The sequence below is a fragment of the Anser anser genome, assembly GCF_964211835.1.
Source record: "Anser anser genome assembly, chromosome: 8".
NCBI classification, from domain to species: Eukaryota; Metazoa; Chordata; class Aves; order Anseriformes; family Anatidae; genus Anser; species Anser anser.
This window is the reverse complement of record NC_139728.1, coordinates 15,904,499-16,030,267: the sequence shown is the minus strand read 5'-3', so window position 1 is coordinate 16,030,267 and position 125,769 is coordinate 15,904,499. Positions and strand designations below refer to the sequence as shown.

The 125,769-nt window shown below is 44.0% G+C and overlaps 2 protein-coding genes across 13 annotated transcripts; both read left to right on the top strand.

Annotated features, from left to right (window-relative positions):
- Nucleotides 1–18,758: 18,758 nt before the first annotated feature.
- LRRC8D (leucine rich repeat containing 8 VRAC subunit D) lies at nt 18,759–68,108 on the top strand. Of its 9 annotated transcripts, XM_083847078.1 has the most exons (4): nt 18,759–18,901; nt 28,795–28,934; nt 47,329–47,374; nt 64,407–68,108. In XM_083847078.1, the coding sequence occupies exons 3-4, from the start codon at nt 47,371–47,373 to the stop codon at nt 66,977–66,979; spliced, it is 2,577 nt and encodes an 858-aa protein (XP_083703204.1). In that variant the 5' UTR covers nt 18,759–18,901; nt 28,795–28,934; nt 47,329–47,370; the 3' UTR covers nt 66,980–68,108. The 9 variants fall into 9 exon arrangements, with proteins under 9 accessions (XP_083703204.1, XP_083703206.1, XP_083703212.1 ...); XM_083847079.1 differs by lacking the exons at nt 18,759–18,901; nt 28,795–28,934 and adding an exon at nt 45,830–45,951; XM_083847080.1 differs by lacking the exons at nt 18,759–18,901; nt 47,329–47,374.
- Nucleotides 28,795–109,257, top strand: ZNF326 (zinc finger protein 326). 4 transcript variants are annotated; one of them, XM_083847116.1, is made up of 14 exons: nt 84,971–85,003; nt 85,515–85,589; nt 86,265–86,359; nt 91,664–91,790; nt 93,842–94,247; nt 96,903–97,101; nt 98,899–98,933; nt 99,853–99,940; nt 100,442–100,556; nt 101,980–102,127; nt 102,488–102,587; nt 103,886–104,016; nt 104,933–105,028; nt 108,529–109,257. In XM_083847116.1, the coding sequence occupies exons 3-14, from the start codon at nt 86,332–86,334 to the stop codon at nt 108,691–108,693; spliced, it is 1,638 nt and encodes a 545-aa protein (XP_083703242.1). In that variant the 5' UTR covers nt 84,971–85,003; nt 85,515–85,589; nt 86,265–86,331; the 3' UTR covers nt 108,694–109,257. The 4 variants fall into 4 exon arrangements, with proteins under 4 accessions (XP_083703244.1, XP_083703245.1, XP_083703243.1 ...); XM_083847119.1 differs by lacking the exon at nt 86,265–86,359 and having other exon boundaries at nt 84,850–85,003; XM_083847118.1 differs by lacking the exons at nt 84,971–85,003; nt 85,515–85,589; nt 86,265–86,359 and adding an exon at nt 28,795–28,934.
- Nucleotides 109,258–125,769: the final 16,512 nt, after the last annotated feature.

Genomic DNA, 125,769 nt, shown 5'->3' with positions numbered 1-125,769 from the left:
TCCTCTGTTAATAAACAGTCGCTTCCTTTTATCTCCCTGGGGGACTAAGAGAGAGCCTGCGGGCAAAGGGGATTGAAAGCACCATCATCGCTCTGGAAAGGAAAGCCTCCTGCAAAGCCCGTGGGACACAGTGCTCGTAGGAAACTGGGCTCAGATGAGGTTGGGGATAGCACAGGGATAAAATGCGGCACAGACCAGGGACACAGGTGGCTGCCAGAAGAGGGGCTGGCCAGGCAGACAGGTTCTTCTCCAAAAATGCTGGAGGCATCTCAAGCAAGCCCCCCTTAAAGCACAGAGAAGAAAAAGTCTCCATTGGCTGCCAGAAACGGCTCACGTAGAAGGAAGAAAGCGGATCTAAAAAGCAAACTGCAAATGAGGAATGAAGAGCTGTACCTTCCTCCTCCATTACTATGCAGGAAGAACATTTGGATTGAAAAACAGCTTTTTTTTTTTTGTGAAACAAATTGCAAATAACTGGAGGGCTTGAAGTGTCTGATCTATTTATAATAAAACCAGTGGGAGGTTTAATTTGCTTATTTTCCTAACACTTAATAAAATATCTGGCAAACAGAAGTGAGAAAACCACTTATGTTAAAAATTTTGCATTCCCACTTCTTCAACAAGCCTTTAACTGCAGGCTCTGCTCATCAAGGGGGATTGGAAATTTGAGGAGTTGAAAAATAAACACTTAAAAATGCTGTGAACAAATCTTTTAGGCCTATTTCCTGTCATCAGAAAGCTATCCCCCCAGTTCTTCCAAGATAATTTAATGTCAATTTAACAGAGATTTAAAGGGAAAAAAAAAGAGAGAGAGAGAGAGTTGTTATAAAAGTGCACATCCCCTTCACTTCAGCCTAGAAGCTGACATGGTGCAAGCAGAGTTGTTCACAGGGGAAAGCACTGAAATGTGCCGAAACTCTGCTTGGGGAAGGAGGCCTTACTGGTGGCTAGTTACTCACAGAAGCCTATGAAGCATTTCACGCTGACTTTAAACCAGGTTGGGAAGAGGAGCTATGTTTCTAGCATGCGTGTGATCTGTGATTTTTTCCTTCCTGTATACCATACAAGAATACAGCTTATAAAGAAGGAGGGACTTTGCACCAAAGGCGTGAGGGCCATGCTGTTGCTTACACCACGCTAGAACAGGCTGTGGGACCAGCTGTGTTGATGCAGGTTAAATTGGGAAGCCGAAGCGACAGGTATAGGGCACTGGCCTGGGAGCAGCACCGTGCTCAAATGGTTTCACAGCAGCTGGGCACCAAGCAATATACAGCCCTACGCTTGTGGTGCTGTTGATGGGGAGAGGTAATGTCTCCTGGACATTGAATGCTTTGCTTCACGCGTCTGTGCTGCAGTGCAGAGGCACACCTTTGTTATCACCCATACCTGAAAACAAGCAGTCTCAAGGGTGGGCAGAATATCCTGATGAAGAGGTGATGGGAGGCAGGGATTTCTTAATCATTTGTTGTTCGTGTGCTGTGCTCCCCTAGGGTGGTATTTTCTGTTGGTCTTCCTTCAGCCGGTGGTTCCCACACTACCCAATATTTTTATAATGCAAATAAGCTCCTTCTCAACATCTTCCTTGAGCTGCAGGATACTTGGAAAGCTCAGAGAAATGTTGATATCCTGAGGGCAGGAAATTTTCAAAGCCCCTATGTAAGTAGTCTATGATCAAATTTTGGCAAGCAGTTTGGCTATGTCCTGGTTTCTCTCATTCACCTGACGTTTACCCACACTTCCTATTGGTGTTGCAGCAGCTGAAAGAGGCATCTGGTCTGTGTCAGCTTTTATCTGCTTTTTTGTTTCCTCCTACTGTGTCTCATTACCAATGCTCACTAATTCAATTCAGATTTGAAAGGAAATATATGAGAAATTAACTGGCAAGACATCAGCAGCTGCAAGAACTCTAGGGGAAAAGAAATCCGTGAGCTAATGGAGCCAGTGGCAACGCAAAACCTAGACACCACTGCAAATTACTTCAGCACGTGTGAGCCTGAAAACAGAAAGAGGGTCAAAGAAACTGGAAAAGAGTTGGGAGGAAAGCATCTGACTGTCAGGTGTCGTTTTTCTGGCACCTCTCGAGGCTGCTGGTAGACTCAGAGCAGAGCGAGGGACCTCGAGGGGCAGGCACCGGCAGGGAGGCAGGCGGCTGCGATGCTCAGGTCGTTGTCCACGCATCTCCTCATCCAACTGAGCACGAGGAGAAATACACGACGATGGATTTGAAGGAAAACCTGTGAGTTGTTGAGGACAAGAAGAGGCGCTGACTCTGAACAGGGAGCGTGTTATGCCAGAGACCCGGAGGAGGTGTTGGCAAGGGGAGGAGGGGTGTTTCTGCTGTGTCAGAGGGGGTTAGCTCAGTGCCCGAGGCTGGTGCCACAAACAAACCCTCGCACGGGGCAGGCAGGAGCAGCCTCGCACTCAGCTGGGTGTGATCGCTGCTGCTCCACAGGCAGCTCACAGACACCCACAGCAACCCTGCGGGCACCTTTCTAGCTCATATTTGCCCCAGAACATCGCTGTCTAGTCCCCGCTGTGCTTTATTCAGCTGTGAAGCAGAGGCTGCCCTCCAGGCATTCCCCAGAGCAGCTGGAGCTCCAGCCTGGCTGCCTGCACTCTCCAGGGCCACCTGCCCACATCACGCCACGGGGATGGAGCCACAAGGAGCTCGCCACGGCTGTCCTCGCTTGGCTCCTGCGGGACAGCCAGGGCCGAGTAATTACACACCCTGAGCTACAGATATAGAGGCAGCTCCGACAGCGCTGCGCCTAACTGCTCGTTTGGGTGCGTGATGTCAGGATTCAGACCGCAGCAGCTTCCTCAGGAAGGTCTGTGAGGCAGCTGCGATGTCTCCCGGTTTGTAATGGTCCGCCCTGGCACTGAGGCGCTGGGGGCATTGCCCGTGTTGTAGCACAGCTGGGTATTCCCATTGTCTTTCTTTTTCTTTTTCCTTCCTTGATTTTTTTTTTTTGAGGGGTGGGGTGGCAGTGACACAAATATTCCTTAGCACTGGGGACCCACATCATGTTTTTTAAGACTAGCCATCCCTGACCTTAATGCTAGGGCAGCTTCCTCGGCGAGCTGCAATTACACAGCCCTGGCACCTGTGGCTGGCAGCCAGTGCCCTAAACCTAACCCTAACCAGCTGCCCAGCACCAGGCTGGGACTGGCAGGTGTCCCTCCCATGGGGACGGGCTGGGGGCGTCCCACAGGGGCTGCCGGGGGGACTCCAGGCACAGCCCGAGTGACAAGGGCCAGCACGCACAGCCTGCGGCCCTATCAATCTGCTCAAGGTTACAGCTCCTGTGCTCGACCCAGCAGCTCCGCACAAAACAGCGGGAGTGTTTCAGCTGGCAGAAATGCTGCTCTTTTTCACTCAGGTTTGCAGCTGGCCAAAATGGAAAAAATAGGTACCCCTAAGCCGATGGCTAATGGCATATGGGTGTGCTGCCCGGGACAGCCATACAAAACTGGCAGCGTTAGGGAGAATGACTCCTTAAACCATTTGGCTGAAAAGCAGCCCTACATCAGCAGTTCTTACAGTAGCTCTGCACTGTGCTGTTATTGTGGATTGTTCTTTTTATCTTGCTGATTGTAAAAGCAAGAGCAAAGTTTTTCTTGATGTTTTTTTTCTTTCCCTTTTTTTTTTTTTCTCCTTGGAAGAAAAAAGATGGACCAGTGCTCTGCAGGCACTGTGGAGATAAGCAAATGTCCTTGGCCACAAAATGAAATCTTGTGTTTTCTTTCAGGTCCTGTTTCCTGCAGCGCTTGCCTGGCTCAGCCGCTGAGTCTGGGTGCTGAGCCCTGGTGCCGTGTGCTGAGCTTGCCAGGAGGAGAGGGCTGGGCACAGAGAGATTTCTTTCCTGGTCAACTCTTCCAGACTCAGGCAGGACCTGGAAACTGCCACAGGGTGAGGATTGCAGCTCCTGGAAGCCAGCTGGCTGCCAGACAGGGTGCAAAGCCACCAGCGTCACCCCAAAGGGCATAACTGCACTGTAAATGCAGTCCAGGAGATGTTAAGCCCTATATTGCCGTGTTGGCCCTTCCCCTCACCCCATGCACCGGATTTGCTGGAGGTGCAGCACAGGGTGCCCAGGAACCCCCTCGGGCAGCCAGCAGGGAAGCAAGGATCACCAGGGATGACCTGGCTCAGGGACCAGGCTGCTGTGGGAAGGAGTAAAATAGGGTTGGTGACAGGAGCAAGAGCAAGTTTTTGTTATCTCAGTGAGACGGCCCATTTACAAGTGTGGTTTGCTTTATGGATGTCAGTTGCGTTTGTTTGTTTGTTTCTTTTACCTTTGCCCTGTTGTTCTTGGGCCTTGCCTCTGGGAACTACTTTGTTTGGATCTGCTGAGATGTCCAGCTGGAGCAAGCACAGAAAATTCCTGAACTCCTATAATGAAATTTTCCAGTATACTAAAAAATTAATTTACTCCTGCTCGCAGAAAGCGACCAAGCAGAAATGTACTCTTCTGCAAGAGGGAAGGAGCGGCTAATAGGAATCACCTGTAAATCCCAGGGAATCAGGTCTAGTGCGGGGTGGTTATTTTCAGGTTCACAGCTGCAAATCTTTAGTAGACAAAGCCTAGGGAAAAGCCTAGGAGAGCTAGCTCTGTGCAGTTATTTACATCTGTAAGAAGGGTCAAATGCCTTTAACATGATTAAAGAACAGAGGCTAGACCCGTTTTACAGTGACTAGGGGCTATCCAGAGAGAGACTTGGGCTCTAAGCATCACTAAGAGGATTCAGATAACATAGCAGGAGCAGGGGAGAGATGTACAGGAGTCATTAAAGAATAGAAAAAAAATAATAGTAATAAAAACAGGCTCTTTGGCATGTAACTTGAAAAACAAGTAAGTAGAATAAAAAGTGAAACAGAAATGCAAATATTTCCAGGTTTCCAGTTCTTTAAAAGTGATGATGGTTCAGGTAGGTGATGAGCCGCTACTTTCTCTGAGAAGCTGGCAAAATATTAAATCAAAGAAAAAGGAGAACCTATGTACATATGTATGCGCTTTGAAAGCCTCCTGCTGAATTATAGATGCCTTTGATTCATAAAATATAGAGCCTGTCAGTGGTTTCTATCGAAGTTTGAACATGCTATTTCACTTGTTCACAGCACAGACTGTATGTGCTATCACATTAAAACCAGAGAGAAGTAAGAAAGACACCAAAATATCCTGTGGGTTAAAAAAAAAAAGCTGACAGACCGAGTAATTATTAATGGGAATCTCAGCATGCATAGGGGTGTGGAGCAGGCTCCTCTAGGAATCAGCAGCCATCGACAGATGAACTGCAAGAAGTAAGGTTCTTTCTTCCTTTATAAATGCAGGGAGATTTAAGAATGTGAAGGCTCATCCATAATACACAGCAGCTGCCCCGGTGGAGTTTGCGCACGCTGGAGTACAGATGCTGTGATGGGATGCTGCTCTGCTGTGGAAGAAATGCCTTGCAAGGCCCTCCCATGGTCTGTAATGAGAGGACTGGAAGTGCTTGAAGATGTCATGGGGTGAGGAGCAGTGACCCCGAGGAATGGTGTGTCAGGGACCAGCAGAACACCCAGCAGCCATTGCCCAAACCTGCAGGAAGGATGCACCAGGAGGGGCTGTCACAGCCGTGCGAGCTCCTGTGCCACGGGCGCTCCCACTGCTCTGCAAAGCCTCCACGTAGGGCTGCAGCCGTAGTCATCCCGGCCTGCCCCATCCCCAGGGAGGTGCCCAGAGCTGGGGCTGCCCCAGAGCCCCTGGCTGCCCTGCTCCTGGCAAGGCTGGGGAAATAGGGGGGGCTGCCTGGGATGGCCCCCCCAAGGCAGCTCCTGGCCCCAGTGAGCTGAAGGTCCGAGGAACCATGGGCAAGGCTGCCCCACAGACTGCGGGCAGCAAGGAACGACTGCGGGCAGGAACTGTGCGATGAACCTCAGGTCATGATTGTTGTCTGTCACTCAGGGAGGAAAACCGTGCCGGGAGCTGCAGACAGGGTGTACAGGACAGGAGGGTGGTACGGCAGCTGCTGGCGCAGCCTGAGGAGCACAGAGGTCTGCCCAGGAAGGAAGAGCCACGAGCAGCTCTGGGGAGGTGGAGGAGGAAGCGGCTCTGACGGAAACAGTGACCTGGATTCTCAGATCACTGAATTGCAGGAAGACTTGGAGTCCGAGTGAGCAGCCTGCAAATAAAGTGGAAACCCAGATTAGAGCCTGATGGGAAGCTGGCAGTCCTTCACCCAGCAGCAAAGCCTTCTGCAAGGAGAATAAGGATGGCACTGCCTGAGAAAACAGTTATCTTAGGTCAAGCTGAGGCTTTCCAATGCACTTGGAAAGGAATCTGGTTGAGCCAGCAAAAAGTCTGTCAGCTGGATAATGCACAGAAACAGATCCAGGAGGCAAACCTCAGCATGTGGGCAGGGCAGGCAGAGACAGCTATACTGCCCTGGCAAGACTGGGGAGATACAAAGGTCCCCTAACTCCACAGACACTCCTATGCTACCAGAGCTGTGCAGTAAGTGCAAACTGCCCCGTTCAGTAACTGTACATCATTATTATATGTAATTATATCCTATGGACATCTCTTATAGACTTCCATTGACTACTGCTAAAAAGAAAGTCGTGTGAGGTGAAGTCATTAAAAGAGGGAGATATATGAACATATAGCAGCAACAAGTGGAAAACTGAATGGAGCTCTAACAACAAAGAACATAGCTTTAGCAGCACAGAACATTTTCTCCTCTGGCTGCTTCTGTTACCGGTAAGGGAAATGGAAAAACATTGCCTTTTTCCAGAACATGAGCACAAATCCTTGAAGTATCAAGGACAGGTGCTGGGGTGCAAGGTCACAGTGACAAGGTCACCGTGACAAGGTCACGGTGAAGCCTTGCCTGCCGTGCTGAATGGGAGCTCGCTGCTGCACTGCAGCTGGCCCCAAGCAACTGCAGGGGCTTGCCCTGCGCTGGGGCTTCCCCTGCACTGAAGCCAGAGGCCCCAAACCCGGCCCATGCCCCAGGCCACCACAGGAGCTGCAGGGAAAGCACCGGGGCGCAGGGACAGGGGAACCGACTGCTGGGGCAGCCACCGGCAAGCACCGGCCCAGCTGGCTCTATGCACACCCACGCTGGGGAAACGCGTTTCTCTTCGTGTGCCAGGGACGACTCACGTCCCTCAACCCAGCAAACGTCTGTGGTGTTTGGGCTGGGTTGTGAACCTCAGTCCTGAGTTTCGGTGGGAGTCTCTGCCTGAGAATCTGACCTAGTTGTTGAAGGGTCAAGTGCCTGCGTAAATACCTTCCCACGCATGCTGAGTGGATCGCTGTGCAGCCTCACCAGGATAATTTGTGTGGAGCCCTGCCTCAGAGAACTCAGAGAACTGTTGTAGCTTGAGAAGAGTTTACTTTCCAAGTCTAATCACCTTTAAAGTATCTTTGCAGTAAGAGACAAAGTAAATATTTCTCCTCTGCAATTTTTACTTATTGCAGTACAGCAAAGGCCTCATGAAGCAAGGAATGCTTTCCCTGGGCTTGAATAAGGTGTTCATTTTACCATGGTTTGTGGAAGATGCCAGTCTAGAGCTGCAATCATGCGATTCATTTCAAAGAATACCACAAAGGCCACTATCTGGGAGAACAACGAAGAGAACACCGGTAAGTTATTTCTAACCAGGGCTCCCACCCTGCGCGGCAGGTCCTGAGCCCTCCTGAGCCAGCCTGCTCCCTCTGCCCGCGGCCAGCCCCAGATGTTGTATTACCGTGGTGGGGTTACTTGAAAACTTGGTTTTCTTCTTCCTTCGTGGAACTATTAAAACCAGCAGGCGAGCAGAACAAGCCCAAGAATGCTGAACGTGGCACGCTCAAAACTAAAGGAGCAAAGCAGTGAGACAGTGGCTTCCTCTTGCAACCTGGGGACAGCTGCGGAGGTGATGGAAGGAGAGCGGGGAGGTGTGGGGCCAGGGCCTGGGAAGGACCGAGGGCCCCGGGGAAGGGGGCTGGGCTCGCTGCCCCTCGGGGCTGCAGGGGTGGGCTCGCTCCTTCCCCACCTCCTGCAAGGGAAGGTGGGATCCTGGGCAGGGATGGAAGGGGGCAAAGAGCATGTTAACAGGCATCTTCCAAAGGCAGACTTCATTCGCTTTGAAGAATTGTTCTCCCTTCTCTGTCAAGGCGTATGGCTAACAGGGAAATTGGCTGCATTGTGTCCGGAATCCATGTGGATGTTATTTTTCTTGATGCAACTAAGCATTCAAAGTAGGGTATAGCTCCCTGTAATGTGGTCTGATAGGGCATCTTCAATTTGCCGCTGTAGATGAGTTTCTTTGATTGCTCTGTGACTAGTGCAATTGGAAACATATTCCAAACACAATGATGGGAAGAAAGGGAGGCCTGAATTTCCCTTCAGTGCTCCCCATGTGATTATCTGTACTCATGCAGCTTTCTGTGGTTCTTTTGCATACGGTTACTCAAAGAGTGAAGTAAGTCTCCCTGCTTTTTTGACATAAAAGGAGCCATTCTTTCAAACCATTTTTTTTTTTTTTTGGTGGATTTTGCCGTACTTTTGGTCTCTGCTAGCTGAGTTGAATGGAAAGACCCTCTGCTCTCACTCCTCCTGTTCTCTCCAAGCCCAAAAGGAGGAGGTGAGGCTCAGGCCACCCCCTGTGTGAAGGCAAATGAGGAGAGGAGAGCAAGGGAGGAGAGCACCCTCCCTAACTTGTGTCTCCCGTGGCCCTGGCACCGGCACCCTGCCTTGTCCCCCTCCCCAGGCCCAGCAGCCCAGCCCGTCAGTGAGGTGCTGCTCTGCTCGACCAGACCTAGGAACTGCACACGGGAAGAGCAAGTACAAAAAGAGTGCAACACGGCTGAATTGAAGGGATCTTCAGCTTCCCCCACACCAGGTTCTCGAGTTGGGGCTTCATCCCAGACCATTACATGCTTAACCAGGCATAGCACGGATCGGCTCTTCCTTCCTGTTCATGCAGGCCTGGGCAAAGAGGCTGCACGTTGTTCAGAAGAATAAACATCAACCAGCATCATGGTCAGCTCATTTCTACCATCATCACTGATCTCGATCTGTCAACTGCTTTTGCTACTTCTTATTTCTTGGCAAAGACAGTCAAGCCAAAGGTCCTTTGGGAGATGCAAAGACAATAGCAGGAAGCATTTGCCTGATGTCTGATGTTACCGCAAAGAGCTGGCCAGCGGACTTGAAAATATTGAACTTATGATGGAAAACTTCATGGGAAAATTGCAGGGATAAGACCTGCATTTCTAAGGACCTATCTGCTCGCTGATGCAAGCTCCGATTCTGACTGGAATCGGCCTTTCTTGGCAAAGCTCCCACCTCTAAAGCTGCATGGCTTTGGGCTCAGGTAGGGCAGGGTATTAGTTGCAGCAGCTCCCCAAGTCAATCTCTGTTTTGTACTCCAATGTGTCATTCAGATTTCGGAAAAGGGGACATTCTGATGTGGAGTGCAATTTAAACCCAAGGCACTGTCAACCAAATCCTTCCTGGGGCTCTTCCTTCAGTGCATTTTGGCTCTTGCTCCAGAAACACCCTTGTTCAGACACAAGTGGTGACTGCTCCGTGCATCTGCTGCTTGTTAGTGTGTTAGATCCCTTTGTATCAAAAGAGATCCTATGATTTATAAAAGAACTGAAAAATGTGGATTCTCTGGGGCTAGGAACAAGGTTGTGGGACTGTCTTACACTCTGGGGGATTCATTTCTGCTTCAGTAAACAAGCTCTAAGTGGGAAATGCTGCCTGGTGGAGCCAGCTCCTCCTGCAACAAGTAATGCCCTGAGACTTAGTGTGTGTGAAGGGTCACACCTCTGGGAAATACGGTTAGGGAGCATCGTCAGTACAGGAAACCTAACAAATGTTGCATGCCCAGCTGGTGAGAACTGGAAATCCAAACTCTTTTCAGTGGATTTACTGTAGATTTAGTAAGGTTTTGTTGGTATTTTATATATATTCAGGTTCACTGATTTGACTTCCAAGCAAAGGAGTTTGCAACAGAAGCAAATGCAGATCAGGACTATGTATCTGGGTACCAGCAGAGCTCACTTCACAGCAACACCAAGCGTAGGGTTATGATATTTTGAAGTGTGGGTACCTGTCTCTCACTTTCTATTGCACTAACTTTATTTTTCTATGTATGTATTTATTTATTTATTTTGTAGATGAGCACATACAGGAAAGGACTGCATAGCTGTTTTTGAACAGGAAGGAAGAAAAGCTTGTTGGTAGCACAAGGACAAAGGTGGCAACACACTAGAAAGGGTGTGCAACAAGAATTTAAAAATGGATTCAACAACATATTCAGACATGAAGAAATTCAGCAGTAAGCGGAGGTAAGACAAGCTGTTCTGTATAAGGAAAATCTATCAGAAAATAGGAGTTGAGGGTAACAGCACAGAAATAGACATTTATATATTTATTTATTTTCCAGAGATTTGGAAATAAAGGAAAGACATTTGATATAGCAAAAAAACAGGAATGTAGAGTTTTCAGTCCCTTCCAGGCCAGCATCACCACAAAATGACATTTGGAAACTGGACAGATACCAAAAGTTCTCAAGTACTAGGAATTGGGAAAGAGATGGCCATAAAGCTAATTTCAAATGTATTTGGGATGCTGTTCAGTGGGCAGTGAGAATAGAGAGCTGGAAATCTGGAGCCCAAATATATGGGTAACAGGGCAGCACAGTGCACAAAAAGCACTTAAAAGAACACTGTGAGCAGGCTTAAAAAAGACTTGGTAATTGACCTATCATGGGGTCCAAAAGTGTCGCTACAAAATAATGAAGTGCTATCTCACTTCTGCTGACTTGAGAGCACACATGCAAACTTCTCCAAGCTGTGTTAACAAGCACGCGTAGACCTGGGACTACAGCAACACATAACACAGACAAGCTAGCAGTCAAATGGGGACTCAAGGAGTGGCAGGAAGACTCCTGGGCACAATAAGCTATGAGATTTTCTTATTATAAAAAGATGAACAAAATAGGGAAGCACAGGAAAACTGCTAGTGTTTTGCTGAGTTCTCAGATCTAAGCCTGCTAAATTAATGTTTTAAGTAAAATAACAAGATTTTATAATATGTTTCTAACTAGTCATTTGACCGCTTTCTGCAGATGGTCTGAAGAATGTATGAAAATATAATACAAGTGGAAAATTCCTTGTCTAATTTTACAGCATCCTTAAGTGCTCTTTCTCACGTGCGCATGTGCACACATTCTGTCCTGCAGAAAGTCTAAAAGTAATGACCCCATGACCACTGGTGCTGTGAGGTGGTGATGTTTCCCAGTAAGTAAATGGAGTGGAAATGCAAGGGATGTGCAAGGAAAAGCAAGGGGACCAGTGAAGGCTGTGTTAGCAGCGCTCAGTTTATCTGGGAGAGCTTGGAGGCTGGCTGAGATGCAAGATGCACAGACACCCATCGGGAGCAGGGGGCAGCAGTGCTGTAGGTGCTTGCTGGAGCCCTTGAGGCAGAGAGGAGCCTTCAGAAGGTGCCCGGGACCATGTCTGGGTCCTTTGCATGGGAGAAAGGAGAGGACAGAGACTCCCGGGTGGAGAGGGCACAGATGGTGGGGGGGGAAGGATGAAGAGTGTGCCTGGGGTGGCAGGGAGGGAACTGGGGGACCCGGTCCAAGGGGCTGTGCGCAGGAGGAGAAGTTGGCAGAGCGCAGAAACCATTCAGAGAGACAGGAGGGAACGTGAGCCAGGGAATCATAACGTGCCTCCCTTGGGGAGCTTGGCGAAGGAGCCTGGAGGGAAGTGAGGATTCAGAGGAGAGGATGGAGTAAGGCTGGAGGTGTAAGTTACTAGGAGGTGGGAAGAGAGGCGGTTTTGGGGGCAGCTGCATAGATGAGAGCGAGTGAGAGATGCTGCTGATGGTGTGAGGGCGCAGGAGGACAGCCTGGCTCAATCTGGGGGCTGATGGCCCTGCCCCTCCCAGGGGTGGCACTGGGGAAGAGGAGAGATGTGTGAGCAACGTAGGGGCGACGGGGAAGCAGAAGGCACGGCGGTGCAAGGAGGGCTTGTGCGGCTGAGGGGTGCAGGAGAGAGGGGGCCGGCACTCAGGAGGGGCAGCAGGAACCGCTCCGAGGCAGCAGGCCGGGACAGCGCCCGCCTCCCACGGGCAGGGGCAGGGGCGCTGCTCTGCCCTCCCGGCCGCCTGCTCGCCGGCGCTTTCCCTCCGCCGCGATCCCCGTCTCCCGTTGTCGCCCAGCGCCGTGCCGGGGCCGCGGGCCGCTCTGCAGCCCGCCCGGCGGCCCGTCCGGCAGCAGGGGGAGCTCGGCGAGAGCCGCCGCCGGCCGCGGGGCGCTGCGGGCCTCGGCGCCCCTGCAGGCCGCGCTGCTGCGCCGGGCCGCGGCGGGGCAGCACCCGGGCAGAGCTGCGGCGGAAGGAATTTAGGGATATTGACAAAATTGACGGGAAAAGAAGGGCCCGGGCGGTCCGTCTGCTGAGGTTTAAGACCGTCACGGTGGCTGGTGCGAAGGGGCCGTGAGGAGGGGAGGGTCCTGGTCACTCGGGGGTGGTTTCTGCGGGTGCAAGTGTCAGGAAGGTCAGGCTGCCATGCCTTCCCCCCTTCTTCTTTTTCTTTTTTCTTCCGCAAGGAGAATGCTGTGTGCTGAGAGCACTGTTCTCAAGTCAAATTAATCTCAGAAAGTTCCAGTGACATTTTGGGAAACTGAGGCCGTGAATTCACACCAAAATCAAAGCCATGCAGTGCCCGTGCCCTGTGGCTGTGTAAACGCACCCACGCTGGAAGACAATGAGCCCTTCTGCCATGTGTGGGATGGCAGCAATACCAGTCAGCCCCATCACAGCTCCTGCAAGGCCAGCGCGTGGAGATGACTCCCTAGCCACAGGGATCTGAGCAGGAAAATAAATACTTCAGTCTTTACATCGCCTGTTCCCCGTGGTCCTGGGCACAGCACAAGAGCCCTCATGATTCATTCCACAGTCTCTGGGCAACCTAAGGGAAAACCGCCTGCTAATTTCAGTTCCTGCTGTCAGAAAGCATAATTGCTATGACAAAGCAAAACGTTGTTTTGCATTAAGGCACGATCAGACCTACCTTCTCCCGCTACCTTTCTCCGTTTGGCAGAAAATAAAGTGGAGGTGTTTGCAGCTGGGGGAGGTATATGTTTAGTTGTTTTCTGGTGGCTACACAGTGTTGGCAGTGAATCCACTATCATGCAGTACGTAAAAACATGGTCAGTGCTTTCTCCAATTAATTTATGTTCTGAAGGTAAATGCGGAGATTTGGTGAGGCGGTAACCCGCTTCCCTGTCACAGCACATGTGTGCAGTACTCCTCTCGCAGATGTATGTTTTTGAAGCAGAAGATGAAGCAGGTTTTAAATGAGCATGCTAGCTGGCACAGCGGCTGTGGATTGAAATCACATGAATACCTGGGATGTGTAAGGTGCATCGTGTTGGAGAAGAGTGATGCAGAATTGACAGTGGATATCTACTTGGAGAAGCTTTAGGGACTTCAAGTAGTTTGGTTTCATTGTATTTGAAAAAGTATTGGGAAGAAGATTTCAGAGCTGTAATTATACCTGTTGTTGCTACGTTTTCCCTTGGGTAGAGTCTCTAGAATGGAGCAATTGATTTTGTTTGATCTATAATATGTACAAGTAGCTAGCAGGAGGTGCTGCAGTGAAAGCAAAAAGATTAATCTAGCCATTTCAGGCAAAATCAACTTCTCTTAGTGCTGTGCTGGCAAGCCTGCCTTTTGCAGGCTCCTGAGCGCACACACAGCAGCCTTGTTTCAATTGTTGAGGTGGGAAAAGAGCCCCAAGACCCTCTAGGTCCCTGATGAAGGATCCCTGCTTTTAAATATGCTTTCTCTCCTCTTCATCTACAGAATGACTGAAGGTTTCTTTGCCCCATGGAAACATAGAAAGACAGAGAGAAGATGCAGCATGTAAGAAATAATTTACTATTCCCGTCCCCTTTTTTTCTGCTGTTTTTGCCTGGTCTTTCTCAGCTCTTTTTTTTTTTTTTTTTAAATGGTCCAGCTGGGTGAATCCTTAATCTCCAGCCATTTGAATGACTGAAGTCAGTCATTTTAAGGCTCTGAGCACTTTGGCCCCACATATGTTCTTTCTTTTTCTTCATGCTGTTCAGAAAGCTCTTCCCAGCTGTGCACCTCATTATGCCCTTTTGGCTAGGCTATTTTAGGAAAAGTTCTTGTAAAGAAATAACAAAATCAACAAGCTCTAACTATTGTAACTGCGGAGCTGGGGAAGTAAAGGCTAAGTGCTAGCTCAGGTATAGCTAAGCACTCTGAAGACAAACTGGCTTGCCGTTTCTTTAAAGACCACCATTTTCCTACATCCAGGTAGGGCACTTAGGTTTTGTGTCGTGTCATTTGTACGCAGTGCCACAGCCATTTTACAGAGAAAGCCAATTACAATTTGAAGAGGGAAGAAAGGTTTTCAGTCGTGATTTGAAGAAAGAAATAACAGGCTGAAATATCTGGGGGGAGGCAGGGGAATAGCTCCAGCAAGCAGGGCTGGACAAACTGTGCCAGCTGAAAGCTTTCTTTGGTCTTACCCTGCTAACTCTGCCTGTCATGGGTTTTTAATTTTTATTTCCTATTCAGTCTCCATAGTCAGTGTCTAGTATTTGTGGAAACAAGTGTGAGCGTGAGCAGTAGAGGTCATAGAAAGGGTTAAGTGCAAATTTAAGAAAATAGGAAGAGCTAAATAGATTAAACAGCCTAATCCTAACACAGACTAACCCCCTCCAGCCCTCTGGCGCCAAAGAACTCTGAAAGTTCTTGTTACCTTAGTGCAGGTACCTGGTGGCTGCTGATTTGGGAAGTGAGAAGAGCATGAAGATGCCACACTAACAGGATTATGGTTGACTCTGACGTGGACTCTGTCATGGGTTCACCAAGCAATGCGCAACATTATTCTTTCTTCTGCCAAGTCAAAGCCCTGCTCACGCAAGCAACAGGGCTGAAGGGCAGGTGATGGTGTTTACCTGCAGCAGAGCTTCCTGCTTTTCTGCCATGCCTCCTTTCAACTGAGATGACTCTGTGCGCCTTGCGGATTTATAGTCCTTTATTGATAAGCACTAGAATGAGGGAAAATAGCCATCTGGTGGTGCGTCCGCTGGATGAAAAGTGAAAACACACACAGATTTTCTGCACAATCTGGAGCAGCAAGCGTAAATTGTTCCATTTTCCTGCCTTCACTTGAAAAACTTTTCTGGACTGCAGTATGACAACACATGCTGGTTATCATGCATGCACTCAGAGCTGCTCCTCTTTTTTCAAAATATGAAGGCTGTAGTACTTGTTAAGAATGAGGCCTCATACCCCAGATCTTCATTCCATTTCAGGTAGCTGTATTGCACACTGAGTGAATGACTTCTTACCATCTCAAACGAAACAGAAGAATTGGTGAGCACATTGTGGCATTCTGGAAGTATTTAGAAAGGGAAGAAAATGCATTTTATCTACAACAATCATTCTCACGTTGCAGAACAGAGACTCCTCCTCTTTTCAGCACAAACAGCAGGTAAGGAGAGTGTCTTTTTCCAACCAGGAAGTTCTGAAGCAAGGAACAAGTCACACGCCGGGCACAACACACGCCTTGCAAGGCCTTTAAAAGTGGCTGGGCTTTTAACAGAGCTGTATCCTTGCTCGCTGACTGCGTGCCGGGTGTTTGAAGACAAGCACAGCAGTGAAGTGTCTTCAGAAAGAGTGGTAATGTGGGTCTGGATAATTATATACAAAGGGGTTATAAAGTAGCAAAAAAAAAATTATAAATCTACCTACTATGATAGGAACAAAGTTTTGCAGCACTTTTTATAGTGGAAAAATATGTTTCTCTGGTTTGCTTTGATATCCTTGGGACTGCCAGTAAAGCTGTAGCTGAAGAGGTGACTAACTTATGCCAGCCTTTCGGAAGCTCTGACGCTGCCCGGGTGGCAGGACACGCTGTGCTGCAGAGGCCTGATGCTCCGGGGCTGGCTCTCCACGCAGCAGCCTCTCCACAGCCAGCTGCAGGCACGGGCAAAGCGAGCCCTTGCCAACGTCGTTGGACTGCAGGGCAATAAAACAGCTGCCAGTGCATTGCCTAATTTTGCCTGGAAAGTCAGACTCACCACAGCCACTGCGGGAGGGCCCGGGGCACGGCGGTGGCACGATCGGCGTGGCGGGTGGCAGGTGGCACACCGGGGCTGGTGAGTGTGATGAGTGTCTGCAGCCCCACTGGCTTCCTGCCTGCCTGGACTGGATCACACACTGAACTGGTTAGCACCTACAAACCCTTTTTCCTGGGAAATGGTGGCCTGCGTCCAATTCAAGTGACTCATATGCCTCCTCTGCCTTGTTTAAGCAGGAGTCTTCCCCTTCAAGCTTTGTACGTTCCATGAAGGCAAGTTAATGTGCTTCTGGAGAGGGGAAATCCAGTTCCCTCCCGTCTCTTCTATGCTACCGCCTGCATCTCTTTACAAATAACTACCTCATCCACTGCTTTAAAGTTGTAATATTCTCCTTCCTCTTAAATCTGTCTTGGGAGAAAAATCGGCCAGCCTGCGCAAAGCCAGGACTGAAATATTGCCCAGTGTGGAGTTTCCTCATTGCTTTCCGAGGAGCCACTGGCACTCCCCACTTTTGGCACCTTCTCTTCCTTACGCTCACCTTCTGCTGGTGCCCCCCCAGCACGTGCCCACCTCAGACCGAGCGTGGACAGCCGCTGGGCAGCGCGGTGGGGGCATAGCAGGGTTGTGCTGCACAGCCGTTCTGAAAGCAGCTCCCACATCCGAATTCAGACCTCTGAGCCACAGATCAAAACAGCAATAGGAGTGTTTTTCAGTTGTGCAGGGCCAACACCAGGCCTGTGCAAGTGGAAAGATGCCATTTTTCCTCCATTGTCTGTGTCTTTCTGGCCTCTGTTGTGATATGGAGCAACTCGCAGCTGGCTAACTTGTTCTTCTGCTGAAACAACCCTATAGACCGCAGCAGGAACACAGACCAGCTGGGGCATCGATTCCCCCAACCAGGTTGTTATCGCCTCCTCTTTCCTGGACCCCGCATAAGCAGGTACCAGAAGGGCAGGGCCACAACCAGCGATGCAGAGAGCTGCCCAGGAGCACCCTGACCTGGGCCCAGAGGAGACCAAGCCTGAGACAGGGGAAGAAGACTCTCCGCTTGAAAAGGAGGAACATGGAGAGTTTTAAATTATCAAAGAACTCAGTTACCTTTACATATGTATTACAACAAGGGGGAAAAAAAAAAAAAAACACAATCCAACCAACCCAGCATATGTTCTGTAGGAGGTAAGACTTTCACACTTGTGTTTGCCCCTGTCAGAAATGGCCTCTAATTGGATCTGGATCTGTCCAGCCTCCGGGTGTCTTCTGCCTCCTGTCCCCGGAGTTATGCGTTTGTTTTGCTGCTGCATGTCCGCTCGGCGAGGTGTCTGTGATTGCCAAGTGAATGTGGATTCAGCTGGCTCTGACCAACTCTGGCATTTGAAAAAATCCTTTTTCTTCTGCTTGAATTTCCCTGCCAGCTGCCTGCGAGTCAGGACTTCCCAGCCAGCAGCTCTTGCTATTATCTGTTTTCACTTGCCTTGATGTTTACCAGATTGTAGTGCTTTTATCTCTATTAATCCTACCTCGGTGTGGAGCCCTGCTACTGCAGACCCTATGTGGCCTGGGCACTGGGTCAGAGCAAAAATAAATAGATAGATAGATAGATAACAAGTTCGCCCTACTGAGGAAACAGCGAGGTCTAAAACGCTGGCCAAAAATAATGCAAGTGTTGATGATCTCAGAGAAGAAAATAACTAAAAGCCCAGATGAAGGTATTGAAAATCAAAGCTTAAAATAAATGACAACTCATTAGACTAAATCTGAACTCTGCTAAAATTCTCTGCCAGATGAAAACGCTGGTATGAAAATAGTGCTGAGCAGCTGAGAGCAGGACAAGCTGCCCTGATTTTCTGGTCTCGGAAACTAAGTGCTCCTAAGAAGTGCTTCCATTTGTGATCTTCGATACGTCTTGCCGTCAGTTAGAGGAGACGGTCTGATTAAAAATGCAACTAAAAATGTGAAGGGGAGATTCTCAGTCTTTAAAGGGACAGAAAGCTATTCCGAACAAGCACCTAATGATCATTTCCCTTCCCCTCCAGTTCCTAGAAGTCATGGGGGATGAAGGAAAATTTGGCATAAGCCTCTTTTGTTTGCTTGTTTTTGTTTTAAATTCTATTTTCGATCAAGTGCAACAATTTCAAAAGGAATAGGTCACATCCAGTTCTAGTTAAAGTATTTATCTGCAGACAGTTCTGGTCAGTTGTCAGCACCCAGTGAAGAGGTCAGGATGGGGGTGCCCTCGCAGTGTAAGAAGGGCTGTAAGAGGTTTTGGGGCGAGCCTGGTTTGGGGCCAGCCCCCCCCTCAGGCGCTGGCGTTCCGTGTGTGGCGGTGCCGTGCGTGGCGCACCCCCGCCACCCAAAGGGCGGCCGGTTGGGTCCCAGAGCAGCACAGATTTAATTTGATTTTCACAGAGCGTCTCAGGAACGAAAACACGGGATCTGCAGCCGCCGCAGGAGGATGAGGAGGACCTCGGCGCCCCCTCGGCCGGGCCCGGCTCCCCGCCGGCACCTGAGGGCAGGGGCCGGGCGGCGCGGGCGGGGCCGGCCCTCACATGCGCGGCGCCGCGGGGGCCATTGGCCGCTGCCGGTCGGCGGGCGGCGCTCCGGGACGCGGGACCGGCCCCCGCCGGCTGCCGGTGCCGTCCGTGCCGCCGAGCCATGCGGGTGCGCGCCGCATGCGGAGAGCGCGCTGCAGGGCGCCGCTAGGAGCCGAGCTCCGCCCGGCCCGGCCCGGCCCGGCTCGGCCCGGCCGCCCCCCTCGCCGCATGGCAGCGCCGCGGGAGTGAGCGACCGCGGAGAAGGAAGGTGCGTGTGTGGCCCCTCGGCGTGCCCCAGCCTGGGGAGGGGGGGGGGCGGCACGGGCAGCCCCTCGCCGCCCCTGTCGCTGCGCTTCCCGGCTCCCCTCCTTCCCTCGTGCCCGCGGGCAGCCCACCCGAGGCGCTGCCGTGTCTCGGGGCCGCGGCCGCCCCCCGGCTCGTGCCCGTCTCCCCGTTTCCCCCGGCGGGGGGCCGGCCCCCGGTGCGCGGGGGCCGCGCGGCAGGTTGCTCCGGCTGGAAAATGGAGGGCGGCGGCGGCGAGCAGCCTGTTGTGCGGTGCGGCGGGGCTCGGCGGGACTTCCTGTAATGGTGGTGCTGAAAGCGATGTGCTGCCGGGCCCCTGCCGCCGCGGGGAGCCCCCCCCCCAGCCCCGGCGTGCCGGCTGCTCGGCGGCGGTGTCGGCTTTAAAAAAAAAAAAAAAAAAAAAAAGCGGTATTTTTTTATTTATTTCTTTTTCGACGCGTCTGCTAGCGGTGGTGGGGAAGGACCAGCTTTTCTGCCTCCCCGACCGAAGGTGGGGAATGGCTGTGCCCCCCCGGATGGGGAGGGGGGCGTTAGGATGCGAGAAATTGGCAGGAGCGGCACTGACATTTTGATCCCGCAGACCGGAGCTGCCGCAAAAGCACCCTCATCCCAGGCAGGGTAGGTAAGTCCCTTTCTGCCTCTCTCCTCCTCTTCCCCCGGAGAAAGCAGAGAAAAACACCTCTCTTCGCATTTCCTCGGCTTTAGAGTAAGGACTGGTAGTGTAGATGGTCGGTGTTATGTTATTTGCCCTTGATTGCCATCTTAAATTAATTCACCCAGCCTTGCTCCGAGGCCAGGATCATGTTCGGTCTTTGTGATTTATAAATCCCCTGTAAACCTTTTGTTGTTAGTTGAAACTGATTTATGAGGTCCTGACCTAGGAATATGCTACTCTGGTTATATTTTCTGTGCCGTACACCATTTTCTCCTGTGCTTCTTAGGAAGCACTGCCTTTCTAGTAAACTCATTTGGTGCCGTGCCTGTATCTTGCCTAGTGTGAAAACCACTTGTCTGTCATGTCTGCTGGCTCCGGGTTCTCGCACACAATAGCGGCATCAATTTAAATATTCCCCGTTTATTTGCAAGTGAGGTTACTGTGGTAAAGATCCAAAGTTTACAAAGTCTGGATGAGGTAAGGCGGAGAAGGGAGCCGCACCAAGCAGCAGTTAGCGCTGTGAGATGCAGATGTGCACAGTAGATACCCGCACCGGTCCTGGCATCTCCGGGGGACGGCAGGCAGCCTGTGCGGCGTGTTCAGACCTGGGGAAGGCATTCTGGAGCAGCAGCACCAGCAGCCGAGGAAGCCTGTGAGCTGCTGTCACGGGAGGTAATTAGTAATAGGAGCAAACCGGTGTGATAGCCCTGTAAGGAGGGTGAAAGCACTTAAATGCTTGCTGTGAAGATTAACTAGCGTACGTTGCACTAATGCACGTGAACGTGTGAAATGCAGTTCCTGAGTTCCAGCTCTTTCTCAGCCCTGCCTTCTGTCACCTCAGAAAAGCCTCCCTCTCTCCTGTACCAGCAGGCAGGGAGTGCCGTGGAGATACCACGGCTGTACGTCCTGTGCGTGGGCATCTTTTCTGACAGCACGCCTGGAGAGTGAGGAAAAAGCAAATGCTGTTGGAGATAGGTTGCAATAGGTCCTGCCAGCGACAGGATGATAGGAAAATAAATGCCACGGGAGAAAATGGTACGTGCGTTCCTGTGGTCAGAAGCACTTGCGACCACGTGTGCTGTGGCTTGGTGCAGCTCTGTGAGAAGTGACTGCGCTGAGGCTTCCTGTCTCAATGCCAGTTCTCGCTTCCCCAGGTCTTCCCGTTCCTTCGTGCAGTGTGTCAAGGTCCTGTTCAAAGCCAGTGGGTGTAAATGGATTTTGAATTGTGTCCTGTGTTGCTGGCTGAGGCTTTTTGCCCCTCACGCTGCCAGTTCCTCCTGCCGCTTGCTGACGGCTGCCCCGGGACCTCTGGAGGCAGAGTGCTGACTCGGTGCCTCGGCTTCTTCCCGCACCTCCGATAGTGGGGTTGGCGGGGGAACTGACTAGTGCGTGGAAACTGGCTGATCACAAAGGGTTAATTAGTGTCCCGAGGCTTAAACTTTCTTATCAGTGGGGCTGGTGATGGCTGTTTTACTGAAAAGTAGCCTGAGTCACAGATGGTGTCACGGGGAAAGCCAGTAAGCTATTTTCTCAACTGGAGGCAAACAGAAAGGAGTTCCACGTAGTTAGAGCTGCTTTTGCCAAGCAGTGAACTTGAAAGGTTTTTCTCCTCTTTTCAAAAGAACAATCTGTATCTTCCAGTGAATTCATAAAAATACCGTGGATTCCTAAATATTCATAAAACATAACTAGCAGTATTTACCTGATGTTCAAATGTTACCAGGTAAAGTAGAAAGAATAAAACACGTAAAGTTTCTGCTGTTTAAATTTCTCCTTTTTTTGTCAGCATTGAAACTAGACTGCACTAGTTCTCCTTTTTTTTTTTTTGTATCTTGGCTGTGGAGAGATCATAACGTGGCAAAAAAAAAATAATAATGCTATTGATATTTTAAGAAAAATGGAAATAATTTTCCCCAGAAGCTTTGCATTTAGATAAAGAGTTGTCTGTGCTTTTGCATAACTGACATTTTAAGCATTTTTTGTTCTAACAAGCAGTGAAAAGTCTGTGGACTTCACCATGCAAAGACTTGTGCATATCACTAATTTTATGCACGTGTATGGTCTCGTGAGCACACATGCATGCAAAAGTCTCTCTGGGGCCACAGCAGTGGTGCTTCATTTTGCAAGTATTTATTCATGGCTGTGACGTTGAGCTGCTGTGGGCCTGTACCTGTAAGTATTTGCCAGAAAAGAGCTGAAATACAGAGGAGGATGTTTGTGAGATACGGTTTTCTAGCAGCTTCCAGCATTATATTCCTAAAAGCCAACTGTAGGTATTGTTTTAAAGCAGTTCCGCGCCTCTTACCTCGAGAACACTTTGAGCCACGTTTTTTCCAAGTTTGACTTGCCTGCGTTGGGGATGGGTTTGGCTCACGATCTTTTGGTCTAAGCAAATTGAATGCAATTTTCTTTTAACCATATAACAAAGAATAGGTACTGATTGCTTGCCAAACAATTTTTCCCCTCAGAGATTCCAAACAAATTTAGGAAAGAACAAAGCCAGCATTTCTAGTGTTTGACTTGTTGCGAATCATCTTGGGGTTTGGCACGTTAAAAAGCAAAGTGCGTCACAAGTCAAGTTGGCGCTTTCTAATACCATCAGTAATACTAATTTCCACGTCGTTAATTTTAACTGACACTGCTTCAATCTTTCTCTAGACACAAGTTTCTTTCATTAAAAGAATCGGGGTTCTTTTCAGTTATTTCTGTATTCTTTACAACTGTGCTCTTCCAGTCTTGGAAGAGTGGGTTGCTGGTCCCCTCCAGGAAGCTGATAGGGAAGGCAACTCAAAAGCCCTCATGTAGCAGCTCCCCGAGTGGTGAGGGAAACATCCTTGCAAGGAGGAAGCTTGTTTGTTTGCTTGGACTCAGCCAGCAGAATGCTTCTTTTGCCCACGCTCGGAGGAAAGCAGTGGTATGGGAAGAGAGCACGGCTGCACCAAGGACCTCTTTGTAGGCACTTCTCTAAAAGAAGTACCTCCCCTTTTCTTCCTCCTTTTTGTGTACAATCAGGCTGTGAAAGCCTGTTGTTCATGTAGTCTCAGAACTGTTGCTACCTACAATTTTCCTTCTTTCCACTCGAGCCACTTTCCTTGGAAGTGGTTCGCTCTAAGGCTGAAGTAGTTGTGATGCTCAAGATTTGAGAAACAATCACGTTACAGTGACCTTAGGAGAGGAGGAAAGTTATTTGTTGCTCAGATATTTTTCTGTTCTGAGACCCCTTTTTTGGTGAAGAAGCAGAAAAAATAACCAGGCTCAGAGCGTGTGGCGTCCAGCAGTGAGTGAGGATAGCAGTCCCCTTTATTCCCCGTGGTCCTGTTTTGTGTTGTGTGATCAGCAGAGGAAACGGGCTGGTTCTTGTGACCCGTCTTGCTCCTTTGTAGTGTTACGAATGATCACTTTCCCTATGTGGTCTCTTTGTTAAAAGTTGTGCATCTTGGCTGTTCTGCCTTACAGAGAGAGGTCTCCCTTGAAGGCCAGGAAGCTGCGGTGGAAGATTTCCCAGACCCAAGGGGCAGGCGTAACAGATAACGAAATGTTCCTGCTACCTGTTGTTGTCAAATGTCTCTTTAAACCGATTGCCAAGCATTTACATTTGAAACAGTCGCACACTTCCCAAACCAGGGTTCTAAACAGCCTTAATATAAATCCCTCTCTCTTCACTTGCTCAGGATTTTTCTGCCTGGGTCGTGTCTCCTGATTTTCCCGTGTTGAAGTTAAGGTTGGGGACTGCCTAAATGCTGTGTTGCATGTCTTACCTGCAGCTCCCATGGAGCTGGCAAGTATGAGGAGACCTGCAGCAGACTGTGTCCCTGAGCGTCTGCTGGACCCCTCCCCTATTCCATTCTGGGAAGATAGACACAGAAAGGAAAAAGCACAAATGCGGATGCTATTCGTAGCCTTTCCAATAAAGCAGCAGGGCAGGCTCCTACCCACCCCCATGCAACCAAATGGCTGCAAAGCCCCAGCCAAGATGCCTTTTTTTTTTTTTTCCCCTTGGACTTCATTCTTAACAAGTTAGCACTGAGATAAGTTTCTCTATAAAAGGTGTTCTTGATTGCCCTTGGGTTCTGCAGAAGACAGGACTGCCACACCTTTGGTGTTTTCAAGCCTGGCTGATGCCACAGATACCAACATGCCTGCTAAAAGCGGTGTGGGTTTTTTTTTGGGGGAGACTTCATTTGACAAACTTCATTCTTGCTGCAGTGATTTTTCCCAGCTTCCGATTATAGCTGTAAGGAGAAAACAAATCCATGTGGTATGTATATAAATATGGTGTCTGAATAATCTGTCTGTTCCTCAGCCATCACAGGATAGGAAAGAAAGGGAACTTCTACCCTTCCAGTTGGTGTGAGATCTTGTATGAAGAACACTGGAATAACCCTGGTGTGGGCTTGCGGGAGCTGTGTGCTAGGAACAGAGGTGGTTCTGTAACCTTGCAGTACTTAAGGTTAAGATAGGCTGGTAACACCAAGGAGATCTTTTGTGTACCTTGATATGTGTACCTACAAAGTTGATTTTGTCATCTTTTATCAACAGAAAGTATGGGTTGTCTGTCTTGAATACGATGATTTAAAAAAAACAAAAAAACAAAAAAACCAAAAAAAACAGGCTTATACAACAGTGATTTGCTAATCATAGAAAATAACCTTTCAGTTCAAAAGCTCCCTCTGTGAATATTAATATTTTATACAGAAGTATTATGTAATAGACATTTTGTTGCCTTTGCAGTCTTCACAGAGGAACGCGTTCTCAAGATTGTGTCGTTCTGATTGTTCTGTAGGAATTTGTGCACTAAACCAATGCAAATGTCAGTAAAAGATTCTGAAAAGTCCATCCTGCATGGAAAGGGAGGATGGGAACGAGAATCCAGTGGTCACTGCATGAAAACTTGAATAAGTGTGAAAGGCAGCGCGCTGTCCTGCTCTGTTCCCCGGCTCCGATACGGTTACCGACCCTTTCCGCGTGTATTTGCAATTGCCCTCATCCAAGATGCACAGAGGAACCAGACTTCACACTTAATCTGACTGGTGTTTAAAAATACAGACTCACAAATCTACATACAGAGTTTCTCTCAGTGGCTGCCATCCAAAAACTTTCATGTGCTTGCTTTCTGTCTAATTAAATTAAGAAATAAAGCCTAAAGTGCCTCAGCCTAGAAGAACTGACAAAAGGGACATGAAGCTTTTTATGCATGACTTTTTTTTTTAAGTAACATTTGCTGTTTTATAATCCGTACTAAATTTCTTCACTGTTTTACCTTGTTGGCATTGTTAGCAGAGGGAAAGGGAAGGCAGCTGATAGTTTTGCTCCCCACCTTTCCTATCCCTCTGACAACAAATCCATTGGCCCTTGGAACAAGGAAGCGGAGGAATGCAGAGACACGGGGCTCCTCGTGCTGCAGAGCCAAGCGTGCTCAGGGCGAGTCCCCCGGTGGGAAGCAGGCAGGAGGGTGTCTAATAAGAATAAGGGAAGAAGAACAGCTCTTGGAAACGAGAGTAAACTGAGAATGAGACAAAAGTGTACTGACGAAAAAAGAACATGAGAAATGCAGCGATTTGGACAAGGCTCTATTTCCAGTGGTTAAAATTCATTGTTAGATTTGGTATTTGTTTGTTTTTAGTGTAATTTGATTTAAGATGTACCTAGATTGAAAGATAAAGTTATGAGGGTCCTTATTAGCATCAATCAGTTTAAAGAAATTGCTGAGCAAGTCTTGCAGAAGAACAAAAATGGTAATGCATACAGTGAAGCCAGGAAATAAAACCGCTAAAGAGGCGTGCAAAAATATAAAAGAAAAGAGTAACAACACGGCAAAGGCAAGGAGGTAACAGGATTGTTGAGAAAAGTATGAGTAAATATAAAATAAGGTTTTAATGCACTAGGTGGTACATGCTGTTGGGCGCACAGAAAGTGCGTGCGTCGGCTAGCATGATGAGGGTGGTCTCCTCTCCAGACACAGGCTGTGCATGCTCCCTGTCCCTGTGGCCAGCTTCTCCTGGCTGAAAACCAGTTTGGAAGCACCTTGTGAAGTCATACAGACCCGTGCGTGGTCATAGGCATCTGTTACAGCGAACGTAACTGGCACCTCTAGGCTTCCAGGCTGGACTGGTAAGAGCCTGGCCTTGCAGCTGCAGAGCTGTCCGTGTGGGTGAGGCCGCAGTGCTGCTCCTCTGCGGGTGGTAGCTGCCACCGTCACCCCCTCCGTCGGGGGCTTCTTCAGCCTCTGATTGTTTACCTGCTTGCTGCCTGAGCTTGTGAGATCCTGAACTTGGCTTGCTGTCTGGTAAAGAATATAATAGCAGAGCTACCACCAGCAGCTCCCGCTCTTGCTGCCTGTGGGTCAAAGAACGGGTTGCCGGTAGCACCGGGACATCCTGCCTGTGGGGAGCACCGTCGGGCCCCCGGGGCTCCGTGGAGTGGGAGCAGTGCCTAAGGCATCTTCCAGAGGTGAGGCGGTTCCAGGCCCGGCTGGGGCAGACCCGCTCTGCCCTCCTGCCTGCTTCTCCCACGCAGCTGGGGACAGGGCTGGGGCCTTTGAAGCTCCCGGGTGGCCTCCAGTCAGCTGGAGCCGATTGTGAAACCTCGCTCGGAGATAGCAGCAAAATCTGGTATTTATCTGGTTAGGTCGCATGCTGCTTTTGACAATACTTCTGTAGTAGGTTTCTGTGCTGGCTTGGGGGTTTTCTTCTCTCTTGGTAGCATGACATTTTTCTTGTGTGGCGGTTTGTTGTTTGTCTTTCTCATGCAGCAACAAGGGAGGAAGATGGCATTTTAACCAAAGCGATTGTCAAATGTCGGCGGCTGGTTGGGCCCTTGGAGATGTATGTGTGTGGAACTGAGAATTACTTGGTTGTCCTGAAACTAAACCTCTTGATGAGTGACACTGGTTCATTTATAGTTATTTTTTTTAACCCCCCCGAAGATCTCTACTTCTTCGGCAAAATACTGTGATTTCTCTGCATTTTCCTCTTTTTACAGAACTCACAGTAATTTGCTCTGCAAACGTCATCTGATTTCTTTTTTATTTCATTCTGTTAGCAATGATTGCTTCCATGCTAATTGCAACAGAAATAGTATTTTTAGTAGTGGAAAAAAGGTTTGATTGCCTTCGTCGGTGCAGTCACTCAGCCGCACGTAGGCTACGACATACAGGATGTGGCGTTTGGAGGCTGCATGTGTTTTGCCAGATGTGCCAAGTGCCTGGCCTGATGCCCTCACCCCAATGTACCTAGGGTGTAAGGCTTTCCCTGTGCTGAGCAGCCTGAAAGCACAGCAAAAGACTAGAGGGAACAAGAGCTGGAGGAGAGACGAGGTTATAGAAATGGTACATGTGCTCCCTATTTAACCTCCTTCACACCAGCTATCCCACATGCTGGTGCTGTGGAAGAGTGGGTGTGTAGTCTTGTATTGGAGCAGATGTTCCAGTAAATAGGACGTTGCTTTGTTTTAGTAAATTGAAGTTGTCACCTCAGAAATGAGAGGGGGGAGCAACTGGAAGAATTCTTCAAACAGGGCTTGGAACAGAATCCAGGGGAATTTCTGTGCAAGGACTGCAGGGAAAATTCCTTTGCTGGCCTTGTCTCACTCAGCACAGGCATTTCCTTACACACTATGATTTGTATGAGAATTTCTACTCTATTATTATTATTTTTTAACCAAAATCGTATTCTTGAGTGCTTTATTTTGTCATTTGTTTCCCTCAGCCTCTCCTCCAGGGATGTTCCAGTTCCTGTGCTTGGTCTGCCCTGGCAAGGGGAGGGTGGTGATGGAACTCAGCAGGCTTGCAGACTGAGATAGTGCCCTTAAAGACAAGCTGTCCTTTCCTTCCATGCCTCACCAGTGTGGTGGTGGTGTTCGGTCTCTCCTGACACCTCTCCTTAAAGGCTGATGCGTTTTCAAAAAAAAAAAATCAGCCCTCTTGCTTTGGCAGCAGGAGCTTCCTTCGCCTTCTGTTCTCAAGCGCTGGTTGTTGACTTTGGGATGGCTGCAGGGGAGAGGCTGAGGCATGGCAAACCCTGCCCCGGGCCTTGTGCGGCTCTCTGACCTCGCAAGGGAAGGTTACGGAAACAGCCAAGGTGAACGGCCCTGCGGCTATCGGAGCGTTTTCTGTCAGCACTCAAGTACACTCCAAAGGTCTCTCCTGAAACCTGCTCGCAGCAGACCTTTGTAAAGTACCCAGTCAGGGCTTTTTTTCCTCCCCATGCATTTAAAGACAACAAGCAGGCTCTGAAGCCTCTGATTTCAGTGCTGTGGCCTGCGAAGTGATTGAGCGCTCCCAAGAGACCTCTTGACCACTGCTTTGCAATCCCCTGACCCTTCTTAAGGAGGAAAAAGAAAAACCCCTTTACTTTAAGATGCGCTTCTTGTTTGCGTGTTCGGCGGCGCCTTCCCCATCTGCTGGCCCCGGCCTCCCCGCTGCGGAGGCGGCAGGCGCGTGGTGGCGGGCCTGGGCTGGGGGCGGCAGGGGGAGCCGCGGCCGTGCCGGGGTTCGGGCTCTGCAGCGGCATCGGCGTGCCCAGCGGCTCGCTCGGTGTTTGTTGGTTGGAGGCAATTACTGTAAAATACTTGATTTATAACGAGGCGTACTTCATAAGCAGCAAACTAAAATAAATACTCGAGAGTAACCTGTCGGCACGTGGCTCTTGGCTTTGCTGAGCTGCTGCTTTCCGTCTGCGGGCTGAGCTCTGCCTGGGCGGCTGGAGGCGAGGGGAGGCGTGCGGGGCCCCGGCCGGGGGAGAGCCCCGTTTCTTCTCCGTGTTATTGTCCCAGGGATACGGGCGTGAGGTTTCCAGGCAGCCTGTGGGTTGCTTGCCCAGCACGCGGCCGTAAGGCAGCGGTCTGGGTGGGATCAGCGTGAAACTGGTCCGGGCTGGCTGCTACGGCGTTGTGGGGGGGGGCAGCATGGAACTAGCGGTGCGTTTGGTTGCGTGGGGTGGGGGAGCTAATGCGTTCAATAAAATACGGGTGAAGTGGCAAATTGCTAGTTTGAGGGATCTTGGCTCTTTAAGACAATTCGTTTAGAGTGTTTCTGAAATTATTAAAATAAGGGTGTGCTCAGCCTTCCCCCAGAGACCAGGCGCTGGTGGTAAGAGGATGACTAACTCTGCTTCCGTGTCGCAGAGCGGCGTTTCTCTGACACCCCCACAAGAGCCAATACTTCACTCGGCTGCTTTGATTCACAGCAGTTTGTTTTTACACAGGAAGCGTCCAAGGCACTTACCAAAATGAGACAGTGACCGCCAGCACCTGGCTTGGAGTTCCCTTCACCGGAGCCTCCTGGAGCCAGAGCTCAGCCCAGCTGCAGCCAGAGGAGGAAGGAGGAGAAGCACAGCCTGATCAGGTACTGAGCCGGGAGCGGGACGAGTCCTCTGGTGCTGAGTAACGTGGAATTGTGAATGACTGTTGATTTACAAAAATAAATATAGAATTCTGTTTCTTAAGAAGTGTTGTGGGCATGCGTGATGTGCCTGTGGCTCAGGAATGACATCTTCATCCCCTGTGTGCCCAGCGTGGGTGTGTGCTGTAAGCTACTACTCTGGACTAGACCTGAGGCGAACATAAACAGATGCAGCTCTTGTGTTTTTTTGGGTTATTTGATGTAGACATTCAGTGTTTGATACAGCTCAGTGCTTGCCAGTACCCAGGCTCCACGTGGGTTGGAAAGAATTGGCTAAGAATACTCTTAATGAATGTTTGAGTGTTGAAGAGCAATTTGATGTGTTGAAGGACAGATATTTTTCTTTGTTTGTATTGGGAGTCCTAAGTGCCAGCTTTCAAGAAGCACGTTATGCGGTACAGAAAGGTAGCAGACTGGTGAATTTTAGGACAAAACCAACTGGCAGCTTGCTAACTGTGTTATTTGCTGAGATTCCTGTAACTGTTCCTGGAAACTGATGTTTATTCTTGTATGCACATCTTTGGTTGTTAGGCTCATTTTAGATGAAGACAGTCAGAGAAGTTCAAGGTTTTGCTTTATTGTATTAGATTTTGTTCCTTACATAACTGTACTTCTTAGTTGATGTGGAACTGCTCTGAGGACCATGTTCTGAAAAGACTTGTGCATATTTTCTATGCACCTTAAAAATTCCTTAAGAATTTACCACTGTGCTCATCCAATACTTGGGATGACAGCAGCCCACAATTTACTTCTGGAGGGAAGTCTGTTTGGAGACATACAGTATTTTTCACCTTGAGTGATACTTTGTCTCCAAAAATATCAGCATCTGTCCCTCAGGTTGTCTGAATTTATTCCAGTCACATTTTAATGCTTTTATTTATTGACCCAGGTGGAAAAAAATGAGTTTTTGTTTAGATTATCTATTATGAAAAATCTTAATGATTTGGGGGTAATTTATAGCTCAATCTGATTATATCTTTCCTCCTGTAGTTAGGAAAAGGGATGTCTTTTTCTAGCTTGCATTTGTAGCATAGCCTTCACTATTTTGCCCTGGGGAAAAAAAAATCAGCATTTATTTGATTCAACAACCGGCTTCCTGCTTCAAAGGAAGAAGAGACAGTGGCTCATTTGCCTGCAAACATCCCTCCTGTGGAGAGTCTTTGCCAGGATGTTAGAGGAAAGCTAGTAGCGGCTGTTGAAATAGCCGCATAGCAGGATGAGGAGGGATTACTGAAGCATTACTAGAAAATGTATGGCTATGTGCGAGACCTCATGTACTCCGCAGACAGGCTGACCTAAATTCTGCAGCCAGGCCGTATTGGCTTCTGCATTGATGTGATGTGGCAGGCTGCATAACCTGCAGCAGATCTGGGTTTAAAAAAAAAAAAGGGAGGGAGGGGAACACAGAGATTTATATTTGAGTAGAAACGCAGACAGGCTGTCTTTATGACTCTGCTTAACCCGTCTAAAGCTTTTTTGTTGTTTCTTAACCAATAGTTGTCTACTCAATTTTGAGTACTTTTCATGTAGTCAGAATGAGGCTGCATTGCTCATTAGGAAGAGTGAAGATGAGATATTCTTTACTCCTGCGTGGAGAAATGTATGGATGGATTTACCCATAAGAGGCTTTTACAGGTGACTTGGAGTTGTGAGATAAGTTTTAGCAAAGAAATGTTAATATTTATCTTATCAGCAGTGAAACAGTTAATGGAACTGACAATCATCTGCTGGAGGAAGTGTGGAATAAGATTAGTATCCACTTGACATAATGGAATAGCTTGCATGTATGTTTTTGGGCTCCCTTAATTTGGGAAGATTACACATTATACACAAAATATGACAAAAATCCAAATAGAAACCAAAATGAAATCCAAATCCAAATGGACACCATGTCAAAATAAAGTTGGTGATTCTGACCTGTGTGCAGATGTCTGTTGCCGTTACTTCTTGTGGCAGGATTTTGACTTTGCAGTTTAGTTTCTACTGGCACAAACCTGGTGTGATGGCAGTTACCACTTCCTCCCTTTTTCTGTGGATGTAAGCTGTGCTGATGCAATGCTCTCCTTTTCCTTCACCCCTCCCACATGCAAGCTTTTTTTACCCTGTCTCACCACTTCCTCCTGAGGTGCCCCTACAGCAATGAGAGGGATTTTTCTGCTGGTGCTGTTTAAACCAGGTGCTATGAAAGGAACAGTTTGTGCAGGCAGAAGAAAATTTGCAGCCACTAGAAAGGTTTCTACAGTAAGTTTTTGCTGGCAAGAGAGAAGACGGATTCTTGGTTGATACAGCTAAATCAGCAACATGCTAAAGTGTGGCTAGGGGCTGGTCTGGTAACTGGGGTGAAATGTGTATGCATAAATATAAATATATAAAATTTATGTCTAGAAACCCCTTTTGAATTTTTTAAGAGGAATTTCGGCAGCTGCAAACTCATGAAGTGCCAGGGGAAATAGTGATATCCTCAAACACAGCTCATTTATTTTAAATCACATTTCACTGATGTGGTTTTGATAAGTTTTAAAAACAGCTTGTCTGTATGAGCTATTTGTTTACCACGTGCATGCAGCAAGTGGCAGTGCCGACCTTCTAGAATTAGAATGAAAGGGACCTGAGGAAGGCAAAGATTTGCTTGGTTATTTTCTTCTTTGATTTCTTGTGTCCTGCTGACAGGTGTTGCAGCACGTTGCTCTTTTGGTGGTGTAAGACAAAACATTAGTTCTCAGGTTTTTCCTTCTTAAATATGCGCTCACAGAGGTGCAACCAGCGTCGCCTGTTGGCCAGCAGTGGATCCCTTTTGGCGCCAGCTGGAACGTAAATCTAACACAAGGTGAGCCTGAGGGGGCTGCGGCCGGTGGAGGAAGCACACTGGCCCCATGTCCTGCACTGCCTCACCAGAGGAACCAGGCACAGCATGTGGTGAGGGGACTGGAGAGCAAGGGATGTTTTTCCCAAATGAGCATGCGCGTGCATTTCTTTCAATACCAGACATGGTAGTTAGAATTCAGTTAATTTGCGAGTAAATTAAATTGAAATTCATCCCAAAACAGTAAACTCTTTTATGTCTGCAACTGTGTTATTGTCAAGGTTGTCTCAAAGCAGAAGAACATTTTTTTCATAGGTTTCAGCACAGATTTTATTTCAACTGCTTCTTTGCAATGAGAAGGACCTCTATGTACATCGCTCCAGGACTGCTACTTCCATGTCACGTTACCTTTTTTTTTCTTTCCTACTGGTAGAGTTATGTTTGTCATGCAGAATTTTCAGTGCTAACATTAGACTCAGAAACTGGAAAATAACCTTACTTTGGTGTTTTTTCCGCTGTTTTTAGCTTTGATGCTGCTTTGAATAGACAAAAGGCTTGTTCATCAGTGACAACCAAGGCCAGTCCCCACAGCCAGACTGCTGCAAGCTGAGCCGCTTCTGGCCGGCTGGTTCTTCTGGGAGTCCGGACCTGGCCCCCCGCTGTGGGCAGCAGTACCAACTGCAGGACCTCCGGGAGGAAAGGGTGTGGAGTATGGATATTTGTCAGCAAACTTGCTTGTAGCATAGAGTGTGTGACAAAGGTCAAAACTTAGCAGTTCTTTAAACCTTTAATGGAGTAATGTTATGTGTAATGCTTTCATCTGTATAGACCTATATTCAACTAGACAGAAAGCAAATTCAGTAGACTTTAGTAATCTTAGCTATGTGTTTTGACACAATATGATGTCATTTTGAAATGCTTATCCTTCTCTGAATTCTCCACTGGAATCTCAGGAGGTACGTTATGGATAGGTGGAAGGAGCTCCTCAACTTGTCACTCTCTCAAGCTTTGTCCCTTCTTTTAGGTAGGTGATGCTTTCTTGAGTAAGGCAGCACCATCACTGTGTTTGTTGTCTTGGAGGCTTCATGCTCCAAGAGCATGAAATTGGTGTAGTGAGGCTGACTATCAGGAGTAAGGTATGCCTATCCTCAGCCAGACCTTATTTAATCTTGCTGGGAAGTGAAACACTTCCAGCAGTTAAGGACAGTAGAAGGGATTGGGATGGAAGGGTGAAGTTTTCCTTTCCAAGATTTGATTTTATGTAGATCTGCTTAATATTTTGTATAGTAATGTTGTACTTCCACTTCTTGGTGGTGAAAAGGACATACTATAAAAAGTTGGTGACATTATTGTCTGGCACCTCAGACAGTAAAGATGAGGGGGGGGGAGAGGGATTTGCAGTGGAAAAGTAAACAGCTCTTTGCCCAATTATTTCAATGTTGCTGTGGTTTAGTTGTAATATCGTGTCACTCTGTTCACAGCTCTTTATGAGTCCTTTTAGATTTTTTTTACATTTGAATGAATAATACATTTCTTTTATTATTTCAAATGCTAGAGTTTGTTTGCATTTGTAACATTCTACTGCATCTGGTGATTGAATATAACAAACCTGGCTGTTGTTGTTGTTGAGCTCCCAAACTTCTCACTTATCTGACTTTGCATTTCATGAAGTAGTTCTTGCTCAGTGTAATTGGAAGCTGTAGAAAAGTTTTCTCTGCATAATTGGAATTGATGTGATCAGTAAGGCATCAGTCTCTTTCCCATTCCCTTAACTCATATCTTCTGCAAGAGCTGTGGGAAAAAAAAATGTAATTTTCTGCTGCTAAACTGAATCTGCCACCTTTTGAAGTAAAATGTTTCTCCAAGCTGCCTGCAAAGCCCATCTTTCTGGTCAGTTCAAATTACGTAAGGAACTTAGTGATTATTAATGATGTTGTGTTTGAAATATTCAAAAAAATAACAAAAAAATTGCTGCTTGCGGAAGGACTGCAGCTCAGGGTCTGCCTGTAGTTTGCAGCTGGAGCTGGTGGTCCCCCGTGCTTTTCAGCTGCAGGGAAGTGCTCTAGGATGTGGGTGGGTGTTTGGGGTGGCAGAGTTGGGTGGGTGATGCCACAGAGAGGCATCAATAGGGGCAGCTGTGTGGAGTAAAGAGCATGGGTAACGTATTGGTCCACCTCTGGGGGCTGTGCTTTCCTGGTATGAGCATTTAGATCAAGACAATCTGGAATGACTGACAGTTAGCTTGGTGAAATAATCAGGGTGCATAGAGCTCTATCATCTTGTTAAGCATCATTTGAAATTTATAGTATGTTCATTCCTCTTTAATGCAACTGATTTAAGATATGCAAATGTGTTTCTAGCACTATGTTTGTAGTTTTTCTCCCTACAACTCCTGTAACTTCAATACTTATGTATTTCTTGGTTTCATGCAACTTCTGTCTCAACCAGTGTTCAATCTGAAAGTAACAATAGAGGAACTGTGACTTTCACTAAAACAGTATGCATAGATTGGCAGGGATGAGGCTGAGAACTGGAGCTCTCATCCATAAGCATTTAGCAAAGCTTATTTCAAGTACTTCTTCTGTCTTTGTTATAATTACTGGAGTTACGCCGAACTAAAAGCCCCAAGCATGCTTTGGTTTGACATTTAGCTAAATCGTACACTCATTTAGGTTGGAAAAGATCTCTAAGATCATCTGGTCCAACCTTTAACCTAGCACTGCCAAGTCTACCACTAAACCGTGTTACTAAGCATTACATCTACACGTTTTGAAGACCTCCAGGGGTGGTGATTCAACCACTTCCTGGGCAGCCCATTCCAATACTTCACAACCCTTTCAGTGAAGAATTTTTTCCTAATAACTGACCTGAACCTCCCCTGACACAACTTAAGGCCGTTTCCTCTTGTCTTATCACTTAGTGCTTGGGAGAAGAGACCAATCCTCGCCTCACTATAGCCGCCTTTAAGGTAATTGTAGAGCCTCTTTTTCTCTGGGCTGAACATCCCCAGCTCCTTCAGCCGTTCCTCGTAAGACTTTTCTCTAGACCCTCACATGAAATATCCTAACGAGGAGAAGAATTTCTTCTGTGCACATTGAGTAGCACTTGTAGCTCTTGTATGTTGGATAACACGTACGTAGTTGGTGGAATTTGTGGCTGGTGGTTTTTTTTGCATAGTCACAAGTTTCTCTTGTTTGTGTGGGTTGCTCACATAGCTGTTAGTGGGAAGAGACAAACACTTGATATAGAAAAAGATGATGAGGCAAGGGCTGTCATGTATTATGTATATATCCTGTGCCTTGCATAGTGAGGCCCTGACCTACTTGAGGCCTCTAAGTACTTCTGCAATATAAGTGTTTAGTAATGATAAACTGCAGCACCTGGCAGAGGGATTCAGTGTGCACAAACAGCACCTGAAACAACCTTTTATCCTTTCTCTGAAATGAGCAAGTTTAAAGGTTTCTGTTCTTCTGGGTGGGGTTGGACGAGTTGCTTCCTTGCGGTGTATGCTGACATGGTATTCAGCGGCCAGCACCTTGGTTTAGTATGTGTCAGCAAAGTAAGGTGATAGAGCTGCCTTGCCTGACCTGTGTTTTTCTGCATGTGTTGCAGTAATTCTTGGAGTGTATATTAACTTTTTAGAAGAAGTCAATATACCGAGAAAAGCCCCAGTCACTAATAACATCTGAAAACAAGGACAGCAACAGGAAAGCAAAAGACCAGAAAGCCCCCATCAACAAAGTGAGCTGTAACGCGGTCAACGGGAGAGCTGCTTGGAGCCAAGGACACTCATTGAAGGGGAGATGGGTTAGGAAAACCTGAAAGCTGTCTTTGCTTTTTCAGTGAGGACAGGGTGGGGCTCTCCAACTAAATGCTCAGAGTAGCCGTGTAACTTAGTGTTACTTCCAGCATCATATCAGGCTGAGTGTCACAGCTTGTCACAAAAGGCCTTGGGGCATATTCTTGGCCTTCTGGATGGTCTGATCAAAGATGACGGAACTAGGCGGGCTAAGAGGTCATGGCATTTTAGAAGGAGAGCTTCTTAAAAATAACTCAATGACCTTTTTCAGTTGGAGGTATCCCCAAGATAAGTTGTTTTTGATTGATCTGAAGCCAGGGCTTTGAGTGTTTCCTGCTTACTGGATGCATTGACCGTGGATTGATGCACACAGGGTTAAAAGGCTGTGTGGATCAGCACTTGTTGAAAATGTTTTCTGAAGTTTGAATGGGTTAAACAATCCTGCTGATGTTTCTTGATACCTTTTTGAAATATCACCTACCAAATTAAAAGCGTGTGTATGGGAAGGGCTTGTTTTCATTCTGTATAACTGGAAATCACACCAGGAATGTGCATCTTGTTTTTAGAGCAGTCATAGACCAGTCCTCAAGAGCTGACTCATTGCTGTTTTGTAAGCAGGGTTTGCCTTTCTTTCATGTGGTTCTGCATTTTTCCATTCCCCAGTCCACCGCAATTTAGATCTTCCCTGAGCATGCTGGTGTCAGAAAACCTTCTAGCGCAGAGCGTTGTCCTGTGTACCTGGTTTGTACTCAGCCTGATTTGGCAGTGGCAAATGTAGTGTTCGGTTGTTTCATTGCTTTCTAGTTGTGCCTTTGTCAAATTGTGCTACAAGGGCACTTTCCCTGTAACTGTGTAACAAGATGGTAAATAAAAGATTTTTAATCGTTTGGGGCAGGGGGGGTGTTGTGTTTAGTCTGCTATTGTTATGCTGCCTTACTTTTATGGGCCTGCTTTCAGTTTTTTCCTGCACGATGATTGAGACTTTCTTGAGTTTCAGATTAATCGACTTGTTCAGCTTGTGTATTTTTCCAAGCTGCTCTACTGGGATACCATGGTGGGGTAGGACTGGGAAAAATGGGCAGCTGGCAAGAATCAGGGGAAGGCCAAGGCTCTGTACAACTTGAGCCTTCAAATCACAATTTCTAGTCTGGAGTGCACCTTGTATTATTCCACTGGATTCCACTGTTGACTTTCAAGATCGCTGAAACTTATTACTTATTCTTACACCTTGGTAACGCTTTATTTGTGGCAGATCAGGTACCTTCCTGTGATTGATGGTAACATTTTTTTGCTTCCTTGTACTTGGATCAATGTACTTTTTTTTTTTTTGTGGCAGCTTAGGAGGAGGTAAGGTGCCAAAAATCTGCAGCACTGTCAGCATTTTTTTTAACCAAAAGCTTTTCTGAAAATAGCTGCACAAATGTGTAAATCAAACTCTTCCAACAGGTCTGCTACCTGTAAATTTTTTTTTTATGTAGCTTTGCTAGGGTAAAAGAAGAAGGTCTGATTGTTTTAAGTGATGTTACTGCAGAACTTGTGTGGCTGTAAAACTGACAAGTGTATGTTACTTCTGTGTGATTGAAATCAAGGACAGCAGTGTGGGTTGCCAGTGGAAATATTCCCAGGGAAACTATACTTGAGACTAGGGAAGAGCACCCAGCAGAGATTTTTTTTTTTTAATTTTTTCCTTCCTATTCCACTGTGGCCACAAGGCTGAACATAGTGGAAGGGGAAAAATGGAAACCATTCTTATGGAAAAAGGGTGGAGTGATATCACTTTTCTTGATAGAAGAGAGGCTGCGGAGAAGGGAGAAACTATAGGAAGCTTTTCATTTCCTGGGAGGAGTTTCACATTTCCCACTGGAAAGTGGGACTGATAGGAAGGCATCAGGCCGGTAGAAAGGCAGCACCTTCCCCTGGAGCTGCTGGACTTCAGTCTGGGTGTTCCTGCAGCAAACTCCACCCTCTCATTCCCTATCTGTCTGGTATGTTTTCTCAGCCTTGGTGCTGTTGTCATGTTATTGCTGGCAAAAAAACCCTCCATGTGTGTGGGAGATATGCAAACGTGTTGTAACGTTCTGATACAACTTTAGCGCAGGAAAAGAGCAAGCTCTGTACGTAGGTATCTCCAGCTGAGCTCCAGTCTTGCAGCTGAATTCACGAAATAAAGCTGCTGACTCTGAAAAGAGGTTTAGGTGGCTGTGGGGTGTAGGATCAAGTCATTAATTTTGTAAGCTTAAAAAGCACCTCCTTTCAAACCATGTTTCCATAAAGCTAAATTCCTTTACAGGCAGTACGAATTGTCTGCATGAATGTAAAAGCATTGGATTATTTAACGGCATTTTTATTGAGGATTTCTGGTGATGTGAATTTTCTCATTGCTTCAAGTACTTCCATCACCAGAAGAATGCTGGTTTTGCTTATTCATAACTGAGGTGGACTTTATCTTCTTTCTCTTAACGTAAAAATTCTAAATATTGTTTTTCCTTCTGTTTTTTTTTTTTGTGTTATTCTTTTCAGGGTCAATGAGAACATAATCTTTTTTTGGGAGGGAGGAATGAACCTATTAAAATCCTTTCTCATATGCAGGGTTAAGAATTGCACTCAGGAGGGTAGTGCACAAGTGGAATTGCTATCTTCTCGTAACAGTTTAGACTTTGGTAAAGAAAGTGGATGAGTCATTGCAGGGATTTGATGGCTGAAAAGATTGATTAATAATTAATTTAAAAACAAGAAGGCCTTTCCTCTGTGTCCCAGATTTCAACCACTCAAAAGATTCTCACATGTAGTTTAGCATTTGAGTGCTATGGACATATTTGTTTTGATGTCTTTGCTTAAACTGCAAATACTGCTTTCCCTATGCTTTTGTTTTCGCATTATTTATAAAGATATAAATGTCAAATTAATTTGAAGTGTTCCTAGGAGGTTATGGCACCTTGAAGGAGTCAAATATACCCATTATTTTGGGTGCAAATATGAAGGTTTATTATACTTGTTTCTTAACCTTTTTGGGTTGCACTGGCACACTAGGTGCTTCCTGAAGAGCCATAATCCCCTCTTCAGTGTTCGTGTGCTCCTGCATACGATTTAATTTGCTTTTCCACAACAAGCACAGGTCAGTCAAGGCCTTATATTTCAACAGGTTTGTGTTTCAGCTGGGGGTCTAACGGTAAACCCAAGTGCCATGGTGCCTTTATGCATTTATGCTGGGTTAGTGGTAAAACTGGGGAACTCTGCAGGCTGCAGTGTGACCCTGACAGGATGACTCAAAACTGGCCCTTTGAATTCAGTTAAATTAGCTTAAATAATCTCTACTTGAGTTTTTCATCTGCAGTGGGCCTAAAACAAGGGGTCGATCAAAACCAATTCATGAAAGGTGCAGCAGTTTCAGCATCCTTTTGATATCCTGTAAGATGTAAATTGATGTGCTCTGAGTGCTTCTGCCTGGGGCAAATCTTTGATATGAGGCACATCGTGTGACTCTGATCCTTGAAGAGGTAATAAACTGAGTTTTGTCTTTTTATTAATTAAAATCATGCTATGCCATGTGCTGGGCATTTTTGATATTGAATATTGAATGTGTTTTGTGCATAGTGAATATAGCCAAAAGTGTTTGTTTGCTAACAACGTACAAAAAAAACCCCCAAACACTCTGATCTTTTTTCACTTTTACTTTATTATAACCGTAAATGGTAAATGAAAATTTGTAATATTTTTAATTTGGGCTGTCACTGTAATTCATAATTTTCACCTGAACTGCTTCACATTTCCAGTTCAACGGAGTGTCCCCCTTTGTAATTAAATTGTCAGTTCTGTCTAGGCTATAGCCTTCTCACCATGCTCCTCTAAAAAGGAGACGGCCATCAGATATTTGGCACTGAGATGGAGCTACAACCTTCTGGTGCTGGTATTTATGACCGTGCATCTTGTCAGATACACAGGGTGCAGCAACTGAACCTTGCACTTCTCAAGGCCTGAGTCTGTAAAGAGTTGTCTGAATCTTCCAATGTGCAGGCTGAGATACACTTTCACCTGCTTTAACCATGAACTTAAATTTACCTTAGTCAGAAGTTTAATTTAGTTGCAGTGCCGTGTGAATTCCTCATAATGTGTATTATGTTTGGTACGGAATTACCACGAGTAGGGTTTTTAGAGTGGAGAAGGAGAGTGCAGGACTGCTCTGCACGCATAGCGTTGGAGCTAACTCCACTTTTGTCAAAGGAATCGTTTTGCCTTGGTAATAAAACAACCACTCATTGCCTTGATGTAAAATATGAAAGGGGAAGGCTTTTTTTTTTTTAATTTGTGTTAAATATGTTGAAGGTGGGAAATGTGAAGAAGATGAAGAAATCTTAGCTGTAAGGAGGGATACTCGATTTTGTGTGTGAAACTAGACCTTGAATGCTTGTTTTCCTCTCGCACAGCCTCCTTGATAAGTGCCACGTGCTGGGCTGAGTGGGCGTTCGGCTGCCGGGCAGCAGGGGACAGAAAGCAGTTTGCTTTTCAGGGGTGCTGGGGAGAACTGGATGACTTCCTGGCTTCATGGAGATAAAACTTGCTCTGGCAGCAGTACGGGCAGTGAAATTTGACAAGTGGGAGGGGAGAAGGATGTGTGCGACAGGGCAATTTTTGCATTGTGGAAGGAAGAAGCGAGGCCTGGAATTTATATAGCCTGACATTCATGAGCATGCGAAGCAAGCCACGGAAGCTAGTGGGTGCTGGGCCGTAACGGATTCGCTCCAGTTTGTGGAGTCGGTGTGGATAAGAGGAAAGCAAGGAATTGCAGGGCTCTGTTGTAACCTCAGAGGCGACAAATGGTGTGACTGCTCTGGTCACGAGGAGAGGTCGCAAGGCGCCCCGGGCTGCTCTGGCTGCTGTTTGAGGCTGGCGCAGTGTTCGGCTCACAGCTCCAGAGCCGTTTCCCTGGATCCCTGCTGTTGGAAGCCTCCTAACACAGAGAAGGCCCTGAGCAGGCCTAGTTGCAGTTACATTCGTTTTTCCTGTGGGATCAGCTCGGAACCCGTGGGAGGATGAGATAGGGGTCAGAGATGACCTGTGTTTCCTCCAGACCTCAATGTTTCCTACTCGCAGACTTGTGTGTGGGGAGAGATGTGTGGTTTGAGCAAGAGAGCTGCAAGGGCATTGCGTGGCAAAAGGGGATGGATCTGGCAGCTGAAACTTGCCCAGAGAAGCGGGTCCCACCAGGGTAGCTTGCCTGGTACGCATGGTCCAGAGAGTGTAAAGCAAGAGTTAACATTACACGGTAACTGGCGAGGCAGTGCTTTTTTGCTGTAAATCTTGGTAAATCTTGGTAACTTTTGTAACAGTACATCCATCTTCTTCTAATTACTTCACTTCTGAATGAGTGCTAAGGTATGTGTGGGGCTTGTTTTTAATTATGAACTGCAAATAGTTCCCATAGGTTTTCAGGCCTGGCTCCAAAAACATTACCTGTCATGTGATGTTGCATCAACCAGGAAATCCCCAGACAGTAAGCCTGCTTGGATTTTCTGACACTTGCCTTTCTTCTATTGTCACACTTCTTGCAGTTATAGTGCTGAGGAACCTCCTTTGAAGATCATTCAGACTGACTCCTCTTGTGTGTCTTGGTTAGGGGGGTAACTAAGCCTGTGAAACATGACTCTATCCATGAAAAATAATTTTCTAAAATATTTCTTCAGCTTTTCTAATAGAATCATTTTTCACTTGTACATTTGCATTAATAGCAGTCGGCTTCTAGTTAATAAATACAGTGCTCTATGAAAATAATTGGTTATTAGGATTGGATTGGTTCCTACGGTGCCCTTGCTGCAGCTTTTGCTGGCTAGCTGTGACTTTGCTTGTGTGCACAGCAGAGTTGTTTACATGCCTGGAATATGCTAGAGGCAAGGAGAAAGGAACGGCTTTAATGCGATGCAGCTAGATGCTCTGTGGGGGAGACCTCAGAGTTGTTCATAACAAGATCAAATGTTGATCAATGTTTTGGGAAGAATAAGGTTACTGTTCATGAGAAATGGAAGAACAGTATATTACGTGCTTTCCAGCCATCTTTAAAACCAGGTATTTGTGATGCTGCCTAGGAAAATGTCCCTCTCCTGCTGTTGTTTTGAACTCTGAGTGTCGGTGGCACCGAGGCGAAGCATCTATCCAAACCGCTCCAGTGTGGCCCCAGCTGCATCTCAGGGCTGCCTTTGGTGAGGAAATGAGCAGTCACCGGCTTCTTTCAGCTTCCCCATGAAAAGCCTGATGATCGTGTTGTCGAGGTGCTGCTGGAACATTGTGGCTACTATTGAATTTGTTTTAAAGGCAGCTGTGGGGATTTACAGTCTCTGTAGAATAAGAAAACAGCTATTCTGACATTGAGCTGTGAACATGAGAAAATGGCTTATCCCATATTACAAGGTATAAAAGCTGGGAGAGGACAGAGGGAACAGCTCGAGAGGAATGGAGAAGAAAACAGCTGAAAACCTCCTCCTCTCCCTCCAGAGCTATTTTTTGTCAGTGACAAAACTGTGGGATGAGCAAAGCTGATTTGTATCTGCAGCAGGTCGTGGCTGGGATCTGAAAATGTATCCCCAGGAAAAAACAGAGCAGGCTGAGCTGCGGGGGCGGGAGCGCACGAAGCCACGTCTGCTGGCTCTGAACCTGGAGTTCCTGTTCGGTCTGCTGCTTGTTGTCTTCCAGGTGATGCCTAAAATCCCACAACAAGGGCCCGCAGTCGCTGCTGTGCTGTGTTAGGCTGCACACAGCATCGGCAGGCTGGGGTTTCAGCAGGGCAGGTTTGTGAAAGAGAAGCTGGGGGATGCAGCTTGCAGGGAACGGGAGGGAGGGTGTGGAGAAATCTTGGAAGGCTGCGTCAGAATAAGAGGCTTTAAACTAAGGCTAGGTGCCTGTCAGAAATCCTTATCTAAAGCAAACCTGGCGAATACACAGTCATGAATTTATTTACCAGAATTCAAGCTTTTATGGTTGTGTGGTTTCTTGCATTCTTAGATGTGTTTGGTGTTGAAGCAGCATCATGATGCACTGTGGTGTCTGGACCCGTCTCCTGAGGGGGATATTTTGAACAGTTAGTCCCGAGTAAATCCCGTGTGTGGTTCTGGAGCTAAGGGCTTGTCTTCACATGCTGTTGAGAAATGATTCGAGTCAGCCTAAGGTGTGAATTTCAAGTGGATTGCTTTACATCTCTGAGGAAGAATGATGGAGAGTTAGTCAGATTCTGGAAAAGAGTGTCTGGAGAGGGTCCCAAGCAGTTTAACCAATCCATTTTTTAAATTTGTATGGCTTTTCTCTCAAGTAATCTGAAATGCCTTATGCAGACAGAGCCTCAAAGTGGATTATGTTATATAGGAAGTCTGGTCGTAAGGATTTCGAAAGGTTTATGTGGATGCAGAAGTATTAGTAGTCAGGAATAGCACTTGCATTTTAAAATCACTCTGTACTTTTCATCTGAATTTAATATTCAAGCAACCCAGCTAACCTTAAACAGGAATTATGAGAGGAATGTGGACTGACTTCAGTGTGCAATAGACTTTTGAAGCATTGTTATGGCCTCCTAAAACTATAATTAACTGTGTGATCACTGAAAGTTTCAGTAGAAACTTCTAGGTCTCATCGAATCTTTCATAGTCAACGGAATGCACTTTTTTGGTGGGTGAAGTCTGTTTGCTGGTTTCTTGTGAGAATTGTCTAAGCTGATGGGGAAGAAGATGGAGGAAGTTGGAGGAGTACAAGCCCTCTCTGTAGGTCTTGGACTTGCAGCCCAAACTGAGATTCTTCCCATCCCATAGAAAGATTTTTAGGTATGTGTACAAAGCAGAGAACTTCAGCAAAATCTGTGTAGTAAAAAAAGGGGCTGAAAGTTTTAGGAGCTGAGGCTTTTGGTGACCTGCATGATAATGTTTACCTCCAAGCCTGAGAGCAGGGAGCAGAGGAATCCAGCCCAGGGAGTGTACACTTCACAGCCTGAACTGTCTGAGCAGAGTAATGCTTTCAAATACTTGCTGCCTAATTTAGGGGTAATTTGTTGCAGAATGTATGGGCAGGGCTCTGCTCTCCCTTTTGCTTTTTGATGTACATTTACAGTCCATTTTCCCCTCCTTAGCTTTCCCTCTCATTCTGGTGCTTTAATAGGAAGAGTGAATGCCTAAAATACAGTATGTATTTTTCCTCAGTCAGTTTTGGTTGTGCAAAGTGAGTTGCAGCGTCTGTGCGGCAAGTACCTAGGTTATTTCCTTTTCAGCTACTGAATGTAGACTCTTGCTAAACATCATAATGAATTTCTGCTCTAACTAAATGCATGTAAGTAGGTGCTTGTAGGTGCCATGTGGGACTCTCTTGACTGTAGGGAGAAGTCCAGGTGTGCTGAAGTGCAGAATTACATCTGTAGGCTGGTGCCAATGTGCTTCTAGGACGCTTAACAGTTCATGGCATATGAATCGTGAACATGTTTATTTAAATCAAGTTATGCTTGAGATTGGAAGGTTCTCAATATTTTTTGTACTGGTGTGGCAATTACAAAACCAAATGTTGTGGTTTTCTTGGTGAATACATCGTTTTGTCGCCCTGGGAAAGGTTTGGTCCTCGAGGCTAAGGATTGATTCTTTACTAAGGCTTAATCCACCGCATGTGCAAATCCAGGTGGAGGGCGGATGCTTCTCCCTTGGGTGGATGAGGAGTGTTGTATCTACATGCAGAGTGCGTGTGCTTTGCATTGCCTTTTTTTCTCTGATGAGACTGCAAATAGGTCTGAGGCCAGTTCCTTTCGCCTTGCCTCATTCATCCAAAAAGCAGCAGATGGCTGGTAGCATGCACAGGCTTTTAACCTGGCTGAGAGTCAGGCTGATGAGGAAGAGCCTGAATGTGTCCTTTGTCCAGTTTTGGTTGACTCATCAAATTGGTGGCTTGGTGAATGCCTTACCTTTAAAGTCAAAGAACAGGAGAAACATACAGATTTTTTTTTCCTAAAATGTTTTTTGTAGATGTCCCAAGTGGCTAATCAGCAAACATACAGGTTTGCCTCCCGTAGCGCACTCTTGTTGGTTTTGTTTTGTTGACTCTGGCCCAGTTATGTAAAGGATGGATAAACAGAAAGCAATCCCAAGGAAATACATACTTGATGCCTCAAAAGACCGTATTTGTCATCATGGAGAGCTTAGTGAATGTTGTTGCAGGAAGAAGAGTGTGAATGGGAAATGGTGATCTCTAAGAACATTTCAAGTAGCCAAAACACTGAAATTCTGGTTTAAATGGGGGAGGAAAAAAAAAAAAAGACAACAACCAGGCTAACAGCCCTCTGGCTTGGGACACATCTAGACATTTCAAAGCAAAATACAGCAATTTAGGGGACAATGAATACATGAGAATTAATGCACATTAGAAGTAAGGAAATAAGTTAGGGAATTAACTACACATATATTTTATATCTTAAGTGTTAGGAAACAAATAATCCAAGTTATCAGATGAAGATAATGAAATAGGTCATGCAAGAAAAGTAGAAATATTAATACTTTCCTGTATTTGAGAAGGTGCAGAATTTGATACCGTGCCATTTTAACAGAAGATGATGAATTTATTTGAATCTTTATTAATTAAGGATTTAATAATTTCTGGGGGTAGACATATGCAAACTAGCAGAGTTGTAACTCAGTTGTTAAGAAGAGCTTACTGTGAAAATTCTGCAGGCCTGCAGACAACAATTTTTAGTAACTGTTGGCATAGAGGGTTGTAGAATTAACAGTGCCAGAGAAGGGAAGGGTGGGTGACTGTTTTAGCCCTATTCCAGATGGGGTGGCATTTTTCCTCATCAAGATACTGGAAAAGTTAATGCTGTATTCAGTCGATAAAGACATTAGACAGACTAATGTCAGTGTGTTGCAGGTCATGGGAAATGCATCTTAGCAAATGCGGTGACGTGCTGGAAACCAGGTTTGACTTGGGAGAGGGATCTGCATGAGATGCAACGAAGCTATGCCTGCCAAAGGCAGCTGTGCAGCTGCAGGGGGGCAGTCCTGCCTTGCAGATGCTGCCGCTCCCTTGCTCCTTCCGTCTGCTACCTGCGGTCCCTCCCTGCCTCCAGCGGAGGCAGCCAGGTAGGACTCTGGCGTACCCTTCTGGGACTCCTGTCCGCACACGTTGGTGCTATGTGGTATTGCAAAAGCGCCTGAATTAAGAACTGAGTAACTGACGTTTACAAGTTAGTCACTGGCGGTGAATCATTATCAACTGTGAATGCTTCTAGACATCTGCTTTAAGGATTGAGGTGAGGCCAGATTCTGTTGAACATTTTCATCGGGTATCTGGAGACAGGGTCAGAATCTGAGGCGCAGTCGGCAGGCAGCGTCGTGCTAGGCAGCGCGGTAAGTGAGGGCACGGCACTGCGTACCGAACAGTCTGGGGATTCCTGTGAGCTGTATCAATCAAAAGTGTGTTTTAAATTAGTCTGATGCAAGACCACGGGGCCTGCAGATGTCGTGCTGCAGCCCAGTGACCGAACAGGAACCCAGGGAGAAAGGTCCTTAGGGGTGCGGTGAGTAAATAAGACACGACCGCTCTTGCTTCTGCAGGGCGGTGCGTGAGCGAGTAGGAGCAACGCGGACAGGAGGTGAGAGCGGTGCTGGAGTGGTGTACGGTACGGCTCTGGGGCTGGGGGCAGCCTGGTGGGAAAGGGAGCGAGCTCAGAAAGGAGACAGAGGAGATATTTGAAGGCTGGGTGGTCTTCAGCTTCTACAAGGAGAGCCTGCAGAGCTCCTTCTGCTGCTGGGTCAGCCGTTTCTTGATAGGTAAATGGGGCGATTTGATAACCGGAGGCAAGCACCTTCTGAGGGAGAGCACAGCGCGCTGGATGCTAAAAGGCTAACAGAGACAGGCATAACACAGAGCTCACGGCTGATGGCTGGGAACTGAAATTGGGCAATTAGAAATAAGGCATGCATTTGTAACGGTGAGAGAGAGTAAGCACTGGAACAAATAAATGACGAAGGGAAATGGTGGATTCTATCCAAAATGTTCCCAGGGCTTGAAAGCTTCTCTGGAAGTGTTATGTTAGGCAAACAAAGGTTTGGCTTACAGTTACGTACAGTCCTCTGGGCTAAATACAGCAATAATAGCATATAGTGGTCTGCGTTGTCCCCCGGCATCAGTAATTCATAGAGAGAACTATGCAAACCTGAACTAATGTTCCTCATATGCTGAAACACTTGGGCACCAGCTGGACTCGCTGATGGAAAGTATGTAATGCATGTATGTATTTATACATGTGGAGCATATACAGGGATGGTGCCTCCTGGCCGGAGAGCTACTTCCTCTTAAGTATTCTGAGAGCTACAGAAGATGTTGGAGTCCACAAGTGATTGTGAAGAGTTTCTTAACCATGGGATTCAGCATCTCAGATACTCTTCAGCTGGAAACTGATGGACTCAGATCTGGAAACATTTCTACTTTGTTTATGCTAGGTAGTAATTCGGGTCTGCAGGGCGGATTGGCTTGTGTGCAGCACTGCTCGAACTCTGCTCTCCTGTACCTGAAACTGGTGGTCTTGGCACATAACCAGTTTGGGTATTTTTGTGCTGCTCTTCTCTTGCCGAGGTAGTAGGTCAGATCTTTCTGCTCCTCTTGTTGAAGATGCATCTGAAGAAGTGACAGGGACAAGTAGAATGGATGGAGTAAGTGCAATGGGACGCTCTCCAGTAATGAGTTTATAAGCAACATGTTTTTTTGTTTTTGTTTTTTTATAGTGGACGGTTAACCTCTGGAACTCTCTGCCACATGATATCATTATGGGTAAGAGTAAATGTGATTCTAGGAAGGATTAGAGATCTCAGGGAATTTAACTATTTAGTTTAATGTGAATCTATAAAATCCCTTGTTCTAAGGTCTAAAAGCATTTTGTAGCAATGGGGTCTAATGTAGTGGGCTGTTTATTCTATAACTGTTTACTAGGAAACGTATTTTGCTGTAACATCTGTTTCTAGCTACTTTTAACAACAGGAACTGGTGATTCAGAGGTCTGTTTCTAAATTTAATATGAGAAGGAGCGTAGCACTAGCTGGAGGAACACCGAGGGTGTGTGTATCAAGGGGAGGTGGTGATAAAGGCAGAACGCACCCTGCCTGCTAAAATGTGTCATTGTGCCTCTGATTGCAGGGCACAGATGCTGATACACAAACCGAGGATACATGCGTCAGAGTAACAAACTGGTTTTGAGCATTTAGCTTTTCAGGGATCATGCTTGTACAGTGTCACTCCATTGTATTTAAAGGAATTGACCTGCAGAGAAAATGCAAGGCCTTTATTTTGGGGATTGATGTCTTTATAAGTGGACAGAGGAAAGGGAGTGAAGCAAGGAGATTTAAGATGTGGAAGGAAGAAGGCCTGGCTGTGTTTTTTCGATAAGCAAAAGTCTCCAGTTTCCTTTGTTAGCTACCTCCTGACGTGTGTGTTGGAGAAAGCTTCTATCTGCTCTTACATTGACTTTCAAGTGTTTCTAGTTTCATTACTCTATTTTTCCCCCTCCATTTTTTTCCCCTTCCCAAAGATATGTGCAAGCACACACATGCACAACCATAACTTTACGACACATGCATCTGGTAGCTCCTAATAGACAGAAATCCTTGACAGGCAGGTATGAGTACAGGCTGTAGGCAGTTAGGCAGGAGCGGCTCAGCCAGCCTTGTTGGCACCTCAGTATGCTCCTGAGGTATCACCTGGACAACAGAAAACTCCTCTGTGTTTGTTGCTGTTTGTGTCCGCACTGAAACACATGTACGCGCTCAAAGAAACCCAGTCCGTTCCTGGTCATCTCTCGTGACCCATGTATTTGCACTCTCCAAGAGTCTGTGTGGAAAAGAATCTGCTGATTTGCAGAGAGTTTTAAGCAAAACAGAGGGTTTTAACAAAAGTTTTAAAACTGGAGCAAGCGCAGGAGATCAAGCTCTTTAGCTTCTCTGTCCTCCCAAGTACAAATGGTTATCCTGTGGTCGTTCCATTCCTGGCCCAAAGGTGGGACCAGTGAGTGGACTTCCTTTGATCTGTGCTAGGATAAAATTAGCAGCTTAGTGATACCTCCCTGGGCTGACTATTTACCTTGATGCAGTACTATGGCAAAGCAATCAAGTAGGGATACTGGAACTTTAAATAGAGGAAAATACAGTGTTAAAGTCATAGATGCTACGAATTAGCTCTGAAGAGCTGCACCAAGACACAGGATAAGCATGATAATTTGTGGCTCTTGTATGAAGGCAGTTTCTCCCTGCATGCAGTCACTCCAACACAAATTCTTTGTTGTAGAAAACACTAAATATTTGGGAATGTTGAGCCTGAAACACAGATGATATACTGCAGCAGAAGACTCCCATGGGATTTTTTTACGAGACAGATTTTATTTGTTAAATGAGTTTTCAGTAGTTGTTCAGTACATGCTATTGTATTGCTTGCGTGATGTCTTACAGTGACACTGGTCTGATCTGGACTGTGATGACTGTGTAAATTGCATCACTTACTAACTGTGGAAAGATGGCTTGGTCCGTAAGAGACATCTGTGTATGTGTGCGTTTATATTGTAATCGTAAATCATAAATTAAAGACGTTCAGTTAATGCCACATAGAAGCTGTATTCACAGCTCTTGCTGTTCTTGTCTGCCCACAGGAGTTCCAGGAGTAAAAACTGATCACAGAGGAAACTGAAGCTGCTTTTGTACTTTGTTTGAGGGGGAGGAGTAATAAAATAAGTTATGTAGTCTAAGACATCTTGAAAATTTGGACCTTTAAGTGGTCTTTGGGCTTTTACCAAGGAACGTGCTTTGGCGTTTTGGTTTTGTGTATTAGAAGACACTAGAGATCCCTTGGCTTTAATTTATAGCAGCAAAATACAGTTATTTCTCTATATTTTGGCCATATTGGTTTGTAACATATGGTTGTGGTAATTCATAGCTGTATACCCGGTGATTTTCAGTGACTTAAATTACTAAGAAGAAATAGTTTGGCCTGTGGTGATCGGTGGGATGGTGTTCTAGCTGGCAGGGGGACCTTGTCTGGGAGCTGGAGGATCGGACCTGTGGCCTGTTTGGCTCTGACGGTGACAGCCGCCTCAGAGGAGGCCAGCACAAAGCCCCAGCAGCTGGCTGCAGCAACGTGACCTGGAGATTCTCAATTTCCATCAATTGTCCCTGGCTGACCTTTGCCTTCGGTGTAGAGCTCCTAACTGTAAAGCTTGTATGCAAGTCTAACACTGAAAGTTTGAACTTTACATGTTAAGCTGCTTATGCTTTTGCTCACTGCAAAGATACTGTCATTGTAATTCTGTGTTACACAGTGAGGGGGTAGAAGAGGTTTTATTCACATCTCTGTTCAAATTGCAGCTATTCACAAACAGCAACTCAGAAGAAAAGTTATTTTATATAACTGGCTAATTTCAAGCGTGCCATTACACAATTTTTTGGTTAACGGAAGGCAGTGAAGATTCCTTAATAAAATGACTCACGGTCACGTTGTTACTCATATTCATATAACTAAGATCCTGTAGTCTAAGTCTTTTGGCCTTTACCTCCATGAGTGTTCTGACTTTTGATGGGGGGGTTGTTTTTGTTTTAAAGCCACTTCATGATTACTCATTTCATTTGTTTCTTGTACTTACGCAGCCAGTTGTATCTTCCCCCTTTAGTGTTGGAAGTACAGCTCTATTACAGTCCATTCTCTCCTAACTTGACAGAACAAGTATCAGTGACTACGACCAGCTTCAGCACGTAAGTCTCTGCAGAGGGCTAAGAAGTGTTATTATCAGATTAAGTGCAAGTAGAAACCTCCACTGTGCTCCCTACTTGGGATGCACGGCAGTAGCCTGTGAGGCCCTTGTGCTGCTGAAGACCATACACGGTGTCTCATAGCTAGATAAAGGATCCTGGTGTGGTTGGAGTGAGTGAGCCACTGTCTTAGGCTTACGTTTGAACCATGGGGAACATACAGATCTGAGGAAGAGCGCTGATAACAGAAGAGAAAAGGTGTATTTGTGAAAATTACACGTATGTGGAAACAGCAGATTTTTCTGCTATTTTATATTTTGCGATTATATCTTTGCTAAATCACTTTTTGAAACGGAATCACATGATAAGGAATAATTGCAACACACTGCTAATACTTTTAAATTCTTTGTGGATGTCTTTAATTTGTGACTCTTCCTGTGGTCAAAATGTTGCTAATATAGCAGATAAAAAGAGCTTAATTCTTGTTTCAAGTCCATGGCATAGACTTGAAGTTTTTTCCTTTTACAGCTGGTCAAGCTTGAAACTATTGCCTTCCTGAAACACTCAGCCGTGTTATGCAGTATGAAGTCTGACACAATTCAACTGAATTTTGGGGCTGTAATCTTTTTCAGACAGGGTACTTTGATTACACAATGTACGATGCAGGAAGGCCTTAATACAGAATAGGAAGTAGAATCTTTTGTGCAATATAAGTGTAAAGTGCTAGCAGAGTCTAGGTGTTTGTCCAGAAGTCACAATCTTTTTGTTTGATTAGCAAGGAACTCTGACCAAGACCCAGAGCTGAGTGCTATGCAAGGGGCTGAATGAGGAGCACAGAGCATACAGTGCAAGCGTTGTGAAAGGTGGTGGCATCTGATGCATGGTGTGATCAGACAGAGAGAGGACACCCCTAATGAGTCAGGAGCAGGATTGTCATAATGGTCTGTCATTTAAAAAAAAAAAAGAAATTAACCCAAGGATAGTTCTGCTGCTCATATCAGAGCAGGCAGCACAGCAAGCCATTAGCCCTATTTTGGGACAAGACTGCAAGTTCCCATCAAGCCTAAAGAAAGATGCTTGTCCGACTGCCTGTCTGACAGCTGTCCTACTGGCCCTTCCCTTTCTCAGCTCCAAACCAAAACAGCCTGCTTGTGTGTGGTGAACATAGATCCAACTCTGGTATTGGTGCGAAGTCCGTGTGGTCCAGAACCAGTTCACTGTGGACATGGATATGGCTGCGTCCACGTGCAAAAACCTGCAGCTTACAGCAGTAGCTCGTAACCTTCTTCGAGTCACCATTTGGGGTCTGTTTTGCAAGGTGAGTTGTTGCTGTGTGGGTGCCCCAAGGTTTGTGATGAGGCAGAGGGTGGTCCTTCTCTTTGGCTTCCTTAAAGGAGGGGCATTCAGTGAATGCTGAAAGGAAGGACTTAGTAAGGTTTGGTAATCCGAAGCTGGTTGCTGGTTTTACATCTAGGAGATCAGGTTTATATTATTAGCCCTTGAGGAACTTGAAACAGAGATTAGAATTGCTGTTCAGCCTAAAGGGGAACAAAAACTATGGCAGTGTTCTGGGCCTTGATAACACTTTTCTTTTTTTTACAAAAGATATGAGACATAATTTGGCATACAAAATTTCTTGGTCAAAAACAGGCTGTTGCAAAACTTTTATTATAAATGAAATGAATGGTTTTGTTCATGTTTTGGTCTGGCCATGACAAATCCTAAGCTTTCAACTGTCAGTTTATGGGAATGTAGTCATATGTATATTATTGCTGTACGCCCACGTTCGCAGGCAGCCATCCAAGTGTTCAGATGAGATAGCAGGAACGTACAAATAAAGCAGCTGGCTAGTTGTCCTGATGTTCTTGACTAGATCCTTGTTAAGATGCTGCTAGTCAAACTAATGAGTAGATCTGGCATATCAAAGACTGTTTGCATTAAGCTATACGTGGCTGGGGTTACTGTGGGCACTTTGGCCATTTTGTGTTTTTGCTTTTTGTCAAGTCAGTAACCTCAAACACAGAGTGAGCGCTGAATTAACCCCTGCGTGTCCCTGATAGTTGCAGGTTGCCTCTAGGCTGTCTTGTACGAGGTTGGGGGCTGTGTCTCACCACCCCATCACCTGGGGAGTGCCAGGTAAGTCTGTGCATGTCTGGGGGAGAGGAGCCCGTCCTGCCTGCCGCCCTGCAGCTCCTCTTCTGGGCCCTTATGAGACGAAAGCAGTGTTGGCTCCATTGCTCCTGCTTTGCATATATGAGTAGGTGATGCCCTGTCCTATGGCACATGCTTCTAGAAATACCTCTGGAAATGAAGCTATGGAGTAACTTGCCTTAGGACAAGTCCTGAGTCTTCACCTTGTTCTGCACAGGACAAGGACAGCGAGGGGCTGGCTCGCACCTCCCTTGGATTGTGCCTGGTGGAAGTCAGAGCCAGGGCTCTGAGATCAGCGGTGAGATACTTACATGAGCTCAGGCTTTTCATTTACCCTGCTTCTTGAAATCTTGGCATGCTGGGGGAAAGGCTAGAAGATGATTAAAAGGAAAGAACCCTTCTCCCGGGTCAGTCTGATGCTAATGCTTCGTTGCGAGCTTGCTTTGCTGTGTACCTGAGCTTTACTCAGAGCCTCCTGGGCCTGCTGGAGGATGTGAAAATGATCTGGTTTGACTGCGTGTGGAAACAGTGGCAACAAAACCCCGACTGATTTGTTTTCCTCCAACGACAGGGCAACTCTCCTTTTATTTCAGAAGCAGCTGGGGAGCGGCTGTTGTGCTGTTTTACTTGCCAAAACTAGCTCAGGTGGCAAGCACGTGGGGTGAGGGGGAAGCACTGCCTGCACAAAAAGAAAAGCTTCCTCCATGGACTGGTTCACCCATTTGGCCAGCCAGGCAGATTGCACGTCAGTTGTAAAGCCCAGACGGTGAGATGGTGCATGACTGGATGTCTGTGAAGGTGGCTGCCAAAAAAGTTATTACGAGTATGTGGTCAAGGCTGTAGTAATCGTGGCGAGGCGATAAGGTCTGGAAAGGGAGCAGCAGTTGCAGTGGGCGATCTTTTCCAGGAGGCATGGATTTTATGCTCTCACGTGTGCTGAGGAGAGCATGCGGCTGGATTTCCTGCTGGAGCTGGAGTGAGATCTGTCCATAGATGAGGTGGAATATAATTTCTCTTTTCTATAATCTTATTTTGGCTATTTGAGTTAAACTGCAGTACATACTCATGAATCTTCTTTGTCAAGACAGATGTGACTGGAAAAGGTAGGTTTCAAGAGCTGTTAAATTTTGTGCCTTTTTTTTTTGAGATAGTATCATTCTCAAACCAATAGGAAGGAGTATATAGGAATGTTGTAACTATGAATGGATTTATCTGGACATAATGTTAAGACTTTTCAAAGATATTTCATAAAATATTAAATTTGACTATGCTTTTAACCACAATCTTATTCCACTTTTTCTGGAAGCCTGATGGTTTTTGTTTTCTTGCTGTAAGTTTTACAGCCATGAGCATGCTTATCATCACCTAACAAATAATCACGTAGATTGTAAGCCTTCTGGGGCAAGGGTTCTCTGCCCACTCTCTGCAGGAGAGCCCATGGTGCAGAGGTTACAATTCCAGCTGGAACATTTGGGTCAAATCATAATATAAACTTAACAATAGTAAATATTTAAATTGGAGGTCGTGTGGGTATGTTGGTGCTGGTGAATAGCAGCAAGCAACACAACTGAGCCTTACTGAACCTTTTTGCAGAGCTGGAAGCTCGCTTGTTAGGGCAGGTATGCTGCAGTCTCAGGAAAGATGGCAAGTCTTTTGGAGCGCTTCATTCTGTTTTTAATGCAAGATTTTGAATGGGGTTTGGGGAAAATCCAGCATAAAAACAAAGGAGATTGTCTGGATCTGAGTAAAATTTCAAAACTCCAGCCTCCAAAAGATGTGTGGTAGCATAATCCCTTTTTTATGCTTAAGTACTGAGATTGAAGTACACACCCTGAACCAGACAATTATGGGACTAAATGGACTTAAGTAAATAGCTTACCTCTTACGGAAAGGAGCTTAAGTTTAGACGAGGAAAAAGAAATAGAGTAATCTTAAATCTCTTTGAGGATAAACACTTGAGCTGCAGGCATTTTGTCCTGGCATGAAACCACTGAAGATTCAGCTATTGGAAGCCTGGCAGGAATGTGGTAACATTAATAAGTCATCCTTCATCTCTTGTTCAGAGTTTCAGAGAAATCATCGTTGTTACCCATCTGACAGACATCTGAAGCACGGAAGATCTCTTTGCTCGATAAGGAGCAGGTAGGGTTGGGAGCAGACTGTCAGTAGGTGTCTGGTGTCTGCCTGGGGGACAGGACAGGGACACGGCGTGGCGGGAGGGGGATCAGAGGCTGCCTGGTAGTTATCCTGAGTGGTTTCTGTGATGTGGCTGTACAGCTTGAGTGAGGAAGTCGCCCCTTCTCCCGGGGGAGAGAAGAAGCTGCATGATGTTTGTGTGCGAGCTTAGTCTGAATTTTGTCCCTTTAGAAGTGTGCTTGCACATCCTGGTTCTCAGCTGCGCTGGCACACCTTCACTCTGCTCTTGCCACAGAGCAGATCTTGGCAGAAATGAGGAACTTCGATATGCAAGTAGGAGGCTGGTGTTTACATGCAGCTTTTTGTGTCGCTGGGCGCTTCTCTGTATGTGTTTTAATTTGCCTTTGTTTTATTATTTTTTACTTAATTTGTGTGACCTCTCATACATCACTTTTAGCTGACGAAAGTGTCAGTGGGAGTACTTCAAATGCAGTATTTCATCTGTGGGCAAATCGTCTGTACGAAACTTCTGTTTAATATGTAACCCAGTGAGAGTCACTGTGTTTGCTGTTCTGTCTGCAGAGATGAACCAGCGCAGGTAGGGAACAGTGGACCCTGTGCTTTAGCTAAAGGAACTTTGTCTGCTCTTGGCCCTCGATCTCCATGAAGGTGCTGTAAATGTTCCAGAGCAAGGTTGCTGGCACATCCATTACAAGTGAAAAAAAGGAAAGTAGTCACTGAAAGTAACTGGCTTCAGTTACTCAGTAAATTTGCTTACTTCATTTCTAAACCATATTCCCATCAGAATGTAAACCTAGATTTTAAGTACCATGAGTCAGGGTGGAGGGGTAGCTCCCCTCTCAAGAGGGACTTTTAAAACCTACGGCAACGTGAACTGCAGTGATAAGTCTTGTTTTCTTTGGACACTCCTTCCTATTCTTGCTGTATGTTTAGGGTGTGTAGTTAAAGGTACTAATATCTCCTGTAGTAAGATTCATATCTTCACAGGCTGTGGCTTAAAATCACCAAATGAGCAACTCATTGCCAAGTTCAATTTCTTACAGCTTTTGAAGTTGCCCCAGTTCCAAGTGAAATTCAGAACAAGATGAGACAGAGGCTGGCAGCGTGTGTGGCTGTAGATCAGAAAAGAATATTTTTTCAGAGCAATTGCGTGAGTTGCTGTGTGCTGTTTCTACCCAAGATCAAGTAATTTTATATAATGATCTTCATAGCCATGTGAGCTTACTTATGTTAAAGCAAATTTAAATAACATCTCAGGGTCTAAAACCAACATTGAACCGTTCTGCTTTTCAGATTTCTGAACTAAAAAGGAAATACAGTTTTAGTTATTTTTTTCCCTTTTTGTCCTCCAGTCTGTTTAATGACTTCTTAAATTGTATCTTTTTTTGTGTGTGTGTGATTAAAAGCAGGCTGTAGGGACTGGAATTGCCAGATGTGCTTTTATTTTGGTGCAGTTTGCTTTTGCATCTTGATAAATTCCCCAAGTGCTCTGGTCAGTAGAAGCACCAGATGTTTTCTGTGTGTTCCTGCACTTCTGATAGCAGTTGTGAAAACACTGGAGAAACATCACTGGCTACAAGATAGGAGAGCAGCAGATTTTGATATGGCAAAGGGATTAGATGTCTAACTCTTGAGTGCAAACAGCTGTTATAGTTTATTGTGTGGTGTAACTTCCAGTTACGTTGAATGCCCGTGTCAGCACAGGTTAAATCAGCTGCAGGAACTTTGCGTTGTGTCTGTCTTTGAGAAGAGCTTTGTTGGACTGTGGGTCTTGAGCAGGCGAGGCAGGCTGCCTTGTGAGGATTACTGGTTGGGATGTGCCTTAGGAATTATCTGCAGGGGGGTCCAAAGTGTCTGCTCCCTGCCTTTTGCTTTACTCTGCTTAGGTAAAGGAGAAAACACCGCTGGGAATTTGATCACTGTGCCCCACTGTTGCTGTTTCCATCGCTGGTGGTGTGTGTCCTCGGGTGGACCAGTGTGGTGTAACGACAGTGCTCCTAGCAGCGAGCTAGAGTTCGGGGTGCCGTCGTCTGCGAGGTCCATTTGTTACTCTGCTCTAAGATTTCTGTCTAGGCAGTTGTGCATTACAAGATTCATGTTCTTCCGGAGAGGAGAAATGGCCTATCAGCGTCTGTGCACTCATGGGCTATTGCTTGGAGATATGAGTAAGTTCAGTATTTAACCCTGCTGGGGTCCAGCCTCATTATTCATACGTCTGGGATTCCTGCCTGTCGCCTTGCTGGGTGGCTAGCCTCAGAATGGTAAGATCACACGTGGTTATCTGACTTGAACCGTATCGAGCCTAGTTATCGTAGCAAGCTCTTCAGCAGCCACAGAGACCTGTGCAGAGGGATGCTTGAGGACCACTCTCCTGTCCACTCTTTTCCTTCTCCTATTTCCTCTCTCACTCCCTTTATGGTCTCTGATGCTACTGACTTGCAAGGAAGGAGCACAGCGTCGCTGAACGTTCAGCTTGGGATCTCTCTGAGCTTTTCAAGGTCAAAAATTGACAAGTGGTATTCTGGAGGAGGCTGAGCCCCCGCACTACATCCTGAAACCTGGGGATAAATGTGAATAAAATCTTAAGCTTGTACTTTTGGTCAAAGCAGCACCTCTCGTAAGAGAATTGCTCTGGAATAGCACAGCAGGCAAGCGGGAAGTGGTTCGTTTTCCGTGCTCAGTGGAAATGGAGCTCGCATGTGGCGAACACCGAGTTAATTGTGTTAATAGCCTCCGGGTGCCTTTTGGGAAGTAGTCAGAAATGCAACGTCGGACTTCTATCTTGAAAGTCATCCTTAAACAGACCTCTGGTGATTTACAGCAAGGGAAGAATGATGTATGATTTGAGAGTTTATTGTTAGGGAAATTATGGCTGCTAATACTGTTTTTTAAATACCACATTGATTACAAAACCATCTGTGTAGGAGTGATGTATAACACTAGACTTCCAAAGAGCTGATAAACAAGGAAGATTCAGTGTAAACACTTAAATAGCAGGATCCAAAAGTAGGTTAGATTGTTATACAACCTGAAAAAGACCGGTTTTGGAGGGCAGAATTTTTGAAGACTTAAAAAAATAAATAAAATTATAGAACATTTTTTGTAAATGAGTACTAATTTGACATCAGTTCTATAAAGCAAGAATCGTAGTTTTGTCTCCAGTGTACTGGAGCCTAACACGTCTGTATGCAGTCTGAAAGGAACTAGGTTTTGATAGTTTTTCATTTACTGAATCACTGTCAGTCTGGTCAATATTGTTCATAAAGATGCTGACTCTCCAGTTGGGGAATTTATTTGCAGTCTATATCAGAGAGATTTTATATTCCCTTTAAGGGAATGTCCAGAATTATAGTCGTGCAATTTGAGCAGTGGGATGGAGGAGTCAAAGAGATGGGTTAGCTGCGTGTGTTTTTTGTCTTCTGTTTCTCAGTGAGTGCTAGTTAGTCCTTCTCCTTAATCGCGTAAGTATCAAATAACAGCAATGTATTTTTCCATGTGTGTGTGTCTGTGTACGCACGAGTTCTATGTATACTTAAAGGGCATCGTGGAACTGTTGTTCTTTAGTTGGAATGTTTTTCTCTATAGGAAATCTACTTTCAGCTTTGTTCTTGTTGCTTTCCCCTTGTTCAGTTATCACCAGTTTTGTACACAGAACATCTTGCGGTACGCCGTCTCTAAAATTCTACCTTTGAGTTGACATGCAGTTAATTTTAAGAAACCCAAATAAATATCACATCCTGTAGAAATTTGCTTAGCCTAAAATATAAAATAGGTCAAAACAGTAGCAATATGCTCAGTCAAGGGGTAGCCAAACAAAAATAAACGGGCCCATGTCTTGCAAAGTGATCCACAACTGGTGGATTGGGTAGATAGTGGATGTTTTAGGCAGTGGCTTTAAGAAAGTAGTAGTGAGTAGGAATTCCTGTCATTCTAATTTGCTGGGGGGTAAAAAAAAAAAAAAAGAGGATTTTTTTCCACAACAGGTTCTTTATGTGAAATCTGTCTGATCTTCCTGACACAAAAGCACTAACAGGGAAGTATCGGATACCACAAGCCACACTGTAGTCCTTGTGCTCTGATGTCACGTATATTTTGCAATACCTTCAGCTGCTAAAGGAGCAGCAAAAGATTTCAAACAGTAGGTAAACACATCTTTAAGAATATGTATGTTGTATTTTATTGTGGAATGTTTATTGGATTTTTCAGGGAACAGAGGAACTCAATGCATAAATCCATGTTTAGCTGAATTTTGGGTTTTGTTTTGCCAGGATGCTTACAAATGGAAGAGAAGCTGTAGCCGCAGTTATACTGGTTTTGTAACTTGAGTCCTGTCATGCAGAACAAAACACAATAATCCACTGTGGAATAAAGCAGCAGAGTTAACTCCTTTTTCTAAAACTATCTGCTGCTTCTCCACAGCTATCTGGAGGCAGTGCCTCAGCAGCATACAAGGAGCAGCAAACCAGGCTGCAAAGCTGTAATATTCCGGGTTACAGTGGCAGGGACAATCTCCATCCGTCGCTATTAGATCCCAAAGTCTTCTGGTGTCTTGGTTAAACCTCCTTCAGTTTGTTCTAAACTTCTTTTATCTCAGGAAATGAATAACCAATGCAGGTAATGCATGTGTCTGTGTGTTCAGGAAGCATGCATTCGTTTAGTTCCTTTTGTGAATGCTTATATGCATTATTTCACATGGGCTTTGGGGCTCCTTACACTTCTTTCTGTGGGACAAAAAGAAAAAGAAAGGATGGTGTCATCTTCTTGATTGTTGCAGGTTGCCTGTGGATCCACTGATACTCACTGCGCCCGGGCTGGGATGCCGTTCTTATCACATCCAGGGCCAATTGTCTTAATAGGATATTGCAGAAGTAGAAAAACAAAGGAAGTAGAAATGGCTAGTGGAAAGAGATAATAAAATATACAGAGGAAATAAATTTAAACCTATGGTGGCTTGATCAAAAGCAGGAAAGCAAAGCCTTTCGGTTATGGGAAAACTTTTCTTCTCCTTAATTTCCTGTGGGAAGGGAGCAAATGCGTTTGGTCACAGCAGTATTTTTTTTCTTTACAACTAGAAATGTTGTGTGTGGGCTCTTTGTTGTTTTGTTTTTGTTTTTAGTTAATTCTTGACCAGTTGCAGTGACAAGGCTAACTCAAGAATCCCCTTGTTTCCCGAGACAAAGTGGGCTTGTTCAGAGTCTTGGGAACCTGAGGGTAAAACAAGAGGTTAATGTGCTGTGATTCTGGTTTTGTTTGTTTTAATTTTGAAGTTGCTTTAACTTTAAATACGATGTTAAAATAGGAGTGCCAGTGAATTACAGGGGCAGACAGATGAAGTTTTTATCAGTAAGTACAGGAAGAAGTAGGATGTAAATAAACGTTAGAGTGACATACCAATCTGCTGCTTCCTTTTCCTCTAATTTCTGTATTTAAGCTAGAATGGTTTCTTAGGAAATAATCCCAATGTACCCACTTGGTGTTTCAGCATTTATAGACTGAAATTTCTTAGAGCAATTCAACAGGTTAATCACATTCTGAGCTCTACCATAGCTTTTCCTTAAGATTAATGAAAAAATTATAATTGGATAAGAAGTGTGATTTAATAAATTTGTTATTAGCGTTGCTGACTTAACATGGACCTGTGACTTAGAACAATTGTATTGTCATCATCAGTTCTCACTGCAGTTGTTTCTTTCTATAATGCATTTATATAACTGCAGAATAAACCTTGTGGGTTTGGTTCTAGAGCTCCATAATGTTTTAGCAATGAAAAGGAAGGTAGCACTCCTCTGCTTTCAGAATTTAAGCTTTTCTACCTTTGGAGGTAGCAAGAAGCAGTTGAGCTTGGAACAGTTACATGTGCTTACATCGCAGCAATTCTTTTCTCAAGAGAGAAACCACCCAATCGATAGCTGCAGGTAATGCATCTGGAGCTAGGAGAAGTTGATGTTATCCTAGAAAGTCATCTGACTTACAGGACGGGAGACAAGGGTTTGAGGGGAAAGAGGATCATTTGATCCTCGTGCTCTGTTGAGGCCCAAGGTCCACTTGGTGCCTTTTGAGCTGTAAGGGCTGAAATAAATGCATGTTTTTAACGTGAAAAATCAGATATTTTGGCTTTTCAGCTGCATAATACTTTATTCTTCAGTTTGCTGAGCTGCCGCCTTACAGTTCTTTGTGTTTTTTTCACTGGTGTTGTGAATGGAGCCCACACTGGCCTCAAAGGCAGAAGACACAGGACAGTGAGTCACGGCTCGTGCCTGCCAGATATAGGCTGAAATTTCCATCTGTTTTTTTCTTGCTTAGCCGTCACTACGGCTTGTCATGAAACCCCAACCCCAATGTGGCACCCTTGAAAGGAGGTGAAAATTAGCAATGAAAATACATAATACCTAATCCAAGAAATATTCCAGACAGTGGACTTAGAAGGCAGGTTTAAAAAGTTTTAAATAGTTTAACTTTGGATAAAGTAGCCCCAAAGCATTATAACACTTTTGGATCTGTTGTTCTGAGTACCTCTTAATGTTTTGACCTCTCCTGGGCATGTGCAAGAATAAAACAAAAATTAACTTCTACGGTTAGTAATTTAGTAAAATCAAAGACCAATAAATGTAATGATGGATTTAAGGGGGAGAAATACCAATTTTATTTGCAGTTTGTCAGTCAGAGCGTGTCTTTAGACTGTGTGTAGGTTTACAGTTAGCGTTTTGGTTTTTAAGGCTCAGAGCATTTATGTATCTCAAACATGTGAGGAGGGAAACCTGCTTTCAGCTCCTGGAATTGATTTTGCTATCTAGAAGAAGGTCTGCCTCTCTTCTATGATGCACAAGGCTTTAGGCAGTAATACCACACAGGTTTTTTTTTTTTTAATGTGTTTTGTAACTGCTGATCTCTGCCAAAACGGCAGTTCCTTTGTGAGTACCGGTAACTTCAAGGAGAAGACATGTTCAGGGCATTGAATGTAAAGCTCCTGTTGTATCATGCTGGCTACAGCCTAACGAAGAGGATTATACCAGCTCTGTCGCATTTCCTAACTTTTTTTTTTAATTTTGTGTATGAGGAAAACAGAGGTCTGATAGAGGTGATTTGTAGTGGGTTTTTTTTGTTGTTGTTATAATTGCTCTTCCTATGTCTCTAGCTAAAACCACTTTGTGCTTTCTCATTCTTTCCCATTATTTCAGCTGCTTGGAGCAGGCAGGTTTGCAGTGCTTGGGTTTCAGTGCTTTATCCAAGTGTTCTCGTGGCAAAAGCAAAGAAAAATCACCTTCATTTTGTGAAAGGAGTTCTTGCCAGTTGTCCCAAACTGCAGCGCCATAACTTCTACCACAATTAGCTAGGGCAAAGTTTAGGAACAGGCTAGCCCAAGAGGAAGGCAGCAGCTACGGATGTGTTACAGCAGTCACCCACCACATTGCTCGCTGCTCTCCGTCCTGCCACCTTTCCCTGCAGGTGCTGTGTATGCCGGGGCTGAGGCAGGCATGACTTGTCCTCGCTGGGTGCTCAGCTCTGCCTGCTCTCCTGCTGAGCAATTGCACAAGCAGCTGAGCGGAGGGGAATTTCATGTGTGTCGATGTCCAGGTGGGCGAGACCGTGGTGAAAACAGCCTAGAGAGCCCTGAGAGCTTGCGAGGAAAAAAAATCCATGCAGGAAGGTGCTGCCGTTTTGTGGCTCACCTCCTGGGCAGGTAGCAACTGTGCCTTAGGAGTTAGGAGGGTCCTTTGATATCCGTCCGTTATGACTAATGCTATTCTTTCGCCCACAATTGTTATAGTTGTTAAATGTCAAAGGTAGCAGTTGCAGGCCAAGCAGTCACGCCGTGACTCAGCCTAGGTAAGCACCGGGAGACATGAATGGGAATGGGGAGTTGGCAGCGAAGTGGAGCAGGGCAAGGTGAGGCTCTGACAGCTGCACTGTGCCCCTCGCACTGCTGCGGCAAGCGGGGAAGGTTTGGGGGCCATGCTGCGTGCAGGGAGGGCAGCGAGACCCCAGCAGCTTGTGTCGCTGGTGGGGGAAGAGTATTGCACGTTCCTTTTCCCACTGGAAAATAAGTAAAGAAAGATCTGGAAGTTCCTTCTGCCCGTTTCCTGAGGAACTGGAACTCTTATGTTTCACAACTGTGCGGAGATCACCGGTGAGCCGAGTGCTGCAGGGAGACAACAGCCTCTCCTCGGGGCTGCCCCTGCCAGGCCCCACGTCAGGCAGGTACACGGCTGGTAAGAGCTCGTGGGAGCCGAGCGGGGCTCTCCCTGTGGATCCCAGCACTGTGAGCTCTGTGCCAGGGTCTGATCACGAGAAATGTGTGCTAGAATAATCAAACCGTCACGCTGCATATTCATCGCCTGTGGCACTGTCCTTTAGAGTTGGTAAGGTGCAGGTCTGTACCAATTGGTGTGCTAGAAGTTAAATGTAATAGATCTCAGGCGTCTTTCTACCCCCTGCTGTGATCTTGTGTTCTGCTAAGCTGTTCTTCTGTCAACCAAAGGGATGCAGACTCCAAGTGATAACGTACAACCTGTCTCCATCCCCACTCCATGTGTGCATACAAGCTGCCTGTTTTACTTCAGAAATGGCAAATTTGGGTCACAAGTTCAGCAGTTAAAATTATGATTTTACCACATCCTGCTTGCACAGGAAGCTTTAAAAAAAAAAAGTTGAATCCTCTAGATTTTGTCAAAACAAAAAGCAAAGCTAGCTATTTAAAGCTGCAAAGAGGTTTAGATTCTCACCCAGTTCACCACTTCTGTCTCTCAGTGCATACATTCACATTAAAACATTAAAGTGAAAGCTTTATAGCCTGTTCCTGTGCTATCTTAGGCTAATCAGCTCACCATCACCAGGCTGTGATGATAATCTAAAAAATATTTTCCTTTTAAAGACATTAATTTTCTTCTTGGTTAACTCTTTTGTTGTGGGTTGTGGTGCTGTTGGTGTTGGTTTTTTTGTCTGAAGAAGGGTTACTTCATTGACTGGGGGGAAAAAAGATTTTTATGAAGTAGTGGTAAGCAGGTCATAATGGTTTGTCACTGTAAAACATCCAAACACTTTAAAAAAATGAAAATAAAATGTGTGCCAAGTTTTCACATAGTAACTGCAAGACTTTCACTTGTGTGCTGGTACTTAAAGACAGGGAGACGATCCATCTGTTAATCAACGTGGATGCTGAATTGCAAGGAGTGGGAGATGCTGACTGTTACTGTGTTAGACAAAAAGAAATGAGAGACCTTGCTCACAATGTAATAAGAGACCTAAAATGCACTGTGCAAGATGAGCAATGTGCAGAGCATCTAACAAACATTGTCTACTCTGTGTATAAATGCAAGGTAATACAAAAAAAAAGTAATGCTGGATTTCACATTTTCAAAGACTCGAGCAGTCATTTTTACAGAATCGGATTTTGTGCAGTGGATTCAGTTGTTGCTGTTCATGTTGTTAACACACATAAGCTGCGGCACTTATCTTTTAGATGCTTCAGTTGAACATAGCAGACCTTGGTGCTTGTACTGTGAGGTGGCAAAGCTACATAAATATCATCTGGCCTGAAGTGAGAAGCCTTCCTTCAGTTTTGATGCTAAAATAATGTGCTGTTTCAGTATGTATCCTTTGAGAGTACCCTGCTGAATGGAGTGATGGACAACATGTGACATGCGACAAAACCTAATGAAAACTTAAACCTTTTGAAGATTTGCATGTCGTGGTGTGATTGCTTTTTAAATAGTAAAGTAACCTGCTCACCAGTCAACAACATTGATTTTGGTTTTGTTTTCTTGTAGGAATGTTTACCCTTGCAGAAGTTGCATCGCTCAATGACATCCAGCCAACCTATCGTATCCTGAAACCATGGTGGGATGTGTTTATGGATTATCTAGCGGTTGTTATGTTAATGGTTGCCATTTTTGCTGGAACCATGCAGCTGACCAAAGACCAGGTGGTCTGCTTGCCAGTTTTGCAGTCTACTGTAAATTCAAAAGCACAACCCAGCACATCAGGGAAGGCTGACTTTACCACTGTTGAAACAACCACTGGTCAAGGAGAAGACGCGTCAATGAGAACGGTTTCCTTTGGAAGTGCCCCTACTGTAACACCAGATGTACCTCTGAGCAGAGCTACCTCTTCTCAGTATCAACCCACTGAATCAGGTCAGGAGCTGAAGAAGGAGCAGAAGGATTCTTCAGGCCGTAAAACAAATCTGGATTTTCAGCAATATGTATTTATTAACCAGATGTGCTATCATTTGGCTCTTCCTTGGTATTCAAAGTATTTTCCCTATCTTGTTCTCATCCATACCATTATTTTAATAGTCAGTAGCAATTTTTGGTTCAAGTATCCCAAGACCTGCTCAAAAATTGAGCACTTTGTGTCTATATTAGGGAAGTGCTTTGAGTCCCCCTGGACTACAAAAGCACTGTCTGAAACAGCATGTGAGGACTCTGAGGAGAACAAACAGAGGTTAACTGGTGCCCAGTCCCTGCCCAAGTATGTTTCCACTAGCAGCGATGAAGGAAGCCCAAGTGCCAGCACTCCCATGATAACGAAGTCTGGCTTCAAGTTTTCAGCTGACAAGCCGATGATCGAGGTCCCCAGTGTCACTATTTTAGACAAGAAAGATGGAGAACAAGCAAAAGCGCTCTTTGAGAAAGTCCGTAAGTTCCGGGCTCACGTGGAGGACAGCGATCTGATTTACAAGCTCTATGTTGGCCAGACTATCATCAAGACTTTCAAGTTCATATTTATTCTCTGCTATACCGCGAACTTTGTCAACACGATTAGTTTTGAACACATCTGCAACCCCAAAGTGGAACACCTGATTGGCTACACGCAGTTTGAATGTACACACAATATGGCTTACATGTTGAAGAAGCTGCTGATCAGCTATATTTCTCTCATTTGTGTCTATGGTTTTATCTGCCTCTACACGCTCTTCTGGCTGTTCCGAATACCCTTAAAAGAATATTCTTTTGAAAAGGTCAGAGAAGAGAGTAGTTTCAGTGATATTCCTGATGTGAAGAACGATTTTGCATTTCTTTTGCATATGGTAGATCAGTACGACCAGCTGTATTCTAAGCGATTTGGTGTCTTTTTGTCAGAGGTAAGTGAGAACAAACTACGTGAAATCAGTTTAAACCACGAATGGACTTTTGAAAAGCTGCGGCAACACGTGTCCCGCAATGCCCAGGATAAGCAAGAGCTGCACCTTTTCATGCTGTCGGGGGTCCCCGATGCAGTCTTTGATCTGACAGATCTGGATGTGTTAAAACTGGAGCTGATTCCTGAAGCGAAAATCCCAGCAAAAATCTCCCAGATGACAAATCTTCAGGAGCTTCATCTGTGCCACTGCCCTGCAAAGGTCGAGCAGACGGCCTTCAGCTTCCTCCGGGACCACTTGAGATGCCTTTATGTGAAGTTCACAGATGTTGCAGAAATTCCTGCGTGGGTGTATTTGCTCAAAAACCTCCGTGAATTGTACTTGATAGGCAACTTGAACTCTGAAAACAATAAAATGATAGGGCTTGAGTCTCTCAGAGAATTGAGACACCTTAAAATTCTCCATGTGAAGAGCAATTTGACCAAAATTCCCCCCAATATCACAGATGTGGCACCACATCTAACAAAACTAGTCATTCATAATGATGGCACTAAGCTCGTGGTACTGAATAGCCTTAAGAAAATGATGAATGTTGCAGAGTTGGAACTGCAGAACTGTGAACTGGAGAGAATTCCTCATGCCATCTTCAGCCTCTCTAACTTACAGGAACTGGATTTAAAGTCAAACAGCATACGCACAATTGAAGAAATCATCAGTTTCCAGCACTTAAAAAGATTGACTTGTTTAAAGCTGTGGCACAATAAAATAGTCAACATTCCTTCCTCCATTACCCACGTAAAGAACTTGGAGTCTCTTTACCTCTCCAATAACAAACTCGAATCCCTACCAGCCGCAGTGTTCAGTTTACAGAAACTTAGGTGTTTAGATGTAAGCTACAACTCAATTACAGTGATTCCAATGGAAATAGGTTTGCTTCAAAATCTGCAGCATTTTCACATCACGGGAAACAAAGTCGACGTTTTGCCAAAACAGTTATTTAAATGTGTTAAGTTGAGGACTTTGAGTCTGGGACAAAACTGTATTACCTCAATCCCAGATAAAGTTGGTCAACTGTTGCAGCTGACTCATCTGGAACTGAAGGGAAACTGCATAGACCGTCTGCCAGCCACACTGGGGCAGTGTCAGCTTCTCAGGAAAAGCGGGCTTGTCGTGGAAGATCACCTCTTTGACACTTTGCCCTCGGAAGTTAAAGAGGTATTGAACCAAGACACAAGCATTCCCTTTGCTAATGGGATTTAAGCTGAGGTGAAATGCTCGAGTAGCTGACTTCCAAACAGCAAATGTTGAAAAGTATGGCTGTTGTGAGACCATGCATTTTTAGAAAGCAGAATTCCTTGGAAGGCAGGACTACCAGCAGGATTGTAAGAGATGTAACCGAGTGTTCAATGTTTGCAGTGTTTTAAAAGATTATTTCCAAATTTTTTGAGAGGATAAAGAACCTTAATAATCTCAATTCTTTTTTCCTTAAATTGTTTGTAACTTGGATGCTGCCGCTTTTGAATGTTTACAAATTTGCTTGCCTGCTTAAAGTAAATGATTAAATTGATGACCTTTTCTTACTATGCAAGTTATTCTTTAAGGTCTGGATTGATCTTAGTGCATTACGGGAGGAAAAACAAAGATAAATGTTGTATACGGTGTGGTTCTTGCAGCACTTGAAACACGTTGGTGTGTGGTGTTAGTGTCAGCAAACGAAACCGGTTTGGCCGTGCTTCAAACTGCAGCAGAACCACCATTTCCCTGCACTAAGGTATGTGGTTTGCATGAGGCCAGGTGTTTGCCCTCATTCTTCATCCTCAAGGCCTCGTGGTTTTGGATGAGACTTGCTCTGTAATCCGGTGTGACTCCTTCAGAGCTGTGAGGCCTTGTCCCATCCCCACAGCTGATCTCCCCCAGCTTCCATAACGCTCCTCTGTCCCAAGCAGCAATGGGTGGTAGAAGAGAGAGTAGTGCCACTGGGCTTTCAGGTTGGGGATAGTTTTGATGCTTGAACTGTTCTGCATGGTGGCTTTGAGAGTCATTAAACAGCAGGTGACTTCACTGCTCATGTTTCGCTCCTCTTCAGAGTTTTCATCGGGGAAATTCAAGACATTTTACAAGAGTTGGTGATTGTTTTGTTTCACAGCCCTTGCTTAGAAACTGGGCTGTCTGCTCTATTTTCTAGACTAATGACAGAGACATAAGACTTAGAATTTACCCAAACATGATTTAGCTTCATCACCTGTTGCAGCCTATCTTCCACTTTAACTATAGGACCACCCTTCTCCCCCAGCCCCAGTAATTTGATGTCTTTGAACACTTATGCACTATTAGAAAACCCTAAATGTGTGCCAGATAAGTCATCAAATAAAGAAAAAAGCAGACAGCAGTGAGCGTGGGATTTTTTTTGTTTGTTTGTTTTTCGTGGTGTTTTTTTAACTTGAGTTTGCATTGCCAAAGCCATTAGAGAAATACAATCCATTAAATCTGCAAAATCATCAGTTGTAAATCTTGGCCATTTACATTCCATGTGTGCAGAAAAGAAGTACTATGCTGGGAGATGATTACGCGATTGCTCATAGTTTAAACACAATTCCCTATTGTAGTGTGGTCAGGACTGAACTAGTCTGTCATTCAAGAGACCGTTCTCACACAGAAATCCTCATGCACAGCGATTTCTACTGTAACTTAACCAGAGCTGCCCTGACTTACACCACTATTAACGAGGGGATAGTTTGGGCCTAGGGGCATTGAGCAGTCAGAAGCATTTTAAAAACTGCTCTTATGAATCTTGCACATTTTATTGTCAATCATTTACTGTTAGTCATGCTGGGATGACTGTTCTTAGCTGTAGGCAGCAGTCTCTGAATACATACCTGCACCATATGTTTATGTGTATCAGAAGACCAGTTTATGAACAGTGGTTTTCCCACTTCCTTTGGGGATATAGTCTGTTTTCTCCTTGCCAGCTGGTAGTAAACTTGGGATGCTGACGGTTCTGCAACACCAAGTCACAGGTTTGGCAGAGTGCTCACAGTTACTGATCTCTCCTCCACTGGGAAATTTTTGTGCTAATTCTCAGATTATTATATATTTTTTTTTAAGTAGGAGTTGCTAAGGCTGCAGTGAATTTTTCTGTTTTTAAGAAACTCGTGTTTATTTTTTGCACATAGATCACTTTAAAATTGCTGGACTATTGACTCTTAGAAAAACTGTGGAATATAATATTGGTGTATGCCTTGTATTTGCTGTTGACTGTCATTTCAGCTTCCTAGAAATTTTGTGTGGGAGGGAGGAAGAGTTGGAGGATGACAGAGTTATTAATATTTAGAAAAATAGTTCCATTTTTCATCTTTTCTTATTTTAACAGCAGTGTCACACAGTACGGCCATAGATTGATCCTACTTTTTAAAGCTTTTTTTGGTGTTTCTGATGCTCCTACTGTCCCTACTGATGTTCAAAAATAAGCCCATGTTAATATGAGTATGGTATAAATAATTTAGATCACTGTTTGACTAGTTATTAGCCAATTGTACTTCTTTAGACAACTTCCTCCAAAATATGTACATTTTAAAGTTAATTTCAGGCTTGTGATGCTTACTCGGCATAAACTCCCTTCTTGTTTTTAGGAGAATTTTCTCAGAGTGGGGAGGAACTGCTCATCTTCCCCGGGTCACCTCCCTCCCCAGTCCTTCCTCCTTTTTGTGACTGTTTATAATGTTCCTGTTCCCTGCGTGTCCACTGACACAGTCTTGCTTTAAGGTCTCTGAAGTTCATCTCTTTTCCATGTAAGGCATGTGAAACATATTTTGCATTTCTATTTGATTTAATAAATAAGATGTTTATATCTTCCTCTAATCTATTTTTTTAATGGGGAAAATGTGTTTGCGTAGTAAAGTCTCTGATTTCAAGTGTCTTATGCTGAACTTGCTCTTTGGTGCCTGTAAATTTAAAGAGGAGGAGGTATGAGGAGCTGCTCCTAGTAAATCCTGTGGGTATGGTTTCTAACTAGAGCACAGTGTTACAGAATAGATGGGATTCTTTTTTCATCTACATAATGTAAATGTTCTCCCACCATTTTTACTTGACTAGTGGAGTTTTGCACAGTATCTGCACAGCCCTGGAAGAAAAATGGTTGTTCCTTTAAATGAGGGGAAGTAGGAGATGCCCATGCCGTTTGCCTCTGTCGCTGCAACTTATTTCTGTGAAGATCCTTGGGTTTTCCAATAAGTTGTCCTTTTGTAAGATGCTTCCTGTGATGCAAAACGAGCTATTGCTTTTCTGGGCAGGCATTAAGTCTCTGAGTATACAGGAGGATGCTGACACTAATGAAAGGCTTTCGGCTGCTAAATAAATGGCTTTGCAGTCCTGAACTGCTTTCTTGTAGCCAGGGGAGAAGCCCAGACACTGTAGGTCATGTCTGCTCAGGGGCAGTCCACTCTTCCCACCCGCCCCTGCTCCACCCCAAGTATCATTCACTGGACTGTATATTTTAATCTTACACAAACATCTGTTCTGTCTAACGTGGTTCCATGTGCTCAAAAATTATTGGCGTTATAGTTGTGTGAATGCAAGGAGTTAGACTTTCTTTTACTTGAAGTCAAACAAATGAGGTGCTCCTACAGGTATAGCATTGACCATCATCCCGTTCTCTTGTAGGATTTCAAATTTCCTCCATTCTCAAGACAGGGAACTGTGTGCAGGAACATAACAATCCTGAGTAAATCTGTAGCATGTGTGAACATGCAAAAGGGAGGCTTCTGTCAGGTGTGTGCTGTGGTGTGTGCTGTGGTGTGTCTGTGGGTGCTAATGGTGAGAAAAAGCCTTGAATTTGCTGAGGCATTCCAGTGTGGATGGCAGAGCCCATGGGGTGCAGTGGCAGCTGAGGGTGGCTTCTCAGGGCTGCTATCGCTCTGTGTGGTGGGATTACTGCCCGTGCAACTGCTGGCATTGAAGATAACACAGAGCATGGCACGGCTGTTCGGTCCTCGTTGAGGAGGGAGGCTAAAGTCAGAAGAGCGCACCCATGACTTGGGACCTACTTCTGGTTTTGCCCCAACCTTCACCTCGGCTGGGGGAACGGACATCAAAAAGATTCACATTTCCTGTCTATAAATTCGGGCTTCTTTAGTAAATGAGAAATACATGAATAATTGTGAAAAGCACAAGTGCTGTGTTAATGAGCCCCAGTTTTGTTACAGGTGTAATGCAAAAAGTTGCATTCTCCAGTGACAGCAAGGCCATCAGCAACCATGCTGGTTTATGGCTGGTCTGCCTCGCTGTAGGCTGAAGGCTGACGTTAGTGAGCTTCAGAGCCTGGGTGGTCTGTTCCTTCAGAAATAAATCTTAGGGAGGCACCTAAATAAAATGCTTATCGAGGTGCTTTTCTATTTTTTTTTTTTTTTAGGAACATGCTAAAAGGGTGGTCCTTAAGGTTACCGGACTTGAAAGAATTGAGAAAAAATCTTTAGCGTTTTTAACCTTGGCATTAACCCCTTTTCTACCATGGTGAATTGTTAAAATCGTGGCATGGACTACCAATTAGTTCCCAGGGTACCCTGAATGATTGGTGATTTTATCAGAAGCATTCCCAGTCATTCCCAGTTCAGGCTGTCCACTTGTGCTTGTACAGTGTGTTCAGCACTTAAACTAAAGGCATCGAGCACTAATGTTGCAAAACCCTGAGGGCTTATGCTGTGACCAGTTTCCCAGGACAGCAAGTCATTCCTCATGCTGTTAAAGGGAGGGAAAGCTGTGTTACTGAGTACAGTTGTTTCTGTAGCAGAGATGAGGCTCTAGAATTAAGCTCAGAAACAGATTTTCCAGGCTGATTACAAACATGCACCCATTCCACGATAAAAGTCATGGGAGATGTTGCTTCTGGCAGAGAGATGATGAAAACCGCTCCTGTGATTCAGCCAGGCATGGGTGCAGAAGTGGCAGCTCTGTAACTGTACACATCCACACAATGCAGCTGATGTGGGGGGGTCGCTAAAACCACAGGCACTGGAGTTGGTCCAGGCTGCATCTCTCTCCCTTCCCTGACGAGAACAGCCCCTAAGCTCTTTTACAATTGCTAGAGCCAGGACCTTTGTTCTGTCTTGCCTCTAACATCACGTTGCCCCTTGATGCTGGAGGTAACGTAGGGTTATTGGTTTAATAATGACTGTTTGGGAAGAATGCCATCTTCTAAATTAACACCACAGTCTCTTGCAGGAAGCCTTCCAGCACAGAGCAGGTCTGTTCCCATGAAATGGACATGTTGTGCCCATAAACAGCAGAATCGTGGATTGGGATTGGGTTGCATAGACCATTAGGAATAAATGTGTGAACACGTTGCTGTTCTGGTAACCAGTTCTGGGTAGTTCTGCTGTTTCAGGTGGTTTTTAGACGTGGATTTTCCCTAACACCCTCCTGCCACGTCTCTGGAGCCGAGATTGCAGGCATGGGGCAGAGGGGCTGGTTGCAGGCGATGCTGCTGGAGCTGCCCCAGCAGAGCTGGGCTGGGAGAGGGCTGGGGTGCCACAGCCGCTGCCAGCGGGGCTCCTCGCTGCTGCTGGACTTACCTCGCTCCTCCCAACGCATCATTTCTGGGAGATGCCACCTGGGGTTGTGTCCCCAGCTACGACATAAAGGGAATGCTGTTGAATGCAACGTGCTGCCAAGCGATGCATTTGGTTTGGAAGATGGGGATCATGAAAACAGCAGGAAATGCACAAAAAGAAAAAAAAAAGGGGGGGAGGGGGGCATCAACAGTCCTTACGGAGTATCCACACACACAGAACGTGAAATTTCAGAAGTTTTGGAAAGACTGCATGAAATCCTGCCTGCTGCTCCTGCCTAAAGGCAAGCTCAGTCACTGGACAGCCTGAGATTCTGGTTTTCATTTTATCTGGGATTTTACATTTCTCTCCCCTCTGTCTCTCAGGGCCTTTGAGTGCCTATGTGACTGCTGCTTGCGTGCTTTCCTGCCCCCCTATCTGTGATAAGCTCTGCCCTGCAGAGCCCCTAGTGCTTAATGCCACACGGCCGTAACCCCACAACCAGGCTGGGGGCCACCCCCATGCCCCGCAAGGAGACCTCTGGTGCTGTCAGGGCCCAGGCCTGATGCGGGAGCTGCAGCTTCCCCTCGTGAGGGGATTGTCCCCGCCCCACCGGGCAGGCAGTGCCCTCGTGGGGCAGAGCCCTGGCACCCAGCGAGGCCGCAGCTCCCACCCCAGGGAGCGCTGCAGAAGGGGACCCACAGGGCCTGGGCGCCCACAGTTCTCACAGCCCAGGGGAGCTGCTGGGAAGAGTTCCTGTGGCATCTGGAGGCAGCAATTTCCACAGGCTCCCACTGTTCTGTGTCCTAAGGGCTTCCCCGATGCTTGTTGGAATTGGGGTTGGGCATTTCTTACCCTGTTGTTCATGACGGGTGTGGCGAGCACCTGGTGACTGACCTCGTCACAGCCCCTTCAGCAGCGAACACATCCTGCGCTCCTTGGATTTTTTCTTTGCCCTAGGTTGAACCCGTTCCTTCAGCCTTTCTTCACGTGTTGCTTGGGCGTGTTTGTTTCCTGACACTCGCCACTCCTGCTGCTCCCCTGAGCTCTGTCAGTTTATTGAGTCTGACAAATTCAGTGCTGCCTCTGGTAGGGCCTCAGCCGGGGCCTCCCTGGGGACAAGCAGTGCAGGGCCACTAAACCCCTCGTGCACCTCTGCCGCCGAGTCTTCCTGCTTACCCTGGGCTGGGCGGCCCTGCAGAGACCCTTGCTACACCCACTGCCCGGCATCCCCGTGGGAAGGGCTCAGACCTTTTTTTTTTCCATCGTGACTTTGGCCTGAAGATTTGCAGGGAAAAGAACCAGGGTGCTGCACGCCTCAGTGCCTTCGCCCAGGGGCAGGTGACCGCTACTCGGCTTTGCTCTTTTGGTTTCTCTGCAGTGCGTGGGACATTCCTGAGGGGGGTGGCCTCCAGGCTCTCTGAGCTCACCTGTTGTGAGCATTTTGTCGTGGACTTCTTTCCTCACTGCAGTTGGATATAAAATACTGTGCAAGTGGAGGCTCTGGGTATGTGCCCGGGTTTGCAGGACTGTAATGCGTGAAATAGCTGGAAACCAGAATGCCTCCGAGGACCTCAGGTTTTAACCTATTAAAATTGGGAAACGTACTTAACGAAACACAAAGGCAAACTCACACGGAAATTGCTCCCTGTCACTGTAGATATTTATGTGTATTTGAGATCTAAGAAAATCTCAGCATGCTCCGACCCCAGGAGAACAAGATACTTGCCTAGGCTTTGTCCTAAAATCTGGTTAAGAAATTGTCTTTAAAATCGAGCGTGTTAAATGTGTGTGAAGTCGTGCTGTCCCTGCTAGCCAGCACTACTGTGGGTGAATAATTCACGTGCTTACCGTTTGGGAAAGCTCCTCAAACCTTCAAAGCTATTTTTGCTCATGTGGCGACCAAGTCTGCGTCCCTCTCACCACAGCGGTCAGCCTTCACACACACAACGTGGCTGGGTTCGCCACGTGCCGGTGGTCAGAAACCGCTGTGATCCCGTGCCTCAGCTGCTGCCAGGTGAGCCCGTTCCTACCGGGCGGAAGAGGAGCACCCATAGCGAGAGGGAAGTGCACCTCCCAGGTCGCCTTCCCGCCCAGGCAAGGTCCTTGTGCCTGCGGGGCTTTGCTTAGCTTTGCGCTCCTGTTGATCAGCCTCAGCCACATGTTTAACTCTGAATGTATTCGTTTAATTAAATGCTTTTAACATTCATTACGGGGCTCCTAATTGCTGACTAACCCAGAGGAGCTCAGCAGCAGGCATGGGGTGTGAAGCACCGGTGAGCAGCCTGTGTTGAACCACACAGTGGTTTCCCAAAATGAGTGTTTTGGGAAGAACGTTCTCGCTGGTTCTGTGTCTAAAACCAGGTCTCTCCAGAGCATGGTGCACAGCAGGGCCCAAACGTGGCTCCTCCATCTTGTGCCGGGGCAGTGCTGCGGCTCCAGGCGCAGCCAGCTGGGCGCTTCGGAGCTGACTCCGAGGTGCAGGGGTGCTCCCGTGCCTGGAGCAGTCCCTGTGTCTGGGGACATGGGGCTTTGTTCCTCCTCTTCCTCACTTCTCACACAGAAGGTAAAAGATGGGGGCTACATGGCTGTCAAAGTCAGGGCTGGAAATCTCCTGTTTCTAATGTCGTAGAATTGAAGTCAGGCACAGCTCGTGAGATTAATGCTAAGGTTACAGGGAGCTTGGAATTGGTCCTAACACACCACAAAAAGCAAAGAAACCCTGCAGGTCAGCCTGCTGACTGTTCACAGGGCTGTTCAGCCTCTCCACCACTGAGTTTTTGAAGCTCTGTCATACAAAGCGTGGGGTTAAATGAGCTCCGCTGAGGCCATCCTCCAGAACACCTGGGGTGCTTCTCAGAGCCTGATCAATAGCTGGGGTGGAGGTAAGCTGCTTCTGCTCTGCCCCCTCTTAATGGATTTTTTCTGTTCCCAAGGTGTTTATTTTCCATTCCTTTGGCTTTACATCCAAAGTGATTCTGAGCCTGTTTTTTCCAGATGCCTCTTTTGAAAACTGCTCACTCGAGCCATTGTACACGGCAGCTCCTATTTCAATCCACTGTAAGTTTGACAACAGTCTCTGCTGTCTTTATTTTCTCTTCCCTGTGGCTTTTTTTTTCTTTTCAGAAATTTCTTTGTCACAGTCAGGTTGACAGTGGCCTACATCTTTGTTGGTTTAAAGTACATACGGCATTTGGACTGGTCTTTTATATATTTCTGAATTTCAACTACTTCCCTTTAAGAAACTACAGGCTGTCCTGAAGCTGCTGAAATAAATCACTTGAGTAAATGCTTTTTCTTCTTTTCTGCTGCCACTTTGGAACAGTAAGGACTCTGGCTAGATCCTTCCTCCCTATTAAAATCCAATGCAAAACTTCCACTGATTTGGAGGAATCGTTTTACTGCAACACCCTATTGACCCGTGGGGATAATTTTACTGTATGTTTATGCTAAGTTTATCAGAAAAAGGCACCCTCTAAAATTCAGGGCTGAGACCCCCGCTGCTTTGGAGATGCTGCCGTCCTTCATTAACTAATTTACTGGTTTACTGAAACCACAGACTCGTGGGGAACATTTCCGTGCCAGGCTTTCTCAATGGGCCGTTTGTGCAAGTAGGTGCTCGGTGTTGTAAGAGTTGCACAATCCAGCCCTTCAGATCCTGTAAGAATATCCTTTTACAAGCTCTAATATCAGAAGTACCTGCAATATTTGTACCTCTGTGCAGGTCTCTGTGGAAATGAAGGACTGTGTGTATGTGATGTTTACTGGGCAAACACCACGGCTTTAAACTCCTGCAAGTGAAACTGCTTTTATTGATTTTTCACTGTCCAAGACATGCCAAGAGCAAATACAAATACCTTACAGAATCTGGTTCTTACAATGCCATTTGGGTATAAATGTTTACAAGGACATGAGTAACAGGCAAAGAAGTACGCGTGTGCCCAAAAGATGTCAAAGCTCTGTGTTGTCCCTGCCTTTGCTGATCTGGTTCAGCCAGGGAAGGAGCAGCGAGAGGCTGGCCACGCAGCCCTGCCCTGGTGCCCGGATCCAGGAGTAGGAAGAAGCCGGGCGTGGGGCTGAGGAGGCAGTTTGTGCTTTGTATCCGCTCTGTGTGCTGTGCACAAGCTTCGAGAGGAGAGCCAGCTAATGCTGTTCACTGTGGTGGCATCAAGATGTGCACGCTAGCCTGCTGGGAAAAGGTCCAAGACCATCAATTCATTTTCATTTCCCATGCAGCAGTTAGATGGTGAGAGTATCGATTTAATCTGAGAGCCAGAATTGACAAAGCCATATCCCCAGCTGCTGATCTGTAGCCATGTCCTTCTTGAGACAAAAAGCACCTTGGAACTAGCTTTAAATGCAGCTTGTGTGGCTGCTTCGAGGAGGACGACGGTGAAGGTCAGTGCAGAGACAGGTGCTCTGGTGCAGCCCTTGCTGGGCTGGATGGATCCTGGACAGGTGGGGCATTACCTTGATTGTTGTGGTCAGCATACAAGAGTCTTTAATTTGGTCAAGGAATCAGGCCTGGCAGGGCTATATGACTTCAAAAGCAACTTTGGTTTTCTTCTTCCCTATCCTTGCTCAAATCCTCTGGTGAACATGATCTGAGGAGACGTGAAGTTCTGATTCAAAGCCCCACATCCTACAGCTGACATCCTTAGTGGCCCTGTCCCACGTGGAACACCAGTCTGCTTTCTGTGACGTGAATAAACACGTGGGGATCTCTGACCTTTCACTTGAGACACGCGTATGCCAGGGGAGAGGACAATCACAAGGCAGGGTGATGTCCGGTGCTGCCTTTCATTTGGCTGGTCCGACTGGCAGCGGCACGGGCGTCAGCAAGGAGTGTTGATACTCTGGGTACTTCAAGTGTCTGTGCAAACACCTTCACTAATGTGACTGCACACACAGGAACCCCACCTTCACTTGCTGGGAGGTGGCTCCCATTCCCCCTGCCAAGGGATTTTGCAATTTTTTTTGTGTAACTTGGACAGAAAATGGTATTTTGTTTATTCTGTGATTGGAGCTTTCACTTTCCTTCCCTTGGTATACATCTTGGAGAGTTTATACATCTTAATGAAATCATGCAAAAGGGAGGGAGGGGTTGCCCAGAGGAAACAAGAAAGGAAAAAAAACACAACAATATAAGCATCTAGAAATAACATGGGAAAGCAGAAGTGTGAGCTGGTTTAACCCCCATGGTTCATGGGGCAGCCATCTTACAAACAGCCCCCAAAACAGAGGGAGCTCAAGCGGGCCTTTGCACCTGGGTGCGAACGACCCAGGCGCTGGGGTCCAGTTTTGGGTTTTGCACATGGTGTGTCACCTCCAGCGACCGCAGCAGAGGTACTTCAGTGACATGGTGGCAGCAGCACGTGGTTGGTTGTGTGGAACACGCTATCTGGGGGCGTTGTTCCCTCTTATGTGCCTCTTCTTCGCAAAAGCAGGTGAGAAAAACTGCCTTTGAAGCCCCTGTCTCCCCTGGTGCTCACTTCTGCCTTTCAGGAGGCCCTTTCACGGGAGCTGATTCAGCGATTCATGTGGCTGCGCATAAACTGCGTGACAGGGTGAGAATTTAAAAAGCCCTCCAAAAAGGCGTGTGTGCACAGAGGTGCAGAAAGCCTGGTTTGTGCATCTGTACTCCTGTCTGTGATGGCTGCTGGAGGAGGTTGGGTGCACTTAATGTGCTCCTGCGTTGGGACCACAGGCAGCGACGCTGGCTCAGGAGGCACATGCCTCTGGAGCACGGAGCTGAAGGAAATCCATGTTTCACTGGGACTTTTAAGAGGCAGCCAGCACTGCTTTTTTTGTCACCTTGAATTGAATAGGAAGTGGAACGCGTGCAGCGTGAGCAACAGACTGCCGCTACCTCCTTCTCTTCCAAATTCTACAGGATTCTGCATAAGATCCATAATTTTTTGCAAAACTGTGCATTGGTTCCCCTATTGTAGCTTATTTCCAGTAACCTGGAAATAAACTGTTACACGAAGGTTTGACTTTATCCCACTGGGTACACACTATACCATAAATCCAGCAAAAGCAGATGACAATTTTCCCTTCCTGCATTATGGGAATATTCCTTCTTCAGACCAGCTCCTTCAGGGGTACTTACAAGCATAACACAATTTAATGAGAAAATGCTGAGCATTGGCATGGCGGGATATATTGAGCCACATGGAAATTGTTCTTGAAGCAGACTACATTGGAAATATGGGGAAAAAATATCTGAAATGTTATGTCAACCAGTATGTTGACATTCTGGTGATTTTATCATGGATCTTGTAATACCTAGTATTTGCTGAACACCTCTAGAGTCTGACTCAAGAGAGCACAGAAACCTGAGCTTTAAATAACAATAATAATGATAAGTTGAAAGTGAGAAAAATGTCGCTCAGAGTCACAGAGAAAAGCTCAAGAATGAAACCCAAGAACAAAGCTTCAGAAAGTGACATTCGAGTACAAATAAATATACCATTAATTTTCTTCTCTTTTTTTTACTCATTTTTAAAGTTTGTGCCTTAAAGGCAGTTTTGAGGATGGAGGCACAAGAGCATGGGCAACTCTTGGCTTTTTGAACAATTATTGGAGGGAAGCCTACATCCTAAAATCTTCTAAGCTTGTGGCAGCATGGAAGAAAAGGAGCTATGGTCTCTTCTATCCATTTCCCTACAAAACAGCAGTAACAAATATGTTATCACATGCCCCTAAATGCCCAGAGAGGGAAGACAGGGTGTCAGACTGAACACTGCAGCCTGCTGTAGGTTTTCTGCTGTTCCCATGGCAGGAACGAGTTTTCAATTTCTGAACAGATCTCTTGGGGGAGATTGCCTGGAGAAAGTCCCCACCCATCTGGTGTCCTTCTCTTCAGACTTCTCTTTTTTCTTTCTGCAACAAACCCATGGATTCGTCTATAAAACCCATTTTCACAAGGAGGACTAGAGACCAAGATCTTTGGCCTTAAACGTCTCAGCCACTTGAGCTGTATGCAAAAATCAGCCAGTTTATTTTTTTGCTAGAAGAAGAGAAGTGCCTTCACGGCTTTTGTGTTCAGCCTTCTTGTCTTCAGTCACAATAGCAGTGTCTTAGTTAATGGTGACTTTTATTTTAAAGGGAAATGTATATAAGCGTGTTTTTATATTCCGAGATAAGTGTCTGACTGCTGCTGTGTGCTGCAAGTGTTATTTATCTTCATGGTTTTATCTTCTTGAAACCTCACAGTTCCTTGTACATGCTTCCATCTAAAAAGTGTTTCAAATGTATATGGTCCAACTTTCTAGGAAAACAGTGTGAATGAACTCTTGCTGTGAATGGCACATTGCTATGTCAGCTACTCTGTGTGTGAGAGAGGTAATGTGCACAAAATCTGCTTAAATGCAAAGTTTCTTGTGAGGGAAAAGTTACAGGGTTTGTGCCCTTTCTGGTACGTAAGTACATACACAGAAGGTTTGAAAAACATTTGGTATGGATATGTATGCTTGTGTTAGTTATGTCTTGCTTGTCTTTTGTTGTTGTTGTTGTTGTTTTTGAAGGGCGGGGGAAGTATAGGCAGAGGTATGGGACAGGCATCTCTAATGTGGGAGTTAATAGTCCGCTGGCTGAAGTGCTCCAGGATGTCGATGGGCTGGCTGACAGTGCACGGACAATGAGCAAGGACAAGTCCGGTTCTATCTTTGCCTAGGGCACTTATGCAGCTGTGAGTTGCCCGGTGTGGAGCATATAGGGCAAAAAGCCCAGCTGAGTCCTACCCACCTTCAGCAGCACTCTCCTGCAAGATTAGATAACACTAGAGCTGGCCTCCAGGGAGGGTAAAGGAAAAGTTGTAAACCTAAAAAGCAATAGGCATAATTGCTCATAAATATTTGTATGCAAGAAAAGTAAAGCACTTCACTGATAGTTTGCCAATTACTAATAGGTTGCTCTGCAAATATCCTGTTTCCCCTAGGGATGTATGATAATGAAGCTGGTATCCTCTTTTTCCAACCAACCAGCTGCTGGAAATTATGCCAGAATCAAACCAAAGCCTGAAGTGGGTTCTGCTACCCTCACTTCTGTGTGTCATTGTGACCCCAAAGTTGCAGCAATTGCTCTTTCTGGTGAGTGCCTGCTGCTGCTTGAGAGGCTGCCGAGGCACCGGCGGGGCCATAGCAGCACGCGAGCTCCAGCAGGTCTGTGCTATGGCACATCTGAAAGTTTCTAGTCGTTCCTGTAAAGGGGCTATGCGAAGAAACTTGTTAAGTTAGCTTTTCGTCTGTATTCTGAGGTGTTTTTTGTCTGTTTGTTTGTTTGTTTTCTGTAGGTAATGAGTAACGTGATTAGGACATTTCTGGATGTTTCCGCTCCCTCCTGCTGAATTTTGGGACTTTTTTTTATGCTTGTGCTGTACGATATATACGTACAGAAGCCAAAATATTTCAGCTTCGGAAATATCATAGTATGGCTCTGATTTCTGCTGTGATGACAGACATTAGAGCCCACTGAAATCAGCGTGGCTCTGGATGGTTACCATGGTTCTTCAGCTAGGCTCAGATGGAAGGATCTGCTTCTGTGTTAACATGTTAGAAGAAACAAAGGGAACTGGATTTTGTATTCTATAAAGAATCAACAGTGTTCTCATGTTCCTGTCCTGTTCCCCATTGTCCTAAAATGCAAAGAAGGCCGTCTCCTGAAAATGTCACGTCAGCATGTATTTTAATATGTATATAAATATATTCCACTGCTGTGAATGCTGTTGTAGCACCACTGGGTAGGTTGTAGAGATGAGTTCCTGTAGATTTAAACATTATGTCAATCACACCTCCTCTAAGCAGAGTTAAGAGACAGACAGCTTTCATCAAAGGCCAGAAGAGCATCTCCCTATACCAGTACTGCCAATAAGATTTAGATCAACTCCACTGCATTGAAATACAGTGGATTTGCTACCATGGGGTCTCCAAAATTGCGAGTACCTGTTTGCTAGCCACAGTTAGCTGCAACTGATAGGTAATTTACACAATTTCCTTAGGTTTTAGACAATACTTTAAATGAAAGGGTAGTAGAAAACAACACTTGGAAAGAGGAGGAGAGGGAGTGGGTAGTTACAGTACCGAACTACAGAAGAATTTTATTTCACAATAACCGTGCTGCTGTGTGTGGATAAATCACTGATTGTTCTCTTATCCCTGTACTGCTATGAAGAATTTACCAAAAAAAAAAAAAAAGCCACCAAACCAAACCAGAAAAACAAGGAAGCAGCAGAACATGAATTCAAGAGCAGAATGGGATTGCACAGGGAGATTCTGCAATGAACTGAAACATTCATGTTTTGGACCATCAAGAACGAATGAAGTACAATACAGTTCTGTTCCCTGTCTCTTTTTATGTCTCCATTTTGTTTGGCTTTGCTTAGCTTAGATTTTTCCTTTTTGGAGTCCTGCAGGGAGAAAAGAAGGAGCCTTTGTTTTAAAAAGACTCAGACCAACAGTGGGCCATTGATCATAATTAAGTCTAAAATAATACGCTTTTGCTGACCTGTTTGTATTGAATCCAAAGAATTGTATGTTATACCTGCTGTAGCCTCGGTCTGCCCCCAGATCCAGTTTCTTCTCCCTGAGCTGCTGGTTCTGGGACAATAACTTTAAAATCCCAAATATATCCGTGTTTGCAGGGTTGCATGTGAAAGCACCTCCTCCTCTGTCTGATGTCTGGAGTGCTAATTTGGTACTAGAACGATTTCTTCATCATCAGATGTTCTCCTTGTCATGTGCCCTCCGTGACAGACTGCAGTCCCCATAACAACCACCTCGGTTGTCAATAACTTCCTCAGATGGTGAAATGACCCATAGGATAGCAGTAATTCTCATAATAACATTTGGGGGTTGCGTACAATTTATATGTAACCGTGCCATAATGTGCATTGACCCAATTCAGAGCTTCCTGAAGTCTATATGAATGTCTGTGCTGATTTCGGTGATCACTGGTTTCTTCAGGGACTACACCTAAGCTTTCATAGCCAGATTTTTAGTATAACAAAATATAGAGGTTTAACCCTGTGACATTTGGCAGTAAGCAAAAGAGAAGTGTGTGTTCTTGTAATTTGATTTGCAGTTATTACTGTTAATATCCTGTTGAATTTTCCTTAAATGTGTTTTGCATCTCCTATTGCATTTATTTTCCAGGATGCTCTAATGAGTAAATGTGCTGATGGATTAGTCACTGAACAAATGTGCTTTAGCAGAATACTGAAGAGATTCACAAGAAGATGCCTCTTTTGGCATCAAGTCCTACAAATGGGGAGTGTTAGGTGCCTTGGTCCTACTTTTACCCATTTTCAGTCTGTCAGGACACACTTAGTGCATTCCTTAGCAGCTCATCTTGCAGCATGCACGGAATTCCTTAAGCAGAGATGAGTCTTTAGTTTTGACTGTTGCTTGTTTCAGGCCACCTGGGAGAATCAGTTTATTCCCACTGTATTTGTACTGTATTGTTACCTAGGATAGCTTTTGGCTTCCGTGCACATATATGCATTTGTTTAATTCCTCACATTTACATTATTTTGCATAGAGCAAAATGTATACAGCTGTGCCCTTGCATTTTCTTGCATGGAGAAAAAATCTTCAAATTTCGAAGATTGTGGTAAGGGGTTTGCAGGCCTTTGGCAGGCTTACTAAGACAGACGGCCCATGGCACTCCCTGCAGGTGCCCTCCAGCAAAACTGCTTGTACTGTACATCTGTGCACAGATCTGCTCATTCCTGTTCACGAGCACAAGGCCACAGATCAGGCTGAACAGCTAGTGTCTAGTAGAGCAAGAAAGGTTGTAGAAAAGGGGCTGCTATGTTGCAAACATGAGACATACAACCGTGAAGGTAAAGGAAAATTCCCACTGTGTAAACCTCATATTGAATGCAAGAAACTTGTCTGGTTTGCACAAGGGTGCACGTGTAAAGGGATGGGTGCACAAACACGTCTATATGTGGACTGTTTGGCCCTAGAAATCACTCTGCTCTGCCCAAGCATAATGTATCCTTGGCTGAGAAGTCAGCGGTGAGGCTGGACGAAAGATTTCCTTTGGCAGGGAATAACCATTTTCTCTGCGTGTATTTCTCTGGTGATACTGAGGGAGAAACAGGAGACGAGATTTAGCAGAGGAGAGCTCATCAGGGAAATCTGCAGGCTACAGTGCTTTTTGCTCAGCTGTATCCAAAGTCTGTGGCTCAAGTATATTCGCATCTGCTGCCATCCAGAGCTTGGGGAGGGAAAATGTCTGACTGCTGTGTCAGACTCAGGTTTTAGCTTAATAAAAAGCTTGGACTCTGGACCTACGTGAGTCAAACCTTCCTTTCCCAAAATGGGGCTTTTATTACTTTTCAGATGCAGAGAAATTGGCAGGTTTTGATCCAAGCCTGTTAGCTACTGAAGAATGAAGGAAGACGTTTCCCTGACAAAATCAAAAATCAAGAGATAGTGACTTTGCCCACCATTACAACCAGAAAGTGTGTCTCTAGCTTGTCCTCAGAGCCAACTCCTTAGTTTTTTTGTCAGACCTGCTCTCTGCTGCTCTCTCACATAGTCCTCCCACCCCCGTTCAGGAATGTATAAAACATTAAGAAGCTACAAGGAACGAAACATTTCTCAGCATGTGAGTCTCACAAAGATCTTTGGTTTTTGTTGCATGATGTATGTATTTGTTTTTTTTCTTCTCTCAAACCTTTGGCTATGGGAGGAGAAAAGTGGTGTCTTACAACTAGCTTGAATTGAATGAAGCCTGTGTTTACATTTAGCCTGTCAGTGTTTCAACGCAGCCTGTAACAGAAACTACAACAGCTTGTCCTGGGATTCACGGATGAATTGGTGTTAACGGTAGGTTGATCGAAGGGGACTTTTACAGGGCCGATACTGCTTAGTTGAGTTCTGTTGCCTAAGGAAGGCTACACTTCAGCACAGGATTACTTGTGTTCGCTATTTTGGGAGGAAAGAGTGAATATCGAGGCCTATTCATAGCTATTTATGATGCTCTTCCTGGGAAGGCCTCGAGGCAGCCCAAGGGGCCACTGTGGGTGGTGCAGCCATGTCAGGAGCCAGGACGAGGGGACAGCGCAAGTACTCCTCTGTGTAACATCACCGAGCTGCTTCCCAAATACAGCCATGTAAGAGATGGGCACAGCCATATGCTCACACAAAGCAGCAGCAGCCCCTGTTGTGGGCTGGCACAGGACAAGGCTCCTCACTCCGCACCGCTGTGGAGCCGCGGGGACTTGCTCCCGCCAAGCACTGCCTGGCTTCCAGTGCAGAGTAAAGGCACATTTTGGTCCTCGTGTACTGAGGGCAGCATTTGCTGCCGTCACCCCTTATGTTTTCACCGGGGCCAAAGGGCGTGTGGCAGGAAAGAAAGCGTTGGGACTACAAAAGGCGTGGCAAAGACGCGGCTGTTTCACGGCCGATAACCCCGCTGCGCCTTCAAGCCAGATAATGCCCGCTGCCATGACGCAAAATGGCGGCTGCCAGCACCTAACATGGCCGCCGCGCAACCTCCTCCCTCGTGACCCCGCCGATCCGGGCGCCGGGCGCCGGCGGCTTCGGGCGGCCGGGGCCCCTTTCTCCCTTCGGGCCGCGCCGCTCACGTGATGCGGCGGCCGGGCCAATCGGCGCGCTCCCCGGCGGCGCGCAGGCCCCGCCTCGCCTCGTTGTGGCGGAGGGCGCCATTGCCAGCCGCGGCCGCCAGCCGCCGGGAGCGGGGCCCGCCGCCATCATGGACTACGGGGAAGGTGAGCGCGCGCCCCGCAGCGCCGGGCAGGGCCCGGCCGCGTCTCCGCACGGCCGCGGCCGCCTCGCTCCGCGCAGGGCGCCCCCCCTCCCCCCCTTCCCCGCACACACCTCCTCGCCCTCCTCCTCGCCGCCCCTCCCGGGCCGGGGGAGCTGCGGCGGCCGTCGGCGGGCGGGCTGCGCGGGAGGAGGAGGAGGGCAGAGGAGGGCTGAGGGGCCCCAGGGGCCCTCCCGGGGCCCTCCCGGGGCCGGGCGGGCGGGCGGGCGGCGAGGGCGGGGGGCGAGCTGAGGCGCCCGGGGGGCGCGGGGCGAGCGGGGGGCGAGGGGGAGGGGTGCGGGGGGGGGGGCGGCGGCGGCGCGGGCAGGGCCGGGGGGAGCTCGGGGCGAGCTCCGTGAGGGGGTCGTGGCAGGAGAGCCGCCAGCAGGGAGAGCCGCCTCTCGGCGCGGCTCCCGGTGTCTCCCCTCCAGCTCTCGCTAAGCACTAAGTCATTCTCACTGACCCATCCTCTCCAGCTGAAGACAGAGATTGGAGGTTCCCAGATACCCCCATGCATTGTGGTGTGAACATGCCCAGTGGGTCAGTCTCAGGTATGAGCTATAAATACGTCTAACCTCTAAAAAGCGTTGGGGCTGAACAGTCAGTGTTGCCAAAGATGTTAAAAAGGGTTATTGAAAGTACGTAACGTGGTGTGGCTGCACATGTTGTTTTCTGGAGGAGTTGTAACTGGCGGGGAGTGAGACTCGGTTCTCATCTTGGGCATGTCAACATGAGCTCCTGCACATTCCGAGTCCGAACGAAGAGGTGTTGGAGGAGTGGGGATGGGAGGGAACGCAGACGTCACTTACGATGTTGCTGTTTGCATACATCGGTATTTTATTTTCTCATGGACTACTATATTTGATTCGTGCTGCTTAGATTGAAAAGAAAGCAGCAGAAACGGGGTCAGAGAATGTTTCCCTCTCCCACGCGGGCATGGGAAAAGAACCTAGATTTTCTTTTGTAATTTACTTTAAGTAAGGGTGTGGGAAGGAATATAAAAAGCATAAAAATAAATGCGGTAGAGCAAATGTTAGCTTTTGTTTATACGCTGTTAAAATACCTGCAACTGAAAAGAATACAGATTTTATGGGTAAGGTTATAAACTTAGCAAGACTCAAGAAGTGTTTTGAAATCTCTTGTCAGCATGCAAACAAGTACCAAAAGGATGTTAATGTATCAATATAAAACTTTTACAATAAACTGTACCTAAGCTTTATTTACAGATGTCACCAAATAAGTATTTGCTATTGGATCTCTTCATACACTTGCTGGCCGTTACATGGAAATAACATGGATTACAGAAGCATCTGTGATTGCAGTATGACCGTTTTCGTGATACACTCCTTGAGTCTTAGCTCTTTTGCCAACAATAGTGTTCTGGATTTATTTTTTTCAGAGTAAAATAAATAATTAAAAACTCTGGACTTGTTTTTTTAAATCTTCTGTATTGATTTCTAATTAAATGTCCTTTACGTATTTAGTAGAAAATAGTAGATTCTTCTTAAGTTGCAATTTAAATTCTTATTGGAACGTTAACTGTAGTCAATAACCACAACCTGCTTTTCTGATATCTGATGACAGCAGTATTAAAATGAATCTAGGCTCATCCTATGATAAGTAAATGAAACATATTGTACAGGTAAACTATTACTTTCATGTACATCTGTAAGAATCTTTGTGATAATTGTTTTATGTTATTTATATTTATTCAACAAGTTTAATTATGATGTTTGCAGGTTGAAACATTTGATATTAATGTTTGTGCATTGCATGTACGTTAGTAAGTAATGGACAAGCCTTTGTTTTACCCTGATTCTGTACAGTGGGCTAAAGGCTATTTTGTAGAGGTCCAGTAGATGGCAACAGAGGATGAATGTTGAGCGTTTTCTTCTTTGCCCAGTTCTTGGCTAAGTTCTTCCTAATGGAAATTTTTAGCCGATTTGAAGTGTGCTTTTTGTTGGACGGCTGATGGTGGCTGTGATTCCACCGTTGTCCCTTGCTGATGACTTGGTTTGAGGCACAGATGACATAGCCTGTAGAATAAACTTTGTGACAATATATTGAGGTTTTGGTTACTGTAATCATTGTTCATTTAATCTGGAAAGGAAAATGGCTTTTGCTGCAAATCCTAAAATTCATCTAGTTGTTGGATTGGTGCCTTGTTTTGCATGGGACTCAGTGTGTTAAATCTTTTGTATGTATTGACAAAGTTGGGATCTTTAGGTAGGCATAAATTTTATGAAAAATGCAATGTGTCTGGAAAAAATGCAGCTTACAGTTGCACAATGGATCCTTAAGTTTGTTGTTGTCATAAATTACAAATGAAAAATATTCTGGGCAACTATAGCTTGTTTCAAGCCTGTAATTCTGTGTTTTTTTTTTCAATTATTTTGAGATTGATAATAAGTTTTACTAAAGTTTTAAGTTTTTTTTATTCATGATTCATTAATGTAAGATCTTTCTCCGTTCTTTCATCCTCCTAGGCTTCTTACATGTTCCATGTGGAGAATGCTATTGGAAATGATTTCGCTTCTTGTGCTGTGAATGTTTTCAATATCCTCTAATCTTTAGCTTTTTCTTTAAAAGTGTCAGTGTCTCATAGAGTCCTCTGTACCAAGGGAACCTGATTCTTATCTACTACGTTTAACTTCCTAGTTCTTTTCCTAAGGAAAACAGATTTTTCTTCACCGTATAATGAGAAGTCATCTTGCAGCAATTTTAAGTGATCTCTCCTCTAGATCAGGCTTTTTCTTTTTTCTTTTTTTTTGTTAAACTTCAGGAATGCATATATGTTAACATTTTAATTTGTAAGTTGATCGCTTCTTTAAGTGGCCTATGTTTTTTGATTTTAGGGGTAATATATTTTTTCCCCTTTGTCACAATTTTTCTCCCTTTCTCCAAGAGCATTTAGATATGGTTTAGAAATGGAAAATGGAATATTTCTGTTCTGTTTCTGTACTTTAGTTCAGCAGCTCGTTCATCAACACTGTGTGCAAGAAGCTGCAGATACCAAAACCTGATTTATTCCTTTAACAAACTCTTTGTTTCAGATACTTCAACTGTGTCAAAGATTTGGTTTATTTTAAACTTCAGGAGCAACTATGAACCATTTTTTTTCCCTCTCTGAAGTATTCATAGATACACAGGATACTTCTTCAGAGGTTTCTTTGCTGAACAGTTACTTTTTAAACTTCAATGAAACAGAAGTACCAAACTTCTCAGTTGTTTTGGGTTCGAAGCACTGCAATACAATTTCTAGCTGCTTTTTTCCTAGCATTTGAGTACACATTCTCTTAACGTGTGAAATATTTTCACATTTAGTTTGAGCAGTGTATGCAGTCATCTTCTGTGCATCTCCACCAGCAATGAGAGCCTGAGCTAACACAGAAGTGAATGGGGAGCAGGCTATAGGCTGAGAAGATTGTTCTGTACAGACACAGCTTTTTTTTTTTGTGCTCCACGTCTGTCTCTCTGGCTTTAGTGAGTAGAAGAAGAAGAATCAAAAGTGTGAAAGAGGCCAGCGCAAATAGATTTGTATGTTGGTTGTCAGGTTTGTGAACTAATAGGCTATTTGCCTTGAGACTGTAATAATTAAATCTGTGCAAGTGATTCTCATTCAGGTATATTCAGTGAACGCTTATTGCCTTCTTGTACATTTATTTTCTCTTTTCCCCTTTTAGAATAAAGCCTATCTGGAGAACAGACTGAAAGTAAAGAAAAGCTCTACTTGAAGAAATATTACACTGCTTATTTGAATGCAATATCTTTGTCAAGTGCTGGGCATGATTCATAAAGTCTGTAAATTTTTGACTAAGTTTGCAGCTGGCAAAATGATCAAGTGGGAGGCCAGTGGTTGGGACAATAGGTTACTGCTCAGCAATCTGGAACAGTCAATGAAGAAGTTGGAAGATGATGGTAAAACCAACTCGATTAGGTCAGGTCGTAGATGCTTCTGTTTCCCACCTCACCTCATGTGTGTCACACTGTCCGTTTGGGGGTGTGGAAGGAATAGTACGAGTGCCCCTTTGGTATATTTAAAAGTCTTGGCTGATTAGTTGCGTAGGGACTTTCTGAGCTGCAGTCGAAGTCTTAGTGTTTGACATCCTTTGAATGTCTTGTCAGTGGATTTATCCAAGTCCTTTCTTAAATCCACGTAGGTTTTTGATAACATCTTGTCACAGGGCAGTGCTGGGACTTGGAAATCTATTGTGAAAAAGCATCCAGTTCATTTTTTAAGCTTTTTTTTGGAAGTTTTGTTTGCTACCTCTAGTTTCTTGTAGTAGAAAACCACAGGTGTAATAGTTTGTCACTTTGTTCCTGTTGTATCCCCCTGTTAAACCTTTTCTAAGAGAAACATACTACAGTGTAGGTAAATGCAGTGCTGCGAGTCTGGGCAGGAGGAGTAAATTGGTCAGTTAGGGAACAGGAATTGCTGCCCTAAGGGCAGTGACTTGAAGATTAAGGGAATGGCAGCCACACTGCTGATGTTACAGGTATCCTTGCTGATCCAAGAGTAGCACGAACCTTGGATGAGTAAAGAGAGCATTGAATAGAAATAGACATCAGATGCTGTCCTGGGAAGCGTATTTTAATATTTGTTTTTGTGCTAAAATTTTTAGAAAAAAAAAACACAGCACCTTTATTTGAAGCTATGCTTCAAACCGTTTTTTGGAATAGTTCTTTTGCATGTGAATGTGAAAGTTGGTGGTGTTCCCTCCCCACACTCGTCACTCACTGTACTAGAATCAGATTGTGATGGCAGTGATCTTGACAATGCGTTTTGTTCTTCCTTGTTGAATGATGTGATTAGCCTGTTTAACCTAATTACCTTTGTGCCATCGCAGGGCCTGTAGATAATAGGGAGCAGGATAAACTGAGGTGAGTTATTGGTCCCCTTCAGGCGGTTTTCAGGATGTCAGTGTCTTTTGATTTGATAAACTGCACTTAAAAAAATACTTCGGATCTGAGATGAACATAAGATCAGCTAAACTTAATTTTTGCAAAGCTCTGGAATTCTTTCTATTGACTACTTACTCTTCTTACATGCCTGCATCTTTATGTAGGCAGTCTTTAGGGTATTGTCCTAGATTAGGTGGTAGATCACTCACACCAGAGGGGAATATTAGATACTCGTATTAGAAGGTTCAGCAAGTTCCTTAAAGAGTAACATCCTACAGCTTAGACTGATATCATGTGATGCTACATGATTACTATTTTGAGAAGTCTTTTCTACTTTGCTCAGTCTTTATTGTACATCCCAAATATGGGGTGATGCAGTGCGACTTCCAAGTTCTAGAAATACCATCCTCAACTTTTTAGAAAGTACCTATGGTCACTAAAAGGAAAACAAACAAACAAAGCAGCAAATCTTAGTTGGAGATTCTATTTGAGCTTGTTAGGGACATCTGTAACAGTGAAATACTCAGCGAAGTACCATTTGCAATTTTCTTTGCAGATGTAAGAAAGTAAATTGCAATGGCTGTCTGGTCTAACAAAATGCAGTTACAAACGGGAAATAGTGTATATACTTGCTTTCATCACTACGGTTACTTTCACAAAACTAATAGGCACACAGAATTACTATGTTTCGTTAAGTGGGAAATATTTTATTACTTTGAGTGGGCTTATTGTCCTGTTCTGGAAAAGCCTTGGAAATTTTTTTTGAAATGTAGGAAATAGTGGACAAATCTTCGTGTGGTTATATTTTTATTCTTTCTGTGCTCACTGATTTTCCTTCTCTACCTTACCTTTTTAATGAGGCTTGACTTGACAGGCTTTCTTTCTATTACCCAGAAGTTAGTGTTGGTCAGTTCTGGGAAACAGTTATGGCCACTAGAATGGTGATGTGGTGCAAAGTGTGCATGTTACAGGAAGGCTGCGGGTCATGTTCCTTATGCGGATCTACGTTGTTGTCTTAGAGCTTTGATTTGTTATGTGGTTATTTTAACCATACTTTTATATAGGACTTAGAGCGTTGAGGAGAAACTTGGTTCTTTTGGCAGACTTCCTTACAAGATACAAAGGTGTCATGAAGTGGCATCAGCTCAGCTATGACGTACCACCACCTTAGTAGAGTTGGTCACCTGCAACTCAGTGGTGCTGTGGTGGTTTTTTGTTGGTGCTAGAAGGGAGCGTTTGATTGGAGCCTGTATGCAGCGTCTGCATTGCAGCGTGATATGGGTTGTAACCTTGAACCAGTGTCTCTGGTCAACTTATGAACGTTTTTTTTGTGGCATTGTTATAGCCAGGTGTCTGGACTGTGTGTGTTATCAAAGGGAGGAAGTGGTCATCATTCTTGACTAACTTCTGATGCTCCGCATCAGGCTCTTTCCATTTAGTTGTCTTAACCTGCGTCTGAATTCCAGCTGACAGAACAATAATCCTGACCTGTCCATTACTGACAAAAAATGTCATCTTCATTTCAATTAAGAGGTTCTCTGATGATGACAAAGACACACGGCTTCCCTCAGCACATTGTTGAAATTGATTCACAACTGAGAGTGCTGTATTTTGTTTGTAAGCTCTGTGGCAGGTTAAACATTTTACTTAAGAATTTAAGCTAGAATACTTAATAAGACTTCTCTCTTGCTTTCTTTATAAACATTTTTCTGCTCTTTTTTAGACATGGACCGTGATTATGGGCATGGAGGCTATGGTGGCCCACGATCCATGGACTCTTACCTTAACCAATCCTATGGGATGGAGAGTCATGGAGGTGGAGGCGGAGGAGGTGGTGGTGGTGGTAACAGGTAAAATAATCCTTCAGTTGTCCCAAGAATTGATCAAATACGATTTAAGTTTCAGTCATTCTGTTTTCTAACTTAAGTGTTCCTGAGGCATGTTGTTATGATTTTGTATGAACACTTCCGTTCTGAGTCTTCATGTTCATTAACTACTGGCAAATCTTAAACTGTAAGAGCTAGATTATTGTAACAATTAGCATTTTTGTGGAAAAGTTTGACACTGAAACAATATGTCTGTGACTGAAAATGGAACAAGCTTTATTTTTTGGTAACGGTTAGTAATTTATAACTGATTGGCCTGACATACTGTTTCTGACATAGCAGACTAGACCTAATTGGTTTAGTGGCTTAGACTGAATCTATCAACATTCCGTTTTCAAGGAACATTTAGGGTATGTGCTCTTTGGTTTGAATGTGCAGTGCTTAAATGGTCTTGGTATTGAATCTGAAAGTCATGTCCAGATTATTTCTTTGGCAGGTACTGATTACACTAAAAACTGTGTGCATGTTCTGGGCTGCTTTGCAAGATGGTTTAGTCTAAAAGTAAAATTTCTGAGGCAGTGGTCTTAAAGTTGTGTATTTAATGCTGGGATGTTATTCCCGTTGCTCTTTCAGATAAAAACACTAGGGAACAGCTGATTTGATTTATCTTTTAATATCACATTTGAAGTAGCATGCTTTTCAGAGTAGTGATTCTATCTTGGAGGAAATGAAACGTGAAGAAAACTTAGGTAACCTGATGGTTTTCTTGTGTGCGCCCTTGAATTCTTGTCTGGCTGTAGCCAGACTACTGTATGATTCTTCTTTGTAGTCACTGTAGCGCAAGGACAGAACTAAGTAGGGAGGCTGGAGAAATGTTGTGTTTTGCTGCATGGTTCTGTTAAACATTTTAGTTCATTATAATTTGTTTAATGATGAACATAAGATTTACTTGAAAGTCTGAGCAGAGATTGAGGAATGAGCTGTACCTACCATACAGTAATCTGCATATGATTGAGTTTCAATGACTACTTGAACATGGAAATGTCTCTTGCCATGTAATGTTAATATTGTACATGGACTCCTTTAGATAGCACTATTTTCTGTTTACTTCTCGGTCTTCCAAGACTAAACATATTTTAAAATGAAGGCATTCAATTTATTATAGATCCAGGCAGAACTTTGAGTCTGTTCTGGTTTATATTTTATCAGTCAAGGGGCTGTCTTTCCCAACTCCTGCTCAATTACCTGTTATAACCCTGTAGGAACACTAATGTGTTTCCCTTCTAACTGGGTACAAATACTGATGATTTCCAGCCTGACTCCTGCTAAAGTAAATCAGACTCATAGTAAATAGCTAAAGATTTCAGCTCCTTGTTACTATACTTAGAAACTTCAAGGACTGTTTTTGTTTCCACTGTGCGTGTATTGAGATAGACTTTCAAAATCCGGAGTTTCTAGACTTAGTGGTCTGCAAGGAAAAGATATATGTGCATCGAAGATCACAATCTCTGATTGGGTGACTGAATATTGCAGGGAAGATGATTTCCAAAAAGTATAAACATGCATGGAAGAGCACTTACGTTTTCCTTTAAAATTAGAATTCTGGGGTGTTTAAGACTCACAACTGTACCACTAAAAATTGATATTTTTTTTAACTCTCAGTTGAGAACTAAGCCGCCTTTTAACTGCTGTTTAACTGTTAAAATATGAGGGCATGATTTTGAAGAAAGGACAGTTTGACTAGCCTGTGAATGTCTGCAGGTCATTATTTTCGTGAGACTAGGGCTGGGCTCTAATAATATTTTAGTAAATGTTGCTGAAAATTTTAATTGAATGAAGTTCAGGCATACTGAACTTTAGAATTGTTTGTAGAAAAAATGGCTCAGATAGCTTTCTATCTGGTCATAGTGTCATTTGCCCAGCCCTAATCAAGATTAAACAATAACACAACTGTACCGACCAGTATAGTAATAAATTGATTTTAGTTGATAAATGTCAACTGATAACTTGTCTTTTTGAAATGTATAACATTAGTAAGCTTACTTTTTTTTCTCCTCACTGTGCAACTTTTCCAGGTTTGGACCTTATGAGTCTTACGACTCCGGGTCTTCTCTGGGTGGGCGAGATCTGTACAGATCTGGCTATGGTTATAATGAACCCGAACAAAGCCGCTTCGGAGGTAGTTATGGTGGTCGATTTGACAACTCCTACCGGAATAGCCTTGACTCTTTCGGAGGTAGAAACCAGGGCGGGTCTAGCTGGGAAGCACCTTACTCCCGTTCAAAATTGAGGCCTGGGTTTATGGAGGACAGAGGAAGAGAGAGTTACTCTTCCTACAGCAGTTTTTCTTCACCCCATATGAAGCCTGCACCTGTAGGCTCTCGGGGGAGAGGAACGCCTGCTTATCCTGAAAGTGGATTTGGAAGCAGAAACTATGATGCTTTTGGAGGACCATCAACAGGCAGAGGCCGAGGCCGAGGAGTAAGTACAGAATCTTTTCAGATTCTTTTCACTAGACACTCTTTTAAACCCTTTCAAGACCACTGCTTTAAAATTAATACACTGTTCAGTACAGTGTGGTTTTTTGTCCAAGCAAACTATCATGGTTGACAATGTTGTTTACCCCCTTGAAACTGTCTTCAAGTAGAATGCAGTCTCTCTTTCGCTCTTGAAAGTAATGAGTAATAGAAGACTAGTTGATAAGGTTTGTTAAATCTCTCCTTTTGTTTGAAAGGCGACGATCAAAGTAATAGGTTTGGTCTAAAAGGGATTAAAAGGACTTGCATTTTTCCTTGTAAGCACTAGCATCCTTGTTGCTGGTGGGGAAATTCTTGAATATTGTGAAAGTTTAATTCAAAGCCATTTGAAGTTTTTAGTAGGTTAAAGGTGCAATGTATATGCAAAAAATAAAACCCGGTTGTGAATGCCAGAGTAGCTTTCGTTTCCTGTAAAGGTAAAACTTTAGCTAATTCTTTAGTATGTTCAACACATGCTTTATCAAACATCAAGTCTTCTCTTAAACTTAGTTCTTACTCTGACTTGTGTATCGAAAGAGTGATGGGGAGGAATTTGCAAAGGTAGGTGGCTAGCAGTTACAGTGATTCTTATTTAAAATTAAAGCATGATTAAAGGGGCATCATCAACTTGAAATCGAGTTCTTTCGCAAACTTGAGATTGATTTCCAGGTAATGTGTCTAGCCCTATGACTTGTATTCATTTTGTTTACTGACATATCTTCTACCTCTTTTTCAGTGGATTCCTTTCCAGTGTAGGATGTAAAAACTGTCCATATTAGCTGGACACAAAATAGTAGATCACAGTTTGGAGAAGTTGTGCTTAATGTTTAATGAGCTAGGGAAAAATACAGCAGAAGAGAATAAAAAATAATCCTGACAGAAGTACTAACTTTAAGTTGATGGTGTCCCTTTACTTTGGTTTTATAATCCCAATACTGATTTTTTTTAAAGTGGAAAGAGTTCAGTGAACGCTTTTCTGCCTATGCCTCTAGGTACAACTTAACTTTTAAAATTCTTAAGTGTGCCATATCTCTTTGGGAAGCAATTCTTTAATGTTAAACCATACAACTTGCTTGTAGCTTGAAGTGTAGATGAAGATCATTTTTTTTCTGGGTCTTTGAAGTGCCTAATTGTCTGGTGGTCTTGTTTCAGAAGGTCTACTTTGCAGCATTCTTGAATACTGTAGTTGTCATATTCAAATTTTAGCTCAGATTTGCACATGGCTACTAGCTAGCATGTAGCATGGTATTAGAAATAGTTTAATCTTTATATTTCTCTGCTTGTAAAGCTGAAAGTGTTTGATTCTTAAGCTTGGATGCCATCCTTTCAGAACTCATTTGGATCTGAAAGTTTCGTGCAAAATGATGACCAAGCAGCCTTATTTCTGTTTTATTTTTGTTTTTGAAATCTATCTTTTTAGTCTTTTACATTATCCTTTATTACATAAAGGCTAAAGTACTTACCATACTTAAAATGCATTGCACCTTTAATAGATACTGTTTTTAAAAAAGTACTTGAAACTATTCAAGTGCCTACTTCGTTCCAAATTTGTAGACATACGATGTAAATGTACATGCTAGGTAGTTCTGTAACTGTCTCAACTAAATTAATTAACGTGGAGATCTTGTGCATGGACTTTTGATTAAGCAAAGTGCCTGTTTTGATGCATTCAGTCTGTCATATAAAATCTGCTAATAAAATGGGTATCCTTTTTGTGCAAAGTATTTTGAAGTTATTTTCATGTTCTTTGATAGTGTAGTACTAATTCTCTTCTTATGGTGACACAAATATTTCTGCTTATCCAATTCATCCATCCAGTTAGTGGGCTGTCTTCTGACCTTTGTTAATCAAATAATTGAGCTAATATTAAGAAACGTGTTGGTGCTTTGAAAAAAATGCAGCTACCTAAGTTCTCCCTCTTCAGATTACTCGTTTATTCCATGCCTTCAGAGAGGTTGCTTTCATAAACAGGTGTCCACCAATGTCTGTACAGCACTTCAGAAGTAACAGAAGGATTTAGTCTTTCAACTGAATTTTCATTCCTGTTGCTGACATGGTTTTTGTATCAGTCCCTCCAAGCCCAACTTCGGAATTCACTGCTGCGCATGGATTGATTAAGTAAAAGAAAGACTGAGCTTCCTTCAGTTAATCACTGTTTCACACTGAACAACTTTCTTTATTCAGTTTTCAAATCACTGCTAATTATTTAGCGTAAAGAAGTCTCTCTTTCTCTCTCGGCTGCTAACTAGAGTGTAGGAAAAAGTAGTTTGGTTAGCTCTGTTTTTTTCAGCAAGGGAAAAGTCATTCATCATCTAGAGAATCTGAAGAGAGGAGCCAAAATGTTAGGCTGAGATTGAACTTTGACAGGCATGTTCATCATCTGGACAATGGTTCTGAATAAGCAGAAACACGGTTTATCCATGTGTGTTCTACTGGACAGCCAAAAAACCATTGCACAAAACATCAAAACTGGGAACTTAAATTTCCCCCTGCATTTTGTTCCAGAATGCAGATTTTAATATACAGTTTAATTTTAAAATAAACACTTGTGCCGAGTAATTGTTGTATTTCTATTGATGTCATATACTAATACCTTTTTCTTGATTTCCCAAATTTCCAGCATATGGGAGACTTTGGAGGAATGCACAGACCTGGAATTGTTGTTGACTATCATAACAAACCCAGTCCTGCAGCAGTTGCTGCGCGAGGAATAAAAAGAAAAATGATACCGCAGCCATACAACAAACCTGGTGGGACATTTATCAAGAAACCCAAAATGACAAAACCTATTTTGAAGCTGACTCAGAAAAAATCACCTAGTAAGTAATAAGTGCCAAAATTAAGTTAAAATTGCTATTTTTTTAAAATTAATTTGGAGTTATTTAGTTTTAATATTTGGAAAAAAGGCAGTGCTGTGTTGTAACTTTTTATTTTCTACCTTCAAAGTAGTCTATAACAGACCTTTTGAAATTACTCTTCTACTGCAAAGATAACTTGCTGAATGAATGTGGATATTTTGATGTGTTTAAATATGTACTGCTGAGGACTGCTTCATCTAGACTTCATAAAGATACTTCATGGGTGCAAATTTTTACCACTGAAAATATTACCAGATTTTATGTACTGTTAATTGGTGATGGCTGACAAACCTTAAAATGTGCACTTGTATAAGACTAGGCCTGGTTGCCCAAAGATCTTGATGTATATGTGAAATAGAGCATCAACTGTAGTGCAGCTACAATAAAGGCATAAAGTGTGGATGAAGAGGAGAGAGAGAGGGAGGTGAAATGAGAAAACAGTGGAAAATAGTTCTTTAACAGTGGAGGGTAGACGAGAGTTGTTCTCGTAAGTGAAATTCTGTAGTGAAGGCAAGAACTTTAAAGATGATAAACTGGAAATATAAATTACAAAGCATTAGTGACACTTGACTTTTGTAGTTTCCTTGAAGATGTCCTAGAACTCTAATAATTGTTGTATTGCAGCCAAAAGTCGAAGGTAGAAAACTTGCTAATACAGTTTGAATAAGTTATTTGCTTTGAGGCAATGTAAACTTCAGTTAAAGTATTACAAACAGCATGTACAGTGGTCGAATTTTGGTTTTGTGTTTGTCGCTTTCTCAGTGATTTGTATCTGCAATGTTTTATATAGTTTTATTATAAATCATGCCTGAAAAACGTTTAAAATTACTTAAGCTCAAAGCTAGCAAGGTAAGTGTGCAGACTTGGGAGAGACTTTGATTTTTAATTCTTACTTGCTCTATTTTATATTACAAAGCTGTTAGCTTTGAATTCAAAGCTAAGATAAAATTTTCAACAGGTGGGCGTGTAGAACACATTAATATGCATTTTGTACAGGGGCAATATAATATTGGACTCACTAACTTTGGTGTCGTGAAATAGGTCCATAAAATACACATCCAAGTATCTCAAAAGACTTGCATGTCAATGGTTTCTTCTCTTAGCTCTTCTCAGTATCTTTGTAGGTTCTACTTTCCTGATCTACCTTCAGACAGAGCACTTTTAGTGTGTTACCTGTTTCCATTCATTAATTTCCACAACCCAAGGACTGTTCTATACCATGTAAGATTGAAGCTATGTTAATGGAGCAGATGGTTCCCACTAGAATGCACTTTTAATCAACTTGTTCTGTGGTTCTGAGATGGGTTTGTGGGAAGACTGAGTGGCTTAGTACAATTTTCGAAGACTTGAACTGAAAGGTGCTCTAAGCGGTATTGTGTAGTTGAAAACTAAAAAGTGGATATCAACTAACAGGAGAATGTGGATGTACACAATGTGCAATATATCTCAAAATGTCTTTTTATCGTTTTTAATCTCATCTATCTCAAAAAGTCATGACTGTCCTTTTAGTCATGACTTCCTTGTTTTGTGGAGTTAGATACCAGTGACTGTTTTTGAAAGACTGGTTAGTTTATATTCCTAAGAATACCTGATTTTACTTTAAGTGTTATTATTAAAATATGATAAATTGTAGATCTAGACTGTGTTAGGTGCAGAATAAGTTGACTTTTTCCCTGAATATTTTATTGCTCTAAAATTAGTAGATAGTAATATTAAACAGCAATTTTTTATTATTTCTTTCTTATTTTATCCTTATAGACATGAAGACATCTTTCCAGGATTCTACTATAGAGGTAAAGACTCTCAGAACTAGAAGATGCTTGATTCTTTCACAATTTGAATGGTATACCTTAAGACAAATAATTATTACTTTAGAGGTACAAAAACTAAGGCTTAACTATGTAAGTTTTTCCAAACTTGATTTTTTTTTCCTTTTTATTTGAAACTGTCTTACTTTAGTGGCAGTTTGAAATCTTACTGACTTCAAGTGAAAGGGGTAGCTTGTGCAAATAGTCTGGAAAGGGAACTTTCAAGTGTATTTGTACACCTACCAGCTATTTTTGTAATATACGGCTGCCACGTGAACGCTTCTCACGTCATAGGCAGTCAACTTGATTTCACATACCAATAACCTCTGGCTTGGGTGGGTTGAGAAATTAAGTATAAAATGACAGGGAAATTACGGCAATGAGGGAGAATGGATAGATGAGATGTCAGTAACATTAAGGGGAGAAGGTAAATGAAAAGAGAATAATTGTTAACAGATGTTCTCTGTTAAGGTGCAAAGACTAGTTCCCACCTGCAGAAAGATTAGTTGCCAACAGCATGCAAGAATGCGATTATTAAGATAAGCGTGTATATATCCTTCTTCCATGTTAAGAGATTGAAATGTTTTTTCCTTGTCGTTGAGTGGAGGTATTAACGTATTCTCAAGGAAGTATTTAAGTCTGAATTGGCAGTCAGAAGGTTTATGTAGAAGACAATGAGAATTTTGACTTTGAAACTAATTTATAAAGATATCCTGGCATGAAAGATAAATGCATAGTTTGAGGTGATTTTACATTGAGTCTTATGTGGTTGCTCGTTTCACTTTCGTCCATTGTCATATTTGATTAAAAATAGCAGGTAACAAATTAGTGGAAATAATTCACATTGTTTGCTGGATTTAGGATGGCATTGTTTTTTCACATGAAATTTTTGGTTTTGACTTAGGAAATTGAAGTGGACACAAGTGGTGCAGTTGTTATATATGAAGACTTTACAAGAGATGCTTATGATCTTGGGTATCAGACTTTTGGAGGTAAGTCAGTTTGCTTTGTCAGGTAAGGTTTTTTAGATACTGTATTTGTGTGACTTTGGGTGAATAGATTTAGTATGCATGTATGTATGACCTCTAATAATTATTGCACAGCGTGACTCTTACTTTTTTAACACATTTTATGAATTTAGGCAATGGAGAAGGAAATCGTTTGTAACATCCGTTGTGTTTTCTTTATTACATGGTTATTGTGTCTGCTTTGTGGTTATAGGATCTGCTTTAATTCTGAATTTCCTTTCTCTTATGCATGTAATCTAGACCACTGCCTGTTTGAAACAGGTATTTAAATTTGTCATTTGTAATGGAGGAAAACGAAAGAACTTCTATGGCATTTAAATAAGCCTTAAAACAATGTTGATGTAGGATCTGCATTTTGTGACTATATAAAAGGTGTTTGTGGAGGAGACAGGGAAGACAAACGCTTTGCTTGGAGAGCCAGATTTTTGGGGAATATAACACTTTAAAATCATTCTGTGTTTTAAGATGCCAAAGGAGAAGTTAAAAGTGAAGAAGAGGAAAAGCGACGAATTGAGGCCAGAAGAGAGAAGCAAAGGCGTAGAAGGGAAAAAAACAGCGAAAAATATGGTGACGGATACAGGTTTGTGTTGTAACTTGTCTCATGTGGTGTGGTTTTCTTCTGCTTTATCCTTGCTTTGTAAGAATATACCTTCATTCCTGAAAGGCCCTTATGGACTGATTTCAAAAGAAAAATAAATGAACAAATGAGCAGAAATGAACAGCACCCTAGATGTTCAGCTCTGGGACCTGCAGCATAAAGAAGACATGGACCTGTTGGAGTGGGTCCAGAGGAGGGCAGTGAAGATCATCAGGGGATGGAGCACCTCTTCTACAAGGACAGGTTGAGAGAGTTAGGATTGGTTAGCCTAGAGAAGAGAGATCCAGGGAGACTTTATAATGACCTTACAGCAGTCTGTAGGCATTGAAGGGGGTCTACAGGAAAGGTGGGGAAGGGACTCTTTATCAGGGAGTGTAGTGATAGGACGGTGGGTAACAGATAAAAGAGTAGGCTTAGATTAGATATTTGGAAGAAGTTCACTGTAAAGGTATTGAGACACTGGAAGGGGTTGCACAGATAAATTGTGAATGTTGCATCTTTGGAAATGTTCAAGGCCAGGTTGGATGGGGTTTTGAGAAACCTGATCTAGGAGGTGTCCGTGCCCGTAGCAGGGTTGTTTGGACTAGGTGATCTCTAAGGTCCCTTCCAACCCGAATCATTCTATGATTTGCATGACATTCGCTGTATCAGGAATGCACGAGTTACTTGCCTCTTCTCCCTGACAAGTGTATCAGTGCACACTTGAGAAGCAGCTTAGAAGGGTACTGCTTTTGAAACTCATATTCCAGTGAAACAAATTCATATTCAGGTTGAGCTAAGTTGTTAGCAATTGACCTGGTTCAGTTTTTTTGTATGTATGGTGAGCTATTTTGTAGTAATAGTAAGTAGATAGTTCTGTAACTAACTTCAATTTTGTCACAGCCAAGCAGGCTGTTGGCCAGGGCTGTACAAAGCTATTCTGCTTTATGCGAATGCAGTGTATGGTCGTAGCATTAGTGCCTCAGTAGTACTGAGGAGGCCATATTTCCTCGTAAGGATTTAGTTTTTATATGGAAAACGAGCTTTGGGTGAGTTCTTTTAACAGTTTGTAGTTAGTAAATCATTGGCTTGACTTTGATAAGTACTACAAAAGATAACACAAAATGGAGAGCTATGATGGATAAACACACAGAATAATATGGTTTTATGATAGCTAGCATCTGGTTTTAGTAGTTTTTCTTCTGCATAGATAATTTACTAGTCTCAGACTAGCCTTTATTTGGTTCTTGTAGCAGGTATCTTTCCTAATGGTAAAATAGATTTTTTTTTTTTTCATTCAGGCTTCTTTAAAGAATGCTTTTCTTATTACTTTTCTGGTTAGGTTTGTCAAGTCCTCATTGTTTTGAGGGGAGAGGGAAGAATGTTTCTTTAATTGTAATATTATTTATTGTATTTCTCTTGGTAGAATGGCATTTACTTGCTCATTTTGTAAATTTCGAACATTTGAAGAAAAAGAGATTGAGTCCCATCTGGAGAGTGCAGCTCACCAGGAAACATTGGATCATATCCAGAAGCAAACCAAATTTGACAAAGTAGTGATGGAGTTTCTTCATGTAAGACAATGGTTTTTTAAAATTTATCTAATGTTTTTACATTAGAGTGTAATTAGAAGGTATCATTTAGTCTTCAAAATATGCTTAATTTATCATCATTCCTTTTGGAGAAGACTTCTGGTGCAGTGTGTATTGTTGAAAGTGAGACAAATACAGAGTCATTAAAATAGTGTTGCAATTGTAACTTCTCACAGTTACAATTAAAAGTAGTGCTTTAAAAATGCCCAATTAATTGCTATTTATTTTTGCTCTCTTTTCCAACAGAGCTATTCCAAGTAATATTTTAACTACGGGTTTCTGTTGGAACATAAACGCTCAAACATCAGCCATTACAATTTATTTTTTTCTGATTCTCTGTAGGAGTGTATGGTAAATAAATTCAAGAAGACAGCTATGCGTAAGCAACAGACAAGTAACCAAACAGACAATGCTCAAGCTGTTGAAAAAGATATAATGGAAGGTGAGTAATGATAGTGCATACTATGGAGATCAGTTCCCACACCTTTTTTCTACCTGGTTTGTTTTCCTTGACTCATTTTGATGTTATGTGAAATGTAAGCAGAGATAAACTTCAGATTTCCTGCCCAGGTAGCCTTGTCGTAAAACAAGATAATGTTTTGCTAAGTACTTGACAAACAGAATTATGTAGGCCTTGCCACAGTCTTATTCAGTATAATCCATGAGGAATGGCAACAGGTGGGTGCAGTTAGATTGAAAAAGATCACTTTATTAAGTGGTAACATGATAATGATCAATGTGATGTTCAGGAGCTAGATGATATCAGTGGGATAGTTGTGTTTTTGAGGCAGACTGTGACAAAAGGAGGACTTGGAGCACTTTCTAATCCATGGCTACCCAATATGCATCTTGGCCTTGACTTACTGTTTTTTCCCCCCCTTGGCTGCTCAACAGACTGTTTTCTAAAGGCATTTGTGTCCCTCTGCCTTCTTGTGCCACATCCCTCTGCTTTATCCTTTGCTTGAGAGCTTTCAAAAAATGCACTAGAGCCAGAAAATAAATCTTTGGAATCCCTTTACTTCAAACAATAAATGTATTTAAGTATTGCCTTCTTTTGAATTTAAACTTTAGAAGTTACTTAATGGATGTAACCAACATCTCACATTATTTTTATGTATTCTTCTTAAGTACTGGAGGGCCTGTTTACCTCTATGATCAGAATGCTCTGTTGGCAAGCTGGCATTTGAACTTGGAAGACATTTACATTGGATTCATACAGTTTTTCTTGGTGTTGAGAAATTGGGAGACAAGGAAATACATTAGGTGTTTTTATGAGGGGTGAAGTTAATTCAGCTACTTTGGTGAGAAACAGGGATTTAAGGTTTGTTTCTTGTATTAAAATGCATATTATTAAGAATATTGGTCATTGTAGATTTTAAATAGCAGACGTTTTGTACATTCAATTTATGATTTTTTTATCATTTTTATTTCCCTCTATTTAGGCAGGTAAGGTGTTCATATATCATAACCTCAGGCATCAAACATAATTGCTTGAATCTCATACATAGTCTGTGGAATGAAGGAATTGGAGTATCAGGTGAAAAAAAATTCTCTACCAACATTGTCTTCAGCAAGCCTAGTTCTGATGCCTGAATTTGTGTGACTATTCCCCTGCAGTTCAGTTTGACATGTTTACCAATTGAGAGCTCTAACTTCCTGGTATAAAACATCCAATCCCCTCTCCCGTTCCCCTGGTATAACACTGTGTGTGTTAATGATTTTTTGCATGTTCTTTGGCAGGGGTTACTGCTGATGACCACATGATGAAAGTTGAGACTGTTCACTGCAGTGCTTGCAGTGTGTATGTTCCTGCGTTACACAGTTCCGTTCAGCAACACTTAAAATCTCCTGATCACACAAAAGGAAAACAAGTAAGATATGGCATATTTTAAGAGATTTTTAAAAAAAAAAAAAAGGCATGTTTCATAGTAGGTGAGAAATGTTGTGGTACTCAGTGTAAATAACTTCTAAATTCTTATCAACACTATTTATTCTGTAGATATCTAGAATGTTCTCTGTAAATAAAGTGCCAGCTAGTTCATGAGACATTATAATGCCCACAGTGAATGAAAGGTGGTGTGTTTCATAGTTGACGATAGTAAATTCTGAGAATGTTACTAGGAATAACTTCATTTTTATTTTAGGGGAATTTTGCTGCCAGTAAGTGCCAGAAAGATTGTTACTCAAATTGTAAAACATAATACATGTGTTTCCAGCAATTTAACAATACTAGTGTTCTTTTTTTGATTGGCTGTTATCCTTTTAATGTGAAGAAAAGTGAGTGCAATTTAGAGTTAGAAGTAGTATGGAATTGGATCCTGTTACAATTCATGATACTCATCCAACATTTCCAGCAACATTAGAAGCATAGTATGAATGAAAAAAAATAATCCAAGTTGTCATAGTAAAAAAGAGATTTCAAAAGTAATGTTTTTTTATGAAGTTCTATAATTATGAACCATAGGCAGTTGTGGAAAAGCATGGGTATTATCTGTAGGTGAGAACAGTTAACTGTGGGAGTAGATAAGTGCATGGTTATATGTAGTTCATTATATGACCAAGACCTGAATATATATCTTAATTAAACTAAAGCAACAAACTATAAACGCTATCAAACTTAAGTCCTAGAAGTCCTAGCTGTGTAATAAACTGAATTAAATGCCAAGAATGAGCATTTCATGCATTATTCCTTTCACAATTTTCCTTACAGAAACAGACTACGAATTCAAATATGTGACAGTCAGAATAGGTGTATAATAATTATTCACTGTTAAATCTGTTTCCTAGGCCTACAGAGAACAAATAAAAAGGGAGAGCGTTCTTACCGCTACCAGTATCTTGAATAATCCAATAGTCAAGGCACGGTATGAGCTGTATGTGAAGGTAAGATGTGAAGAGTACAAAACCCTTTACATATGAGTTAATCTTCGGTTAGAAGTGAGGGTTCCTGCAGGTGACTTTGTACTGTAAAGTACAATACATGCAACTTGTCTAATTTTATTTGATAGAATTTCTAGGATTTGTGGCAGCACACAAACAGTGGAAGCTTAAAACATTACTTCTCGTGGTCAGAGAATTTAAAAGATGTGGCAGCCTGTGTTACAAATTCACAGCTTGAGAAATATGTGAAATCATTTTGGCAAAGTATTTTTTCCTTTTCTGGGCCAGATATGTGACTTTCTGTAGTAACATTTTCCCTGTGCCTAACCAATAGATAACTTCAGAAAAAGCAATACTGTATTGCAGAAATATGACAAGGTGTCAGCCAATGCAATATTTAATTGTAATTTAAAAGGCTGAATTTAGTCATGTTCTGCAGAATTATGTACAATTGGATGCATAATTCAGTTTCAGACAGCTCTTCTATATCTGTTAAGAAAAGATGGCAAATTACCAGCTACCACAGCTTAGAATATTTGACTCTATTTTCAGCTCTCTGCTGGTATTCTCTATGGCATGACATGCATGTGCATTGTCCCTTACAGCCCCCTAGTGGGAGACTGGTGAAAGGGGATTGGAAATGTGCCGTTCACTAGTTGGAAAATTGAAGATTGTCTTCACAAGGAGGTCACTGCCATTTTCAGAATGCTTACCATTGGTATTTCCCAAACACAATACACTTTTAGCAGCACCTGCACAGTGAGATATATCTAGCTTCTTGGTTATGCAAATCCCTCTCATAATTATCTTAATGTATAATCAACTGCAGACTGAAGGAGTCCAGTAGTTTTTATGCAGCATGTGATGAACCAGTGTATGTATTTGGTGTCTGCAGTTTTTCAAGAGAGTAGAAAATCCTGCTGACAGCTGAAAATCAGTTGCTTTGAGACTATAGGCAGATTGGCTTGAGGAAACAAAAACACACACACAAAAACATTCTTTCAGAAGGCTTTGTGTATGCAGCATGTGCAGAGTGGAAAGAAGAAATTTGGAACAGGGAAGACCTGGCAGGCTGAGTCCTGGCTATGTTGACTGCCTGGCTCTGGCAAATAGCAGGCAAGCAGTTTTGGGGATATTTGCTGCCTTTTGCATTGTATAAGACTTTTCAGGGTTGAACACTCTGGCTAGTGTTTGACTGCAAATTGGGGGTGTGGACTGACTTCTGGTCTGGAGTAAGCTAACTGACAAGCAATAACTGTCTTGTGGAGTCCGTGGCTACTTTTGAGCAAAATGCCATTTTTTTCAGCAGAGGCTGAACTGTATTTTGGGGGCTCTTTGTTAGGGTTGTTTTCAGATGGGACTTGTGGGGCCTAGCTCTGTCCCCACATCACCCAGGAGAGTCAGCTGCTGTGGGATGAACAGCTTCAGGGAGCACCTTTCCACACTGAGCCACAGTCAGGGTTTGGAGTGGTGCTTGCCCTGGATGCTGACGCTGTGGCCTTGGCTTGGGAAGGCACAGGTGTGCCTGCCGCAGAGCTCTCCCCAGCAGCAGTGAGCAGGAGCTCACCGGTGGTCTGGTGACCGGGCTCAACATGGTGACAGCTCAACGTGTGACTTACTCCTTTACCTAACAATTAATGGAAAATCTTTTCTGTTCTTTGATTTAATCTTCTTTCCATGTAGAAAACTATTCCACAGGTTGCGTGCTATATGTACAAAATGAAATAAAACAAACTCAGCAGAAGGACTGTTTGTTATACATATGTATAATAATATATCATATAATATATAATAATAACTAATACATATGTATTAGTGAAGGCATTCTGAAGTTTACCTCTGAGGTAGGCAGACTGCAGTATCTTTTTGGATCAGGTTTGTTAGACCTGTTATAATTAAATACTGAGACTAGTTTCTGGGGTCAATTGAATCATGTACACATTTGCCTGTAAACACGGCTTTAGTTTCAAGCTTTCTGTGCAATTTAAATATTCTAGAGACAAGGAGCTCAAAGGATGCATCTCCTGGGAAAAAAATACTTCCCTGCTTACATTCTTATTTTCCATAGATGTGTGTGTATATATATTTAAGCCATCTGGGAAGATGGGACCAGTGTGACTGTCAAAATCAACTAGTATCAAAATTGTTTCTGTGTTGGATGTGTTAAATGCTACATCACTGGGAAAAAGAGTGCAATCATTAGGATCTTCCCTTGAGGGTAGTAACTTTTGCCTTAGTTTGAGAACTTAAAATGCTCTTTTTCTCTGAAAAAACAGTAGCGGGGGGAAATCTTTTTTTTTGTGGGGGAGGAGGGTGATTATTGTGTAGAGATCTGTTCAGCTAGAAATAGTGTGCTGAATCCAGTTCTTGTAGGTTAGTTGTAAGTTGCATACTGTTTTCACAGGAATGAACAGTAAAAATTTTCTGTAGCTTGTCCCCAGGAGTCAGGAACAGCTGAGTTGTCTGTGGGAGTGTGGAAGTAGTTCTTTCAGAAGTACATTCTTTAACTGCAATTCATCATCATACCTAGCATAGACATTAGAGGATTTTAGTCTTTTCCTTTTGTATCAGATCTGTAGAAGTACTTATAACATTCTTGTGAATCTGTTACAGATACAAGCCACGTTTTTATTCTTGTACTAGGAAACAATACTATTTTCTAACGAAAAGCTAATGTTAAAAGCATTAAAAGCTTAAAGATCTTAATGTACCTACCTGTTTTCACTCTAATGTTTACTGTTGAGCGCGTATTTGAAGCTAATCAGGTGGAGTATTCTTAACTCCATTTATTTCTGTGCCCATCTTTGGAAATCCTTGTTGCTATGTCCAAATGTGAATGAAAATACTTGCTTGAGCCCAAGGAGGATAGTACCAGAGGCTTTGTAGTCAAGAGGTCTTTCTCACTTCTATCCGGAAAGGAAAGTAGATGAGTACAGTTTGGAGAGTTGCACAAATACCAGCTGAAGTAAGGTTTGGATGCTTACCTTTTTATTTCACAATGCTTTCCACTGATGCTGGAGTTAAACTGGTTCAGGCATTCTCTTTTCTTTCACAAGCCAGTTTACTGAGCTAATAGGTATCCTTGGCATTTCAGTGTTGGACAGTGTTACAGATTGGGTGAAATAGTTCTTGGTGGTCTGTAGCCTCTCAGCACTTGCATAATAGTGGTTCACCTAAAAAGTGGCCTGAATTTTAACGGTGAGATTTGGGGTTTTCTTGTTTTCATAGGTCTCTTAAGTTGTTATACCAGCTTTCTATGTACTTGGCCCTTACTTTTGAGAGTCTACTTCTAAAAAAGCGAAACGCTAGTATCTTAAATTTAAAAATCTGCCTTATTCATGGGGGTTTATATGTGGCAACTCTGGCTTTGATTAGCCAATGAGTTGATTGGACTCAGTAGATACTACAAACTAAGAGCTTTCCAATCACTGAAATGATAAAACATTATTTTGTACTGTTTGAAAAAAATATTTAAAATGTTTGTTTTCTGTTTTTTCCTCCAGGGTGAAAATCCATTTGAAATTAATGATCAGGCTCAGGAGCAGCAGACAGAAGAAGAGGACAAGGCTGATGAGCCAGCTGAAGGTGAGGAAGAAGAGGAGGAAGAAGAGGAAGAAGGAACTGAAGAGCAAACTGACTTCACCTTAGACCACACTGAAGATAACTAAGTGAAAGAAAACACAAATGAAAACAAATTAGGGGGGGCAAAACAGCTTTTTATTTCTGCTCAAAAGTGGCCAAGACTCTTTAATAGTCTCAAATGAGAGTTGTTGAAGATTCCCCACCCTATGCATGCATTCCATTCTGTGGAGAACTTGTTTATATAATTCCTCTGTGTTTCTGATTTTGTTTAAAATGAAATTAAGACTATTTTAGTTGAGCTTTTTATAGCAAACTGACTGTTAAAGCTGATTAAAACATCGTGTTGTATATTTTTTTAAGCATCCTATTTTTTTGGTGTGTGTACTGAAAGTTGGATATAATAGTTTTTGGTCTAATCAATTGAAAAGAAAGGCTGGTCTGTGGGGTAAATATTTTAAATGCTGTATGGCATACGCTTATCATATTTACCTCTCAATATGGAATGAGTAAACTTCAAAAATTGTGCTGTTGAGTGTGGCTGTTTTGGGGACTGCATTGCACTCTGTATAATAGAGTATGTGTAATAGTATGCCTTGTAGCTTTTTGTGATAAGATGTACCAATTTGTAGCAATAAAACACTTAAACGTTATTGTTTAAAGTGTCTATGGTTAAGTATTTCAAGTATTTCCCTCTGACTACCAAATTTGTTTTGAATCAAATCTTAATTGATGCTATGATTATTTAAAACTCATAGTTGCATCTTAGCAACTCACGTTACTTCTTTTTTGTTGTTTTTTGATATATTCAGACTACATCTACTAGGACAGACTTGAGGTACTGTAGCCTTTATGCTGTGCCTGGGAAAGCATGCTTTCAGTATATGTACATGCTGTTTACTGATGGCTGTCTTACAAATTTCTTATCAATGCAGTGTCTTTTTCAGTTCCTTCTAATCTAGCTTTTGACTAATGGGAACCGGAAATGTTTGATGTAACTTTTTCTAACTACAGCTAAGTAATTTGCATCCTTTTTCCCTAAATGTGGCAATGTTTAATAGAAGTAACTGCAGTCTCTTTCAGCAATTATGGGAAACTTTTTTCAAAATCTCATCATATGTGTAATTTGAGCACCTTTCCCTTGGAGAACATTCATGTTAATTTGTAACTATCACTGAATACAGGTGGTCTATGCAGAGAGTGGATAGAAGTTAGGGAGAACAAAGATTCTTCAAATGTAAACCAATTTTTGCTTTTTTTGGTGATCTATTGTAGAATTAGGGAAAGTGAGTGTGGGGGAGTACTTGGTTTAGATAATAGGCCATCAGAAAGACTAGTAGTGGTGGTCAGCTCTGAAAAATGTGTATTTGCAGTCTTTTAGCTGTTGTGTTTTGGTGTAGCTGGGAGAGTAGACAATACAAGATTGAGGGAGGAGATAGGAAACTAATATTTGTGCCTTGACTTCTTGTTTCATGCATAGTTTATAAGTTCGCATTAAAAAACCCCACACATATTGCATTATGTAGACTTGATTGTTATATTTGTAAGTGGATTAGCTTGAAACTAGTTAGCATGGGTTGGCTGAAAGATGTGTTGAGCCTGAAGCGGGTCGAACAATATTGTTTTTGGATATGTAAGTTTAAAATAATGAAGTACTTCCTAGATCTCTGAACGTTCATTCTCCATTTTAAGCTTAGGAATAAGGTCCTTATTTGTAATACTTTTGAAGTATAGTCTTCCTTCTGCCTTACAAAGTAGTCATTCATCTATTTGTGTTCTATTTGTAGATCTCTTGACGTACAAGAGGAGGATGCTGATCCCTTCCCAGACAGTTTAACAGGAACTGTAGCAGTGTTCTAGAAACTGACAAGTTTTAGCATGAGAATTTTTGTGATGGTTAAGAGAACCGAGATGCTGCCCAAATTTCTGCAAGTGTATTTTTTTTTAATTGCTCTGTAATCTCAGGACCTTTGAACTCTATTCATTTCTGATTTAACTGGTAACCTAAAACATAACTTGATTTCTTCTTTATACTGTCAGTTCTAACTGACGTTAAGTGATAGCTTAAATGACCTTTCTTTTAGGCAGCTGCTAACTATAATGGACATAATTGCTTTTTTCTTTAGGCTTAGAAGGAACTTTTAATGGAGCTATGGGTTCCTTTTCATCAAGTTCAGTTAAAGAAATTTCTTACATCAGTAGCAAACTGTGGAAATGATTTCAGAGGGAGAGATAGAAGGCTGCCCTATTCCAGATGTCAGATTGCTGGTAAGCCGTGGGGTCCGTGGCCTCGGCAGGAGTCGGCACCCGGGGTCCGGCACAGGATCCGGTGGCTCGGTGGGAGTCGGCTCTGGGGGTCTGTTGCGGGGTCTGGGGGCTCGGCGGGAGTCTGCACCTGGTGTCAGCAGTGGGGTCCATGGCCTTGGCGGGAGTCGGTGCACTGGGTCCGCCGTGGTGTCCTGGGCCTTGGCCAGAGTCGGTGCCTGGGGTCCGACCCGGCGTAACGGGCCACAGTGGGAGTCTGCATACAGGGTCCTCCGGGGGCTCGACTTTGCAGCTGGTACCCAGAACTAAATGTCTCTCAGGAAGAATCCCCAACATTTGCAGAAGCTTCCCTCGAGGAGGCAGTGGTAGCTACCAGGCCTGCAGCTACCTCCAAAGTAGGGCCAAAATTCTTAGAGTCCGAACCCGGAGGGATATTCATTTGGTATTTACAAGCAATTCTCTATTTGGTGCTAGCCAAAAAGTTTTGCACAACAAGATCAAGTAGAGGCAAGAGAAGCTTCAAGGCATCTAACTCCCTCCAAAATTTGCCAAAGTTCTTGGATATCTACCCTGAAGCTGTCTGAGGACAGGATCCACAACTAAATCTCCATCTGTGATTCTGTAACGTGGCTCTTACCTATAAGAAGGGTCGGAAGGAAAGTATGGGAAACTACAGTCTTCACAGCCTGACCTTACTGCTAGGGAAGTTTACGGAAGAATGTTATCTTGAATGCAGTCACACATGTGCGAGGCAGCCTGGGGATCAGGCCCAGTCAGCACAGGTTCATGAAAGACAAGTCCTGCCTGACCAACCTCATCTCCTTCTATGACCAGGTAAGCCACGTGGTGGATGAGGGAAAGGCTGTTGACGTAGTCTACCTAGATTTCAGGCAAGCCTTTGACACTGTCTCTCACAGTATTCTCCTAGAGAAGCTGTCAGCCCGTAGTTTGGACAGGTACACTCTTGCTGGGCAAAAAACTGGCTGGACGGCCAGGTCTAGAGAGTGGTGGTGAGTGGAGTGAAATCCAGCTGGTGACCGGTCACCAGTGGTGTTCCCCAGGGGTCGGTGTTGGGGCCCATTCTCTTTAATATATTTATTGATGATTTGGATGGGGGCATTGAGTGCACCCTCAGTAAGTCTGCAGATGACAGCGAGTTGGGGGAAGTGATGATCTGGCAGAGGGACCTGGACAGGTAGGGTCGATGGGCAGAGGTCAATGGGATGAGGTTCAACATGGCTAAGTGCTGGGTCCTGCACTTTGGTCACAACAACCCCATGCAACACTGCAGGTTTTGGGGCAGAGTGGCTGGAAAGCTGTGCAGAAGAAAAGGATCTGGGAGTGTTGGTCGATGCTTGCCTGAACATGAGCCGGCAGTGTGCCCAGGTGGCCAAGAAGGCTAGCGGCATCCTGGCTTGTGTCAGGAATAGTGAAGCCAGCAGGACCAGGGGGGCGATGGTCCCCCTGTACTCAGCTCAGGTGAGGCCGCACCTCGAGTACTGTGTTCAGCTTTGGGCCCCCAGGTTGAGCTCATGCTGGGCTTCAGCCTTCCTGATTTTTCCTCTGCATGTGCTGGCAACTTCCTTGTACTCTCCCTGAGTTGCCTGCCCCTTCTTCCACCAGGCATAAACTCCCTTTCTCTCCTGGACACTCAGCAGAAGTGCCCTGTTCATCCATGCCGGTCTTCTTCCTTGCCAGCTCACCTTACGGCACACAAGGACAGCCTGCTCCTGAGCCTTTAAGATTTCCTTCCCGAGGAGCGTCCAGCCTCCCTGGGCCCCTCTGCCGTGCAGGACTGACTCCCAAGGGACCCTCCCTACCAGTGTCCTGAACAATAGGACACTAGTGTTTTCAGATTACTCTAAAAAATGCCAGTGCTATCCAGGCAACCTGCCACTCTGTGAGGTAAACTCTGGATTAAATCCAGTCACTGACATGCACACCCCAATACATAAGAATCTTAGAAAAGCTGTTTGGCAAATATTACCGGTGACAGGGAAGATTGTAGCATTTGCTACAAATATGAGTCAGAGTTAACTAAAACCGACCCAGGGTACAAAGACCTGCCAGCAAGGGCACAGCAGAGAGTTGGTAGAAATTAGTGAGGAAAAATTACTTTCTAGGTTTGTCTGTTTTGTCTTCTTGTAAATGAAGTACCATTAAAAAAAATAATAATAAAAAAAAGCTTGCTACAAGGAGAAGTTACAGAGATCCGCCACAAGGTGGAGTCTTATGTCTGTCATGAAATGCTCACCGGCTTAACATCGATGGCAGGAGAGACACCATGCTCCAGCAGCATGTCCTGCGCAATTTGGGACAGTCTTCTCAACAAAGAACAAATTAGGCCTGATATCAACTATCCGCTGTACATAGTTCTTCAAGAACTCCCTTTCCTGCAGACAGAACAACGTATGGCAATTAACTAGAGCAAACCAGTCTGGAAAAAATAAAATAAAATGCTTATTATTACTTTTCTCATTTATATATTGACCTTTCCTACAGAAAAGGGAAACCAGCTCTTCAGAAAACACCATCAGTTTTCCGTTGTGCACATTTCCCCACCACCCAGTTTGTCAGTAGTTTGCTATATGCCCCAGTCAGGCATGAGGGCATGGTCCAATGACTGTCCAAATGTGGTGACTTTGCTCCGGTTGTGGACAGTGGATGGGCTCCTTTGGATGTTTACGGGTGCCTAGTGCTAGGAGATGGGCATACAAACAGGATTTTCTTTCATAACTCCAGCCACCTGCGGTGGTAAAGCTTCTGTTCTTTGCCTGTCAGTATTTGTTTCCTATCTTATTTGTTTCTTTGGTGCTGCTTTGATACAGGGTTTTTATAGCTGCAAGTTGGAGGTTCTGAGGAATATGTTACTAAATTTGGGTCCAGGTCCTTGTTATTCCTATGGGTTTCTGGCTATTGTGCCAGGTGGGTAGAAAGCTCCTGTTGTACTTCTGCTTCTGTACGCAGGCAGCAGCATGGTCCCTTCATTAAGAAGTCTTGTTATGTCCCTCAGTGAGACTGTAATTGAAGTGAGCTGTTTTGTGAGTAAGTGAAATCATGCTTGCTTTGCTTGGGCAGGGCTCCAGCTGAGTGCCAGCATGAGTTTTGTGCAGATAAACAATTTTTGACTGAAGTGCTGAGGCAGATAATTACTGTTCCTCGCTGCCACTTTCATTGAGTCACTCACCATCCCTGAATCTGGTTTAATTCTGTTACTGCTGCTCTGCTGATGTACAATATTTCCATCTGCATATTTTATTTATTACAGTTTGCTTCTACATCCCACACTGTTTTGTCCTCTGTCAGTATTTCATTTTCTTCTTAAATTACTAATGACTCATTTGCTTTGTTTTCCACTTCTCATTCTATGCCAACTTCCATGTATTTTCCTGTGCTGGAGCTCTTTCCTGGTCCAAGCCATTGTGCCGTTTTCATTCAGATTACTTCTAAAGATTGGCTTCCTGACATCAAGAATGCTGCATTTGTCATTTTTCATGTTTCTGTACATTTTTTGGTGTTGATAACCATGCATTGCAACATAATTACGTGGCAGGGGTGAGTGTGTCTCAAAAAATGAAAAGTGCATTTGCTACCTAACATAAAAAAGACCAAGTCTGAAGCAGGGAGTGTTTTTCTTGGGGGAGGCACACTATAAGAGAGTTATCACCACCTGGAGGTTGATGATATTATTAGAGACAGTTTTAAAAAGCTGTAAATTTGGGGCAAGGTTCTGATTTGTTCTGTCCCTGCTGGGGTGTCCGCGTGATGGCAGTGTCGCACGCTGGAGATGCATTGCAGTTTATATGCTTGTTGATCAGGGCAGTGGCCTGAGCTCTGCTTCAGTATGTTGAAAGGGATGCCACCAGAGAGACCTGTCATTTTACATCTCCCTCTAAAACTTGCTTTTTTTTTTTTTTTGTGGTTTGGCCAGTTCCAAACCCAGCAAATTTTCAGTCTTTTCAACTGACAGTGTCGTACCCTTACAGGATGGCACTCAAACCCTGAAGTACCCCATTTGCGGGGTGTGAGCTGCACCAGCCTTTGGCTCCTTTGCCAGTACCATCCACATGAGCCTGCTGGGGCTCATGGTGAAAGGGCTCCCCGCTCGGCCTCTGCAGGCTTCTCTGCATGCACATAGGGCAGTGTGTGCATATACATGCAGGAGAATTATGTGGCTAAAAGAAGTTCTCCTCATCCAGCTCTCAAGTAGTAAAAATTCTGTTCCCATGCACAATATTATTTGATAATATTGAACAGTGCTGTAGTATTTGTCATCTTCAAAATAGTTTATAAATCTGACCAAGTGGTTAAAATATAGACTGGTGTAAGTGGTATTTCTGCTGTTTAGTGTCACGTTGATCCTGTTCAGGGGATGCTGCTGAAGTGGCCTCTGACTTGTAGGATGCCTCATTTGTCACAGTGATCCTGATGCATTTCCAGAGATAGTGGATGCTGCAGGCTTTAGCAGAAGTTAATAGGTTTAGATATTCCTGAAATCTGGAATTTCAATGGTTTTAGGCTGTGAAATCAGAAATAAAGGTACTCCAAACTCCCTTTTGGTAGTTTTCATCTTGACTTCAGTGTTTGCAATCCTTATTTTTTTGGGGGGGGGAAGAATTTTACCAGGTCCTGGTACCTAGTTTTGTTCTGTAGCTTTCCTAGTGATTGTCTCCAGTACTTCCCATAGGCATCAAACAGCTGTAAAGTGCTTTGAGAACTCTAAAATATGTGCTAGACTGTGGTGCTGTACGTGGTGGTGTATAGCTCATTCTGTCTGAGGCTCTCTGTCCTTTAAACAGAATACACCACTGAAAGCAGGCAATGCCCATGTAAAAGCAAGATATCCAAACTATTCTTTTGCTTCATTTGGTTGTCCCACATGTCTGAGCAGAAATCTTGCTTGTATCTTCTCTAATATTAACTTTTTCAATACATAGCCCTTCGTGAGCCTATATTGCTGTTGCAGATCCTCAGAAGAAATGCTTAATTTTAAATATGCTGCATGGACCTAGGAGCAGGTCTTTTAACACTTGAGGTCCACGAGGAAAATACCATCTTCATGTTCATCTATCCATTTAATTGTGTGAAAACATTGTCCTGATACAGAAAGTCACATGACGTGGATACAGTCAGGAACTCAGAACATACGCTGAGGAAAGAAAGACACCCCTGCCCCCTGCAAAATGTAACGGGGAGATGGGAATATAATTGTCATTTTTTAAAAAATAGTTTCACTTACTGCTAAAATGCAGCCGTGTCTGGGGCAGAGGGCAGTAGCTGTTTAATAGTGCTCCTCAACATGGCATAAATGTTCGCAGGAGGAACTGGAGAGGAATGCTATATCCAGTTAAAACCCCAGGGGAAACTTACGTGGTTGGAATGTAATTACTCAGATTGGAAGTTAGCCAGATACAAGCCATATGTTGTGCTCCTAGGGGGGAAAAAAAAAAGCATGATGATGAGGGCCATACATCTTTTTAAATCCAAATATTAGCTAAAATCTGATATTTCTTCAATATACAGAGATACTGATCCATCCCAATGTGGCCAGTTTGGAACTCAGTGGTCTGGTACAGGTTTTACTGATTTCAGCTTGGGGTACTGTGGTTTGTGAAGATGTCTTTTGGATGCAAAGTTGCATGAAGAGATTAAAGCCTAACGCAGTAGTAGGCAAAAGCTGTTTTTCTGGAGTGTGATTGTATGGAAGTGTAATCTTTCTTTCTTCCATTGACTAAAACATGATCTACTCCCGTAGTCTGATACAAGTGCAGTTCTGTTTGTGTGAAGGAATGTGGTGCTTCCCCCCAGAGCGCTGCCCTCTGTACAAGAATGGTTCCTTTTTTTGCTGCTGAAATACGAGTGTTGAAATTCTGTTGCATTTCTTAGTACGGCTTGGTTCAAAATAATCTGTGTTGGAAAGCATTTTACACATGACTTCATTCAGTAAGAAGTTTATCTGAGTTCAAAGTACAGAAGAGTCACATGGTCTTTAAACAGCCAGAGACCTGAAGTTCTTGTGCAGTTGTAAGATTTTAAAAAGAAGCAGCAGAGAAAGCAAGGGAAGAAAGAGAATGCTCTTCCAAACTGCTAACAAACACATCCACGCGGACCGTGTAAACCTGAGCTGTTGTGGAATTACTTGGCTCTGCACTCAGCAGGCTGATGTTGATTTGACGTGTTCAGATCCCTGGTGCTGCAGGAGTGCTGACTCGCATCTCCCCAGTGGAGCCCTGGTATTTTGCGTTCTGCCACCAGTCCATAAAGATTAACAGGGATTTAGGTCCCAAGCTTGGAACGGTTCCCGCTTGAGTTTGTATGAAAATCAGAGCCCCACACAACTGTTCCACCAACTTCTCCTCACCTCTCTTGTCAAGCCTCAAAGCAATTTAAGTTATCAGCTCAGTTCCAGAGGTTTTGCAGAGTCCCAGGTGCTTGTTTCCCTTTCTCTATCTCTACATCTAAAAAATAAGTATTTTTCCCTTATTCCTCTATTCAGAAGGGAATGTGGAAAAAAAAAAAGCGAAGTTTGGCTACATCTGAACGCTTCCATACAGGGATCAATTTGTGATGGAGGAGCAGTGGCTGGCCTTCCACGTCTGTTAGGTTGGCATGTCAGTCAGCCGAGGCGCTCATGAGCGCTACCTGCGGGGAGCGCAGTGTCCTGCTGAGCCAAACTGCCCCTCGTTCCAGGGGACGTGGTCAGAAAGCAGCTCTGAGGTTGCAAGGTACTGCTGGAGCTTGTGTCCTGTGTCCATCTTATTGATCCCCACCTCCTTGCCTGGAAACTACTGCTGGGTTTATTGGCATTCCGTATAATCTCGCCCCTAGCACCAGCCGCAGGGCAGAAAAAGGTGCTGGCTGCAGCGAGTTTCAAGCCATGCAGGTACAGCTCAGCCGGTGGGCAGCAGGTAAGCCACGCTGGCAAATTTTCCTTAGTGGGGACGCTTGCTTTGGTCTCCATTTGTTTGCTGATATTTCCAGAAGTTAGTAAGAACTCAGCATATTAGTGACCTCTGCTCATTTCTCAGGTGGGTTCCATGGGCTCACATGAGTCAATGAGTTCAGAAATCACACAGAACAGAGCAGAATTGGGGCAGGAAGACAGCAAGGCTACATATGCTTTGTTTATTTAGGATTTTAGGCTAACAACCCTGCAGAAACAGGAAAAAAAAAAAAAAAAGAGGAGAAAAACTTATTTTGCATCAGCTTAGACAGAAGGTCTCAGCATGAATTGCCAGAAAGCCGAAAATAAAATAATGGAAGCTTTGCTGCTTCTTTTTGAAAGTACTGTTGATTTGTTGGGTACTAAAGCACTACACATTACCATCTTACTGCCAAATCATTCTTTGTAGCTAAAAATCACTTCCTATGTGCGTGAACTTTAGAAGGGATAAACGTTGTGCTAGGGGGGCGTACACTGAATGTACTGGGAAATGTAAGCTTGTGAGAGCCGAAGCGCGGAGGTGTAGCGGCCTGGGAGTGTGACCTGCAGGGGGCCGTGAATGACACCGGACAGTTAAGCATTTCAGCCATGGCATTTTTGAGGAATTAGAGGAATTGAAATTGAAAACGAAGCCCCTTCACCTTGGCATCAAGCTTGGGAAAACCTGTTGCACACTGTGGATGAGACCTTGCAACTGTAACACAGGGACCGTGATCTTGTAGCTCATATGCCCTTAGTCGGAGCAGCTACAGCAGGCAGTGGAATAGGTGTCCAAGGAAAGGAGTTCCATCTGGAAGCTGCACAATCATGAATCAGGAAGACCAGGCAGTCTTAGCTGACATCTCCGGCACTCGTCAGACTTCTGTGCTTCTCTCCAGAATCCATTGCACCAGTTCGTGGTTGGTTTTCATTAGGTAGGTACGGGTGACCTGGAACGGCCATTTCACAGCATGGTGCTTTTGGATTAAGCCAGGATTAGCAAAAATAGATGTGCAAAATGCTAGACTGGTTCATGAGCTGCTTACTCTTTGGTTCATTTAGTTTGCTTTAACTAGTCTATGTAGATCTCTATTCAACGTGGTTATAAAAATATCAAGGCAAATGGCTGTAACTGGTATCAAAGTGTTTTCTTTTCAAAGAATTGTGCTGTTCCTCTTGGTGCTTTTCACTCCCTAGCAAATGAGCAGACATAGGGAAGAGCCCTTGAAAGACTTTCTGGGCTGGAAGGCACACATTTGAGCATAAAGCCACTTAAGAAGGCATTGTGAAAAATAGGAACCTGAAAACACAAAGTGAAGAAATGTTAATCGCATTTATTTCAGACTCTGATTTGATTTGCTTGTGAGAATTCTAGGCAATGTCCTAATTCTACTAAGTCTACACATGTGTTTAAATTAATAAGTACAAGGGCTTCTGCTAATGGCACTGGGACTGTTTATGTGCATGAAGTTAAGCAGATCTGTAAATCTTTGCAGATGAGACTGGAACAGTAACAGCTGCCGAAGATGTTTTAGTTACTGTGTGAGGGAATGTACTGGCTGCAGAGAAGGTTGGTTAACGCTGGAGGAAGCTCATCAAATTGATACCTGCTGTTAGTCTTACAGATACGAGTCTGGGTCAGTATGTGGTTGGACAAAAAATGTAAATAGTTGTTAGCAAAAAAAATATGCTAAATGACAGCTGCAGATACCACATTTCTTTGTATGTTCCTCAAATAAATTAGGATCCAGGACTTGCACTGGTACTGGTGCCCGTGTTCAGCACTTCCTGAGGCTGGGATGAAAGTTCAGCCCCTTTTCCTGAAAGAAGGGCTCATCTGCCTTCCTACACCAAATCTTTCAAACTTTGAAAAAGCTTTCAAAACTGGGAGAAGTGAAAAGCACTGGGGTGCTTTGACAGTAACCTGATTGTTTGCCGGAGTCCTATCTCAGGGGCCAAGTGTGAGCTTTGCTATTTAAGAGGGATGATTGTTTGTACTTCATGTGTGTTCATCTCTCTTTCAGGTAGAACAAAGTTCTTAAAGCATATCCGTGGAGAAGACTAAGGTGTCCAAGGTAATTCTGCATTAATTATGCCTTGTTTTGGTGTCTTCCACCCACGTTTCCTCCTGCACAATGCTGATAGTCTTCACTTTTTCCCTTTTGTCTTGGCTTCATTTGCAGCAGTGCAAAGGATCCGGTACTCTGAAGTGCCAGGCATAATTCACTACCTTGCTTTATCTTGGAAAACCCCACAGTTTTGACTGGGTTTGGAGGAGATCCAGCTCATGAAAGTGTCAGTATCAGTTTACTATTGAAAAGAAGAACCAGTTTCTTTCATAACATTGAACCTGTTTCCTCTTTTTGCCAACACAGGTGAGAGGAAGGATGCTAGTCATGTTGGTGAGATTTGCGTGGGGAGGTAGCAGGTGCCTCATCCTGCAGTGTGAAGCTTGATGTTACATACTTGTCATGTGCCACCTGCTGCTCAGGGTTTTCCAGTCATCTCTCTCTCGTATAACTTTGTCTTCCTGGCCACGTCATGCTCCTCTCAACCCCTCCAAGGGCTTTGGATTACTTTAGCTTTCAAAAGAAACAAGCTGTGTTTTAAAGAGCCCTGATCCACAGTATCTTGCTGTCTTAGTCTTCTAACTTTTGTCTTTCATTCCCCCTCTTTTCAGAGAAATTATTCTTGCAGTTTCTTTCTGTAATCTAGCAGCAGTGCTCCAAGCAGCTTTCCTGGGTCTCTAGGGGGACACTCCTGTGGCCTGTTTTGTCCCCTTCTTCAGGACTTGGTGAAGTATTTATGCTCATGACTGCTTCCAGCCCATCAGCAGGAAGGGGACATTCATATGTGCATTTGCTTTCTGACTTTTACTTCATTGGCTCTATCTGTAGGCAAGGGACGGATTTCCTAAGTTTTCACTCAGCCTTTCCTGGCTGGCCTACGGCTTGCACACTCTGACACGGGTGAATGATCAGAACCAGACATTCGTGTGCTCAGGTTTCAGGGAAGCATGTGGGTACAGCGAATGAGAGTTGTTTGCCTTATTTTCCTGTATTATAATCTCCTTAAAGGCCATCATGTTTCCAGTTTATGAAGCTATGAACATATATATGTCTATCTATTGTGCTAGAAAAATACTGTCCTCAAGTCTGCATTCTTCTAGGGAACAGAAAATGCAATTGCAGAAATTGATACGAGGGGTCTCATGAAATTATGTGCAGTTCTTTAACTGGAGACTGCCGAAGAACATGTGCTATTGGCATCAAAGGCAGAGTGAAACATGACATGTTACTTACCAGTATCCTCATTTCTGGAGGATACTGGTACTCTTCTTCTGAAAAGAGTACAAAATGTCAAGTTTCACCAGACAGAAAATGGTGGTGGTTTGGCTTTGGTTTTGTTTTGTTTGTTTGTTTTCCTGGCTGTTGCTTAAGGATGGATTGCTGTAAGTTTGGTTAGTGGTTTGCCAGTTTCTGTATATAGTTTGTATGTTGCAGGAGGTTACTTCTGTGCTAGCATATGGGGAAAATCTGGCCCTGTTTTGATTGTCTTCACAGACTTAAAAAGTGTAACCAAGTAGATCATAAAAATGAAAAAAAAATATATTCCATTGTTAACTGATTAAAAACTCCATCTGTCAGATTGTTTTATATATATATTGAAAAGCAGGCAAGAATGTTATTTAGAAAGATTGCAATTGTCTGAATTGGGCAGAAGTAAAACCAGAGAAAATGAAAGACAAATGTTTTCTGTCTTTAGAATACTGGCCATCTTAAATAAAGCAGGAAACTGTTGAGTCAAGAATAAGCTATAAGCCGCAAAGCAGGAAAAGCCATCAGTCTTCCTTCACACTTCATGGACTCTTATGTAACCTTGAGATACACACCATCGCACCCATTTGGGTAAACTAGTGAGTCGCATCCACCCTCCTGACGCCTTTCTCTGCAAGACTCATTTCAGCGCTCTACCAATGCTCTTCCTGCTCACCGTCTCGGGACAGGCATGCAATGCCCTCCTGATGGCTCTTTGGCCAGCTGTTGCTCAGAAGGTGAATAACAAATAAGGGATATTTAAGTGCCATAGGGTGAATGGTTTAAATTTTAGGATAGTAAGAAACATGAGAAAAAAAATATAGGGTCTTGTTTTCTTTTTTATTATTAAATATATATATATATATATCCCCTTCCTCTGAGTGTGGTCACAGTACAGATCCTAGGTTGAGAAATTCTTCCATATTGCTTCCTAAACTGTTACCAGTATGCTTTGATTTTCAAACAATTGGACAGGTTTCCTCAACCTGTGAACCTGTGGAAACAAACAAACAAACAACGACAAATAAATGAACTTGCCAAGAGAGCCTCTGTAGACAGAAAAGGAACAAAATGTAAATTTAGACATAGAGAGGAGACGTCTTTTTTTTTTGTTAGAATACTTTTGAGCTTGGTTCTACTTAACTGTCAGCTTTTATAAGACTGAAAAATGAAGCAAGTCTACCGAGTTGGCTGCCACTCTTGTGAAACACATAAAGCATGTAGAAAAAAGACATTAACAGAAAATATGACTGAGAACTGCTATTGTATGGCACAACTGCTGGCACTATGCCACCTTTTGTCTTTGTTCTGTTTAAAATGAAGATGATCCTTGGACTCAAAGAGCCGTATTTCATTCTTAGAAAATACCAGTTCAGAAAATAATTTGAAATTAATCATAGAATGGTTTGGGTTGGAAGGAATCTTAAAGATCATCTAAATTCAGTGTCAAGTGGTTATCATGTATACAGATTTGCTGCAGTGAAGATCAGTAGAGCTAGGCTGGTTTTCAGAAGCATGGGGCTAGAGAAAATTTTACAAACTAGTTGGGTAAGTGTCGTAAGACAGGCAGAAACATTCATTTGTATTTTTGTATGAACGGTGTACATTTTCTAATTGCCCCAGTGTTCTGTCCTGTTCTGATCTCACTTCCACTTCTCTAGTTTAGGGCCACTTCTTTTCAAATAAATGAGCTGCACTGGCATGAAAGTGTTGTGAGTTCTGACTCTGCTCCACTAACGCTACAAACTAGGCACATCAACATTAGGCGTGCAGTAAGCGGTGACAACACCCGTCGCCTCCCCGTCCCAAACCAGCTCAGAAGGGGCTCAGATTGTTGTTTCAGGCAGGTTGCATCTCTAATCTAGTCATTAAAACAGTAGAAGAATGGAGAAAGTCACTACTTTTTCTCTGTTTAGTTGACCTATGTTCTTTCAATGTGCAGAGATGTGCTGGCTAAATAACATGATTCAGAATCTGCTGGTCTCTAACAGAATAAGACTTTTTATAGTGTAGGAAAATCTGCTTTCAATTTCTATTGTAAGGCATTATTTTAGTCAATGAAAACAAAGTGTGCTGGGAAGCTGCCTAGAAGACGTGATTTCAAGGCATTGCTGTTTTCTTTTTGATGAGAAAAGAGCTAGCTTTTTTCTTTTATGCCATGGCTGGATAAAGTGATGCATTCAGTGTGGATGACAGGAATTCGTTTGGATTCCTTTGATATGTGTAGGGCAGCTCTACGTGGCCACTGATTAAATAGGGGGAAGCTATTTCTGCGTACAGCATTGAGCTCTCTTATTAGGGCTAATTACAACTCACGTGAACTACCTAAATTCTGTTAGTCATTTTAAGGTCAGGTTAAAATTGCAAGGTGAATTAGTAACTTGTTCCAGATGTGTGCACTGTGTTATTTAAGCTGGTCCTTATCGGAGTCATTTAGGAGAGAACCAGGCATTTCATGGTATCATTGATGGTATTCAGACAATGGGAAGTGAAGCTTGAGTTTCATGTTATTTGCACTGCTGACGAGCTTGGGAGGCGGTGGGGAAGTAGAACAGGGAAGTGGATGAAACAAAGAGAAATGTGGGAATATTTCTGGCTGTGGAGTGCCTTCCATTCACAGGATAAAGGACTTCCTTTCTCTCCCTTTTCTACTCCCTTCTCCCTTTTGCCAGCGTTAAGCTGCAAGAATCGCATGACCTCATTTTGTTGCTTACGTGATTTCTTGACTAAATCTGTTGAGGTTTCCTATGTTCTCAACTTGGTGTCTTGTTTAGTGGTGGTGGGCGAACCTCAAAAGGTTCAGATTGCAGATGTAGATCAGATAAGCACGGAAGTTATCTATACAAATTAAATCTCATGGGTCTGAAGTCTGGTTCTTCCTGCTTCTGGTTACGCTGAAAATACCTCAAAGCCTCTGTTCTGGTATTTCTGTCCATATATTCCAGACACTGTAGAAGGTTTAATGCTTGTTAGTATTTTAGATTGACAAACTTGTAGGTAAGGAATGTCTTCTTTTTTTTTTTCTTTATTCTGAATGAGATTACTTCCAAAGTATTGATGTCCTTTCATGCCATAAGACCCTTGTTTCAGGACTCGTAAAACTCTTACAAATACCGATGGAATGGACTACCCATTTCTCTGAGCTGTGTCTGTGAAATCACAGTACCAGCAGTGTTCAGTGTCACTGAGAATCCCAACCCTTTACATTCACTGTGTAGAGCAAGAAACAGGTGAGTTACTGACTAAGCCAGGAAAAGAATCCATATTTTTCCAGCTTTGTGTCAGCAGCAAAAGTAACTTTCCCCAGAACGGCAGTTTCTTCCATTGCCCTGATGCTCGCGTGTGCCAGCTGTTCCCATTACAAGCCAGATGTGCTGTAGCATGAGCCAGAAGTAAACACAGTTGGTAGCCTTCTCACATCCCCCTAGATTTGGACCTTATAGAAGTACATCAGAGATCTCTGTCTGGATCGGCATCATGTCTGGGGGGAGGGGGAAAAAAGAAAAAGACCAGTTTCAGCCACTTTGGAGAATCCCAGCCTCCCATGTAACTTGTAACGTCAGGTGGCAGTTCCTGCCCCAGGTCCGACAGCCCATTTGGTTGTCCTTCTAACCTGCATACTGCAGGTTTGATTTAAATTCATATAAATGTCAGATTCTTGAACAAAGCTTACTGGTCCTGCTTGCCGCAGCTTTGCCTTTGCATGGAGTCCAACTCGGCAGCAGAAAGCACGGTGTGGGTTTTTTCCCTATGTATACACACTTGTTTGTTTGCTTTTAATCAGTATTTCTTTACACAATTTATTGTGTTTGGATGTTTGGGGTTTTTCATTCTGTGTTGCTGCTTGTGTAAAAAACAGCAGCCTACTTGTTTGCAGGTATTGCACTGCTGGCTCCCGGGAGTGTTTGCAATGCCCTGCGCAATGATACAGAGGTACCTCCGCCTGCTGTATACAGTGACTGTGCGTGCGGTTGATTGCTGAATGTGAAAAGACAGCCAGTGAGGCGTAAGCCCCTCACCTAGCGTACAAGGGAGCATTGGTGAGCTGGGGAGATGTGCTGCTGATTTCCTGGTCCATTCACCGCAGTCCCAAAGACTGTGGCCTTTTGGGAATCTGCCTCAAGGACTCCATTTCCTTGTGTGCGATTATTTTCTGCAGGCACTTGCCAAGGGGAGGAGCTGCATGCTTTTCCTTTCTGAGTGACACCACAGCGCTTTCCTGATCATATCCTACTCAGCTTTCAAGACTGTAGTTGGCAGAAGCTCTGCAGAAAAGAAGGCTCTGATCTTTACTGCCTTCCTTGCTGTGGCCAGCTGATGCATTAGCAAGGTGGATAATAAGTCTGTGAGTGGAAGACTCCAGCCTCTTTTTTCAGGAGGCAGGAATTCAGTTCCCAAGTCAGCATTTGGGCTTAGACCTCCCTCGACACTGCATGGCATTATGTACATGGAGCGCTAGCCTGGAAAATAAAACCTCAAATTAACATTTCTTCAGCTGTTAGCTCCTAATGGCTGTTCGGGTAGGAGCATAAAGATCTGAGGCCAGAGGAGTGTGACTGAACACCACCCAATGCATGGTTTGTGTTGTGGTAGAACAGCATGGCTCCTTGACTGAACCTCTTGGCTAGGGCAAAGAATGGCACATCAGCGTTTCTGGGATT

Coding starts and splice junctions, on each gene's coding strand:
- ZNF326 (XM_083847119.1), top strand. Junction 100,557..101,979: donor AAATATGGTGACGGATACAG/GTTTGTGTTGTA, acceptor TTCTCTTGGTAG/AATGGCATTTACTTGCTCAT. Junction 105,029..108,528: donor GGTATGAGCTGTATGTGAAG/GTAAGATGTGAA, acceptor TTTTTCCTCCAG/GGTGAAAATCCATTTGAAAT.